A 144,179-nucleotide genomic window follows, 5' to 3' on the forward strand; every position below is an offset into this window, starting at 1 on the left:
GTTTTAATTCCAAAAAAGAAAAACCCAAACCTTGTAACTGAATTTAGACCAATAAGTCTATGCAATGTTACTTACAAGATAATAGCCAAAGTCCTTGGTAATAGGCTAAAACAGATCCTGCCTTCTATAATTTCCTCTTCACAAAGTGCATTTGTGCCGGATAGGCTTATTTCTGACAACATTATTGTGGCATATGAAGCAATGCACTCAATGAAGCATAGAATGAGTTGCAAAAAGGTAGGCTATGTAGCCCTTAAGCTCGATATGAGCAAGGCCTATGATATGATAGAATGGTGCTTTCTTGAAGCAGTCATGATCAGAATGGGTTTTAAGAAGGAGTAGATTGAGCTTATCATGATGTTTGTTAAAACTGTTAAGTACTCCATCTTACTGAATGGTAGTCCACAACAAAGTTTTCTACCTTTAAGAGGCTTAAGACAAGGAGATCCCTTATCTCTTTATCTTTTCTTTTTGTGTTCAGTGGTGCTTGGAAATATTTTGGATATAGCTGAAGTGAAGGGAAACATATCGGGTTTTCCTTTTGCAAGAGGGACCTTATCTATTAACCATCTCTTTTTTGCAGATGATAGTTTACTATTTTGTAAGGCCAATGTATTGGAATGTAGCAAGTTATTCAGATATCTCAAAATGTATGAAGCTGCCTCTAGACAAAGATTAAATCTGGAGAAGACCTCCATGGTGTTCAGTAGCAATACAACAGTAGATGTTAAAGAGGCTATCCTTTTATCAACTGATTTGAGAGAAGCTAGATGTTATGAGAGGTACTTGGGGCTGCCTTCCTACGTTGGTAAACACAAGATGGCTACTTCCAGACCAATTTTGGATATCATTAGAAATAAGATGAATAATTGGACTGTTAAGTTCCTCTTCACAAGCTGGTAAAGAGGTACTACTAAAGTCAGTTGTGCAGGCCATCCCTACTTATTGTATGAGCATTTTTAAACTGCCAAAAGCGATTTTGAATGCAATAAATGGCCTTATGCAGATGTTTTGGTGAGGGTCTAAAGGGGATAAGTCCAAAACTCATTGGCTAAACTGGAAACAGCTTGGTAAACTAAAAATGGAGGGGGCTCTTGGTTATAGAGACTTTGAGCATTTTAACATTGCTCTCTTAGCTAAGCAAGGTTGGAGATTAGTGCAGCAGCCTCAATCCTTAGCAGCTCAAGTTTTAAAAGCTAAGTACTTCCACAGATCTGATTTTATGCATGGAAAGCTGGGTAGCAACCCTTCATACTTGCGGAGAAGTTTTATTGTAGCTAGACCAGTGTTAGCAGAGGGTCTTTTTTGGAATATAGGAAATGGAGAGTCAGTTAAAATCTGGCAAGATAAGTGGATCCCAAGTCCCACAACCTTTAGTGTTCAGTCTACAAGAAATGGAATGGAGGAAGGTGCTTTAGTAAGTTGCTTAATAGACAAGGAGAGATGGTCATGGAAGGTTCCTTGGGTGCAGGAGCTCTTTGATCGAGATGAGGCAGACTTGATTTGTAGGATTCCAATTAGCATTAATTATGCCCCTGACAAGCTTATATGGAGATCCTCTAAAGATGGAAAATTCTCTGTCAAAAGTGCCTATGCTCTATTATCTGAGATGGAATGCAGAAACAAGGGACAAACATCAAGTGCTTCTAGTAGGCAACAGTTATGGGTCAAGCTTTGGAAATTGGAAGTCACAAATGCCACCAAGATGTTATTATGGAGGGCATGTCATGAGTCCCTTCCTACAAAGTTAAACCTTTTCAAGAGGAAAATAGTAGAGTCCCCTCTCTGCCCAGTGTGCATTACTGAAAATGAATCTGTCACTCATGCTCTATGGTCTTGCAGATCAGCACAGGATGTCTGGAGTTCTTGCTCCAGAAGGCTACAAAAGGTTCATGTCTTGGAGTCCCCTTTTCAAGAAATTATGTCAAAACTGGTCTCTATACTAAATGAGGATGAAATGGTAGAATTTGCAGCTGTTGTATACCAGGTATGGAGGAGGAGGAATTCTCTGATCTTTGATGAGAAATTTTGGGATCCAGGGAAGGTGGTTAAGCTGGCAATGAATGAAGTAATAGATTACAAAAAAGCAAACCAGAAGAAGGAGGAAGCAAACCAGATTTTACCAAACCAGATTGAACCTCTATGGGAGGCTCCACCACCAAATGTTTTAAAAGTCAATTGGGATGCAGCAATAGATAGTGTTCTGTGCAGAGTTGGCATTGGGGTAGTGATCCGAGATTGGAGAGGGAAGGTTTTGGCTACATTAAGTTCACAAAGGGATTCTTTCCCTGATGCACATTTGGCAGAGTCCATTGCTGCTTTAAAAGTGGTCTTGTTTTGTCAACAACTGGGCTTAAACCACATTATGCTTGAAGGAGATGCTAAATAGGTGGTTCAAGAAATCAATGGCAACACTGACAGTTGGAACTCAGCTGGGATGGTCATTAAAGATGTCAAGGAGTTGTTGAGGAAAATGTAGACGTGGTTTGTCCATTATGTTTCTAGAATTAGCAACTGTGCTGCTCATAATCTTGCAAATGATGGTTTAAAACTCTCTAAGGAGAGAATTACTTTGGAGGGTTTTCCCCCTATGGTTCTGTTTTGTTAATTTGAATGAAAAGTCTTATTCCTTCAAAAAAAATTTACTAACCATGATGCTTGTTACATTATTTCTTTTTTAAAATAACAGGGATGCTTATGTTAGAGCAGTATTTGATAATGCAAATTCAAAACAAACGAGAAATTTAGATAATAGACCCTAAAAATACATTGCATTGAATTATGTAAATGTAAAAGAAATAACTTCTAGCTACAGTAAATTAGTGTTGTATGCCATATTTGGAAAATGATAGGGATCTTGCTCCAATCTCCTGCTCTAATTTTTTTTAACTTAATGATTAAGAAAGTGTTGTTTAATGATATTATGAATTTTTTTCTTTTTTAAAAATATTTAAAAGTGTTAAAAAAATGACGTGAAAAAAAAATATAGGTTTGGATAATAAAACCATCTGGTCTCATCTTATCATTGTAATTTTCACATAAAATATAATAAACAATTTAACTTTTTTAAATCTTAAAATAATAATAATATTAAAAAATAATATTATAATAATATTTGATTCAACTTTTAATTTTCATCTAAAATCATCACATCTCATTATCCAAATCCCACGTAAATGAAAAAAAAAACTAAAAAAAAAAAAATTGGAGCGGGAATCCCTTGGATTATCGGTCATATTTGGATTTCACTGCAGCATAAAGTCTCTAGTTCCTTTCTTCCTTTCGTCTTCACGGAAATTACAAGACATTCCAACTTGGTGCCTCTTCTGGGATTCTACACAAGGCTGAGGGGAGAGAAGCTTCTTGTTCACCCCTTTTATAGGTGCGACAATTTGGTAGAATTCATTCGAGGTAGTCTATATCATTTTCGGTTTGGTTTTGATGAAAATGATGGAAAGAAAAAGAAATAAAGTTGGATGTTAGAAACTTATTTTCTTTTTCGGTAAAATTTTGTTATGAATTTATTAGGTAGAACTCACTCTTAAAAATTAACTTACAAGGGAAGTGTGCCTAACAACCCACACGCTCCGCAGCTGACGTCCACGGCAGTCCTCGGGCTCACATGGGTTGGTTGTGCGTTAGGTTTTTTCCTAGTTCGGGGCGAACATTGCTATGTCAGCATCATCCCCGTGCTCGCATGATTGCAACCGTTGCAACATGGCCTTAGATGTGGGTGGCTCTAATATCATTTGTTATGAACTCACTAGGTAGAACTCACTCTTAAAAACTAGTTTACAAGAAAATAAAATTTAGAAATTTATAAACTATCAACCAATCTCATACTTAATCGATATAGTATCATAACAAATTTAAAGGATACGAGGGAACTGAAGCTCCATATCCTGTTCGATAGCTTTCAGCCAAGCTGTACGTTAAAAAAGCAGAACCTGCAATCAAAATCCTTGTTCTCTTTACTCGATACTTTGGTTTCTTTATAGAAAAAAAAAAAGATGGCTATTTTATTTTTGGTTCTTTGATTATTCTTTGGATTAAACGGGTTGCTAATTTTGGTAGCTATTCTTGATTTATAAACGGATATTTGAGTTATTGGATTGCTCGAATCTCTGGTTTAGATTAGGCAAATTAAGGGGAAATAAAACAGGAGCAGTTCATCAAACCGAAAATGAATGGCTGACTCATGTTTCAAATCAGTGTCCTGGAAAATGATTTCCGTTTGTTTACAATTTTAAGGCCTCGTTTACTTTCAGAAAATATTTCATTTCATCTCATCTTATTTAATTATTACAACTTTTCTAACTTTCAATACAAAATAAAATAAATAATTCAATTTTTTCAAATCTCAAAATAAAAATAATATTAAAAAATATATTCTAACAATATTTTATTCAATTTTTTAACTTTAATCTCAACTCATCTCATCTCCAAAAACAAACAGTCCCGGTGTTCCCCTGATTTTACCTCCTCTAAGTTAATACCTTGGATTATCAGGGTGATCAGTGATGTCAATTTCGTTATATTGAGGGCTTTTTCTTTGTTCTTTGTCGGCACCGATCATTCTCAGTTTCTCATGTCCTCTTCCCTTGAAAATGAATTGATGATAATGCTGCTTCCCTTGTCCCTGGTCAGTCATCCTTTCATTTTTCGTTCTTTTGACGTATACTTTCTTCTTGGTTGGACATTTTCCTTGCATAAACAGCCTCAATCATTTTCCGAGTTAATTTCAGTGTGATGTATTATTAAATTGAAAAAAAATTTTATTAAATTTATAATATTTTATTATTATTTTGACTAATAGATAGATAAATTTTAAAAATCGAATGACCAAATGCAAAATTATATCATATTATATAAATTTTACATTTGTATTTACGTAATACAATGCTAATTTAGTCAATAAACATGTCAAGCTATTAGTTGATTTGTAGTTTAATCGATATTTCTTTCTTTTTTAGTAATAAAGAGGAGTGTAAGGTTGTGATTTCTGACCCTTAGTACGGAGAAAGGCTAGCAAAAAGATACAAATCCGTAAGAATTTACGTGTTTAATATATTGAGTAATGTCACGTATAAATTTTAAATAAATAAATCTTATACAAGTTTTTTATAAAAAAAAAAATAATTTTATTAATAAAAATTAATTTTTTTCATCTTTTTAAAATGTGATCTACTTTTTTACAAAAGGTTAAACGAAATTTATCTATTTGAGACTTATACAAATTATTTTCTATGAGGAGGTAAGCCATTAGATAAATTAAAAAAAAAAAAGACCAAACTCTAAAAAATTTCACTATATTCTCACTTTTTACTCTTAATAAAAAGAAATATTATAACCATAAAGTAATTACATAAAAATAATATCACAAAATAATATAGTTTGATGTGCTTCATTATATTATGAATGTGGTGTGGCTATTAAAATTAAAAAAATATGCTTTGGATAAAAAAAAAAACTTTTTAAAATTTGTAAAACTACTCGATTCAAAATTTATGTACAAAGAAAACTTTTTTAAGATTTATTATTTTTGTCCGAAAGTATGTATCCATTTAGCTTCATTTGATACATAAATTCATCTCAACTTATCATTATAATTTTTTTAAATCTCAACACAAAATATAATAAACAATTCAACTTTTTCAAATTCTAAAATAATAATAATATTAAAAAATAATATTCTAATAATATTTTATCAATTCAACTCAGTTTAACATCCAAACGTAACCTTAATTTCTTACATCATTCTTAAATTGGGACTTATTTATAAAAATATGGAATCTTTATATATTTATTTTGATTGAGCCTATATTTAAGTCCCTAAAGGTATTTTAATTTATTATTATTATTATTATTTAAGAAAAAAACAGAATCGAAAAATCTGAGTAGGGGAAAATATAATTGGTGCACAGTGACTGAAGCAAAGTAACGCCTGCAGATTCTCCACAATGCCTCAACTGTCTAAGCTCTATCTTGTCACTTACAATTCTCTCCAGGCTCTCGGATGGTACCTCTTCTCTCTCTCTCTCTCTCTCTCTCTCTCTCTCTCTCTGTCTCTGTGTTTATGCATTCGTGTTCTTCAATGGCAGGGCATTTGCGCTCTCTAGAATCTTGAGCAGCTTTGTGACCACCAAGTCCGTGAATGGAGCTTACAGTGCCGCTGGAGAGCTAATCTGTCAGTCTTCTCTACATGGACTCTATTTCTAATTTCCCCATCCCCCCCCCCCCCCCCCCCAAAAAAAAAAAAAAAGAAAAGAAAAAATTGATCTCGGAATAGGAAACAATAGTAGAGTTTTCAATTGCTGTTAATTTTGGCGTGCAGGTTTCCTGCAGAAGGTTGCATTCTTGGAAGTTGTGCATGGGGCCATTGGTGGGTTTTCTAACATAAGTCACTAAATTTAATAAATGTGTGATTTTGATGTTTAATTCTTTGAAATTGGAGGTCTTGTGCCAAGTGGAGTTGTGCATCCTCTACTGCAATGGGGAGGAAGGATACATTTTTTGTTGGCGGTTGTCCATCTAATCGATGAGGTTGTCTCAATTGTTTTTAGATTATTATTGTTCAATTTAAGTACTAAACATGATTCATGTCTGATTCTCCGGAATATGTGAAGTTTTCTGATACGAGTGGCTGAAGAAAGGAATGGCGAAAGTCTCTTAGGGCCACTTGTTTGTGCAGTCCGGAGTAACGTTGATAATTCATATATGTCATGCATTATGTTTGTGAATGCTCAAAGCGATAAAAACTCATTGGTTCCAGCATTTTGTATGCAGGTCCAAGAGTTGCCATCAGTTTTCATCACTTTTTTCGTTTGGACTCTAACTGAAGTAAGTTTATTTCTAATCATCTTTCATTGAAATTTTTGTATCTATCTCCACACATTTTTTTTATTGGCACCGGGTGTCCGGAACAGCGTCCCGATTAATCCCGATGGTGCATAGGCCTCGGCAAGAGTTTTCCGCAAGTGCACATCGGGTAATTCAAGGGGAAAATCTTCTAATCCGATGGCTCCTAGAGATTGTTCGCACCCAAGGGAATTTAAACGTTAGACTAGGGAGAGCATACCCCTAATCCCAAGACATTTACCACTTGAGCCAATGCCTAGGGGTTCTATCTCCACACATTACTATCAGTTTGGTAAAGACTAGGGACTTTGGTTTCTAGACAGTGATGGGTATTTGGTAGGCTTCTATACCAATCATGTTGAAGACAACATGATACTGTAGTACATTGATTGAAGGGACACAACACTTGGAATTACTTTTTGGCAAGGTATGCTTGGCCTTGGGAATGACAGAAACAAATGATAGTGAAATGCTTGGTGAAAAATCATGCTAGAAAACTGTTTGCAATTTCAGATTTGATTAGTAAATGATTGGCATGTACAGGTGTATTACTTTTTTTATAGGGTAACTTCTATTAATAAGATAAAAGTGCATTAGCCAACTAGCCAAGTACACAGGTATTATATAAGAAAAAATGCCTTAACAGAAAAGGAAAAAAGACGTATGTCCTCCTGAAAACTAAAAGTCAAAGGACAAATGATGACACCAATCCACTGGTAAAGAGTAATAAAAAATAAAGCCTTAAGATCCACCATCGACTTGTCATTGTTGTTGAAGCTACGAATATTCCTCTCTCTTTGAATGCACTACATTAAATAAGGCAGAATTATTATCCACAAATACTCTTTCTATTGGCTATCAAACTTCCCTTTCCAACTTGCAAATAGATCCACCACCAGATGAGGCATTACCCAAGCCAGCCTGAAGAGGCCCAAGGGTTGAACTCCATAGAGAACTAGCTATCTCACACTAGGGTAAGAAATGCTTTACAGTCTTCCCATCCTTCTTACACATACAGCACCAATCAATGACAATAAAGTGCCGTCTTCTTAGGTTGTCAATAGCGAGGATCTTCTCCCTCATGACAATTTAGGCAAAAAGTCATACTCTCGGGGGAGTCTTACTACACCATTTGTTCTTCAAGGAAATGGGGTGCCACAGTCGAGGAGATGCATTCATTAACAGCTGGTCAATGCTACTAACATTTTATTTAAATTTGGTTTAGCTGGAGGATGAAATGATTCATCTAAATTTGTGTACGCTATATCTTTTGCATACAGACATAAAGCAAATATTTGATTACATCGACATCAAGATGATTCTTCTTCATATTATAATTTGACCTGAAATTGAACGTATGGAGATTTTGAGTTGTTCTTGTTTTACTTGCCTCTTTTGCTGTGGAGGGTTGGCCTTAGGCTTTAAAAGCTCATTTTTTATTTGATTAGTTCATTAAACAAGCTTCTCTAAGCATACTATATAATAAAAATATCTCATGAATAATACCCTTTTTCTGAGATATAGAGCACTCAGTAAAATTCTCATCTTTTATGAGTACTTTGTATCAAATTTCATGAATCTTTTTATTTTTCATTAATTTTCTTGAAAAGTGTTTTTGGGATTGCTTTTGTTAGCCTCAAGGTTGTCCATAGAACAAGTAGTCAGGCCCAAAAGGGGAAAAGATCCGGAATTACTGTTATCCAGTTTTTCTTCAGCAGCCAAGTTTCCTGAAATTCGCATCACTCCTGGTTGGTCCCATGTTCTGGTAAAACAAGCATTAAAAATATCTAGCATATTCCATAAAACCTACAAAAAAGATATTTTTTAACATATGATTTATACTAAATCTTCAAGTTTGTATGCAGAAAGGTGCTTTCTGTTCTACTATTCATATCCAAAAATTACTTTTTTGACAAGTGAGATAATTTTATTGAATGAAAAGGAAGTTTCCTCAGTACATAGGAAGTGTATAAGAGATTCATCTAAATAGAGCAAGGAAATAGATATAGAAAGTCTTGGAAACTAGAAATAGAAAAGGCAACGCTATTATGCACCACCTTCCAATTGTACAAGGTCTTTAGAAACAAAGTCTTGAGGACCATCCTTGACTTCCCACAACCTTCAAAGCTATGGCCATTTCCCTCTCTCCAGATCCACCACATTAAACAAGATGGGGATCTTTTTCTGCAATAATTAACACTGATGACTACCAAATTGCCCGTTCTAACAACTTAGAATATCAACCACTCGCAAAGGCATGCCCCAGTCTACCCCAAAATTCCTGAAGATCATGTTTGATAAAGTACTAGATACATTACAGTGAAGTAAAAGGTGAGATATTGTTTCCCCACTCTTCTTGCACATATAACACCAATTGGTTATTTTGCCAAATCATCTTCCAAGGAAAAGAAGAACTATCATGATCACATAATACATTGTACATGACTTTACTTGAAACACTCCTGAACGATGAAAAGTAATGATAATGATAATAATAGTTTCCAAGAATTAGGATGGTTTGATTTGTTTGTATTTCAAGAGGCTCAAGCATAAAATTAAGTGTTTGCCGTGGCCATCTTGAAAAATCTTCAGAGCTAATTTTGCAAGCATACAAGCCCTTGGTTTTTTTTTTTTTTAACTCTTTTTTTTTTTAAATTCTTTTGCCGTGGATTCACCCTTGGGATTGTCAATATAACCTTTTCTATTCAAGTAAATAAAAAGAAAAACCAGGTAATCTTGTAGCCATTCACTCACTGTTTGAGAAATGTTCTCTGTCTATCAAGTGGGAGGGATAGGACACAGAGAAGGTACAATACCTCCATTAATTTCTTCTTACAACAGTAGTTTGCTTTTGTTTTGTTTTTTTTTTTTTTTTTGGTGCTTTATTTCTCTTTTTGCATTTTTAAGTTTATGGATTTTTATCCATGCCAAGATAATATTGAGTAATTCTAATATCATGTCCTACTTTCTCAAGATACATTTCCAGTTTGTTTCTGTTTCTGCTTAATGATTTTAAAGGTACAAGTAAATATGATATGCTGATAATCATTGTTTCAGGTAATTAGATATCTACATTACACTTTGAACTGTATACAAAGTTGTCCATCTTGGATTACCTATCTCAGGTTTATTTCCTCTTTCCCTATGAATTCATAAATACATGTGCCATTACAGATATGCTACCTATGCAGAAGCTGACGTTTCAAAATAAAATTTTAACACTTTGCTTTTCACTAGGTACACTGTATTCATTGTGCTGTATCCTATAGGAGTAGCTCCTGGTGAAAGTGAGTCAATTGATTCCAAGCATTTTGGTTTCCTATTCTGGGTCATCTGAATGACTTCCTATATGGCAATATTACTTTGATTCAGTCCCCAATCATTCTTCTGCATAATTTGTTGAACTTTTGGTTATTGCCATGCAGTGTGGCTCATGTACCAAGCACTCCCATTTGTGAAGAAGAAGCATCTCCATGAAGATTTATTTGATGGCCTTCCCTTCAGCTATTATAATTTTCTCCAGGTTTGTTGAATATTTAAGATTTTGTGAGGCCACCACAATTTTTTTTAAATAAAGGAGTCTTGTCATTCTTTCTGCTCTTCCTTTCCTTTGAGGTGTTGTACCATGGAGTTGGTAGTAAATTAACTTAACGAGTAGCATTTTATTTTACATGTTTAAATTTTTTACTTCAAGTGAAGATGGTTATGTCATATTTATTTGCTCTGTGCCTTCTCTGGTAGGCACAGAGTTTTGAATTTATGCAATTCAGCTTACATTAGGAACTTAAAAGCTAAAGTGTGGTTCAAAATCAAACATTTTATCATCTCCATACATTTCAATAATATTACCTTGTAATGCACCTATCTCTGGGTTGAACTGCCTTGTGAGTTCCTACTTCAGCTGATTCAAAGAATATTTATCCATTTTTAGGCAGTAATGAGGTGGAAATTTCAAATCTGTGCCATGTTATGTTTGTTTTGGACTTGCTCGTTTCTAAACCTTCTCCAATGTCTTATCTAATTTATGGATAGATCGAACTTTATTTGGATATAAGAACATTTTTCGAATATGTAGCATCTAAGGAGAAAAATCTGGAAGTTTTAAACCATTATAGGCATCCAATTTTGTAATACAATGATTAATCTTAATCTCTTGGATGCCAGTGCTTTCTGAAGAACATATACCATAATATTCCTTGTCGTTGTATTGCAGTTTGGTAGACATTAACAGCTCTCTCGCAAAATTTCTCCTTTTATTTTTCATATGGTTTTGACCAAGAGATGGTTTGGTGTTCACTGTAGATGTAATGGATCATTGCTGGGGTAACTGGTGTTTTCCTTTATGACAGATGCTAACAAAGACCTGACTTCCTTTCAGTTTTCATTTTTTTTGAGTTTCTTGTTTTCATCTTTGACGTTTAGTTGGATTTTTCTGTCAGGTTCTTCTTCTGTGCTACCCTTTCCTATGGTTAAAGCTTTACCTGCATATGTTTAAGCAACGGCAGTCAAAACTGGGAAAACACCATGAGAAGAAGAAAATGTGAAGGTTGGAGCTCTTTAGTATGTAGTTTCTAGTTCGTTGTCAATTATTGGTACCTCTTGGAGGTGAAAGCTAATCTGTTGTATGCCATGAACATGGGCTTCATAAGTATTCTCGCAATGCTTTTGTTCTTTGATTCCCTACTCGCTAATATTGAAGTCAGACCATATTTACATGTGCCTCGATACATTCAACTTTGACAAAATTTAGCTGCTCATAAGGAGTAGATTTAAAATATTGCAAATGCTATACTTATGACATGTGAAGTAAACTTTTCTGTCAACATATGAATTCTTTATGTTGGGAACATGTATTCCATTGTCGTAGGCTGCCATTCCAGGTTCTGTTGCATGGTAATCTGAGTGTAGCATAGCAATCTAGTTACTGTTGCAAGAGCTGGAAACAGAGCAGTATTGTAATGTAGTGGCTGGATTATTTTAGTGAACCTATTTATGATTATGATTCTCATTATAATCATGGGTCTCTTTAGATTTCATCAAGGACACCTCCCCCCCCCCCCCCCCCCCCCCCCCCCCCCCCCCCAAAACCAAAAGAAAAGTGAACTTAGTGGCCTTCTGTCACTCTGCAAAAAGAGTTTATTGTGGAAAATAAAGAGATGTTCTCTGTTCCCTTACTAGAGTGAAAAAATACCCTTCATTATAGGAGTCATGCTGTACTAAGCATATGCGTAAGTATTATTTTATGTGTTGTTCTGCATCCTAGTCTGCCTGCCCTGTCTTTCAATCAGATTTCCTCAATCCACAACCTTTTTATTGTTCTCATTTTTGCTAAGCCCTCTCTCTCTCTCTCTCTCTCTCTCCATACTTTCGCAAATGCTTAGACTTCGCATTTTTGTCTCTGACTTTGGTTTAGACACTAATACTTTTTGAAGTACTCAATATGATTCTCAGAAGGATATCTGTGCCAGCTCTTTTCTCCTTATATGGTCTCTATTATGTATTTACAATCCCTATTCCGATCTTAGATAGCTCTGTATCATAGCTCTGCTTTGCTTTCCTCGAGGTTCCCCATATTTTCTTAGGTATATGTTTCCAATGGTAGTAATCTTGGAAGAAAGACTGAACAACTGGCATTAACCCTTAGGCTGGACCATTGGGGTTGTTAGATTGCCAGGCAAAGTATTATTCTAAGAAATTTTAAATCTTGCTCTTGTTGCATCATGGCATTTTCTATTTGGCCTACTATACCCACTACCCTTTTATTTGTATATTTATAAACCCACCACCTAGATAGCGTACATCACCTATTGAGAAATATTGTTCTTCATTTTAAAACTTATCATTTCCATTCACACAACATGCTGATGATGTAACTCTCAAGTGGTTGACATACGCAATCACTTAAAATGTGTCGTTAATGAAAATGTTAAAAGTTTAAGATGAAGAGCTCTAGTCTACTAAACCCGCCACTATTTTTCTTTTCTCCGGGTCTAGTGGGTGCTCTCTCTCTCTCTCTCTCTCTCTCAAAATAATCAATGATAATAGCACATAAATCTAAAACTTGTCAAAATGTAAAGGGCAGAGCAAGAAAATTTCTTAGACTGAGCACAAATGGACATTACTCATCAAAATGATTGCAGGAATACAAGACAGTTCACAAGAATCACCAATTAACGAGAGAGCAAGATACGAACAACATTAAGAACACCTGAAATCAAAAGAAACCACCAGACTCTCAACCCTTGCCCCCATCCGCGCAACTTCAACGACAGAGAAAAGATGGAGACTGAGAAACAGATACTAGTGCTTAGAAATCGGTGGAGGGAATCTGTTCATGGGTGTTTGAATCGATGAAGATTATCTGGTAGACGAAGGCGGCGATGGCGGAGCCGATGAGTGGACCAAGCCAGTAGACCCAGTGGTGGTCCCATGACCAACTGACCACAGCAGGGCCAAAGGAGACAGCTGGGTTCATGGATGCACCATCAAAGGCACCACCAGCAAGAATGTTGGCACCCACAATGAGACCAATTGCAATGGGTGCAATTATTCCAATGTTACCCTTCTTTGGGTCCACTGCTGTTGCGTACACAGTGTAGACCAAACCGAAGGTCATCACAATCTCAAACACCAACGCATTCCATACACTTACACCACTCGACAGGGAGAATGCAGGTGTTGACTGCAAAAAAGGAAAAAAAAAAAAAAAAAAAAAAAACATGCTCAGATAATCAACCACGCCTTTTTCAAAGGTTTTTTTTGTCATATATTTTTCCTCAATGGAATTGTTTTGACAATTAAAAAGAAAAAAAGTGTCTAAATTTCATATTAAGACTTATGTGCCCCTTGGGCAATATGCAAGTCGAATTGTACGGTTTTTAACAATTTTATTGTGAGAATATAATATACCGTAAAAAATATAGCATGGAAACATATATAACAAGACAAAATACATAATTGACTTGAGAGAATTAAAATAAGAAATATTATATTTGAACTCTAAGAATTAACTATAAAATTTTTCTACAAATCAAATCTTGACATGTTTACGAGGGTAGATCAATGATCATAACCTTACAAAGGCATATTATCAAGTATATTGATTAAGATTCTCTAAATGTCTTTTTCTTAAACGAATATGATTAAATTTTTTATCACTAAATCATTGGATGAGATTTAAAAAAGAGTTTTATTATGTATAAGCAAGTTTGCATATCAATCTGCGTATTAATATTGTTGTCTTCATATTCTAAATTCAAATTAGCACTGTTTTCAATAAAATCTATTTGAAGACTAATCATATTGAATGGGTGCGCATATCAATACGCAGAATTGCTTACAATTAAATTTTTCTTTAAGAGAGTGTTCCATCTACTAAAGATCTCATAAAAGTGAACTTATAAACTAGCGTGGATTGACGCGAAATATTAGATAAAATGAATTTTACAATTTGATATTTAAGTCAATCAACGTCAATTTATAAATTTACTTGTAATTTGAAATTAACTTTTTAAATTTAAAAGATGAAAATATATTTTTTTTTTTAACAAATATGTACGGCATAAAATATATGGAGCCAATAACTATGTTGGGATGACAATCGTGGAGGTAAACTTCAAGAACTGAATTTCAAAACAAAGAGGAGGTTATAGCTTGATCTGCAAATGTCTTACCACTCCAGTTGAGAGGCTAAGAAGCAAGCAAGCAACCACGGCTCCAAGGAGCTGCCCGATCCAGTACATAATACCTCTGATGAGAGTGATGTGGCCACCGAGGAAGGCACCGAAGGTGACGGCAGGGTTCACGTGCCCGCCGGAAATGTTGGCTCCAATTGCAACCGCAACGAACAGTCCAAAACCGTGAGCCAGGGCTGCCGCCACAAGCCCGGCCGGCGTTGTTGATCCATCGTCCGTCAACTTGTCTGCCAAAACATTCATGACCATTAATACATCAAGTTTCTCAATTCAATCCCAACTAGCTACAAGCTAAAGAAACATAAAGGGGAAACGAAACAGATAAGCGTAGACAGGGCAGGAGCTTACTGAAAGCAACACCGGAGCCTTCGCCGGCGAAAACAAAAATGAGAACAGAAATGAACTCGGCAAGAGCGGCTTTCAGAGCATCGGCTTGGGCAAACTCGACCAGGGATCCAATAGCAATTCTAGGGATCGCCATTTTTCTGATAATTCAGTGTAGACTCAGCTCCTGGAGCTAGCTTCCTCTTACAAAGAGCCTAAAGTACTGTAATTCGCTTCTTGCACTTTCTGCTTTAGATTATGGGAGATTGGGAGTTTATATAAAGGGTGGAGCCGTAGGAGCAATACGACGTTCTTATTACTATTTGGCCTTTTGGCTACCGGAATAGCCGGTCTCAATCCAGTGACAGCTCGTTTTCAACGAGACAAAAAACAACGGCACAACATTTTGAGAAGTTTTTTAGAATTTTTTAAGTAAAATTTTAACGATATATCATTTATATTAGAGTATGTGAAAGCGGGTAGAAATATTTAAAAATTTATTTGAGTAAATTCTGGTAATTCTTTTAGTTTTATGTGAAATTTGTTTTAGTTTCAATATTTCTAATGAGAGAAATGTTTTAGCCATAAAAAATTCTACAAAAGCAAACTTATAAAATGACGTGATTTAATGTGGTATGTAAAATTAAAATTGTAAATTTACATTTTTCATAAAATAGATCTAATAGATCACATGAAATCACGTCAGTTTATGAGTTTACTTTTACGTAATTCATTTCATATGTCTGTAGCACTTATCTTTAAGTAATGATTTATAGAAATATTAAATATGTCTTTTTTTTTTTTTTTTTGAAAATAGAAACATCTGACTTTCATTCATCAATAAAATTAACCAGTACTATGAACTTCTAAGTAGGTATGCACTCTTCACACTAAACAATCCATTACTAGTCATGCCCCAAATTAACTTATCTTCAAATCCTAGCTTACTCAGGGGTAGGCTACAAACAGTTCTGGCTTCCTCTTCATTCAACACCTGGAAGATTAGCTCCTCATCCCAGCTCTTTCCATCGTGATTAATCAACTCTCTAACAATTGCATCCTAGTTCAAAACCTTCACTGGTGACTGCACTTGAAAGGTACTCTGAGTAGGCAACCAATTATCTCCCCATATCCTAACCTTTCCCCCATTTCCAATACTCCATCTCATCCCTGCTTTAACCAGAGGCAATACCCCCCAAACACTCCTCCACATATAAGATGGGCTTATTCCTAACCTTGCATTTAGAATGTTTTCATCTTTGTAGTACTTCTCCTTCATGATCCTTGCAACCAAAGAGTGAAGATTATTAATAAGTCTCCATATCTGCTTGGACAACAAAGCTTGGTTAAAATATAATAAATCTCTAAACCCCAACCCTCCTATACTCTTTGACTGCCCCACATTTTCCCAACTCCTCTAATGAATTTTCTTTCCCTAATCCAAATTACTCTACCAAAACCTTGCCAGTAAAGTTGAGATTTCTGTGCACAATCTCTTTGGAAACTTAAACACACTCATAGCAAAAGTTGGTATCGATTGAATGACTGACTTGATGAGAACTTCTTTCCCTGCTTGTGACAGAAACATGTTCTTCCAATTATGAATCTTATTCCATATTTTTTCCTTAACACCCCTAAAAGAATTGTACTTTGATCTACCCACCATTGTAGGTGGACCTAAATACTTCATTGGAGGTATTTAAATCTACACTAGCTCTAGCCCCTAACTTCCTTATTATCTGTTCTCTAGTATCCCTTCTTGTGCTCCCAGTGAAGACTATTGAAGTTTTCTGCAAATTCGGCCTTTGTCCCGATGCCCTTTCATATTAATCCAGCAATCTCCTCAGCCATTCCCAATCTTCTAGGATTGCCTTACAAAAGACAATACAATCATCTACAAAAAGCAGATGATTTATTCTAGTTCCCCCTTGCTACTGAAACTCCTTTGATTCACCCTTGTCTTTCTGCATTATTGATCATAGCTGTGAAACCTTCAACAAACAGAAGGAAAAGATAAGTGGATAGTGGATCCCCTTGTCTTAGCCCTCTTGTGGGAATAATAACATATTTTGGTTGTCCATTAATCAATATTGAATAATGGACAGTGCTGACACATTGCATGATTAAATCTATCCACTTTTCACCAAAACCTAACTTCTGCATAATACCCCTAAAAAACCTTCACTTCACTCTATCATATGTTTGTGCCATGTCTAATTTGACCGTCATACTACCCTATTTCCCTTTTTGTCTAGATTGCATAGAATGTATAACTTCATAAGCAGTGACTATGTTATCTGTAATGAGCCTTCTTGGAATAAAAGCACTCTGATTGTGGGAAATCACCTATGGCAGAACATGTTTAAGCCTATTTGCTAATGTTTTTGCAATGATTTTATATAAAACATTGCAAAGATTAATATGTCTATACTCTCCAACCCCCTTAGGATTTTTGTTTGTAGGAATCAACACTATATGTGTTGCATTTAAGGATTCCTCTAATCTATCACCATTTAAAAAATCAAGAACAACCTTGGTTGGCTCATCACCCACCAAACTCCAGTAAGATTGGTATAAACAGGCTCCAAACCCATTGGGTCTTGGGGATTTTAGAGGGGCCATATCCTTGAGTGCTGCTTCAACTTCATCTCTTGTAAACTCTTTTTGCAATTTGCTATTCATGGCTTTTGTTACTCTGTTGTCCACCTCCCCTAAAGAATCCCTCCCTACTCCTTCTTTAGGATTTGATGATCTGTAAACCTCCACATAGTGATCATGGAAGGCTTTCCTTATACTTGCCTCTCCTACTCTAATCCGATTCTGAGAGTTACATATTTTCATTATTCTATTATGCTTCCTTCTTTGTGTAGCACAAACATGAAAAAAATCTGGTATTCCAATCTCCCAGCTTGTATCAATTATTCTTGGCCTTATGCCTCCATTTCATGTTTTCTTCCTCTAACAGGCTACCAACTATCCTCTGTAACTGCTTGACTTGCTGCACATTACCAAGTCATTCTTCTTCTTGTAACCTTTCCAACATATTAGATTTCTCTCTAATATTAGCTTCACTCACTGATTCTTTACTTCGAGTCCATCTTATGAGCTCCTCATTGCAATGTAAAAGAGCCTTCTGAACCTCTAGCATAACTGCATCTGGTCTAGTTTTAACCTTTCATTCCTTCTTAATAAGTCTTGCACACTCTTCATCACTAAGCCAGCTAGCTTCAAATCTGAGTAGCCTATTTTTTCTTTTCCATGACTGTCACTTCCCTTTACATGACGTAAGTAAGTGTATATGGTCTGAACATCTAGCCACTAAACCTTTTACTCTCCCGTCTGAAAAACATGTCTCTCCATTCCACATTAGCAATAACCCTATCCAATCTTTCTTTTATGAACCCTTCCCCCCTCATGATTATTACACCATGTAAGAGGATCCTCTGTAAATCCCAGGTCAAATGACTAATTTTTCACTAGAGCCTCCCTAAAATCCATCATCTATTTCTCAAGACTTGCTCGTCCCCCATCTTTTCCCTACTCCACAAAATTTCATTAAAATCTCCTGTAATGCACCATGGTACATTTCCACTTAGATTGATTGTTGATAACAGATCCTAAGGCATAGCTCTCTTCCTAGTCTCAAGATATCTATAAAATCTAGTCCAAAGCCATCTTTTTGATTGATTATGAACACTAACACATCCACTGATACGTCTAGCAGAGAAGTTATGAAGTTCAAAATTTACATGTTGTTTCCACAAAACAGCCAATCCTCTACTCCTTCCTATTGGTTCCACTCCTAAACACCATTCGAATCCTAGCTTCCTTCATAATCCTTCAAGTTTTGTATTTTGTAGTAAGGTTTCCATTAAGAAAACCATCCCGAAACTCTTATCCTTCACCAACTAGTGAAGGTCTTGAACTATTAGAGAGTTTTAAGCTCGCAATTCCAACTTAACAGAATCATGGCTTTCGAAGGACTGATCATCAGCCTTTGCCGCTCCGTCAACCAAAGCAAACTCCTCCTCCATTCGAACAGCTCTACTCCTCGTACCCAACCTATCATCATCAAAATTATCGCACAACAATAGCACCATTTTCTTATCCAAAGTTAAAGAACATACCTTCTGTCTTTCCTCGGAAACAAACTTTAAATATACAAGTTTTAATTTTTGTTAAAAAAAAATATATTTCACTATAAAAATATAAAAAAAAAAATTATTTTATTATGATGGAGCCCACCTTTTAATAAAATGTTTGGGTGACGTTTGCACAATTACGATTTCAACCTAACATTACTGTCTTTATGTTTTAAGAAAACTTAGATAAATGATTAGATAAAATGTTCTTTTAAATAAAATATTATATTAATTAAAAATGTTTAGAGAAACAAATAGTATATCGACCCGTCGGCAAACACCCGTCCCTGTCCCTAAAGGCTGTGTGGGTCCAGCCTCCATTTTGTTGATATGATGACACGTGGACAGCCTGATGTGGGCTTGTATTGAATGAGCGCAGATATTAAGATATTCAAATCACCGACCAAACTGGTGGAGACGAGGAGGGGGGGTGATGGTGGGTCCTCCAATCATTAAACCGACCCTTGGATTGTTTATACGGTCGTGATTAAGACCCTCCATGGTTAATTGTCGATGGCTGATGATGTGGTCAAGTTCCCATCTCATGGCAACGTTATGGTTAGGACGGTGTCTTTATGGTTCTGATTACGACCAAATTCATCCTTTTTGTCCACGTGAGTTATGCGTTTTCTTCTTATCTTCATCTCATTTTTATTAAAAAATTTATTTTTATAAATTTAAAAAAATTTACAAGATTCTTATTAAAAAAAATCTATTTTTACGGTGGGTTTTACATTTTTACAAAACTCCATCAACATAATAAATGGTTGGCATTTTAAACATCAATCCTATCATATAAAATGACATAATCTCCTTTGATATTATATGAAATATCATTTGTCTTAAAAATCTAAATTGATGAAAAATATATAGATTTTATTATTTAATGAATAATGTTAGATACAGTCATATGTTGTGCAAGCGGTACGCACTCATTTTGAAAAGAGTGAAATCTACTATTAAAACATTATTTTTTTATATGAGTCTCATATTATTTACTCATTTTTTTTAAATGAGTACGCGATGCTTATATACTTTATGACTGTAAATATCATTTCTGTTATTTAATTTATATCTTAATATGAATAATGAGCATAGAAGTAAAAGGATAAGAGAAAAACTTGGTCTACACAAATCTTGTGTTAGAAAATTATTTTTGCAGGCCTAACACTTCTCAAAGTATAATTACAAGCAACGCTATTGCTATGGTTAATTTCCAATAAAGTTGTGAAGTGTACTCTTGAATGGTTGTTGATTTTATGTTATGCAATCTAAACTATAAAAAAACACTATTCCCTTTAAATTATCCAAATATTGTAACTTTCCATATATGGTATTTATGTGACAAAGTGACTCGTTCGGATACAGAAACACTTTCAACCCATCTCATCTCATTTTATTATTAAAAAAATTTCAAATTCTCTTATAAAATATAATAAACAATTTAACTTTTTCAAATATCAAAATAATAATAATATTAAAAAATAATATTTTAATAATATTTTATTCAACTTATCTAAAATTATCTCATCTTACTATCCAATAGGTCTATTAATAAAAAATAACTCTTTGTTGTACTTCTTTATGAAAATGAATCTTGTGACTGAATTTCAGCAAACTTGAAAGACTGCTCAAAAAGCCCCACAAAAGTTCACATGTTTTGGAATTCCACTTGTTAGAAAGTGCTTGCAAAGCCTTCTAGATTATACAAGTTGGAAAAGTGAATAAAACCTTGGAATTTTCTAGATGCCAACTTCTAGAATATTCCATTGAAAGTCCTAATAATTATTTGTTTGGGGAGGCAGAAAAATCAGAAAACAAAGCCAAAAGCTGAACAAATAATAATAATAATAATAATAATAATAATATTTTACCTCATATCATTATCGTTATTATTTCTCCTCGTAACTTTCAAGGATTTTAAGATAATAACTCAATAAGTAATGTTAAATATAGTTTTTGAATATGTAAGTTCTACGCATTTTTTTTTTTTTTAAAATGAGATTTACTATTAAAAAAATAATTTTTTTCTGCAAATTTTAGATTTATTCATTTTTTTCAAAAAGAACGAGCGAAACTTGTACATTTTAAAATTACAAATATAATTTATCTCACTCATTCGTAAAAGCATAAATGATATTAATTGTAGGGTGAAAGATATTTAAAAAAAAAAAAACAAAGGAAAACATTAATGTCAACATCATGGGATGATTATTTGCTTGCAATAAATAAAGGAAGAATGTAGCATTGTTTTTTGCTGCATATTATGTCATGTACTTTGGATAAGTTATCGACATTAGACTTCCTAATTGAATTTCGTACTCTCAATTTTGGACATTTCTGGTTATCAAAGGAAAAAAAACAGTTGGGTTCATCATTGAATAGATTATCTAAATACGTACATTTATATTCTATAAATATTATGAAAAACTTGTAAATAAAGTGAAGTGAGTACACTAATAATAAATTGAGGTATAATAATTCTTCCCCATCAAGCAAGGCACAACTATCTTATACCTCAATAGATGGTATAGGTATGTAAATTATGATTAGAGGATTAATTAGGCACTAAGAAAAGGCAACATGAAACTTGTAAGGAACCTCCTACATATAGAGGACAAGGCGAGACAATAATTTAGGTGTTTTTGTTTTTACACTAGATGTTTTAAAACAATGTTTTAACTAATAACGGAGTTGTATAGATCCTCTGTAATGAGTTTTTATCAAGTGTACCTCATATAATTTAAGGAAGAATTTCTTCAATCTAATGACTCCTGGAAATTGTTTGTACCTAAGAGGCCGGTTCGAATGTTAGACCTGGAGGGATCAAGGTCTTTACTACTTAAGTCAACTCCTAAGAGTTCAATAATTGTATTCATTTAGATCTGGTCTGGATAGTGAGTTGAGATGAGATGAGATGAGATCAAAATTGAATACAATATTGTTAGAATATTATTTTTTAATATTATTTTTATTTTTGAGATTTGAAAAAGTTTAATTGTTTGTTACATTTTGTTTGAAAATTTGATAAAATTGTAATGATTAGATTAGATTGGATGAGTTGAGATGAGATGATTTCACTATTCAAATCAGGCCTTATAGTAAATTGACTTCATCGTCAGAGTTTCTCTCCTTGGTGAATAGCAGGGATCAAGCTTACTTTCTGGCTTCAGAAAGATAATTGTATAAGGAAGTTTATTTTGCTACCAATTATGATAAGATATGATCACTAAATTTAAAGAAATTGAGGAGGTTTGTTGTGACCTAATGCAAATAGATAATACTCTTTTGTTTATAACTAACAAGTTCATGTATAACCAAATATTATCAAGCTATATAACCTTGATATCTTCTTTCCAAAAGACATGCAACATATATTAATCATTCATCTCACATGGAACCTCACAGGTATAAATATTACATGAAGGATGAAGTCAGATCTATCGTTCACCTAATCACTCGAATTAAAAGAAAATTAAGTAAGGAAAAAAAAAACTCCAACTTTTATTTAAAAGGCAAAAACCAATGACAATGTACTATGATATCATCAAGCTCTTTAAAATCCCACTTTTTGCTTTTCTCATTGTGGTTCCTAGCTAATGAATAGATAACATTAAACCATGATATCATAGTCCTAAGATGCGTAACAAAATGGCATAATTTTGATCATTTTATTTGTCAGTATAATGTAAAATGATCAAAACATTGATACCATCCATTGCACTTAAAATGAAGAAGATCATCATGTTCCGTTGAAGGGAAGGTAGATCGAGGAGGAAAAGAAGAGAGGAAAACAAAAACAAAAAAGACGACAAGTAACTTAATTTAATTCTTTTATTTGTAAAAAAATAAAAAATGACAACTAATATAGAGTTGAAAACAAAGACATGATGATCTTGTATTATATGGATCTAGCCACATTAATATCTGACATTAGCACGTTGAAGAGTGCTCTGATAATCTTATTAATGGGATTAAAAAGCTCAAATGAGTTGTTAGCATGAATTGAAAATTTAGTAGGTAATGTGGGAGATGGTGGACTTGGTGTTTACACTTGAATCTCAAATTGCATATAAATAAATAAATTAATTAATTAAATTAAATTAAATATATAAAAAAAAAAGGGTATATATAATTAAGCCGACCAAATGAGATGCATGACATAAATCCGCGTACATGACTTAGAATAATGTTGATTAGCAATTGTATTTATCTTGTCCGTCCACGAATATATGCGATCGGGTGCCCCACTATTCATTAAACAATTCTTCATCTCCTTTCTCTAATTTCTCTTCATTTTTCAATCTTATCTACTTCCTTGTTTTATATTATTGACGGCTTGATCATGATGATCATGAGTTGTCTCTTGTCCGACAACTTCTTCTAACAACACATGTTTTTCCTTTTCTTACTCTTTGATCCCCCTTCATCGTGTTTGGATCTAGGGAAAAAAAAAAAAATATGGCCACATACTGCCAATAATCAGTGGATCAGATCTCATGAAATGAAAGGCTTTCATTGGATCTGCTGAATTTGCACTGAATTTATGCTATCTACTTTCATTTAAATGGAGAGTATTGTTTATGCAAAGTTTAATAGTTTGAGAATATAAAACTAAGCATTTGTTAAATTTGAAAATAGAGTTAATTCGAATTATACATGTTGATTGCAAGTTTCGCAGTTTGACTCGCAAGTCGCAATTGGCCTGTTTGTTAATAATGTCTTATCGGGTTAATTCGTTTTGATCTAAATCTATTTATATCAAACTGAAACCCGCTTATTTTATATCATGAATATATTAAAATTACTGATCGTGTTATATATTGCCATCTCTATAAAATGAACCTGAGCTCATACGTTGGGCTTCACCACCACTCCAATACAACAGGGTAAAGATGAAAGGGGATGACCAAATCTCTGAATTATTCTGTGGACTGGGCTGCTTTAAGTCGAAAGGCACTCACTCAAAAGTCGCCAAGAAAGTAAAAGGCTTAGCCGAACAAGTGCCAAGGCCCAATATGGTACTAATACTTTAGTACTCGGCTTGTGACTTGGACTGGGTTTTGATGCTCTTTAATTCCCAATCAGAGAATCAGGTGAGATTGGTACAAAATTATGATGGTCATAATTCAGAAACAATATATATATATATATATATATATATTTATTTATTTATAAAGTATAAAATGTTACTATAATTAGAGATTACGTTAGTCGGATATTTTGGTGGTGCTGTAGTGACAGACTCGTCCTTAGGGTAGTAGGTATGGCTCAAACCAAACATTCTGTAGCGGAGAGAGGCTCCTATACTCATGCCCAGAGAAAGTTGTTACGCTGGTAACCCCCCACCTCTCATTTTCCTTAGAAAAAAAAAATTAGAGATTACGTTGAGATAGAAAAATCCAAACCTTTACTAGTAAAGAAAAAATGATATAAAACAAAATCTACATATGAATTTAACACAAGAAAGTTTACACATTGACATGATTTGATATATAAATACATTATATCTATTTTAGAATAAATGTAATTTTACAATATGATGAATCATATTAAACTGTGTCGGTGTAAATTTACTTGTGTGTAGACCAAAGCATTTCTCTAAAATATGAGGATTCTGACAATACAAAGTTATTTCTATCCATTGGTCTTAATTAAGGCGAATTTCTTTATGCCATAACGATTCTATTTCTCGAGATATTCAAATTTTGCTGCTTCCTAGTTTTCTAAGCAAACAGAATTAGTGCAAATTTACTACCCTACTTTATTTCACCTCTCTCTTTCCCTTTCATCTTGACATATATGCACCAATCTTTAATTTCCTAATTCCTAAACATCAAATCTCTGCTTTATTAAAACTTAGAATATGTGTATAATATTCCTTGACATGAATGTTCTTGCTCTTCACACTCTTTTGAATTACTTTTTTTCATTGGCTTCCTATCAAGTAACTCTCCTGTATAAACCATTAGATTCTCATGTCTCCCATTACTCATTTTCATGTTTCCCACACCCCAAACAAGGTGGGAAAAAGAAAAGAAAAAGAAAACATCATCCTACTCTTGGAATAGAGAGAAATAAATAGGGTTTTGTTTAACAATCCATAACAGGTCCAAGTAGATAAAAAAAAACTCATGATTAGCGGTATTAACTCGTCAAGAAATATTTTAGTCACAAAGAAATTATATAAAAGGAAATTCACAAACTGACATGACTTGATGCAGTACGTTAGATTGTAAAGTTATTTTTTATGTAACTTTTGTGAGTTTACTTTTGTATAATCTCTTTGTGTATGTAATAGTTTTCTTGTTGAAAATGATATGATTTGACTTTTGCTGACTCCAAACTCCCTCTTAAATCCTCTGGAGACTTTTCCCTCTCAAAGTTTCTACCTTTATTTTATTTATTTTTTTTTTCTGTTAGGTGGTCTTCTTCACAAGCTTCATCACATGGGCATCTGAAATATCTTTGTTTGTACATATCTTATCCTTTCAAATGGACCCCCAAAAGCTAACCCATCTCTAAGAGGAGAAAAAAACGAACGACTACTTCACATATAAGTCGTACCTCAAAAGGAAGGAGACCGAACCAAAGCTAAAATTAACATCTTTTTCTCTTTGCCGTCACACACCTACTCTTACACCAAACTCCACCTTAAAGCATTAATGGAGATGGGGAAAAAAATTAAAAGCATTCATGTCTTTCCTAATTCCTTGTTCAAACTTAACAAAAGTGTTTGCTTTAATAAAGTATCCAGGATTGATTTATACAATCTAACGGTTCAGTCCCGACCAAACCAACCGTCTTTTATAATTTGGTCAAATGTGTATGGAAAATGTAGTTTGCTTTCTAGGAAAAAAGAAATGGATTGTTTTTGGGGTGAGTTTGGTCGAAGAATCCTATGATCATAATACTTATCAATGATGCTAATTAAATGAGAAATGACTATTTACTATTAAAATGAGTTTATTCTTGTCACAAATAGTCATTCTAACCGTAAATAACTCGTCATATATACTTATTTTTGTGTGCGCGCGCAAGGGCTCGATTTCTTGCTTCTTATTGGGATTAGGAGATAAAGTTGCTGAGTTTAGGAGTACTGTATCTCCTCCACAAAGCACGTCTTTCGAGAAGTAAATGCTGTAGCTGATAGTTCGGCGTTTGAAGCACAGGGATTGTCTAGAAGATATCTCCATCGGAGGGAACTTCCACGTGAGGTGCGAGGAATTATGTCAAAGATAGAGTAGGAATTCCACATATATACGCTGCGAGTAATAATAGTACGGTGCATAGATACAAAAAGTATAGGTTTTTACAGGATTTCTTGTGGACAGATTGGTTTGCTTTGTTACTACTGTTTTCCTCCGCCACGAGCGAGATTTTTGGACAGAGTAATACGAGATATAAGTTTAGGGTGTGTAAGTCCCGTGCAATTCCTTTAAAAAATAGTGGACCTCACCATGAGAAAAGAAAAACGAATATTTGCAATCTTAAGGGCTCTACTTTTTTTAAAAGGACTGCACGGAAATTGTATGCTCTAGGCCTACCCAAATCATTTTCCATCTAGACAATGTTCCAGAGTTTCCTCAAGAAATAATCCAAAGAGAGAATACAACCTGTTTGATCACCGAATTGGGCACACTGGAGTTTACACTATAAATGGAAATTTGGAGGAGTTCCCTTAGTTTTCATCATGAAACAGGGAGCAGAAACTTTGGATGATGTGAGACAGCAGAGCTGCTAGTGATCATGATAGTAACATGGTGATACAGTACCTAGTTTTATGTCTAAATTGGACTGCACTTGAGATATAGTACCTAAATCTATAGGGTTAATCAAGAATGACACACTTGGCCACCCCCTCAAAACCTTTATTCCTCTGCTCAAAAGACAGGAAATAGAAAAAAGAAGAGATAATCATTACATGTTATTAGGTTATTTTCTTGTTTGCAGGGTTGAGACTTTTTGTCCCCTTGGTACTGTACTTATTTCATGTGTTGGTTAAACAAACAGGGTGGGGTCTATCCCAAAACTTCAATATCTCAAGGTGGTATTCTCTGAAAACAAAATGATCAAAATGGAAGAAAACTCAAATCTTCTATGCAATTCTCAAATTAATCTCCACCATATATTTTCAGTATGTAATGATCTTCTGATAGACTTTAGATGCTCCTCTAGATTCTGCTGTGACCCACAGCAATTAGATACATCAACCACCATGCATATGACTCCATCATAGTCACAATTGTGACAAACCTTTTGACAGCAACTGCTGGGGTTGGGACTCATAATTATTTCATTCTTATCTGCACTTAGTCTTCATTTTCTTTGCTGATTTAATAATTGTTGCTGCTATCTGTGCACTTTCTCATGGACAGACAATGCTTGAATGAAAGCATGTAGAACAATGATCATGTCTCTTCCCCCTTCCAACATCTCCAAACTAATGTCAAAGAAACTTAGATCTCCCACAAGCTGTATTTCCACAGTATCCATAACATCTTTTGAGAGAATTTAAGTTGAGTTAAACCGAATGTTTAATTAAACGAAATGAAGTATGGAGTCAGTATTTGTATTCAGAACCTATTCTTGGGCACCAAGTTAAATCATCATTTGTCTGAGAAGTTTAATTTAAGAGGATTGTTATATCCACAAAGGAATTACACAAAAACAATCCTACAAACTGATGTGGTTTCATCTGATTTGTTAGATCTACTTAATAATAAAAGTAACTTTATAATATGACGAACCACATCAAGTCATGTCAGTTTTTGAGTTTTTTTGTGTAATCACTTTATGACTAGAGTATTTCTCTTAATTTAATAAGAAGAGATAAACTTAATTATTTAAATTATATCCTAACGAGATGACGTTATATTTCAACGACAGTGTTTCAAAATTAGATTGCATGAAAGCATACACATTGTCATTTTGCATGGTAGATAGGTATCAAAAACCAGCTTGGGATTGAATAGTCTTTGCTAATCTTTCTTAACAGTAAAAGCAGCCAGTATCCAACTATATATATATATATATATATATATATATATATATATATATATTGTGTATGTTCTGTCTTGCACTCCATGTTTAGTCAAATTCAGCTTGGAAGTAACTGTGAAAATCAATGGAGCCTAAGATTCAAGTATTGTCCTCTACTAAATATTTCAGACGCATGACTAAGAAGCAACCTCTTTTTGAGACCGACCCTTTTGTTCTTTCCCTTGCCATTACTTCCGTTTGAGGATTGCTCTCCTCTCCTAACTCTTGGATTTCTTAACCTCCAACAAACACATTTTTCCAACCATCTTTGTCCACCGTCGTCGTCGTCGCATCCAATAGCTTCCACCGTCGTTGCATGTGCCTCGCCAAACGGTCGGGATGCCAAGTGTCATTGGACGACAGGTCATGGTGACATGGACAGTTTTGTTGAACTCGGATCTTTTTATACCTAATTGCCATGTGCAGTTGCAGAAGAGGACAGCCTCATGGGTTGCGAACAATAGTTCTTAAGCCCCACCTTATGATAAAGACATGTTAATTTACTGTAAAGCATATAATATAAATAAATATATATATAATTGACTAAATAAAATAAATGAATCATGATCTACAAATTAACGAAAAGTGCTTAGATTCTCAAACCGTATGATGACAAATGGCAGCCTCTGATTATTCGGAGGAAGTACAATGTTTTTTTTTTTTTTTTTTCCCTTCCTTTTACTTTTTTTTACAATCATTTTTGTTAACAATTTTACATGATTAGGTTGACAGGTAAAAGTCGTTACCCCGTCAGGAGGTAAAAGGCTAACTGGTCTGCACTTTTTCGGACCATGTTTCAAAGTTGAGATCTGCGAATTTACATTACTAACCCTATTGTGCGGCTGCATAGCACCATATATAGTAGACTTGCCTTTTATTTTTAAATAATAATTATCCGTACAAATTGTATACATTTCCTTTATAGAAAAAAAAAATCTATTCATAAAAAAAAAAAAATCTATTCTTTTATAAAATACTGTACCAGACTTGCATAATTTGTAAATAATATTATTCATAAATTGATATATATATTATACATACGTATAAATAAGTTCAAAATTAAATTTAAGAATGTTTTTTAAAATATGAAAGCCTGGCTCTTCTCTCTTTCTTTCTCTTGTCTAATATGTTTTGTTGGTTTTAAACTTGATATTCGGTCCGAATGTATTCAAATTTTGGAGGACGGGTATCTATTCGGGTTTGTTTCGAGTTGGATTTCGTAATCGGAATTCAATTATCTGAATTGAAAAAAATCAGTCTGGATGAATAGTACTAAGCTTATAAAAAATTTCAATTGATGTTAACAATGGTTAAATTGTCATTATATAAGTTATGGATATTATAAAAAATATGTGGAGAAAACTAATTAGAATACTGAATAAGGAATAAATTCATCAGTTTTTATCTAGTTAAGTTTTCAGGACATGATATTGCTTATCATTAGATGAACAAGACGTAAACTGCAGAAACACGTGCCGTCCCTGGACCTCTTCCTTGCACAAGTCCTGTTATCAGTGCAATGAATGCATGGAAAGGTCAACTGATCATCATGATGAAGGCAGCTAAACGTATTAAACAGAGAAAAATAATTTGTATAAATTCTAAAGAGATAAATTTTATGTGAACTTTTGAAAAAAATTAAACATCATTTTAAAAAAGTATAAAAAATTATTTTTGTCAATAAAACTCACTTTTTTTTTTTTATAAATGATTTCGACAGAATTTATCTATTTAAAACTTATATTTAGTATTACTTAAGTTAAAAATAGAGAAATGAGATAAATTCAGATTAAAAAAATAAATTCATAAATTGACGCGAGTTCATATCATCTATTAGATCTATTTTATAATAAAAATATATTTATAATATGAAGTACACATGATTAAATTTAGTCAATATATAAATTAATTTTTATATAATATTTTAGTGTTTAAAATATTTCACTTGATCTAGCTAAACATTGTCAGAGACACGCACACATAGGCATGTTCTAAGCCTCTAGATACATTGTACTAGGAGAACCCATTTTCTTTTTAATTTAGTAGCTTATGTTGTCGCTAATAAGGCATTTTTATACTCGGCTGTTTTGTCTGCTTCCTAATTAAACTTACATATATATATATATATATAACTAAATTAAATACTACAACCCTGTGAGAACACTACTAATCCATTACATGGTTGTATTCTATGTGTTGCTGCCTGTTAAAAGTAATCCACTCAAATTTTTGTTTGAATTTGATGGCTTCAAATATAAAAGAAAAAGACATATATATATATATATATATATGAAGTGAGTTATATAATATTTTTTACTGTCTAAGTGAATTTCTCGGATGACATTCAATGTTTAAAAAATATTGTAAAAAACTCACTAATTTATATAAAGTTACTCTATTCTCAAATCAGTGTTTAGAGCATACTATCCCCATAATTTAAATGGTAAGATTTGTTTTGTAAGATTCAAATTTGATTTTATTTTTCAAATTAAATCATGTCATATAAATATTTTACTAATCGTGTTGTTCATACCGGCTTACATATCTATTCCTCTCTTATTTAAAATCCTCATAATTTAGATAAAAACTTAAAAGAATATTGATCTGCAACTTAAACGTTCACAATTAGTAATCAATGATAATGAAATATTACATCATTTAAGGGTAATGATATAACTGCAACAATTTTATAATTATTTTACAACTCATTTTAAGTCAACCAATATAACTGTGACACATTATTAAAAGATAATTTTTACTTAACTATCGTTCATTTTAAGTAGAGTGGTAAACTAGTTGCAGATTAATTATACATTTATCATTTTTTATAGTTTAATTATAGTAGATGTAAACATCACTATTGATAAATCCAATGACCAAGTATATATGGAATTGTATGGTACTTATGTATTACGTGCGGTGGTGTTATTATATTGAAAAATTGATTTTTATCAGTCGGTATTTACCATCTTATATTCTATACGTTTGAAAAATATCTTCATACTCTATAAAAAAAATATTCAGATATTCTATAAAAAATTATACGTATAGAATATAAAAATAAATAGTAACTGAACATCTATCTGTAGGTAATGTCCAAATGGGATTCCTCGTCCGTGTTTATTGGTTCTGTCAGAATAAGTTTCTTTATAATTTGGTTCGTTTTTGTTCTGTACTTTTAAAACTTAATATAAAAAGAAAAAAATAGGCTCCGTTTCCACCTGACGGCCATAAATTTCTGTTGTGACATCTGGATTTGCGTCTTGTACTTATGCTTTGGGGATGGTAATGTGACAAGTGCCCTTATTGGATGATGCAGAATATTTATAAAACCCGTGAGGCGTGAACTTTTGTTTTGTTTTGTTTTTATTTATTTATTTATTTTAGGACAAGATGATAATTATATAAAAAAACTAAATGATATTTTAGCGCAAATGTTTGTAGCTTTGATGCTTAAATTAGTATTAAGACTGGTTTGAATAGTGAGATGAAATGATTTTAGATGAGTTAAATAAAATATTATTAGAATATTATTTTTTAATATTATTATTATTTTAAAATTTAAAAAAGTTGAATTGTTTATTATATTTTATATAAAAATTTAAAAAAATTATAACGATAAGATGAGATAAGATGAAAATATAAAACGTTTGTCAAGTGTTTCCGATGGTATTGTCTCAAATGTATCGCTTTGAATGAGTGTGCTTCACATCCTATTTTATTATGAGAAGTATTAGCTATAAAAAATTTTTATAAAAATAAATTCATAAATAGATATAGATTCATAATAAATTTATTTTATAATTAAAATAATTTTATAATTTAATATATCACATTAAATTACATAAATTTATAAATTTATTTTTATAATTTTTTTATAATTAAAGTGTTTTTCTTTCACACCATTCGGTTTTGATGCATCTTATATGTCGGAGGTTGCGTTAGATTCTCACCTCATGAGTCATGCCTCTCATAGTCATTAATGTTTTGTTGAGTGACACCACCGCCTCGCCTCTCGACATCATTACTCTTGGCGCAACATGTCTTATCTCGCTTTACCATCATGTAGGCGAGAACGCCTTTTAGGCCTTTTTTTTTTTTTTTTGGCAAGGCTTTTAAGCCATTTATTTTGCAGTTGAGAAAATTTAATTATAAGTCTTATATTTTTACGCGTAACATATCATTGATATGAAAGTTTTTATATCTAAAAAATAATTAATATTTTTATTTTTTAAAAATTATAATAAATTTTACTGTAAGTAATGCGTTAACACACCCATTTATATGTAGCAAAATTAATTCTTCACCGTTAGAAAGTGCATTTTTTAATGTGAATTAATTATTTTTTACCCCTTCATTTTGTCCTGAAATTGTACTAATCCTGGAAGCTAGAAAGCGTCGAGGGAAAATAGCAGCAAAGAAAAATTTTATTCATCATCTTCATATTATATACCACATATAATCTATTTATTTATTTCTCTTATCAAATATGTAGCGTATTGATAATGAGTATAAGAAATCAATTAATTTAAGAAAAATAAAATAATAAAAAAATTAAAATAAGTATGATGTGTATAGACGATGAATATCAAAACTCATATAGCAATAAATAGTAATGATATCATAATGAGTTTTGTTATACATCAATCACTATTTACCTTTATATTCCATATCTGACAAATCTTTTTTTCATAAAATATATAGTAATAAATAGAAACTGATGAGATAAATTATTCTATCATAATACATAACAAGTCACCTAATAGATGCAGATTGCCTGTTGGTTTGGGTTTTCTTGGGCAGTTCACGACGCAACCTAGTACAACCCTAGGAAGATAATATAAAAATTGGGCCCATCCTTCGTTATAAAAAGTGAAAAATCCAAAAAAAAAAAAAAAGATTCTTCTTTTTTTCACTACTATATTTTATAGCATGTGAGTTTGGTGCTGTGTAGGGTGAAAAAAATGTAAAATAATTTAGTATTTGAAAAACGAATTTAATTATGAAGATATGTTGTGCATCAATTCTTTTTTACCTTTGGGCAAAATGTCTATTATCTTGAAGAAATTATGTTACTTTTTTCAACTGTGGTTTCTTTTGCAATACCAAATTATAAAAATTAATACTATGCACTATAAATTATAATGTAGAAAAAAAATAATTTAATGTATAAATCGCGTTAAAATTGTGTCTCGCGACTTATTTTTCGTTTATCTTAACGGCTAAATCTTAGTTAAACCTATACATAAAAAAATGAATTTCATCTTAATATTTGTTTTCTTCATGGTTATAGTTGGATAATTAATTATAGCCCTAATTAAAGTAGGCATATTGTGAAGAAGACTAACCCCATATTGCAACCTTCTTGTTTCCATTTATTTGTATAAAAATATAATTTGAGATCATATCCTAATTAAGGGGGGCTACATTGGTGCAGATCATATCCTAATTTGAGATCATATCCTAATTATGGGTAAGAGGGCAATGATACTTATACAAGGTAGTGTGTCTAGAGTTATTACAAAGATTCCTTTGATCATGATAAATAAAAAAAGTTCTGGGTCTCTCCAAATTTTATTTGGAACTTGAACATCAAAAGTAGGACACATACACATATTAAATTCCTTTCGCAATATTTATTAAACATTTAATATAAACCTATATGTATAAATATAAATATTATGGGATTTGTTCAATTTGTTTAATTCTCTTCTAATTTGGTTTCACTTTCCCTCTCTACACAGCCCCTCCTCAAAAAACTCAGACTAGAAGAGGGGGGTTGGAGCTTTGGCTCCTTCATCCCTCATCCCTCCTCCTCCTCCTTCTCTCTAGTTTTTCTTTTCTTTTTACTAGTTTTGTTTGTTTTTTCATTCACAGTAGGGCAAAATGCAGATCCATTGTTTTTTAGAGCCAAGCGATTACCATGCACCCCATCGCAAGATTCCCAAGGTGCCAATACTTCAGACAGACGAAGAATCTCATCTAACAGAACAACACATGAGCCACACGCGCTGCCCAAAGTGCATGCGTGACATCTACACGCCACCACAATGGGAGCTATTTTGCCGCCACGCATGACTTTTCTGGGACCAAGGCTATCAATTTCTTCAAAGCTAATGTTCTGTCCTACTTCCAGGGTGGCGCATGTCTTTCACGCGCTACCACAGTCTTGGTGTTTGCATCTTTTATTTCCTCTAAGGTTGAAAATGCAGATCTACAGCTTTCCAAGCTTTAATTCGCTATTTTTCCATGTATTTTTTATGTTTTCTGTTATTTCCTTTGTTTTAAGTTAAAAAAAAAAAAAAACACAGTCTTTTCGATTTTTGTCCATAGAATGTGTTCTTTACTTTGTTTTAGACAGAGTATGAGGTTGTTTAATTATGTTTTAGGATAGAATGTGGGGGTTTGTTTGTAGAAAGTTATAGCAATGGACTATACCATTTCAGTCACAAAGAAATTTGTGTATTGGGGAGCCTTAAAAGTAGTAGTTGGCTTGTATTCTGTATATCTCAGGTCAAAGTTGTAATGTTTCGTTATGAATAAATAAAATTTGTTCTACCTTAAAAAGAAATTCTCTTCAATTTAGATGCACGGGTAATGGTTTCTTCTCAGTTAGAAGTGCATACCACTTATAAAGAAAAATGCAAGAGAGACTTAAGGACCAACCATAAAGCAATCACAAGAAGAAGGAAGGTCGGGACAAGATCTAGAAATCGGCAACTCCTGTAGAGAAGATTTTATTGTGGAAAGCATGTCATGATGCACTGCCTACAAAATCAAATCTTTTTAAGAATAAGGTAGTTGAGAATCCAAATTGTTCAATCTGTTTACAATAACCAGAAACTATAGAACATGCAGTATGGGAATGTGAATCGGTAAGAGATATTTGGGGTCAATGTTCAATAAAGATGAAGTGCAAAATAATAAACCAGCGTTTTAAGGAAACGTTGAACCCAATGTTTGGCTCTCTTGGCAATGAGGAATTCAAAGAGTTGGGAGTGGTTACAAGTAGATTGTGGAAGAGGAGGAATATTTTGTGTTTAGAGTGGACTTCACACGTCCTAACATTCTATTCAAGCAAACAACACAAATTACATGATCTTAGGTTGGTGAATCAGATTTTCATCGAATAGGTTGCACAATCAACAGATACTACTGGCAGCTGGACAGCACCTCCAAAAGATGTTCTTAAGATCAACTGGGATACTGCTATTGACACTACTTTGTGCAAAGTAGGAGTTTGAGCTATAGTTTGTGATAGGGAGGGCAATGTTATTGCAACTACGAGAATGAAGAGAGATTTGTTTCCAGATCCAGATTTAGTAGAGACATATGCTGCACTTCAAGCCTCTATCTTTGGCACTGAGCTGGGCCTTAGGAGGATCATACTAGAAGGAGATGCCTTACAAGTTGTCAATGCATGCTACCAAAGGCACAGAAGAATACTGGAACAACAAAGGGATGTTAATCATAGACTTATCATACACTCAAAAAGTTTGATGAATGGTCTGTAAAACATGTCGAGAGGGATGCTAATGAAGTGGCTCATGCTCTGGGAAAAAATGTCTTGGGCATTTCTGATGTGATTATTGATTTGGAAGAAATTCGTCACTAAATTGCGTCTCTATTGTAGAGATTTTTTTTTTTAATAAAATTATTAGTTGACTTCATAAAACAAATCTCTTCCAATTTGTATTTATGGGTTGTTTGGAAATAGAAATGGTTTCATCTTATCATCTCACTTCTTTCCCAAATATCATTCAAACATAAACACTTTTTAATTTTAAATTTTCAACTTTTTTATATAATCATTACTTAATTATTACAACTTTTCTAAACGTCCAAACATAATAAAAAAACTATTCAACTTTTTCAAATTTCAAACAAAAATAATGTCGAAAAATTATATTACAATAATATTTTAACTTTATAATATTTTTATTTTTTTCATTTTTCAAAACCTAATAAAAAAATCTTAACTCAAACTATTTACTACTATTTGCAAACCCTTTCAATACTATTCACAGATTTTATTTTTATTTTATTTTTTTATCTCAACTCAGTCTCTAAGCATTCCCTTAGAATCCAAATAAATATTATAGAAAATGTCGCATTATCTTAACAAGAAAATTCATATAGCATTAAAAAAAAGCTATAAAATGCCACCGAGGCCAAGAATTTAAGAGTCTTCTCTAAGTTACAAGTCATTTTACAATCAAATAATATATTCACGACACTTCATTAAAAATAAATTTTAATTTACAAAACTCTATCACCTGTTATTTGCAATTATAAAATGAAAAATTTTACTCATTATCTTTACACCATAAATTACATATCACATATAATTTTTTAATTTTTAATTTTTTTTCTTATTAAATATGTGATATATAGATAATAAGTATAAGAATTTAGTCGAGAAAAAATAAAATTAAAAATAAATTTTAAAAAATAAATATAAATATAATATATAGTGTGTAGGACGATGAATAATATAGCTCGTTCACCCTCTGCAGCCGGTGAGAGTAGCTAAAATAAAACGCAGGAACTCTTCCTCTCTGCCAATTTTTTTTTTTTTTTTTTTTTTTGTCTTTTTTCTTTGGAAAGCGTATATTTGGGCATTAAGATTTGCCAGCGGGAAGAATCTCTATATATATGGAAAATCTAAAGCTGATTCAGTAATTGGCCATTAGGGAGAGAGAGAGAGAGAGTAAATCTTGCAGCAAGTAAAAAGACACAGGTTCTGAAAAGAGTGGGAGAGGCTACAATATTACAGAGAGTAGAAAATGGAATCTCCGAGTTTTTCTGTAAGGAAGGTTTTGGCTTTCCTTCATTGTCTTTGACGCCGACACTTGCGCTCTTCTCTCTCTCTGTCTCTCTCGTCTTACATGCCTCGTTGGTCTTCTATAAATAAGTCTACATTAACGTGTATTGAACTCCCCTAATACCTAAATTTTTAGTACTTTTCCCCTTTTCGTCTTGAAAATAAGAACGCCCTGAGGTGGTATGGAGGACTTGGGTTCTCTGTGGAGTTATCAAGAGGTAGTACTCCTCGTCTTCATGTTCCTTCCCTTAGAATTTCTATTCTGGGTCTCTCTCTCTTTTTGACATTTAAAGCATCCCCACTCCCTGTTTTTAAACTCAAAAAGTTTTTATTTTCTGTTTAATTATATTCTATTTAAGTTTCTTTCTGGGTATGTTCTCATTCGTCTACTAATTCATGTTTTTGCAAAGGAAAGATTTTCCGCCATGCATAGTATTCTTTTCTTTCGTTTTGAACACCACCGTGCATGGATATTGTCAGCATTCTTCTCCGGAAAAGACTTTTGATCTCAATGGGTTGCCTTTTGGTCTTAATTCTCCGGAATATAAGCGTATCCCTCTTTCAGTTTCATTAAAATTTATGTGTTGTACATGCAAATCTTTTTTGAAGAAATTGCAAAATTTCCCTTCTTTTGGTGAATTTCTCTAACTTTTTCTGTAAAAGTGCACGTTTTTGGTCCATTATGCTCAGGGAACACCAGCGATTTAGAGCGTCTCAGTATTGATGGAAATTTTGATATTTCTCTGCACTAAGTTTTATAGTGCGATGCACAGTTCGCGGGTCTGTTAATGGTGACATTCATTTTTTATTTTTTTTTTTCCAATTTTCTTCACTTAAATTTCAAAAAGAGGAACTTGTGAGGGATCTTGATGGTCCCTTTTTATGATTTTACTGTTACTCCCAACTTTGATGTGGATTTTTTACTAGTTGGATTAGTTTGATGCCTCCATTTCTGCCAATAAGATGCTTTGATTTTCCAAAAAAGGAGGTTGGTGTGGTGTCCATGCGACTTCGAAGGGATTGGTCGATGTTGATTTTAGTAGTGCTCTGAATTCATTAATTCGTCAAATTTCTCAAGAATTTCATAGATATTGCAGTTTTTATACCTCTGAGTCAGGATTTCAGTGCCTTGCTTAAAATATTGGAGATGTTGGTATGCACCCCAGAATTGTTTATATGTGTCTCTCTCTGTGCTTTTTTTTTTCTGCCCAAATTAGCAATTGTTCCTTGAAGCTCTCTCTCTCTCTCTCTCTCTCTCTCTCTCTCTCTCTAAAACTCACAGCCCTGTTTTGAATATTGTCAGAGTATGGATGAGCTGAAGCAGAAGCTTTTCTACACTACTGTTGAACTCGAATCACTCAAAATGGAAGCAAATGAGGAAATCAGAAAGAACAAGGAGTATGTGAAGAATTTACTCAATCTTCTAAAGATTGCAACCCAAGAACGAGATGAAGCTAGAGCTCAATTGCAGAAGCTTCTAAGCAAGCTCTTGCCCTCTAGCCCTTCTGAATTACCCAACATATTCCCTCATTTCCAGACTGAAAGTCCCCTTGTAATACCTACTAAAGCAAACTCAAGCATAACAGAATCAAACAGTCTGTCTGAAACATACAACCACCAGTCACATGGATCTTCCCCAGTCGATTCCTTCTTTGATGCTGTTTCATCCCCAGATTTCTCAAACATTAATGTGGCTGATTCAAGTAACATCAGTTTTTTGAACCAGCCTTCTGTTCAGAAGTATAATGGCTCTATGTCCACAGGCATAGCCTCTTCACAGATTAACCCGGCTTCTGATGTAATTGATAATCTTGTTAAAGGAAAAGCTCTTCCTACAAAAGGAAAACTCCTACAGGCTGTTATGGAAGCTGGTCCTTTACTTCAGACACTTCTTGTTGCAGGGCCACTTCCTCGTTGGCGAAATCCTCCTCCTTTGCAACCTTTCAAGATTCCTCCTGTCTCCATTGAGGGTCATGAGACGGCAATGATAAATTTTAAGTCTGCTCCAAATGGGAGCAGCATGGTTCATAAACCACTGAATTCATCCTCATCTCCTGTAATGTCTCGTGGGAGTTCTCAAACTTGTTCTGCATCTGTGTTAAACTTTGCCGATGATCTTTCTAGTTCATGTTTGAACAATCCTCGGCTATTGATTTCTTGTGCTAGTTTCAACAATTATGTCCCAGCAGCCAAGCGGCAAAGGTTTCAATGAAATCACTAAACTTTGCTTCAGTGGCTGATTGTGTACATGGGATATACTTTATTTTCGGTTTTGAACTTTGAATGACATAGCCCTTCAACTTGGTTTATCATTTGTATCCTTGTACATCACTTCCTTTTTCATCATGGCACAAGATATGAAGAAAGTTAAGCAAAAACCAGATTTAAATATTGGTATAGAATGAAATGGACTAGGAGTTAATATTTCTAAAGATGATGAAAGCATTGCTGCATTCTTTGGAAAATACTTTAGTCACAAAGGAATTATACAAAAGTAAACCTACAAACTGATGTGGCATGATGTGGTACGTCAAATTGTAAAGTTACTTTTATTATAAAGTAAATCTAACGGATTCCATAAAACCACATCAATTTGTGAGTTTACCATGTGTAGTTCTCATTTTCTTTTCAGGAGTTTTTTTCACTTCCATAAAAGAGGAAATCCATCCAGTAACACAGGATCCACAATAAAAGTTTCCTAGAGTTCTTTGTGTGGCCCTATTGAATTTTAGTCTGATGCTAGCCAACCGGAGTAGAATTTTAGTCTGAGAAAGGCTATATACCTTACCAGTTCTTACACTCGAAATTCTATAATTCAGCACTTCGACATGATCAACTGATTCCGATTGATTTGTTTTGCCCATTGGAGTTGATAAAGATAATTTATAGGAGCTTAATATAAAAGCTCTATGTTCAATTGAAGTGCTTTCAGAACCTAAAATTAACATAACAGATAAACATGGTGGTATTATACATGGGTTTAAACTGCAAATGCTACCCCTCATTTCCAATAAAACTAACGAACCAGAAATTATAAACCTCTCGTCCTTTGATGATCGCCTTAATTTGTTGAAGACATGAATGCCTCTTTGGAATCTGAATCATCACCAGTCATATTAAACGATGGATCATTTTGCAAGCTTGCAGTAAGCCCTTACAGGGGACTAGAGCTATAAAAATGATTATCAAGCAGACTGAAAATCCCACCAAAAATAAGGTATATCTTTCTAAAAAACAAGAAAAAAAAAAGCAAGAGAAAACAGTGCAAGGAGCCGGACTTAAGGTAGAAAACAATATTTGAGTTGGCTCTGATAGATCAGTAGCAGACCAAGTAAAATGTCATCATTGCCAAAGCATGCATTTTGAGAATCTATGGTGGCCGGAGGTCTGAGTTAACAAGAAGAGAATCCCTAAAATAGATTACCCAATTCACCTTTGACGGCTTTCATGCAAAAGGGAATCCTCAATGTTATCACCAACCTTGCATGTCCATATCTATTGCTGCTTCGATGTAACCAAACTCCACCCCCTCCCTCCCAAAACTTCTACATACACTTCACATCCCTCCGACATATTCAGCAACTGAATGAATTCAAAACTGATTCTATGTACAGAGCTTTGCATAGCATCGGTCAGGCTCCGGCTCCGGCTTCTGAACTGGGATTTCTGACTACGAATGCATGGGAAATTCCATTAATTGCAACTGTTTGCAGCGTCATTATCCTGTTCAGTTACTACAGAATACTCAAACCTCTCTACTGCACAAATTATGGTGTGATCTCTAGAAACCGAGTTGGAAGGCAGATTCTAAACGAGGATAATCCTGATGATCCTTCCCTACAGTTTCACAGTCATGCGCTGGAATCTTCCATCCTCAACTCTCTTCCCATATTTCAGTTTGAGAAGAGTAAGGAAGGAGAAGAAACCCAGATAACTACAGATTGTGCAGTTTGCTTGGGTGAGTTCGAAGAAGGGCAGTGGCTAAAACGACTTCCCAGCTGTACTCATGCCTTCCATGTTTCTTGCATTGACACTTGGTTTCAGACTCACTCAAATTGTCCGCTCTGCAGATCACATGTTCATGATCCCGCTCTGCACCATGAATTTGAATCTCCTGTTTCTCAGCACATGGTGCCGCAAATTCTAAGGAGAGAAGACTTTTTCCATGAAAGGGCTGCGCATTACCAAATCCTACATTCCACGATCCTAGCAACCTCTTAGTTTCAGTGGTTGCAAACGAAATTCTTGTAAAGTTTTGGTCGACATTACCAGACCTTTCAACAAAATGAACAAGCAGATGCTGTATGTATGTCATTAAGTTCGAGTTATTGAATGTCTCAAAAATTTAAATTTAAGTTAATAAGTAGATGCAATATTTTCACGACATTAATTCTGAAATGAGAACTTCTAGGTCGACCGCGGTTGAACAAAGTGATGCAACTGAAGAAAAATGATCTCGACATTTTTTTAGGTTAAAATTCAGGGAGCCTAAAACCCATGATCTGATTTAAGAAGAAATGGGTTGAGATGTAGATTTCAATATAAAACAAATGAAAAAAACAATCTCATTTTATACTGTATCCAGAATCGCTGGCAGCATGCACATTAGAATTAAAGGCTCTAGTGAGATGAGATGATTTTTGTTAAATAAATATTATTTTTTAAAATTATTATTATTTTAAAATTTAAAAAAGTTAAATTATTTATTATATTTTATATAAAAATTTGATAAAATTGTAATGATAAGATGGATTGAGAGTGTTTCTGTATTCAAATAGAGACTAACGTTAAATACAATTTGAGCTTTGCTTAGCCCATCATGATAAACATAATCTTTCTTTTAGGAGCTTTGTCATTCATCATCCCCACACCAAACACCACACTTAATTTAATTTTTTTTTTATTCCTCCTAAACTAATAGAGTTCTTCTACTAATCATTTATACACCACACATGATACATTTGGTAAAAGAAAAAAAGAAAAATTATGTATAGTGTTTGATGTGAAGATGATGAGTATAATTTTTTTAGGCCAAAATATCCATTAAATTGATCTATTAGGCACAATTACTGCAACAAGTGAAATTATTGATGACTGACTTTTCTCCCGACGTCTTTTGAAAAGCAATGATTTAATAAAAAAAGCTTGCATAAATGCAAAAGATTCACCATATAACCGACCAAGTACGATGGTACCTTCAATCCTACTTGATTCAAATGTCAGCTAATCAAATAAAAAAAGGAAGCATGAACCATAATTGAGACAAGATTACAACTTTTAAACTAGTTTGCAATACCACGCTGCTCACAGTCCTGACAAAACTCTCTTTAAATTGAAATGAAAAGAAAAGAACCCAAATGAGGATATGCCTGACACAAACTTTAGATAATACCAATTTTGTTTGCCACATCCAAGGCATCGTAGTCTGGTGTCAATCTAACATATGCCTTCTTGGTACCATCAGGCCTGCATCACATAAAGATGAGCATCTGAATATATTTCAGAAAATCAGGGGAAGAAAGAGTAAAAAAGGCAACTTGTGCAAGACATTTAAATTTGTATAGCAAACAGTTGAAGAATAAGCACTGTAAAGTTGTAAACAAGAACCCTTGGGGGAAAAAGTGTTCTACATTATGTAAAACTATATGATCCATAATAAAATCGACTTAGAATCAACTCACAGTAAAAAATTATTTTTTACTCCACACTAACTTCCAACCATTAAATTCAGCCATATCAAATTGAACCACTGTGCATCAATATATTTTTTTGATAAGTCACCATGAATCAATATATTTTAATCTATTCATCCCCAAAATCTGAAGTAGCCATTCAGTTCAACTGGATAGCTTGTAATAATAATAAAACTTGAAAGCCATAAAAAATTAGAACAGTGAAAATAGCAAAGCATCATTGCATACTAAATAGTTCACCAAAAAAGTATTTACATAGGGTGTAATATCCCAGATTGAATAGAGGGCGTGGTGAATGGGATCTCACATTGATTGAGTGTGAGAATTTCTTGCACTTTATAATGATTACAAGGGGCTCCAATTATAACCTTGACTAGTTCTTTTGGCGTATAAGCCCTAATGTGACTTGGGTTTCCTTGGGTCTAACTCTCTATGCATGTGCGATGTACCATTACAAGCTTTAACATCTAACTTTCTAGAGCTCAAATTTACTTCTATAAAATGAATCCATTTGAAAAAGACACGAGGCAGCCATGTTTACATCGCATAAAAAGACTAATCCACAATCTTGATAGGTACAGGATGGCAACTATCAAACCAAAAACTTTTTGCTTCAGACGGATGGAAACATACCACAGACAGAAGTGCCATATTTAGCATGTCTCCTACTAAGGAAGGGTCTCTAAAGAATCAGAGATATTATTTTTTAGAAAGGCAAATAATAAAAATAAAATGCCAGATGTTACTAAGGCAGATGTTACTGAAAACTGTGTGCATTTTTCAGTTGTAGACAATATATGAAATAAGAACTACATGTTACATCACAATGAGGAAACATACTACAAGGTTTTTTTTTTTTATATATAAATACTACAAGGATTTTTACCCACTAACCTGCACTTGTCATCTAAAAATTGTGACATGTAAAAGAGAAATACTATCAATTCTCAGAAATATTGAAGGCTCACCTGATCAAAGTATTCACTTTCTTAGCCTGAATATCATACATCTTCTTGACAGCATGCTTAATCTTCTTCTTGTCAGCACGGAGATCCACAATGAAAACCAAAGTGTTGTTGTCTTCAATCTTCTTCATCGCAGACTCTGTAGTGAGAGGATACTTGAGAATCTGATAATGATCAAGCTTGTTCCTTGGCGGAGCACTAATACGAGGATACTTGGGATTTCTCTCCTTCTTCAGTGTCTTCGGTCGGTGAAAGGTAACTGATGTTCGAATCTTCTTAGCCTTCTTCTTGAAGGTCGGGCCCGTTTTCACGGCTTTAGCAGTCTTCAAGGCCTGCGCCTTTGGATCACCCTTTTTGGAACTGTCAACTGGACAAATCATGAATCACACTCCGTTAAGGTGCAGAAGAGAAAAATATATGGAGTCATAAATATGGAAGTTCTAATTCATGCTGAAACGAAATCCATTTTGAAAGAGAGTAGGATGAATCCACACTCCAAGGAGGTCCCAAACTACGACCACAGTTTTGTCAAACTGGTACAGTTTTAACCATATCTTACATGAACTCTACCCATATTAAAAAGCATGAAAAAAGCTAAAATAAGGGGTATAGTGATATACCGAACTTTCTTTTATTTCAAACGAAAGAGAATGCAAAAATAATATTTCAAAAACACTCTATAAAGCTAATTGGCGCGGTGCAGCCCATTACACAAGGTTTACACATCTCACTCCTGTTCTACTCAACTTTCACAGCAGCCAAACAAGTAGACCATGAAAGAGCAAGAAACGTAAGAATCGTAAAGAAAGTGAAGCGAAAGTGGATGCGGTGACCGAGACCATACCTTTAGCAGGAGCCATTGACTGCCGAATCGGAAGAAAAATGTATAGTACACCCTTTCAATAACCTGAAAGCCCCAAAATAAATATAGCATACAAAGGTTAACCCTCTAAACCAACAAAGAACCCCAAAAATGACACGAACTTGAACCTCTCTTCAAGCATAACATAGAAATGGTAAAATAGCTTTAGAGAGAGAGAGGGAGAGGGACCTGTTCGAGGGGAGCAGCAGACGGGCCGTCACTAGGGTTTGGGAAGAGGGGGATAAGCAGACTTTGGATATATAGATGGGGTACTACGAAATTACCTAAATATACATATCTTTTACAATATTGACCAGCAATGACCCGATTATGAATAGAACCGGGAATTTAGCCTGGATTTCTAAGATGGGCCGGCCCAAGTCACAAAATGGGGCCTCTGTCCAATATAGGCTCGGTCAAAACCTAACTTAAAGAGAGCCTTGAACAATTCCTATGTATATATTTTTTTACTGCACGTGTGCCCAGGAAAAAAATACAAACCTATATTTGATACTATTTTTGAATTTGGTTTAATTTAAATTAATTTAATGTATATTTGATACATATACACAAGCATGCTCATGCTTGTGTGTGAACAGAGATGTAAAATAACCTGGTTCATGGCATACAAATAAACAATACCAACCAACCTCCAAAGCAACATTGGCATCATAGATAGCTGCATGTGGTTTGTTCATCTTGACATAGACACTAGCTGTAAAAAAGGATAACATGAAAACCAAATTAACAATTTAATAAGCCAAAAATTACCTCAGAAATTTAAACAAAAACATATAACATAGTGAGATAAGGTAATCATAAAATTTTGACCAATGTACCTTGCAGCTCGTACTGTTTGTTTATCATAATTCATGACCCCAGTTACCATAGGAAACATATCATAAATCTCTATAAATATTTTTATGTTTGTTTCTTTCTCTTGTTTGAGACAAGGCGCAAGTAGATAATGTAGTATTTCTTTACAGTAAAAGGAAAAATGACATTAGGGTGTAGATTTGTCTTGTTGTTTTCCTATATATATAAAATAATAATAATAATAATAAAATAATTGAGGATGAGGTATTAAATAGATGTAGGAATGAATGAAAGAAGTTGGTAATTTGTAGTTTACCCGAACGGAATTTTGACGTCTTTTCAGAACTGAATTCCTCTTCGTATAGATAATTAACCTATGAAAGAAATTTTTTAGTATTTATTAATATAAATGGGAAAAAATGAAGAAAATGTTTTTTGAATAAGAGATAGTTATGAATAAACCTGATCGCTTAATATTGAAGTAGATAAAATTATGTTGTCAAAACATAAATCTCTTTGATGAAGCGTTGAAGTTTCAGAAGAATTAACATTCGAAAACGATCCAATATCTCTCATACCAAATGACTTTATTGTCGTTTGAACGAGAAGAGAGAGTATGCTGAGATTGTATTTGTATTTGATTTTTATTATTTGGATTTTTTTCAACTCAGCATATCTCTCTCTTTTTTTCCGCCAGATCGCTTCCTTTTTCTCCTCTGATTGAGCAGCATACCAATTTCTTCTTATTGGATACTTTTCACGCTCTTCAAGCCTTATTTATAGAAGTAGTTAGATAAAAATGAAAATAAATTGTGTTAATAATGTTTAAATGTATTTCTACTTTTAATAATATCGTCTTACCAATTGACATAAAGTTATTGAAGGTTATAAATTTTGCGTTGATATCATAATGTAATCTAAAAAACATTTGAGAACATATCAAACATGTGAGTACATATGTATACATAAAGAGATAATATATAACAAATATTATAAGCATTTATAGCTAAAGCAGAAAAGGAAATCAATTAATTCCAAATAATAATTTCATATAGATTATATTAAATGAACCAAATGAGAGAGCACACTTTAGAAAAGAACAAATCTATTAAAAGAAATTAATACGATGAGAAAAAGAAATATTCATACAACAAATATATAATGTCAAAAATTTCTTTTAGCTACAGTTGCATTTATATAAATATAAAAATATTGAGTAACATTTTCTTAGATGATATAGAAGAGAACATACCAGAAAGTAGAGGACAAATAAAAGAACAGTAGAAATTGAAGAAATTGACAACAACCGGCTTGAAGAACATTAAATGAAGTTGATGTATACTACACTTGGAAGTATAGTTATAATTCTTAAATAGAACACATGTTGTTCATTTCCTACATATCTGAGTTGATATATATATTTTTTGAAGTTGATGTATATACACTTCAAAAAGCGAAATAAATTTGATATTACTAAATAAAAAAATGAATAAGTAGAATTTATTAAAAAACAAGGAAAAAAAAATTAATACAAACAAATACAGATTGATCTTAATTTTTTTGAGAAAGAATTTCATGAAAAGTATGACTTTGTATTTTTTTACACTGTTTCTCCTAAGTGAAGACCAAAACAATCTCCTGTTTCACATCACTAGGGCTGAGCAAAAATCCGACAATCCGACTCCGAATCCGACTCCGCTTCGGTTCGGCACCGGCTCCGCTCCGAGTCGGAGTTTTTTTCCTCTTGGAAGTAGGAGTCGAAGTCGGAGTCAGAGTCGGAGTCAGAGTCGGAGTCGGAGTCATTGATAAACTGACTCCGACTCCGACTCCGCTCCGATCGGACTCCGACCATCCGCCTCCGAATCTGACTCCGCCTCCGAATCTGACTCCGCCTCTGACTTGGCCCTCCGACTCCGTCTCCTCCTCCGCCTCCGATTTTATATATATTTTTATAAAAAAAATGTATTTTTCTATATATTAATCATTTAAATTTTATACAACTATATCTTATATAGTTAATTAAACTCAATAATATACTAGTTAAATAATATATTTATACTATAATATATAAACTAAATTGACTAATAATAGTTTAGTATATGACTATATGTAAATATCATACTATTACAAATTTACAATATTACTAATTTACTACCATGTAACACTAAATTACTAATGTATAAATATAATGGCATGTAATACTAATGTATATATAATATACTATAAACACTAAGATGCATAATAACATCAACATGTAATACTAATGGATAAACACTAATCTATAAATTTATAATAACATATAATATTAATGTATAAATTATAATAACTAAAGTATTATTCATATAAATTTTATATAACAATATCTTGTATTAATTATATTTTTTGACCTAATAAATTCTCAATATATTCCTTTTGATAAATATATTAGTAATACTATATTAGTAATACTAATACACACTATACATTAGTATAATAATTAGATTTATGGCCTAATACTAATACAATTAGTAATCCACTTTAAGTCTATATATAAATTACTATATAAATCACTATAGTATTAATTACTAATACTATATTAGTATATGATACTATTAACTATATTGAATCAGTGATATACTAGTATTAGACTACTAGTATACTAATACTATCAGTGATATATTTAGTATAATATTTATACTAATACTATTATACTAATACTATTATATAGTTATACTAAATTAAAATCACTATAGCAAATACTAATATATAGTTATGCTAATCACTATAACTAATACTAATACTAATATAGACTATAGTTATAACTTATAGTATTATACCTATACTAAATCACTATAACTTATACTAATATATTATATTAAATTTATATCGTTATACTAAATCACTAGAACTAATACTACTAAATCACTAGAACTAATACTAATATAGTTATACTAATTACTATAATTATATATAGTATTAATATCAATATTCGTATAATATATAGTATTAATATATATTACTTGTTTTATTTAGTTGTATTTTTTATTATAATCAAAAGTTTAATAAGTTTAGATTGTAATTTTGAGAAAATTGAAATTTGAAAGCCCACAATTTTTTTTTTTTAAAAAAGTGGGTCAAATATGAAGTTAGAAAAGACAAAAAAAAAAGTCCAAAAATCCGACTCCGCTCCGACAAGTCGGAATCGAAGTCAGAGCGGATTCGGCACAATTCGGAGTCAGAGTCGGAAGTCGGATTTGACCTCCGATATAGTCAGAGTCGAAGTCAGAGGATGGCCCGTGAGAGAGGAGGAAAGTTAGGATTTGGTGATTTTAAGCATACACGTGATGTGTAGGGCTGAGCACCGACCCTTTCGGGGTCGGAGGATGGGTTTCCTCCTCTCTCACTCTCTCTCTCTCTCTCTTCCATTCCTCATCTTTAGCGCCGACACCCCACCCATTTCTCCTCTATTTCTTTTTCTCTACCGACACTCTCATTATCTTCACCTCTCTCTCTCTCTCTCTCTCTCTCTCTCTCTCTCTCTCTCTCCTAAGAATCACATTCTAGAGGCTTCTTTTCCTCTCTTTCTCAATTTCTCTATTCTTTCTCTTCTTCTCTCTATCCACTCCCACACCATCACGCCGCACACAACGATTTGCTGCTTCTCTCAGCTACATCAACACCAACAAGATCTCGACGTTTCATATCACATAACTTCTCTATTCTCTCTCTCTCTCTCTCTCTCTCTCTCGGAAGCTCCCTGTTTCACCTCCATTTTTTTTCCGAACAAACACAATGAAGACGACATCCATTTGGGTGTTAGTGTGTATGAGTTTTTCTTTAGAAACTTCAACAAATTTAGACATTTTAATTTAAATCTGAGAAGTTTTACTTTAGATCTATTTTTGTACTTGGGTGAATCTATTTTTTTTGTCTATTGTTCAGATCTACAACTTTTACCTTTTGTTTTGGCAAAAAAAAAAAATCGTTTTGTGAAATTGTTCTCAGTTTTAGCTGTTAGGAACACGGTTGTGTCTTATGGTAAGTCTGAAATTTTTCACAAATTTCTTTCTTTAGATCTACATGTTTACATATTTTTTCGTAAATTTTTTTTTAATCTTTACAAACTTTGACAGATCTAGACATTTTACTTTAGATCTAAAAAGTTTTACTTTAGATCTGTCGATGTACATGACTAACAGTCCAAACTTTTCTTTTCCCTTTTATTTTTCCCTTTGCTCTCTCGTTTGAGATTTGAGATTTTTTTTTTTTTTTTGGTTCTTTCGATTGATGTGTGTTCATTTGTTTTTCTTGATCTATTTTGTCCCTATATTTGTAGTCATTTCTAAAAAAAAATTTCTCGATACATACAGATCTGACATTCTATTTCTCATATTTTGGTATATTTTTTTTTCCTTTTATTTTTGTACCTTGGGTTGTTGTAGTGATTAACCTGGTTGCATGCCCTTTTTTCCAAATGCTTGTAGATCTCTAGATCTACAAAATATCGTCACCTCTGTGTCTCTTTTTAGTTTCTGATTTTTTTATAACTTTCTTTTTCGAAACACTAAGAATCTAAATGCTCATCTTTGAGATTTTATTTTTTTCTCTATAGATCTGAACATATCTTCATTTTTTACAGATCTGAGTCGATGCAAATTTTTTTTTCAACTCGGTTTATTTTTTATATTGTTTTTTCTTCTCTATAGATATGAAGAAATCTTCATATATTTGAAGAGATCATGTTAGAATCTGAGTGATGTTAGTTTCTTTTTTTTTTTTTTTTTTGTCCTTTTTAGTTGATCTGTATTTTTTTTTCATTCTTGTTTTCTTTGTTCTTTCACTCTTTTCATTTTTTTTTCTTTCCATCATGCATCTCTAGGTAAATGAATATACGTTGTTCATTGCCTTCAGATCTTAGTTGATGTATAAATTTTTTTAAATCGTTTTATCTCGGTAGTTTTTTTCCTTATAGATCTGGACAAATCTTCCTATATTTGAAGAGATCATGTTTAGATCTCAGTGTTATTAGAATTTTTTTCCCCTTTTTGGTCAATCTTTATTGTCTGTTTTTGTTTTGTTGTTGGTTTTTTTTACCTCTAGATCCGAACAATTATTCATATATTTTGAGTGATAATGTTAGATATCAGCATTCTTAAATTTTTTTTTTTCCTTTTAGGTTGATCTTTATTTTTTCATTTTCTTTCACCCTTCTTATCCCTGTTCTTTTGCGCTTTTCTTTGTTTTTACTTCAATCGTGGATCTGCAGGGATATGAACTCATTTCCTACATATCTAAGTTAATATAAATTTTTATTTAAAACCATTTTATTTTGGTTGTTCTTTTCCCCTATGGATCTGAATACATGTTTATTTTGGTTTTTTTTTTTTGTATGGCCTAGCACTGTATGCAAGATTTGAGATTGAAGGAGCCTGATTATCTTATTCTGTTTGGGGTTTATTTTCTTTCTTTACTGTTGAATATTTTTTTTGGATAAATATTGAAATAAATAATATTAGTTTTTTTCTCTTCTAGATCTCAGCATAGTTGAAACAATCTATATGTGTTATCACAAGTTTAAAATCCAATATCAAAGAGTCAGCAACAGCAATAGGAGCAGAAATGAAATAGTCGAACAAATTTATTTTTCTAAATTGAGATATTCATGTTTATTGTTTTGTCCTTATTTCCTTTATATTTTTTTTGTCCATTCATCCATAATGGATGAATTATTTTATAGTAAGAATTTATTTATTTATTTTTTAGAATTAACTACTCCCATATAAATATATAACAGAAGAAATTATCAGAAATATTTAAATTACAACAATGAACATAAGAAAGCATACTGGAAGAGTTGGAGAACTGAACAACAAAGAGGATGATTTAAAACAAAGAAACATATTTGGAAAAGTTAAAACAACGAGAGGATTGAATTTTATCAGATAGCAAACAGTATAAAATAATGAAAATGAAAATACTCTTATACCAAGCAGCAAGCAGTGGAAGTGGTGGGGAAAAGAAAAAGAATTCGATAAGAGCGGTGAAAGTGGTGGAAAATGGGAAGTTAAAGATAACAATGGGGAAAAAATGGCAAAATTAAGAAAAAAAAAAAAACAGAACCTACGAGAAGTTAAGGACAGTGAGAAAATAAATAAAAATGAAGGGCAAAATGGGAAAAAAAAAATTAGACAACAACTGTTTGCTTATTAACTTGAAAAAAAAAAGGAAAAAAAGAACAGAACCTACGAGAAGTCAAGGATAGAGCGAGAAAAGAAATAGAAAATGAATGGCAAAATCATAAAAAAAGTTAGATAATAGCTGCATGCTTATTCTCACTTATATGTCTCCTTATACTTAAAAGTATTTATCGTCTGATGAATAGTGAGATGAACAGTAATGAACAATAACTTATTTTATGTTTTCTTCCTCCCCTTCACGTCTCTCTCTACCTCACAGCAAAATCATCACTTCTCCTTACATCTCTCTCTGCATCCTCACAGCAAATTCATCATAAAATCACAACACAAATCACAAATCAACAGATCCCGTGAAGAGAGAAGACATGAGCTGGGGCTTCGACTGGAGGAAAGGAAGAAGATGAGGGGTTGTCGGCGAAAGACGAGGCTGGTGGTGGTGGTGCGGTGGCGTAGGGGTGGCTAACGACGGTGCTACGGGGAGAAACCCGTGCGTCAAGACCTATTTCGGGTTGCTCGCATGCAGCTGAGGGAGGACCTGCCAAGGGGCTTCGACGGTGGGGTTTGCTCGCCGGCGTGAGGGGAAGCTGGTGAGGTGGTCGGTTACGCTGCAGGGTGCGCCACCTACGGCGTTGGGCTGCTTGAGGGAGGAGATCGGGTGAGAGAGAGAGAGAGAGGGAAGACCTCACGGGAAGGGAGGAGCTACCAAGGGACTTCGACGATGGGGTTTGGTCGCCGACGTGAGGGGAAGCCGGTGACGTGGTCGGTGATACCGCACGGTGCCGCACGGCTGCTTGAGGGAGGAGATCGCGTGGGAGAGAGGGAGGACGCGGCTGAGCGGAAGGAGAGAGAGGGAGAAAGAGAAAGTGAGGGGAAAATGAAGGTTTTTGGGATTTAAATCCAACCCTTCATCATAAGTCTCCAAATTTGATTCAATGGTGAAAATTTAAATCCTGATTTAAATTAATTTAAAATAGATAATTAACATATAAATATTATATCATAAATGAATTATCAAATTTTATTTATAAAATATTAAAGTTTTTGGGATTTAAATCCAACCCTTCATCATAAGTTTTTAAATTTGATCCAATATTGAAAATTTAAATATTGATTTAAATTAATTTAAAATAGATAATTAACATATAAATATCATAGCATAAATAAATTATTAAATTTAATTTATAAAATATTAATCTTTCATCATTAGATAAATGATAAAATTTTGTTAAGTAATTTTAAAAAAAGTAAAACTATATAAATAATTACAGTTTTAACATAATTTAAATAAGATAATATTCTTAATTAACTAAATTAGGTAAACGTCCCTTGGACGTTACCCTACTGCTAGTATAGTAGATATATATATATATTTTATATCGGGAAACCTCTCCTAGGTAGGGTCTTTAGGATCCACTCATGCAGAGTAAATCTTGATTCTGTACACCGCACCCTCAGAAATTTTCTTACACGGAACTGGTTAAATCGCTGACTTTTGACCAGGAGATGTGTCCCCAATTGATTGTTTGCACCCATGAAGTATTGAACCTTAGACCTTGAAGGGAGTGATACATCAAGATTAAGGTCTTCACTACTTGGGCTGACCCCTTGGGGTTATTACTATATTTTTCCTCCTAGTTTAGATATTAAAGCAATTAATTGCGATAAATTTGATACTAACTTAATGGATAAAACATTTTAATCTCATTCCTGGTTTATAGTTAAATCTTAAAATGATATAATCAATACCCAATTTACAATATATGAATACCCAATTTCAAGTATTTTTTAACCAATAACGACATAAAACTCAAGCAAATGCATTCAATAACAAAAGAAAATATTATTTACATTCATAAAAATGTTTTTCGTATTGATATATTATTCAATCCGAACTGAAAAAAGACATCTTATCTTATTTTCATAGATGATGTATTTCTTTGTTTAAGAGATATGATTATGGTTATGTTTTACATTTTAATGGTTGTGTGCAATGTGATGAATGGAGTTTGTGATATTGAAACAATCGAAGCTCTTATCATTTCCAGGGGTTTGCAATTTATTTCTCACATGGGCATTCAAAAGTTCATACTTGAAAGTGATTGACAAACCATTGTGACAATACTGAATGCTAGGATGTGGTGGCATTCCATTTCAGACATTGTTAAATTGTTTGTTATTCTTGAAATGTCTATGTAATTATACTTAACATTCTTGTAAAGCTTACAAATGAATGAATTGTTTTAGTTATAAATATAAAAGAGTAATTATTATTTAATTTCAGAGTAAGGACTCGTTGTACTCATATTTTATTAATATATAACATTGCATTTCAAAGTAATTATTATATGAATAATTTTAAGATTATTAAGATAATATTGAAATATTACATGATTTATACAGTCATTAATAAATATTATAGCTCGTTTTATGTGTATGGATAGTTATTGGATATTTTAATTGTTCTTCAATTATTTTATATTTTAATTCTTGTTTTAGAAAATTTATTTGTTTTTCTTTTCTATTAATCTTATATTTTGTTAAAAATTTAAGTTCTTTAATTAATGGAACATCTTTTAAGGAATTATTTCTTTTGAAACAGGTGGAAACAAGAATTTAAATTGAATCTTTTGTCTCAATATTTTAGTGGAAATTTCTTTTTCCGTTACAGAAAAATAGTATAGTAATGTAAGAAATGTATTTCTCAGTATTATTTGTATTACCTTGTTATTAATATATTTTTTTTCTAAAATAAACATTGTTTAAAACAAATTCTATTATTACAAATATGTGCAATTGATAATTGATAATTGATATTTAATTTTGTTTCATTGGCTTGGGATGGTCTAGTCTTAGTAGGAATATTTTTTCTTAGAAAATTATTTATCATAGGATAATTCAACTATATGTTATTTTCTATTCCAGAAAGCATTTGGCAGATAGGCTTCCCAAGAATCTTTGTAATTGTTGCTTATCTTTAATTTCATCAAGAGATTTATTAGCAAATTATATTGCTCTACTAATTGGTGTAATAGTTCATTGTTAAATATCATGTTCAAGAAATCTAATTTTATTTTAGAATAATTTTCTTTTTGGTGATGAAATAACTAATCCATTTTGTTTAATAATTTGAACAAAAGTATTTAAATATTTTTAATGCCGCTCAATAGTTGAAGAAAAAATCAATATATCATCTATGTAAAATATTGAAAAGTGAGTGAAGAGAATTGAGATGAGATGATATTAGATGAGTTGAAATTAAAGTTAAAAGATAAATAAAATATTGTTAGAATATATTTTCTTAATATTATTTTTATTTTGGGATTTGCATAGGTTGAATTATTTATTTTAATTTGTGTAAGAATTTGGAAAAATTTTAATGATTAGATGAGAAGAGATGAGATAAGTTGAGAAAAGTTGTGAAAACAAACGAGATTTAAATATTTCATTCATAATATTTTGAAATTCAACAGGAGCATTTTATCCTCGACAAAATAAATTTTTAGAAATGGTACACTGAGTAACAATTTCTAATAATCAAGAACTTTATTTTACAACAATTATTTTGTTAGACACTCGAGCAAATTTAAATTGTATTCAATAAGAATTAATACCTTCCAAATATTTTGAAAAATCCTAACCGGCCATATGCATGAATTAGTTATAATAGGCGGTATAACTGATTATATGCATGATTATATAAATATAAAAGATAGAAATCATAACTGATAAATTTGTTATCATTAAAAACATAATACTTACAAGAAAATTAATCATCAAAAGGATTGGAGGCAAAAGACATGAAAAAAATTATACAAAGAAATTATTTCAAAAGTAAGGATGGAGAAAAGAGAAGAGCTTCAAATGATATTTTTCTAAATGTCCCCCATTTCTTTACAAACTCCCATTTTTATAGACACTAAAACAGTAGCGTTATACATAGTAATATGATAATAGACGCTTAAAGTTGTTTGTTTTTATGCATCGGCAGATAATAGATGAGTGGTATCAATAATGCTTCTTTCTGATGAGTGGAACCAAATAATAATATGATAATAGACTCTTAAAGTTGTTTGTCTTTATGTGTCGACGGATAATAGATAAGTGGTACCAATAATGCTTCATGTAATTTTGTTTTGTTGGGATCACATCATAATTTGAGGGTGGTAATATTTGAAAACATTTTTATAACATGATCGTAATTATACTTCTCCCACCAGTTGATGGAGACTTGGCGGGTTAAGAATATAATGACGTTGAAAGAGAGGTGATGTTTGATAACATATTTTCACTTCATAATTCAATTTAATTTTATTTTAATGAAGAAAATGAGAAGTGGCGGACAATGTTTTAATGCGAGTGGATAATCATTTTAGAATGAGAAAATTTTAAAACTTTCTTGGAAAGAGATAGAAAGAAGAAGAGGTTCATGTCCATAATAATCTTACTATAGTAAAAAAAACATCGCGAGAGTGTTTTGGTTTCCTGTAATTTGTCAAAATGGAAGATATAAGAATGATGCAAATTTTTATTTTATTTTAAAAATATTTTTGTCCATACTAACTGGTAATCGTAGTAATCATAATATGACAGGTCATAAGGATTGGCAAATTTTCTTATCAAATAAGGATTTTTTTCCATTGTTCTAAGGTGAGAACTTGTTTAATTGTGACTTTATGAAAGACAATAATTAAAAATACAGGTGGAGAATGTTGAGTTTGAAGAGAGCAGGAGATTTGAGAAAGAATAATTGAATACATGTCTGCTATTATAAACTCATAAAAATGTCAGGTTTTCTTAATATTTTGTGGGATGTAATGCCAATCTCGTAAGAGAAAGACATCGAATATTTTTTGAGAATCAGACAGGTACTGAATTTTAGCTTCAATGGAAAAAACTGGATGCCATTGAGTCTTAATAATAATAGAAGATGCAAACGGTTAAGACAAGAGTAGAAGCCTCTCTCACAAACCAGAAAATCGTACAGATTTTCTCTCTCAGTGAAACCCTAGATAGAAACCTAGTTCTCCCTCTTGAGCTCTTTCTCTCGAAGCCTCTCAATTACACATACCCAAAATGAATGAATAATCGATTGGTATTACACATTTCGGATAACTACATATATATATATATAATTAAACAGATGCCAACACGTGTCACAATCTTGCAGCTCAATCACTTGATGATACAATTCACGAGTCACGGGCTTCTCATGTGATCAACCAGCTCTGCTTCATTAAACTTCAAGGGCCCAGATTTAAACTTCACATAAGAAAAATTATCAAAACAAAAGCAACAAAAAAATGTGTTGACACACCATTTACAGTGGTAATTTTGAAGAAGCAAATGGAATAAGTTATAAGATAGCTTGATTGGTGGTGGTAATGTTCTCAATACTATATATGGCTTAGGAGTTGCAGAAGGACAAGATGAAATGTAGGGAGGAGATGGTGATCTAGCATATCAGGATTTAAACTTCACTCTTGATTTTGAGATTGACATGATTTTCCCTGTAATAATTTTAGGGATAGGAAATCAGGAAGAAAATTAGATTCTCCTTTAATATGTTCAATATCAAAATCGAAAATACTGAATTTTGCTTGTCATTTAGTAAATATTTGTTTAGCAGCCAAGTTTTTTACATATTTAATCAAAACTTCATTGGTTGATTTACAATTTATTCTAAGTAAAAACTTTTAATTTAATAAATCATTTCGAAATATATAATATAATAGCTAAAATCTCATTTTTAATAGTACTATAATTCTTTTGAACAGTATTCCAACATCTTGAATGGAATCGAATAATCTTTTCAAAACTAGGGGATAATACAAGGTTTGAATTAGAAAATAATGATTGGAAGAGTTAAGTCAATTTGTTAAGTGAATTAGTAAATTTTTGTGTTACAATAAAGGGACATTTGGGTAATTTCACTTGGTATGGTAGAATTTTGCCTGTTCCAAGGTCCGATTTATTTTAGTTATTATCCAAATTATTCCCTTTTGTTATTTGATACTAATATCCTATATGCTTCATTATTAAATATTAAAACAAGTGGTTACCATATGATGAAAGGATCACGTCCTCTAACTGTAATTTATAGGATCAATTATAAACTCATGAAAACAATACTAGAGCCACAAAGCCCTTATTACTAGTCCAAAAGGCAACAAATTATTATTACGATCTAGCATTCCAAATTCTAATATACAGATTTCTAAACAGATTCATTGGAATCAAATTACTCTTCCTAATAAATGGAAGTTAGATAATATAACTCAGTTATCTAAAATAGAAAATAATGCTACAAAAGATCTAGAATACATAGATAAAAAACGGACGGATTGGTCAAAATAGCCTTTCAATCTTCCAGTATGATTATTGACAGTTATTTCTGATCATAATTTCAGTTAGAAATACATCTTTATACCAATGAAAATCAGATAATTGGGTGCATCTTAAATTAATTAATAAATCACTGGTTCTTTCTTTAAATTGAATAGGGTCTCGAACAAAATGCTTAGTTGATAGAAATATTAAAGTATTGATAGCATCTTCTAATGGTTGATCATCTTCTGTTTTGATTATTTGCATTCTTTCATAATGTTTATATTGATTTAATATTCTATTTTTTTGTTCACTTGAAAGATAATGATCCTACCGACCTTTTAATTGGCTAGTAAAACGTTTAACAATAATATGAGCCACTTGATGATCTGTTTTTCCATTTCCGTTATAAACATTAGCAACTATAATCATTTCTTAAAAATGATTTCATATTTCGTATTCAGATAATTTATCTATATTAATAACTCGTCGTACTCATATTTTATTAATATATAACATAGCATTTCAAAATAATTATTATATGAATATTTTTAAAATTATTAATATAATATTAAAACATTATATAATTTATACATACATTAATATTATAGCTCGTTATATGTGTATGGATATTAATAAATATTATACCTCGTTTTATATGCAGATCTCTTATTTAGCTAAAGTCCCAACAAGAATTTAAAAAAGCTGTATTTGATAAGAGTGGCCATTAGTGTTTGTGGATCGTATCATGATATTTGATTTTATGGATCAATTCAAACCCAAACAGTTAAGATCAACGGGTCAAATCTTTAAATCATAATTCCACTTATTTAGATAATAAGTCATGTAGAGTCGTTCGTCTTGACCTGTTTAATAATTAATTAAAAACAGGTCAACACAATATAAACTCATTTTATATAAAGGAGTTGAATTAACATGCATAACCCATTTGACCAGATTAACATAATTTTACATAAAATTAAAATTATTTATAGTAGCCATAATATTTTTAAAAAACAATAGAATTACCTACTAACAAAAATACCAATATTTTTTTAAATCTGAACCTATAATAAAATTAATATTACAAATCCTATAATAATAAATATAAGCATAGGTTTAGAGTTACAATTCAAAATATAAGTATATTAAAAAATATTAATATTATAATCCAATAGTAACAAAATTATAATTTTGAAATAAGATTTAAACGGTTATTGCGAGTTTATTTCAGATTAAGCGGGTCGAACTGTCATTAACTCGTTTATTAATCGTGTTTTAAAGAATTAATCCAATCCATTTATAAATCCTCTAATTTTATATTGTATTTGTGTTGAATTTACGGATTTTGTCGCCGGAATGCCATCCTTAGCATACTAACGGATAGAAGGATAATAGCGTAATATTACGAGCAATAGGCTGAGCTGGCTTTTTATATTGGAACTAATTTAGCTCCCAAGAATGAAACGGGCGAGAAAAAGTAGCCGGAGTCAACCGAAGAAGATGCTCGCTGCCGCTGCTGGTGATCTCAATCACTGCTTCACCACTATATATATTTATTAATTATATACAAAGAAAAAGGTTCAGCCTTTCCCACTTCTTTTCATCGCTTTCAAGCTCCAAGTTGTTGCATACTCCTCTGCTTCCTCCCCCCTCTCTCGCACGCGCGCTCTTCAATCTCTCTGATCCTCGATCTTCGGGCTCCCTTCTTTAACCGGCCCTTTCCTCCGGCGAATCGTTCAGCCAATACTCGGCACATCTCCTGCTCTATGCCTGTTCACGACGCCGTATTGGCTTAGCCTTGGTGAGGTTATATGCAAGTCATCTCTCTTTGATTACATGTTTAAATTTGCAAAAGAATAGTTTTTGTGGTGATTTCTGTTGAATTTTGGTGAAGTGAGTACGACAGAAAGAGAGAGAGGTTTGGAGGGTGTGTGTGTGTGTGGATGGGCTATGGCGGAGCCAACATCAGGTGCAGGTGGTACTTGGAAGGAGAGCAAGATATGGAAGATGGTTTTTTCTGTGGTCGGAATCATGACCACCCTCGTCACCTACGGGGTCTTACAGGTTTCATCATTTTTTTTCCGATACTTGTTTTTTAAAATTTATTTTAGTGTTCTCTGTAGATCATAACTTTTGGATTGTTTCTGTTTATATTGTCATCTGTTTATGTTATCATGTGATTAGGTTTGCCGGCGATCATGTGTGCATCTTGCGTTCATTTAAACGTTTATTTCACCGACTAATTTATTGAAATGCTGATTTTACTGGCTAATTCAGATTTGGACAACCTTGAGATTGATGATGAGCTGGTGGAATTGAATCATGTGCTTTCCTTGTATCTCTTGAAGATGGGTGCCATCTTTAGTATACTACCTGTATTGATGGGATACGCCCATTTGTGCTTTTTAAAACATCTATTACTCATCAAAAATAAAAATAAGAAGAAAAATTATCGATACGTGGAATGGCAGAAGATTCTGGTGATCAGTTTTGAACAATTAGATTGATGAGCTTTTAGAATCTTATATTTGAAACGCTCAGATGTTTAAGAAACTATTTTTTGCCCTTTTAGTGGCCATGCTTGAAATTATGTTTGCAAGTCTTTTCAGATATAAAGCACACATAGCTGTTGCCTTTTTTTGTTCTTTTTCAATAGTATAAACAATCGTTACTAGGTGGGCATTGTTTTTCGATTCATGAGTCCTCTTTTATGGCAGAGGAATACCGTGGTAGCTGTGCATTTGAATGCTTGCCTTTTGCTAACTCTTTGTTACTCTAGTGGAGGCCAAATCTTCTACCATGGGAGCCCATGCATTTTTATTTTTGTTTAACTGATATAAAGGAACTTGTTAAGATGAATTTAAAAGTGCACTGCTTATTCGCTTTTAGTCTGTGTTGTAAATTGAACTTTTTAAAATTGTTAAATTTTAAGTACATACTTTTTTGCACCTCAAGGGTTGTTTTTATTTTTTTCTCTATATATCTCTTCAGTGTAACACAATAAGCCAATGTGCTCTAGCACAATGACTCACCATAGACTGATGCAATTACTGTGTTGCAAATATACGAGCACTTTTGATTGCTAAGTAAGACACTTGAGTGAAGCAATTCATGAAATTTCTTCTCTATGCAGGAAAAGATCATGAGAGTGCCATATGGGGTTAACAAAGAATATTTTAAATACTCCCTGTTTCTTGTTTTCTGCAATCGCATCACAACATCGGCTGTCTCTGCAGGTGCTTTACTGGTGAGTAGGCATGTAATGTATTTTCTTAGGCTTCTAGGGTCAGTAGAAGTTGTTCCTAGAGTCTAAAACTGACAATCACCCAATTGGATTTTTCAACTGTGTTTTAACTGCAACCTATAGAATGCGGTCGCACTGCTGGAATTGCTTTCGTTGCTTCAGCAAATTTTCAGACCATAATTCTTATTGTCTTCTGTAATTCTTTTTGTTCTAGGCAAGTAAAAAAGCCCTGGACCCAGTAGCTCCAGTGTACAAGTACTGCCTCGTGTCAATATCAAACATACTAACCACCACATGTCAGTATGAGGTAATCTTTTGTAGATTGTCACATTTATTACATGATTATTCAATCCATAGGGAAAACTAATCTGCTTTCTGTGTTTTCTTCTTTATAAGTATACTAAAGTAGCTTTTATTTCAATTTGATCCGTTGCATACACTTTACTGATACAAGGCTTGCTGCAGGCCCTGAAATATGTCAGTTTTCCCATTCAGACACTTGCTAAATGTGCTAAAATGATACCTGTTATGGTAAGTTAATTGACATTTATTTATTCTGGTGGTGACAGTATGCCGAAAGAATGCTTTGAATCTTAGGATTTTCCTCTTTCGAGGATGTTCTAATAATATGGAAATATATTATATCAAGTCAATAGAATGTTACATTTTTATTGTTTAGAATAAACAAACTATGTTTTTATTCTATGGCCTGTTGGTTTGTCAATAATTTCTATAACCTGTACATGTATTCCTACATTTATAAGTGAAGAACTGCTTGTTGTGGGTGCTTCACACTATGCTTTCTAGTGCTGTTCCTATATGACTGGGAAGTGGAGAAATTCTGTTCTCATGTTTATGATCTCATTTGAGTCTTTAAATTCGGGAATTGGTTAGAATTTGTTGTCATCTCTTCATTCTTTATCCTGAAATAATTCATTCCATCATAGCAGTTGAATTAAATTCTTGTTGAAAAATGCTAAGCAAATTGATCTCTCTCTCTCTCTCTCTCTCTCTCTCCCCCCCCCCCTCTCAACTAAGCTTTAATGAATGACAAATTTAACAAATTTACTGGATAGTTTATGTGGTTTTACTGTTCCTTTTTCACAATGTCATCCTTTTATTCTGGCGTTTACTCTTTTATTTTCTTTCATTTTTTATTTGGGTTGGGGGGGGGGGGGGTTGTTTTAGATGGATGTGCATGCACTGATATTAAATTGGATCATAAACTTATATCTGGAAATTTTAGCCGTAGTCTGCTGCAAGGATGGGTTTTAACTCAGTCTCGGTCCACACCTTTTTCTTCCCACATTCTAGACCACAGTAACTTTCGTTTTAACCTTGTCACACCAATCTGGAATTGGATGTCTGTTCTTTAAGCTTATTAGAAATATGAAGGTGAAGATAGCTGGGGGACAGGGTTAAATAGTAACATTATTAAGACGTGTCCCTATTTTTGTCTTCACTGTTCTTTCTTGGTGCCTTCACCTTTTCCCCTTGTGAAAATCGTTTGATGAAGTTCATTAGTCAATTGATGAGTTGCATTGCTTTTGCCTTATTTTTACATGGTGAATAATTATCTTCCCCATGTAATGCTTCCTATTGTTACAAGTGGTAAAGCCTTATTCTTTTTTCTTACTGTTAAGCAGGTTTGGGGCACTATTATTATGCAGAAGAAATACGTAGGACATGACTATTTGTTGGCTTTTCTGGTGACCCTGGGCTGTTCAATATTTATTCTATATCCGGTAATAGCAGTGGTGCTGCTCTCCAATTCTTTGCCTTCCCTTTTGTTTTCTTATTTTTATTGGTAAGATATGAACCTATGGCCTAGCCCCATTCCCATTCATCCCACCTTTCACTGTGTGAGCTAATGCTCAGAGGCTTTTTCCCTTTTAGTATACATGTTGTTTGTGCCGTGAAAACTAGTGTTGAAAATCAACACGCAGCCATATATCATGTATACACTGAAACTTTGTTCAAATTCCATTTGAATGCGCTTCCCATGAAAATTGAGGAAGCTTGGTTATTTCACAAGTGTAATGACAACACTACTCTCTGGTTCTATTTAGTTTTGGCGTACTAAATATTGTAAGCCAATGTGGAGAGCACACCTTGCACACCACTTACCTGTCAAGTTTTGATTTGCAAAAAAAGTTTAAACTAAATTATCTTGCAAATCAAATCTTGCCATGTAGGTGGTGTGGAGGGTGTCCTCCACACCGGCTTGCTAGTATAATTATTATTAGTTTTGTAGTTGGCCACCAAACTGCTGAAACTCTCACCTGTCAATTACAAATCAGGTAACACAGGTTATTTTGAAACTCAATTTGGTTACTTGAAGACATATACTATCCACTTATATCTGAGTTGGTATTATGACCATTCTCTATCTCATCACAACCATGACCACGTTTTTTTGATAAGTAACAACCATGACCGCATTGTCATTTGAATATTTTGGTATGCATACTGGATAAGGGCATTTGACAGCACATACAACAGCACATGACTTGAGTCTTGAACTAAATATATTGTAGTGGATTGTGTTCTCATAATGTCTGCTTTATAAAATTAATGCTGCTTGTTAAAATCCAGTTGAGCGCAAGTTAGTTCATGTTCTTGTGTTTAACTGGATTGTAATCTGAAATAATTCTTCTGTGTTTCTTCTGTAGGCAGCATCTGAGATCAGCCCATACAGTCGAGGAAGGGAAAACACTACTTGGGGCGTCTCCCTAATGATTGGTTATCTCGGGTATCATATTTTAGACTCATATCCTCTCATTATTAGGACAGTAATCTCTATAATTAAAAATCTCTTTGGCATTAGCTATTAATTTATATGCATGTTATCATTCTTTTACTCTGTTATTATAATGTAAATTTTCTATTATAATCAATAAAGTCTTACTTATGAAAAAAACAATTTCTATGAGAATGCCCCTTTATTGTACACCTTATGCATTGATGCTTGACTCCTTAGACATTGGGAGATTGAAACACCTAGAGTTCTAGAGTGTGATTGTATAAATGCCAATAATACTACCCAACAAAATATAGAGTAATGCTAGATACATGCCTAGGGTATGCAAGCCTCGCACTGGGCCTTTGGAAAAAAGTTGGACCTGCCATGAAAAAATGGATTTTTTTCCATATGGCTCCCATTGTTTTTCAAATGGTCTGATGGGCTTGTATACCTTAGGCTTGCACAAATCATTTTCTTAAATTATATTAGATATATATAGCTAGCTGTCTATCACTGCAATAGCATACAATTGTCTCAGTGCTTCATTTCATATCACCCTCATATCAACTTGATTGAAGTGATTGACATTTATATTCTGATTGTTTTGTGGTTAACCTTGGGACTTACCTTCTAAATGATTAAACTGGGTTATGGAGGGGTGTCTATTTGTTTTCGGTAAATTCATATGCTGATGTATGTGGTTAACAGGTTTGATGGATTTACGAGCACATTCCAAGATAAACTTTTTAAAGGCTATGATATGGATATACACAACCAAATATTCTACACAACATTATGTTCTTGTATTCTTAGCTTTACAGGCAAGTTCCTTATTGTTCTTTCAATCTTATTACTTCTTTAAGACTCTGGTTCCACATCTTTAAGACTGGTAAAATTTTGGTTATCTGAGGACATATGAGGGGAAATGGGGCTGCATGCAGAAGCATTATGGATGGGCTGTGTTACAATTTTTATTTCTTTGCTGCGTTTGAATGCATTAAGAATAATATATTATTAGCATGCGTGTTCTATGGGTTCAAGATTAACTCCACCATGATCTTTTACAAGAGATTATTGTTAGTTTAGTGGAATTCTCAAGATAGGATTTATCTCTTCACAAGTAAGGATTCAAAACTTTTATGACCGTTGAGCTTTGCTAGCTTGTTCTCGTTCACTGATAAAAAAAACCTTTGCTAGCTTGTTTAAGTGCCATTTTTATGCATAATTACACAGCTCTTTATTCGGAGCATGACCTATCTCACAAGTTCAGCAATGATGTCATGACACTTTGGACACTTCTATGCTAGTTTTTCTTCTGCGCATTTTGTCTTGTACTACCAAGTTTTTTCTTTGTGCATTTTGGTGGTTGGTGATTGATCTTTTTTGATGTTCATCTTTTTAATTTAGGTCTTACGTTACAAGGACATCTACTTCCAGCTATAGATTTTGTTTATCGCCATAATGATTGTTTCTTTGACATCACATTGCTTTCCACTGTAAGTGACCTTTATCTTCCAGCTACTGCCATTTCCTTTTCAAACAGTTTTTTAGTCACTATATACCCCATTTGTTGCAGGTTGCAACTGTGAGTCAATTTTTCATTTCCTACACAATTCGTAATTTTGGGGCCCTGACGTTTGCCACCATTATGACCACACGACAGGTAAAGTATAAATCTCCATACAACTATTTTATCTTCCTTTCATTTGTGCCTCAAAAACTACTGTTCTGACGGATGTTATCTTCTCGATCTCTCTTTGTTGATGAAGTTGGTGAGTATCATGCTGTCATGCATCTGGTTCGCCCATCCCCTTAGCTGGGAACAGTGTATCGGAGCTGTAAGCATCAACATGAATTTCTTCACTCATCCGTTTATTTTTCATATTTTTGGAGTCCAACAATAACATTTGATATGTTGATCAGGTTATTGTCTTTGGTTCCCTATATGCAAAAAGCTTCTTAAGAAAAGCACCTCAAAGATCTTCACCTTCAGAAGCTACAGAAAATGGAGCTTCTAGGCCAGTGTAGTAATCGACGATGAGTGTCAGTCTTACGGCTACTATGAGATATGGCATTCAACTCAGTCTCTAACTAAGGTAATAGGCAGCTTTAATTTTAATTATAAAGCTGCATATTGGACACCAATATGGCTAATGCAATAGCTAGTTAACTTAAACCTGGATCATCGCATGCACACAAAATTATATTCTGAGTTGAAAGGATCCTACGGCCTCTCATTTGGATTATTTATTTTTTTAATTGCTTTTGTCTTTAATAGGAATTACTGAAAACAATGTACATGTTTGCTTTTCCTCTCTCAAGGAGAATTAATTCAATTGGTTGATCTCACTCCTTTGGCTACCTCTACAACATTGAACATCAATAAATAGTCACGTGCCAATTAAACATCAGTTGCATTCAGAGGCTGAAACATGAAATGTTTGGTCGCATCCCACAGTACTCTTTTACCCCCATATTTTTGTTTCAGCCTCATCAGATGTGGTTCCTAAGGCTTCAGGCGGGAATGTTTGTTTCGCCCCTCCCAGCCCTGAGCTCATTAGATGGTGTTGTCCACTCTGGAGTTGCACCGCCTTCTTTAGCAGAGTGAGCCAGCCTGGCAATTTGATTATTAATAATCCAGGCTGCGGCATGATTCTAACTTCCAATAGCCACACTTACGTGTGGTCTAGATATGGCTCGGGTCGCTCCATCCCCGACTGGCATGTGAGTCCCATGTGCTGGCATCGCCATGTCCGTCTCTAATGAGTCATTGACAATCTAGGTTGTTTCATTCTAACTATCATTCAGTTTTTCGTAATCAAGGATTCGGAAGAAAAAGATGTAGAAATCTGCTTTGACAATACTAGAATAGTTTGCTGCAGTATTCCTTTTCCATATGCAGTCCAAAACTGCATTGAAGCTGTTCATAGTTGTCTACAGACCCGATAGTTTGATTCTAAGAGTATATTGCCGTGCAAATAGTGTGTTCATACGAGGGGATGCATTTATCAATAAATTAGAGAACCCATAAATTTAGAGCTCAATTATTTTATCACCTAATAAATTTTGGAACTTAAATGACTAGAACCTTGACAGCAAAGATTGGAAGGGTTTGCAAGAATGTCCGAGAAACTAGAAGCTGAAAGCCATAATTACAATGGTCTTTGTGCATGTTTGTGATTGTGGTGAAAAATATAACTTATAACTTTAGAGCTTATAGTTTATAATTTAAGTAAAATACGTTATGTTTGTTTGGAAACAAATTAAAAAAAATACTTTCGAATGTAGAAATGACGATTATTTGAATTTTTAAATATTATGACCATATCCTTAAAAGGTTAAAAATTATAATTATCTAAAAGTTATATATGTATTTTTGTTCATTGATAGTATTTTTAAAATTTGAATTACGTTTTGTATTATCCGGAATTATTCGAAAAAACTCGTTTGAGGAAAAGTATTAAAATAATGCTTTTCTTCAAACTTACTTTTTAGCTTATTTGAGATTAAAAGTGTTTTAATATGTAACATTAAAACAATGTAATTTTTTCATTAAATAACTTTTAAGAGTCTAAAACTACACTTTTTAAGATTTCTACCGCAATTCCAAAAGAGGCCTTTTGTCTATTTCCCGAAGTACTGCGGTGCCGCAAATAATTTCATCGCTCGCAATCATCTATTCCACCAACAAAAAGTAGAAAAAGAAAATATAATTTGAAAAAGAAAAAGAAGCAATGAAAAGGATGGCCCTTGTGTGTGGCCACCGAGTGGTGGTCCTAGCTGGCTACTGTTGGATTTTTGTGTGGAGTTTGGTCGTGTTTGTGGTGGTTTGATGATCTGTCGACAATGATTTGTTGTGGATTTTCAACGACGCTTGGGCCATGAAGCGAAGGCTTTCGGACTGGTAATTTCTAACTTGTTTTGGCACTTGATCCAACTTGATCTGCTGACTAGGGTTTAGTATTATGCTGTATTATTGTTTTGGAGTTCTGAAATTGTATCGTGTGTGATTAATTTCACATATTTTACTTTATTTTTTCTCTTATCATTCCTAACAGCCACCTCTGGGGAGATTCGCGATGCCGTTTCGTGGACCGTTTGCGGCAAGTGTTGTTCAATTTTGATTATAAGGTGTGGTTTGGTTTCACAATACAAAACCATCTCATCTTATCTTATATAATCATTATAACTTTTTTAAACTTCTACATAAAATATAATAAATAATTTAACTTTTTTAAATTCTAAAACAAAATTAATATTAAAAATTAATATTTTAATAATATTTTATTTAATTTTTAACAAAATATTTTATTTTATCTTAACTGTGTAACTAAACGAGACGAGGCCTAAATTGGATGGAATAATCTGTCGGATAAATTGTGATATATAAACCGATTTCAGTTCAGACCGGATAATATTCAACCCACATAACAGTCCTACGAGGATGGTTGGAACGAATCAATCGGATGGAATAATCTCTCGGATAAAAATGATTTTGCTTTGATCTACCATTAATTTGACCCGTCCCTCTTCCAATAATTTTACCTTCAAATTCTATATATTAAAAAAAGTTAAAACAAAAGTAATTGAAAGGTATATGATAAAATAAAAACAATTTAAAACATCATAATGTATTTTTAGTTTATTTATAATTAAATATGGACATTTATTTAGGAATAAAAAATCTCTTAAATCAACTATTAATATCGAAAAGTGATCAGCTATTATAATAATAATAAAAAAAGCCTGGTACTATATGTACTTATACTTTTACTTACCAGACTTATTTTGTTAGTTTTTTTTTTAAATTTAAATTTGTTATTTTGAATTTGATGATTTTCAACGTATCAATAATTGATATATGGATAAATAAGTTTTTTGTATGTTTTTCTTAAATACATTTAACATTTGTCAAAAAGAGAGAGAGAGAGAGAGAGAGAGAGAGAGAGAGGTTTACCATGTAACAAAGTAATTCGCCCGTTCAAATCACCCGCAAGTAGATAATCCGTTGCGTAGTTCAGCGGTTTTATGCTTCTTAATTGGTACGAGAAACCTAATAGGGAACTAAGTATATATTCAAGTCCTTTTACTTCAATGAGTATCTCTTTTCTTAACCAATCCGAAGAGATATCCAAAATCTTTCGGTTTCAAAATTATCTGCATAACAGTCTACCGACGGTTATATATACACACACATACACTGTTTTAACGCATATTATATACACTTCTCGCTTCGGTGTTTGGATTCGCAGAAAGTGAAAGACAACGTGGGAAAAAAAAGAAAGAAACTAATGGAGCTTGATCTTTCTCCCAAGTTAGCTAAGAAGGTGTACGGAGGTGATGGTGGTTCGTACTTTGCATGGTCCCCATCTGAGCTTCCCATGCTGCGTGAAGGGAACATTGGTGCCGCCAAGTTGGCCCTTGAGAAGAATGGTTTTGCTCTTCCTCGTTACTCTGATTCTGCCAAGGTTGCTTATGTCCTCCAAGGTATATATATGCTCCTTATCAGATTTTCGTATTGTGGTTTTTTGTGGGTGTCAGTTTATGGTTTTCGATCAGTTTTATGTTGTTGGACTCGATCGTTCAATGTATTGAGATGCTGTTTAGTATTTGGTGATTAGCTTTTCTGTTTCTGCGATTATTAATTTATGGTGTAGATGTATCTTTTTTTTTTTTTTTTTTTTTCCTGGTTATACAATCTTGATATATTGTTCGATAGAAGATTGCTTCTTACTGTTATCATTATATTGGGTTTTTAGACAAATTATTTTCAAGGAAGACTGAGCTTGTTAATGGGTGATTTGAACCTCAGTTTCTGCTGTCCCAAAGGACGGTGGGAAACTCCATTTGAGGCTTTGAGCTAGATCTAATTTCTGCAATAATTTTTTTGAGTGCTGATAGTTAAGAAGGTAATCGGATTGTTTGAATCATTTTGGAAAAAAAAATTATTTCAAGCATTTAGGTGTTGAAACGATTACTGACTGTGTCTAGTCCTGTAAGAACAATCGGCTTGATGACTTGATCTTTGAAGGACTATTATTCTGCTATTGGGCTTGTAGCAGAAGGGTTAATTAGAGTTCTTTTTGAAAGCAGTTCCAAGAATATTCAGTAAACTTGTTGAAAATACCGTCTAGATAACTTTATACAGACCAATGATAAGATATGAGCCAGCCAATAAATAAGCTTATGTTAATTTGTATAGGACTAATTTAGTTTTACCTCCATGTTTACTTACACATTTGATTTTTCTTTTTGATAGGACATGGTGTAGCTGGAATTGTCCTTCCTGAATCAGAAGAGAAGGTCCTTGAAATTAAAAAAGGTGATGCCATTGCCCTTCCTTTTGGTGTTGTTACATGGTGGTACAATAAAGAGGATACAGAGTTAGCTGTACTTTTCTTGGGAGATACTTCTAAAGCTCACAAAACTGGTGAGTTTACTGATTTTTTCCTGACTGGTTCCAATGGAATCTTCACCGGCTTTTCGATTGAGTTTGTGAGCCGAGCCTGGGACTTGGATGAGAACCTTGTTAAGACCCTTGTTGGCAAGCAATCAGGCAATGGCATTGTCAAGCTTGATGAGAAATTTAAAATCCCTGAACCAAAGAAGAAAGATAGAGAGGGTATGGCACTGAATTGTGAGGAGGCTCCTTTAGATGTGGACATTGAGAAAGGTGGAAGGGTTGTGGTCTTGAACACAAACAACCTTCCTTTGGTTGGTGAAGTTGGTCTTGGGGCTGACCTTGTTAGATTGGATGGGAGTGCCATGTGCTCCCCTGGATTCTCTTGTGACTCTGCATTGCAGGTGACTTATATTGTCAGGGGAAGTGGCCGTGTTCAAGTTGTTGGTGTTGATGGTCGCAGGGTCTTGGAAACAACTGTAAAAGCTGGTAATTTGTTCATCGTGCCGAGGTTTTTTGTTGTTTCGAAGATTGCTGCTCCTGATGGTATGGAGTGGTTCTCTATCATCACCACCCCAAAGTAAGGACGTTTTCCACATTCACAGCCAGATATGCTTCTTTTTAGCCTTATAATACATTGGGTTATCATGTCTAGTCAAGTGTCTTACCCCTTTGGTTTTCTTTTTTGTTGCAGTCCTATATTCACTCACTTAGCAGGAAGGACTTCTGTGTGGAAGGCTTTATCTCCTCAGGTGCTTGAGGCTGCATTCAATGTGGATTCAAATACTGAAAATTCTTTCCGTTCAAAGAGGACTTCTGATGCCATTTTCTTCCCTCCACCGAGTTGAATAAAAAAAAGATTAGCTTCCTACTCACTTCAATAAAAAAAAGGATTAGCATGATGCAGTAGGCCTGTTCTGGTTTTTTATGACAGCAGACTTGGGTGTTTGGTTTCATCCTGGAATTTTAGTTAATTTGGTTGATTTGTTATATAAGTTAATCGGAGTTGGTTTGTGTGTCTCTGGAATTTTCTAGATTAACGAATTCTACTCAGCAGCCCTATACCACAAACTTATTGAGAGAAAAAAAATAAAAAATAAAAGTCTACGTCAGCAAGTGTGTGGTGTAAGGCTGTTGAGTAGAAGAACCCATAATTTTTTCTTTTTATATATCCTAGTCAAGAAAATTGTATCGATGTTATTTAGCCGATGTTTTTTTATTTTTTTATTTTTTTGATAATCAACAAACTTTCATTCATGAGAAACATTACATAGCAAACTGATCAAACCAAAGTGCATGATTCACAAAAGTTGGGACCTGGTCCCACCACATCTAGACATCAACTACATTCCATGCAAATCTTGAGAAGCTATGAGCTACCCCATTTCCTTTCCTATAAACATGTTGAATATGCAAATCTGTAAAATGCTTCATTAGATCTTTAACATCCTTTATCATATTACCATTTGATGAGGAAGACTCCTTACTAGCTTGTAGGTCTTGCACCAATACTAAACAGTTGGATTCTACCACCAATTTAGGAATCTCAAGTGGAAGACAGAATTGTAGGCCTCTCAGTACAGCTAACAACTCCATTGTAGTAGAATTGAATGATAAATAGTCTCGATTATTTTTTGGTTCCTTTAGGTGTGTTTCGTTCCCTAATCAGATCTGATACTTCTTTTGTTTCTATCAACTAACTTGATTCATATGGTTCATAGTTAGAAGATAATTTATATCTCCAAATTCCTTAATTTTTTAATATATATTAAGTCAAATAAAAGAAACTTGAATCCGATTCAATTGGCTTATTATTATTTTTTTTGATATATTTAGGGGAGGGGGGTTTCGAATTCTAGACGTTATTTTTTGAAGCTGTGAATTATGTCAATCAAGTCACAGGCCTTTGACAATTGACTTATTAAATGAGCCGGTCATGAGCACAAAGTTATGATAATTATACCATACAACTCCCATCAAATTTACTATAAGAAAATCTGGTATTTATGATTAATTATTTTACGACAAGAATTACCATTTGCAACGAGAATAAATAGAAATAAAGCTTTTGTGAAGACAGTCCACTTAAAGTATCCTAATTGATGTTACAATCCAATTCAAGTTAAAGCCTTTGCGAAGACTGAAAAAAAAAAAAAAAAAATACAAGTAAACATATAAGTACATATAGCTGTATTCTGAAAAAAAAAAAAAAGAATATGCAAGAAAAATCCAAATCAGGCAAGTGCTTTTCCTCTTGACTGATTTGTTTATGATGAGCTGGCTTCACAATTCTTACGTGACATATACTCAATTGCTCCTTGAACATGTTCATTACATGTGACAAATAATATTTAAAAATATTAAAAATATCTTTAACCTTATAACGAGAATATCTTAAATATTGAAAAATATCAGAAGAAATTATGTTTCTAATAATATTCATTGCTTAGATTTTTATGAGTAATTTGTGTATATATATATATATATATATATATGTATTATGAGTTATACAAAGATATTCATGAGTACTCAAAGTTTACCTGTCAAAGTTTGTACATAAAATTATAATATATACAATATAAAGAATCTATTAATTTTTAGAATTAAATAATTCATATATAAATTCAAGCTCGTTTGAAAACGAATAATAATTGTATGCGCAGCCATCAAGATTAAAGTTTTGAATACCATTTTGAAAACCATTTTAGTTAAGTCATTGGAACAAAATATTTTGATATGGTACCGTTTTGGATATCATTTCGAGATAATCTATATATAGATAAATTAATTATATATGTATAAATTATATTTCAAAATAACATCAATGCAAGTCTTAAAAAGTTAAAATACATATTTATAAAACTCAATAATACTTCTAAGTTCTCAATCCAACTATTAAAAAAAATAATCACTCATCTTCATCATAAAAACGAGAATATGGATTTGATTTTTAGTTTTCGAGAAAATTAGATTAAAAAAAGTTAAGAAAATAATTTTCAGATATGAGAATTAGAGTGAAAATTATGAAAATACGCTAAAAATACAAAATATAAAATTTCGGCCTACACATAAAACTAGCCGGTATTGATTGAAACACACCAAAATAACTGGTATTTAACTTGGTACGAAACATCTATCTCCCCGTACCGATTATTGATTTACATGCCCTAATCTGGTACTCCCTCTATGCACAACAATAAATTTATAGCTTCTTTGTTGGCAAGAGAAGCAAAAACTTTTAGTTTTTTTTTTTTTTTTAAATTTATTTTTATTTTTCCACTATATTTGACTTTAGTTATCCTAACTAATTCCTGAATAGTACCCATTCATTTAGAAATAATTTGTACATTTTTAAAATAAAAAATATTTTAACCATAAATAGATTATACAAAGTAATCTTACAAACTGATGTGATATGATGTGCATAGTTTTTTAAATTTTAAAGTTACTTTTATTATAAAGTAGATCTAACGAACTACATAAAATTACCATATCGATTTGTGAATTATTTTTATGTAATTTTTTTATAACTGTAATAGTACTACTTTTTTTTTTCTTTTTTCTTTTTTTTTTTATTTTTATAATAGGCCTCACCTTTTTTTTTTTGTTCAAAATAATTGTGGTAGACTTTTACACCTAAAAACTATATCTAATCTTACTTTTCCATTTATATAATCTAATGCTAGATCTTGGGGCTAGCCCCAAGAAAATTACAGCGCAGGTGGGATTTCAACAACATATGCTATGGGAATTAATTAGTACATATCGGTTCTCCCATTAATATCACTTCTTCTAGGCCAAACTTTGTAGGGACTTCTAGGTACAAGTGGTTTAATACACCAAATTGCGTACCAATATTTATATAGTTTTTTTTATTATAAAAAAAAAACTAAAAGCAATTTTTTTTTTAGAGAAGAATAAGGTCTTCCGTCTCACGAAAATCATTTTCATCTTTTATTCGTATTATTTCATTAAACAAATGCTTTACATTTAAAATTGGTACGCGATTTGGTATGCGAAATCGCTTGTAAGAAGACTTTTCAAAGTAGGGGTTAATAGGTTCAGTTTAGTTTGGGTTTCGACAAATTTTGGAATTGAACTAGTATGCATCGGTGTTGATAATTTAAAAACCGAAACGGATCATTTTATCACCAAAACTAGAACTTTTGATTTTTTCGATTTCGGTCTAATTTTTCCTGTTTATCGTTTACATATGTGGCACTACATAAATTTAGTATTATAATTTTTTGAACTCTCAATTAATTATTGGAATTTAGTATTTATTATTAACGACGACTTATTTTTTAGTGTCTAATTATACTAATATAATATAAGTAGTATCTAACTTATATAAAATATTTTATTAATTTATGTTATAAGATTAATAGACTTGAAAAGATTAAAATTTCATATTGTATTAATTAACAATTTAGCGTATAACATATATAATATAATATATATATTGGTCTAGTTTGGTTCAAAATAGTTTTTAAAATATGAAAACCGTACAACATGCAAAATCAGACTGGTTCAACTATTTTTTCAATTTTTTTTTACACCCCTACTTCTAACCGCCTTTTGCAATTGTGAGTCTCAAAGTACAATATCAGTGTCATATATTTAGGTGTCATAAATTAACTTACAAGTTGGATTTGAATTAACTAATATAATCGAATATCCATAATTTGACACGTCATGCAAATGCAAATTTATCAACTTCCCTTAAACAATATTTAGGAAGATGCTAAACTAGAGAAGTTTTACATGAAGCCTTACACTACACATCTCCACCAAATTAATATGTGATTTTCATTTTTATCATTCTATCTTAATGTTTAAATATGTGTGTGTTTAAATGAAATAAAAAAAATGACAAATTACATGTTGGTTAGAGATGTGTGTAGTATAAGACTTTCTTGTAGCATTTTTTCAGCTAAAATAATACAACCAACAAGGATTAAAATTGGTGTACATCGATTTATCTAATAGTTAGCTGATTTTACATTTAACATAAGAGTAATATATACTAGATCTAGTCCTATGATGTGTAAGACCAAAGTGAGTTTTTTCATGTGGATTTTGAATTTGTCTACTTTCGCAAAGGAGATGCATGAGGCTTATATACTCTAGAACTGTACAAATCATTTCCTTTTTATGTATGTAATCCAATGCGAATGCTAATTTGTTACCCTTTTTGTCACTATGTGAATGTAGATTAATTATAAACAAATGTAAAATAAATTTCCAATTTAATTTCACTGTAAGGCATCGCCCAATTAGATGATCATCATTCTCATATTGTACATACAGATGCAACCAACTCACCAGGAGATGCTTGGAGAATGAGATGAGATGGAAATTTTATGTATAATAATAAGATGGTTTATGAATAGTAGTAAGATAGTTTGAGTTAAGTATTTATTCATGAGTTTTGGAAAAGGAGAGAGAAAAAGTTGAATAAAGAATATTATAAAATTAAAATATTGTTAGAATATAATTTTTTAATATAATTTTTATTTTGAAATTTGAAAAAGTAGAATTAGTTTTTGTTTTTAGTTTAGAAGTTTGAGAAAATTGTAATGATTAGTTTGAAAAAGTTATAATGATTAATTTAAAAGTGTTTATATTCGAATGATGTTTGAGATGAGATGAAAATTGTTTCCAAACATCCCCTAAAAGAGATTACATCAAAAGTGTTATATATCAAGAGTAATCCAAATTATATAAATTTTAACCACAGACTAACCTTTGAATTAAGTCATGTACGGACTCCTTTCATCAAGCTGCTACATATAATTGCTAAATCCCAATTTCTTCTAAGAAAAGTACTATAACCACAAATAGATTATACAAAAATAAACATACAAACTAACATAGTTTCATATAATATATTATATCTATTTTATAATAAAAGTAGTTTTACAATTTAATATACAATATTAAATATGTCAATTTATTAATTTACTTTTGTAACTAAAACAATTATTTTTTCTTTTAATAAAATGGCAATAATGAGAAACTACAAAAGAAAAAAGAAAAAAAGAAAAAGAAAAAATAAAACAAGAAATAGTAGGTCAAACAGGTTTTGATCATAACTATAAGGGTATTTCCCCTTCACTCATAAGCCCACTAGGCACTCGGCTGAGAGTAATGAGTTTCGCACAGATATCCAACCCCAGTGCCCAAACTTGCCTAAGAAGCAACTTGTCTGCAAGGGAAAGTAAGCAATATTAATGGTTGATGGGATAGACAAGCCTGACGCCACTCGGCTGCATCACGCTCATGGGGACTCGCACAGGGTAGAACGGGCACTACAACAAATTTGAGATTTTGGGACGAAATTATTTAGGGACGAAATTTTTTTCATCCTTAAAAGTCATTTTTTGAGACGAAATTTAAATTTCGTCCCAAAAAATTGATGAATTTAGAAAATCGTTCGAACGTCAAAATAACCGTTCGAACAGTATTTTCTGTGACGAATTAAATCGTCTCAAAAAAATTTTTCCTTTCGAAAGTGAAAAAATACGTTCGAACAGTAAAATTTGGCGGATAATTACTTTATTATGGCAGGGAAAGTTCAAAAACGTTCGAACGAGAATTTGTTGTGTTCGAACGAAAAATATTTGGTGGTAAATCCTGGCGGGAAGGTTTCTAAGCCGTTCGAACGGAATATATTTAGTTAGAACATTTCAAGCACCACATTTATACATTCGAAGGTATAATATTAATCTCGGTACGAAACTCAAAATATAAAAAATATATATCATATATACAAATTCATTAATTAATTTTATGTAATTAATTTTAAAATATTTTAATAATTTCTTTTACGTTAAATAAGATTTTTAGTTAAATAAATATTATCAACCACATATATATTAATCGACCAAATAAAGCAAATTATCAAAATGCCATATATATTGTTCATAATTACAACAAAAGAAAATATAAATAAAAGATAAAAACTATTGTGATGCGAGGTCTCTACACACATCCTCGACTGCAGCTAATTGTGTCTCTACTTGTGTCAGTCGAGTACTAACTGTGACCTGAGTTGCATTATTGGCATTAATCACTGTACGTAACTCATTAACCTCTATACGTAACCCAGAGACGGTAGCCATAATCTCTGTACGCAACTCAGATATGGCAGTATGCACTGCATCAATCACTGCTGATGTATGTATGCTGATCTCAGCACGCAATATGTCAGCCATCTCCTCGCGAATATATGTGCGTGATGTCTCATCCTGTGTAGATGTCTCACCAGCCGATACTCCAGTATCTCCCGGCTGCGCATCTCTCTGAATCTCAGCCCTGTCAGGAACAGCCCCATGAAAACGAAATCTAGAGTGTCCCGTACTCCGTGATAGGGTGGTGCTGTTGATCGGTGCCATCGGAAATCGGGAACGCTCGGCAAGTTCGGACACAACCCCGGCATGTAGCAAAAATCGAGTGATGAGGATCCCAAACGGAAGTATATCTGTCGTAATGAACCGTGCCTCTGATCGGATTCTCTCAAATATATAACCAACGAGGTCGATCGGGATGCCACGAGCGACCCGTATCATAAATCTTGCTCGATTCATGCCGACCTCCGTCTTGTGCTGCCGTGGGTCAATATTATTGGCAATGATCAAATTCATAATCTTGAAGAATGAAGATAAATCTGCCTGCCTAATACTCTTGGAGCCATCGTACACTGGAGCATCTGGACCAACAATCAAGTCTCTGATCTCGTGATCAGTAAGTGTATCGATCTCATCTGTGTAATCTAGTCCCTCGTCCTGAGACATAGCTGCATCACCTGAAGGACCAGACTCTCTAGGCGGCAGGTTTGGATAGGCATCAAGAAGCCTAGGAATACCCAGATATACAACAAGTCCGTCTGCTGAAAATATAACAGGAGCTCCTCGGACACAAATCCTATATGCCCCTCCATCGTCTGGGCTAGCAGCACCGAGCTCTTTATAGAACTCAGTAACGATCTCAATGAAAGAAACGAGCTCCATTCCTTCTTCTCGCTGATCTAAGATTGGTACCCAACCACGATCATTGAATACTGATGGGAGGGAATGACCCTCCCATATAAGAGCGACAAAATCAGACAGTTTTACCTGTCGCTCAAGTAAAACGGTCCGCTCTCGAACTGTTTGGATGGAAGGTTCTCCTGATCTACCACGTTTACGGCCCCGATAAGACATTATTATGATCCTGAAATTTTAAAAATAAAATATACATTCAAGATTAGTGATAAAATCTAATTACGACTAAAAGATTTACAAAATTATATACTAATAACAATTTAATAAATTAATTGATAGAACATATAATCAATTAAACGATGAAAACAATTTAATAAGCTAATAAAATGTTAATGGAATGAATTTAATAATTAGCGTTCGAACGTCTAAATATATGGTCGAACGGACAATTAATAACGTTCGACATGTCGATCAAGTTCGAACGTACAGGTTTACCGTTCGAACGGACTGGTTAATACCGTTCGAACGTAAAACAGATCTAACTCGGCCATGGCTGAGTCAACTCAGTGGCCATGAAAATGCTCAAAAATTAATCGATTCCGTGGTTTCTTCGACTAAAAACAAAGTACTCTTCATTTCTAAACATCCTACGATAGATTTATGATGTTCTACGGTAATTATTGATGAAAAAATGTAATTAAAAAAAAAAACAAATAAAACCATAAAATTATAAAATAAACGGTAAAATGAGTTTGAAAATACATACCTTTACTTGGGAGGAAAAGTGATTGACGTATGTGCTGATCACGACGGCAGACGGCGGTGAATGTAGTGCGTTCAAACGTTTTCTCGCTTTTTCAAACGGTGGGGACGGCGGCGTGAGAGAAGGAGCTGCCTGCGATAACTTATACGTGCATAACCGTTCGAACGTTAATAGTTAAAGTTCGAACGTTAATATAAAACCGTTCGACCGTTACTATTTCACGTTCGAACAGAAGTTTTGTAAGTTTATTAAAAAATATATTAAATGTATACTATATTTATATTCCTATAAATTGTTATAATATATATACTATTATAGTAGATTATATATACTGTAATATATATGTAATATTATAATATATATTATGATAATAGAATACTTTAAATGAAAGCATAATAACTTATAAAATATTTTTTTATAGTATAATAGTAATATATCATAATACTTTACTATCAAAGTGTTATATATGAGATATTAATATGTATATAGTACCACATAATAGCATGTAGTGCTATATGGTATGAGTTTATACTTAACTAATATATGTCATATTATATATTCCATTATACTTTACCTACTAAAGTTATATATGACATTATACAACATATATATATATATATATATAGAGTATAGCTTACTAATATACTATCATCTTATAAATTTCTCTACACTTTATTATGTGACCTTAGTATATTTGAGGCTATATATATGTGAGTATATATTACTAATACATATGATCTTAATAATATATATGATAGTATAGGTCACTACATATATGATAATATATATTACTATATATATATACTATATATTTAGTATAGATTACTATATATATGATAGTATATATTACATTATATATGATAGTATATATAACTAATACATATGATGTTATAGTACTTTTCATTTAATGATGAAAAAAGTTATATTTAAACATAAAGGATATGTGTTCGAACGGTACTCGTAAACCGTTCGAACACATATGTTAACGTTTGAACGTAAAAAAACATTCGAACGGACAAGGCAAATGGCGGGAAAACATCTCGCCAAAAAAAGACAGCTGGATTACCGTTCGAACGTAATTTGTTATAGTTCGAACGGATTATTGCAGTGGTGGAAAAATATCCCGCCAATTAAACTATAGTATCATCTAATATGTCTATATATATTAATGTTGTTCTTTTATTCAAAAGGTGTAATGAAAAAAAAATATAAATAAACATTTACAATACCGTTTGAACAGTTAGAAATTAAAGTTTGAACTGTTAATTTTCGAGCGGTAATAAATCAATAACGTTCGAACACATATGTTAACGATCGAACGTGAAAATTAGGAGGGAATTTTCTCCCGCTTAATATTTTCACGTTCGAACGTTTAGTAAATAACCGTTCGAACATGAAATATTCTTCAAAAACACGACAGAACCTCACAATTCTGTTTCTCTCCTCCTGCTGTCGCTCCGTGTGGTCGCCCGAAGATTACCCCTTCGCATATCAGAGGTATTCTTTCTCAAACTAGCCCTTAAGCTCAAAAAAATTGTTCATCTCACTCCATTATTCTCGGATTATTACTTGTAGGATAGTTTGTGATTATTCTCGGATTATTTCCTTTTCATCTTAAAAAATTCAGGTATTTCTTTTAAAATAGAAATGTATGGTTTGAACTTTATATTTTGCAATGTTAGAAAGTTGTATGCTTTGAGATTGTTGTTTGTGTTTGTTAGAGTTTGGGATTAATGGAGTTTTCGGCGTTGTTGAAGGCGACTGGAATCTGGAATGAATACGTTCGAACGGGTTCGGATTACCGTTTGAACGTATTCATTTTGTTCGAACATAGGTTCTCATAGTTCGAACGGATAATGACATTACATTAATAACGTATACAGAATACGTTAGGTTTGGTATGGTTATAAATTATATGTACTACTAAATCATAAATAATTAGGACCAACTACTATTTAATATTGTTAATTCTAAATAAATAAAATTAATATTCAAATTAAACTACTACTAAATCTTTAAATTAAAATAGAAATAGTTAAGATTTAATAATACTTAAATACTTAAAGATAAATTAATAAGTTTAATATTCAAATTAAAATACTACTAAATCTTTAAATTAAAATAGAAATAGATAAGATTTAATAATACTTAAATACTTAAAGATAAATTAATAAAATTAATATTCAAATTAAAATACTACTAAATCTTTAAATTAAAATAGAAATAGTTAAGATTTAATAATACTTAAATACTTAAAGATAAATTAATAAAATTAATATTCAAATTAAAATACTACTAAATCTTTAAATTAAAATAGAAATAGTTAAGATTTAATAATACTTAAATACTTAAAGATAAATTAATAAGTTTAATATTCAAATTAAAATACTACTAAATCTTTAAATTAAAATAGAAATAGATAAGATTTAATAATACTTAAATACTTAAAGATAAATTAATAAAATTAATATTCAAATTAAAATACTACTAAATCTTTAAATTAAAATAGAAATAGTTAAGATTTAATAATACTTAAATACTTAAAGATAAATTAATAAAATTAATATTCAAATTAAAATACTACTAAATCTTTAAATTAAAATAGAAATAGTTAAGATTTAATAATACTTAAATACTTAAAGATAAATTAATAAAATTAATATTCAAATTAAAATACTACTAAATCTTTAAATTAAAATAGAAATAGTTAAGATTTAATAATACTTAAATACTTAAAGATAAATTAATAAAATTAATATTCAAATTAAAATACTACTAAATCTTTAAATTAAAATAGAAATAGTTAAGATTTAATAATACTTAAATACTTAAAGATAAATTAATAAAATTAATATTCAAATTAAAATACTACTAAATCTTTAAATTAAAATAGAAATAGTTAAGATTTAATAATACTTAAATACTTAAATATAAATTAATAAAATTAATATTCAAATTAAAATACTACTAAATCTTTAAATTAAAATATAAATAGTTAAGATTTAATAATTCTTAAATACTTAAATATAAATTAATAAAATTAATATTCAAATTAAAATACTACTAAATCTTTAAATTAAAATATAAATAGTTAAGATTTAATAATACTTAAATACTTAAAGATAAATTAATAAAATTAATATTCAAATTAAAATACTACTAAATCTTTAAATTAAAATATAAATAGTTAAGATTTAATGATACCTACTAATTAAGTTTTTGTGGTATTGTTGTATAAATAATATGTTGTTATTGTTTGACATATATTAGTATATTTTGCATTGTTTGTTCATCAAAATAAACGTTAGACCCGTTCGAGAATTATCAATCCGGATAAATCAGTGTACACCAGATTCTAATTCAAGATTGTTTCTCCGAGGCCTTCGGGTGGCTCTCAGAGGGGCCGGTTCCGACCACCCTCATTGTGGCCATTTGTTTTTTGTTTTTTTTTTTTTTAATCAACATTTTTCTGTTTATTTAATTTTCCTAAGCTCCTTTTTTTTTTCCTTAATTTTAAGCTCCTAATTATTTCCTTCTATGCAAAGCTTATCTAATTATCCTAACCAATGCGCCCATGATTAAAAAACAAAGTTCCAACCAATGCACTCAAATTGGGAAATGCGTACAACCACTCTATCTCATCAACTCCATGATCATGATCATGATCTTATCATTCCTTGTTTGGTCTTTTCAATTCATTGTATATATACCCATCCAAATTATCTTGATCTATCATCTTTAAATATTCCATGGAAAACCTTCTCAAAATCATCAAATCTTCCTAAATTAGCTCCTCATATCCCTTACAAAACTCATGGCAACCTCTCAACACATCAAAATTCCACTCAAGATGATCAAGAGCTTATTCTGGCTACTCGTTTTAGTTCTTACAGTCACATACCCTGCATCTGCTCGAATCCTCGATGAGGACACCGTTGTTCCGGCCACCACACCGGAGCAACCAGATTCAGCTGAAACTGCAACTGTTTCCGGCGTACCTCCTGTGGTAACCGGCAATCCAACTGCAGCAACTAGTACTACTGCCACAGCTGCCGGCACAGATGACCACCATTTGTCATTCTTCATGCACGAAATCCTCGGTGGTTCGAATCCCTCAGCCAAAGCCGTGACTGGGGTTGTCACCAATCCAGCAGTCAACGGTCAAGTCCCCTTCGCCAAGCCAAACGGTGCAGTCATCCCAGTTAATAATGGCGTTCTGGACCAAAACAACAACAACAACAATGGAGTTTTGAACAACAACAACATTCCCTTTCTCACCGGCCTCGGAGGAAATATTCCCAACGTGATCCAAAACAATGGGAACAATAATAACCTGATCAACGGAATTCCGACCGTGAATGGCGCTCAGCTCCCTGCAGGAATGACCCTTCAGAAAGTTATGTTCGGGACACTGACTATCTTTGACGATGAACTGACCGAAGGGCATGAACTTGGGTCAGGTTTGGTTGGGAAGGCACAAGGGTTTTACGTAGCCAGTTCAGAAGATGGAACAAGCCAAACCCTGGCTTTCACCGCCATGTTTGAGAGTGGTGGTTATTCTGATACCCTCAGTTTCTTTGGTGTTCATCGGACTGCTGTCTCGGAATCGCATCTTGCAGTCATGGGAGGCACCGGAAAGTATGTCAATGCTATGGGTTATGCCACGTTAAAGACGTTTCCGGCGACAAACCAGCATGACAGTGATGGAGTCGAGACTCTGCTGCAGATTACTGTGTATCTTACTTACTAGTACTCTGTTTAATTAGATTTAAGTAATTGTCTGTGTTTTGTTTATAAAAAATCTCTCTATATATGAGAGAGATGGATGTTAATTAAAAACAAGATCTTGTGCTTAGTCTTCAAAATTATTGCGGTTTGTAATGCATAAATTTGGGCCTTTATTAAATTAACTATAAGCTTTCTATATCATGTATTAAAAAGAATAAATTGCTAGGTATTCTATGTCAAATTACGATAATATACTATATTATAATTAAAATTGCCTATATAAATACTGATTTTAAGTGACACGTGATCCTATGATAAATTGAGAATAACATATAATATGCATGTGTATGCAGTAACTAATATCTAATAATCACTCATTTGAAAATACATAGGTAATTAATAAACAATTAGCATAATCCAATTTACTTACAAAAAATTTTTTAAAAGAAAAAAAAAAGTATTTTCCCTATGCAATTAACATATATAATTAAAATCACTAAACTTCATCTGAACGAAAAAGAAATTATATAGTATTGTTTTTTTACCGACTACTTCATCACTTTTATTCGAATTTGAGAACTTTAAAGTTTGGTTTAGATAGTGAGTTAAGATGAGATGAGTTGAGATGAAAGTTGAATAAAATATTATTTGAATATTATTTTTTAATACTATTTTTATTTTAGAATTTGAAAAAGTTAAATTGTTTATTATATTTTATGCGAGAATTTATGAAAATTATAATAATGAGATGAGATGAGAAGGGTTGAAAGAGATAAATACATCAAGTGAAACCTATATATAATACTATTTATTAATCCATAATTTTCTAGCATGACGGTGTTTGCTTTCTCTCTCGTTAGATGTCTGAAAAGAGATATAATAGTTACAGTTGTAAGTACATAAATGTTGCATAATCACTTTAAAAAAAGTAAATATATATGAGATCCACATGAAAAAAATTATTTTTTTAATAATAGACTCTACTCTTTTTTAAAATGACTACACGACGCTTGCATACTCTATAACTACATGTAGCATTACTCGTCTGGAAATTGAGTCTCAACTCTCCATGCCCCTAATTCCTAAATATGCATGATGCACCAACCCAAATCGCCAAAATTTTCATCCAAAATGATTCATGGAGAGTTAAAAGCTTATCAAATTAATATTTGGATATAATAAATAGATAATTGGGATTATTGTTGGTTTTTACAGCTACTGATATTCCAAGTTCTGATCGATCGTTTGCCTCCTCAATTGCGTAAGATCACATCATAATAAAGATTCAACAGACAACCGAGATAATGGAGTAGCTAGCTAGCCCCGGCCAACTTACTCTGGAAAACCTGAAATATTGGAGTTAATTACCATCCACCTGTCGTTTGATCATTTGGCCCGTCTTGGGGATGACACGTTGATGCGCCAAAAGTTGCATTCTAAAAAGAGGATTGCTACATTAACCGAAAATGGATTCCGAATAAAGGTCCCAAACAGTATATTTCATTTTTTTATTTTTATTTTTTTAATTATCATAAACATTTTTTTAAAAAGTAAAAAATTTATAATGTCATTAAAAAATACATTTTTAATCACTAAATAAAAAAAAAATCATTCGAGACCCAAATTCAAGACCTATTTTCGAGGCTTAAAGCATTTCTCTTCTAAAAATAAGAATAATTTTCCATACAACATTTCTATCACATTTTTACGATGATGTGGTTTTTTTTAAAAGAAAAATTTTATTTATTATCTTCATACCACACAATGGCAGAACTATAAAGGGGTAGGAGGAGTCATCTTCATACCCCTCCTACCCCTCCCCCCCCAAAGTTTGAAAAAAAAATATATATTAATTTTTTATGATTTAATAGATGCTATTAATCTTATCTTGTGTTGGCCCCCTCTCTAAAAAATTATATTGGCCCCTTCTCTACAAAACTATTTTGATCTTATAGATTAATTACTTATAAGTCCAATTTTAAAAAATTTAATCTAATTTAAAAATAAAATAAATAAAATAAATAAAATACATCTCACATAAAATAAAATGATCTAATAACATGATGACATGTTTTTACCATTAATAAAAATAAAAAAGGAAAGTCGGATGGTTTTCTTCTCATCTGAAAGAAAAATTGTTCTATATCGCATGAAAGGTTCTATGCCGTAGGAAAAATTGTATAGAAATGGAACAAAAAATATTTTATTATAGTTTTAACTTTGCTTGGCCCCCTTAAAACAAATTCTTGGTTCTGCCACTAATACCACATATCACATTATTTTTTATTTTTTATTTTCTTACCAATATGTGATATATGGATGATGACTAGAATAACTCAATTAATTTATGAAGAATAAAAAAAATAATTAAAAAAAATTGTAGTGTGTAGAGATAATGAGTAGCAAAACTCTTTTTAAAAAGTATTATTGAGACAACTCAAATCCATACTCCACTACAACAAGTCAAAAGGAAGTCAACAGCAATACAAAAGCTAGAACATGTCAAGATAAAGATCATAAGAGCAATCCCTAAATCAAATATATCAACTTCCTCAAACTAGTGTGTGAGTAGACTTTGAGTTAAGAGTAGGATTTCATGTACTCAGAAAACCTCCTAATCAGAATCGATATGTAAAACTCAGCAATTGTCTTGCACTCAAACTGTTTGACAATGTGCTTGTTATAAATGTAGAATACAGCAAGCCACCAAAAGGGTGGAAGTTGATTACATCTTTCCTTGAAATTTTCAAGTATGTGTTCGCTTATGATATCTAGAGCCTTTGACTCACGTCACTAACGTCATCCTTGTCTAGTTCCTCTATCATAGCACCACCTTCCTCCTCTCTCATCAATCAACACAATCTTATCACCATGAAATTAACCAGAGATAACTATTTATTCTAGAAAGCTCAACTTGTCTCTGATCTTCGTGGACAAAACCTGGTTGGTTATCTCAACGGCACCATCGCTTTCCAATCATCAACCATCCCAACCCCCACCAATCTAGTTGCCCTAATGGAGAACCCTGCCTTCCTCAACTATATCCAAAAAGATCAAATTATTCTTAGCACAATCATATCCCGCCTCTCCGAAAAGTTCTCTCTCATGTTGCACTACTAACCACATCTCCCAATGTTTGAAAGGCACTCGAAACAATGGTCCTATCCTATTCCCACGCCCCATCGTTAATTTTTGCTCCCGACTCTCCAACCTAGGTTAGATGACAAGAGATTATGGCATGTTCACTGGGGAGTTTGTTGGCAAAGTACTTGATGTCGATACGATGAAGGATGAGGTGGGGCGGGGCGGGGCGGGGCAAATATCTCAGGGTAAAAGATTGAATTGTCTCTTCCCAAGCCTATTGCTCATGGCTGTTTATTAACTCTTTTGGCCGGAAATTATGGGTGCATTTTAAGTATGAGAAACTACCGAAACTTTGTTTCAAGTGTGGTTGGTTAATTCACACAGCTTTTGGTTTTCAAAAAGAAGGTTTGGATGTGGGCAAGGCAGGGGATGATGCTATGCAATTTGGTGCAATGCTACGAGCTGAAACACGTTTTCGAAAAAGTCATCTTTTGCTTCTAATGCTGACAGTATGGATGGGAAGGAGGCAGGTACTCTTGTACTCGGCGAGAAGGTGGGTTTGTGGGTAGCATGAATCATCGTGACATGTCACCGGTGCCGAAAACTAAACCTTTGCAATCTACAGGTGGAGGTGGCAATTATGGTAATAGTGAGATTTATGGATTTCCAATGTTGGTTGCTAAGATAGAATTAAGCTTGGAATTTGAATGTGGAGATAGAGATCAGGGAGTGGATTCCAATTTGGGGCGAAGTGTTGAGAATTTTTCGGCTCCACAATTCCCACCAAATTTTGGTGCCATTGTTATGAATGAAATGAGTGATACTGGGGAGATATTCTGCTTTGATGGGAGTCATACAACAACTGACCCTCTTGTTAGGCCTGTTTATGAGAAAAGGCCCACTATGCAATATCATATATAGTCTCAGTCTCTAACGGCTACAGACTTGTCTACGGTTCCAAGGCTGCAGCAGTTGACAGAGAAAGGAAAGACTCAGGTTCAACTTAACAAGAAGGGAATGCAAAAATGGAAGAGGAGGACTCGTTCTCAAGGTACACCCTCTTCTTCTCTAACTACATTGTCTAGTAAAAAAAAATTTAGTGGATGAGCAAGGGGGTTTGTTATTTGATTTGATGGTCCAAAAGAAAGGTAAACATGGTGTGTCTTCTCATAAGAAATTGGCGGAGGCTGTGTCACAGCCCCGCCAATCATTATAAAAATCTTAAGTTGAAACTGTCGGGGGCCTTGAAAACCCTCGAACAGTTCAAAGCCTTAGCCTTCAAGTTAAGGCAAAAGTTCCTAATATGGTTTTCCTCATGGAAACCAAACTGTGCAATAACCGAGCTTAATGGGTTGTGAAGAAATTTAAATGTGAAGGGTGCATTGTAGTTTATGCTGTTGGCAAAAGTGGTGGACTAATGTTATTATGGAAACAAGATGTTCAAGTTGATTTGTTGAATTTCTCATGCAGACATGTTAATGCCTTCATTACTAATGAAATGAGTGGGACTCAATGGTTGTTGACCTGTTTCTATGGCCACCCCTAGGTTAACCAAAGAAAGATTGGGTTTGATTTGCTAAACTCTTTTAAACTAACTGATTTAGGGTGGTGTATAATTGGGGACTACAATAAAATTTTGACTAATGATGAAAAGGTGGGAGGGAGATCAAGATGTGAGGGGCAGATGCAATCTTTTAGACAAGTTCTATCTAGAGGTTTTCTTTTTTATTTGGGGTAGAAAGGGGACAAATTTACTTGGTCGAACCGACTTTTAGATGCTTCTTTTACTAACGTGAGGCTTGATAGAGTGTTGGCTAATAAAAAATGGATGGACTCCTATAATACTTATCAAGTGGACACTCTTCCTACAATATGTTCAAACCATAGACCACTTCTTCTTAGTTGTGTTTTTACTCGAGCTGTTCAGTTTGTTTCTAGCAACTTTAAGTATGAAATAACATGGAGTAGTGAAGAAGGCTGCAATAATGTACTGGCATTTGAATGGAGGAGAAATATTAGGGGTATGAACCAATTAGCAGCAGTGCAAGCAAAGCTAGAACATTGCAGTAAGGAATTGAAAAAGTGGAGCAGAAACTTAGAGAATGACAGATTAAAGGCTATTAAGGCAAAGTCAGAAGCTATTTCTACATTGCAAAGAGATGAAAAGCCAGGTAATATGCTTGCTTATAAACAGTTACAAAAAGAGATGGAGTTCTTATTGGAGCAAGAAGATTTGAAGTGGAAACAAAGAGTAAAGAGACACTATCTTGAGAAAGGGGATAGAAATACAGCTTTTTATCATGCATGTGTCAACCAAAGAAGGAAGAAAAATACTATCAAGCAAATTCGAGATTGTAATGATTTGTTATTGACTGAGAACAAAGACATTACTCATGGGTTTTGGCAGCACTTTTCTAAGGTTTTTCTGTCAACTCATCCTTCAAGGGAACATATTGATTAGTGTTTAAGGGGAGTTGAACAATAGATTTCTGATGACATAAGACTAAGTCTGGAAGAAGAGTTTCTTAGAGAAGAAGTTGAGTTTTCCCTGCGACAAATGTCTCCTTTTAAGGCTCCTGGACCTTATGGCTTTAGTGCTGGATTTTATCAAGATCATTGGGAGGTTGTTGGAGATGAAGTTTCAAAAGCTGTGTTGGAATATTTTAGCAGTGGCACTATGCCTACAGCTCTTAATCACACACACATTGCTTTGGTTCCTAAGGTACATTCTCCTACTTCTATGCATGAATTTAGACCAATTAGCTTATGTAATGTCTTGTTTAAGCTAATTTCCAAAGTCTTAGCTAATAGAATGAATAAGGTGTTGTCCAAGATCATTTCTTGGAATCAAAGTGCCTTTATACCTAGTAGGCTTATAATAGATAACATTATGGTTGCCTATGAGCTTTTACATACCATGCAGTTAAGTCAAAAAAGTAAGTTGGGCAGTATGGCAATCAAGCTAGACATGTTTAAAGCCTATGATATAGTGTAATTGGATTATTTAGAGGCTATATTGCTTAAGTTGGGGTTTGATGCAAGATGGACCAGCTTAATTATGACTTGTGTCAAAATTGTGAGTTACTCAATCAAGGTCAATGGGATACTACGGGATACCATTATGCCTTCAAGAGGATTACGTCAGGGTGATCCTTTGTCTCTATATTTGTTTCTCATTTGTGCTGAGGGGTTGAGTTCCTTATTTCAACAAGCTGATAATAATGGAGTAATAAGGGGGTAGCAGCTTCAAGAGGTGGTATGAGAGTTAATCATCTTCTTTTTGCAGATGACTCTGTCATATTCTGTAGAGCGAGGCAAGAAGAATGGATGAATGTGCTTCTGGTCAGGTCCTTAATAAATAGAAGACCTTTATACTATTTAGTAGAAATACTGACCTAGATGCACAAGAATTAATTACTCAGTCCTCTCATGGTGTGGTGTGTGGGAATTATAACAAGTATTTGGGCTTGCCAATTGTGGTTGGGAGATCAAAATACAATACTTTTCGAGGTTTAAAAGAGAAAATATGGAGAAAAATTTGCTGCTGGAAATCTGTGTTGCTTTCTAATGTTGGTAAAGAGATTTTAATTAAAAGTGTGCTTCAAGCAATTCCAGAATATAATATGAGTGTTTTTAAGCTGCCACATGTTTTGTTAAAAGAGATAGAAGCTATGATATCTCAATTTTGGTGGAATCATAACAAATCTGTGAAAAGAGTTCATTGGAAAAGCTAGGAGATGTTAGGCCAAGTGAAAAACAAAGGAGGACTTGGTTTCAAGAGCTTAATCAGTTTTAACAAAGCTTTGTTAGCAAAGCAATTATGGAGGCTTTTGCAAGAATCTTCCTCTTAGAATAACAGATTTTCAAACATAAGTACTTTAAAAACTGTCACCTATTTGAGTCTAAGATTGGATCTTCTCCTTCTCACATTCGGAGAAGTATTTGGTCTTCTTTAGACTTAGTAAAGGTAGGATCTGTGTGGAGGGTAGGAAATAATGAGAACATTAAGATTTGGCATTATAAGTGGCTTCCTAAACCCTCTACTTATATGATACAAACCACTATGAACTATTTAAACTGTGATGCTAAAGTTGCAGATTTGATTAATAAAGGAAAACATGAATGGAAGACAGATTTGATAGAGGCAGTGTTCAACAAAGATAATGCTCAGTTAATCTGCAGTTTACCAGTAAGTCTTAGGGATGTTGATGACAGGCTTATATGGGTAAAATCTCCAAAAAAGGTCTTCACTGTTAATAGTGCCTACTTCGAGGAGACTGAAATGCAAAGACAGGCTCGAGGTTAGACTTCAAGTGCTTCTGTTGATGATATTCAGTGGAAGAAAATTTGGCAATTACAGATCCCTGGTAAGGTGAAGCAATTTTATGGAAGGCCCTTCAAGATATCTTACCTACAAAAAGTATATTGCTAAGGAAACAAATTGTTGTATATGGATTATGTCCTGTTTGCACCAGAGCTGAGGATACAGTTTTGCATGTTCTTTGGACATGTCTTACTACAGTAGATGTATGGGGGATACAAAAAGTCCTGTCAAGAAGTGGCATACAGATTATGAGGATTTCATTGCTCTATGGAAAGATCTACTTAAGAAGTTAGAAGGGCAGCAGGTGGATTATATTGTTGTTGTATTTCATAAATTATGGAATCGAAGAAACATATGAGTGTTTGATCGAAAGTTTCAAAGTCCAGTTGTTCTTTATAAGTCTACAATGGCTGATGTTGATGTGTTCAAAGAGGTAATTCAATCTAAGAGGTAGCAGCTTTCAGCTACATCAGTTCAGTCACCAACAGATGACAGAGTTCTTTGGGCACCAACTTTGGATCCCTTCTGCAAGGTTAACTTTGATGCTGCATATGCTATAGAAAACAGTTCTACGGGAATTGGTGTAATCCTAAGAGATAGTAGAAGGGATGCATAGATTGTATTGGCTGCTCCTAGATCACATGTTCTTTCTGTGTTTCATGCAGAATGCTATGCCTTGTTACATGCTATGCAGCTTTGTCTGGAGTTGGGGATTCATCATGTTATTTTTTAAGGTGATGCTAAATTAGTAATTGATAGCATAAGTGACAACACTGTAGATTGCTCTTGGATTAGTAATTTGATTGAGAATATTCAGCTCATTATGTCAAGGCAACCAAATTAGAAATTAGTGTTTGTTAAAAGATAGGGGAATAAAATAGCACATCTTGCTGCACAATTAGAAAAAGGTCTAGTTTCTGAATCTGTGTGGCTTATGGACGGACCATGGGAGGTTTTATCTATTATTTTGAGAGACAAAGTTTATATTACTTCTTCATAATTAAAGAAATTTCTTTCATTTCAAATAAATAAATAAATAAATTATAATCTTATATTTTTTCGAAAAGAATCACATGATCAAATATATATATATATATATATTTTTGTTACAGTTTTACAATATTGCCTGCTGTGTTCAAAATTCAAATTCAATTCCCATGTTAATGCAATGTGCGGACTCGGAGTAGTGCCAAATAGAAACGATGGATGGAGTAGTGCCAAATAGAAACGATGGCCAATTCCAAATCAGCACAAACTCAAATTCCTAGAATCATATACGCAACAAAACCCTAAAATCCCCCCCCCCCCCCCCCCCCCCCCCCCCAAATCTTAATCTCTCTCTCTATCTCTTTCTTCCCCACTCACCATTCATGTCGATCTGCAGTTGATTGAGGCAAGCTCCTTAACTTTTGTTTGGTCTTGAGCCAATTCAGTGATTTCAAGGCCAAAGTTGTATATAATTAGTAGGCATTTCACCGATGGTAGTTGACTGACAAAGTTTTATTTTATTTTTTTTTATCAATTTTCTGGAATTTAAGAAACTCAAGAATCTGCATTTGATAATTGCACTATAAGCTCTGAAGAAAAGAACTAAAGTCTTGAATTCTATTTCAGTGACCATTTCGATTAAGGTACTTAAATGAAGTATTTCAATACCAATATGTTCTAGTCATGTCCTGTTTCTGGATACTTATTGTTGAAATCAAGGTTTCAAGTTTCATATAATTATATATCTATATATTGATTTTGATGATAATAAATGAATTCAAGTATGAAGGAGTCTCAACCTCAAGTTGTCTGCACTATGTAGCCAAACACATTAACGAATCAAGCATGAGCAAAAAAGGAAACAAGCATAAAAATAAAACTCTCAGAGTAATTTTGTACATATCTTAAAAAAATTTGAAATTGGATTAAATCTCAAAAAGAATCTTTTCTCATAAAGCATAAATTGTATTTTCCACATGTTCATGATATATTTGAAAATTAAAAGTTTGAAATTTAATTTTTTGAAATATGATTGCTTGTCATCTTTCACATGTGCATGACATGATTAAAAGCTTGAATTTTAAAAATTTGAAAGATGATTGATTGTCATATTTCACATGCGCATGTTTTGTTTGAAAATTTTGAAAATTGATTGATGCTCATTTTGACATATGCAAAAGGTAGATGCTTTTGTTTGAAAATTTTGAAAAGTAAATAATGCTCATTTTGTCATATGCGAAAAGTAGAAGATTTGATTTGAAAATTTTAAAAAGTGAATGATGTTGTATTTGACAATTGTAAAAATGAGAAACCTTTATTTGAGAATTCTGAAAATTAGTGGTGTTTCTTTTTAACATGTGAATCTTTTTAAATTTGAAAATGTAGACTTATATGCCTATAAATAGCTCAATTGAGATCTTAAAATTTACAATAAGAGCATACACACATTAATTGCAAGCTTTACAACATTCATTCAAAACTTTCATTTTCTCTTCTCTAAGCACTGAGTCTTAACCCTTGTTCATTTTGAGAGAGATATAGTTTTGTACTGTATTGTTTTCATTTAACTCATTGGGGAGTGTTCTCTGATAACTTATCCACTATCAGCTTTTGTATCAGTAAAAGAGTGTATATAACCCTTGTGTGTGTAGAAGTTGTTCTACACAGGAAATAGTTGAATTACCAGGTGTAAGGTAATTGTAAGTGTAGTGGGTGTTCTACACGGATTTTTTGTAGCAGTATTGTCCAAAGATATAATAAGTTTTTATCTCCGCTTGAAAGATGTTGAATAGTGAATTTGGAAATGCTCAAGGGGTAGCTTGAGGCGAGGACGCAGGCAGTGGGATTGAACCTTGTTAAAATACTGAGTTTGATTCTCTCTTACTCTTACTCTTACTCTTTATATTTACTGAGACTTTGTATTTTGTTTATATTTTATATTGTATATTTGGTTTATAATTTTCAATTTTTAAATACAACACAATTCACCCCTACTTGTGTTAGTTATTTGGGCACCTGTGTGTGTGTGTGTGTATATATATATATATATATATATATATAATTCATCGTCTATATAAAAAAATTTATATATGTACTTCATATTGAATATGATAAAAAAATAATTAATAATCTTTCAATGAATCGTTTATCTTTAATGCCTTTAATTTCAGTACTTGCCCACAATGTATTACACCATAGTGTTTTTCAATTAAAACCACATAGATATTAAAGGCAACATATAAAAGCAATATGTTATAACTAATACTAGCCTTTATAATCAGTAGAATCCACGCTAAAAAAGAGAGAGAAATCCTTAGAACCAATTAGGCTTTCTACCACAACAATCTTGTGGATGCACTGCATCAGATTAAAATAAAATTTGCCATTTTGCTATCCCTTCTGGTTTTCCCTTTCGCACCCGAATAGTTTGCCCTTCCCCTCTCGCACGGAACCCAGCCTTGGCACCCCCCCCCCCCCCCCCCCCCAGCCTTGGCACCCCCTCTTGCATGGAACACATCCCAACGAAATCATAACAGAACCCTCCTCTCATGCAGGTACCTTTGCTCCCCCTCTCACATGGTTGCTTTCACACAGCTTCGTCTCCTCTCACAACACAGAGGCTAACGCCCCTTCATTCAATGACCCACTCTGTCTATCTCCAAGACGAGGACGAAGGACTGCTACCTCCAAGTAATAACAACATGAGTGAGAGCGTACTTGACTATAGAGGGATTATCTTTCAAAATTTGTGTCAAGACCAACTGAGGAGTTTATGAGAACCGAAGAGTGATGATTCGAACTCTCTCTAGAAAGGGCGGATTTTACAGCTAAAAAATTTGAAACAATGAAGTTCAGATGTTGCAAATCTCTTGAGAATCAAACTGGCACCATGACTTGGGTTTATACTGCTTCATGCAAAATCTTTTGACTAATGCTATGTGGATTGATTTGGTGGATAATGGGTTGATGGATTGAAAGGAATGAAATTGAAAGTAGTTGCTTCATGTGAGTTTATTTATTTATTTAATGTATCCAGACTGAGTGGTTGGGATTTGGGAATCTTATAGGAGAAACCCCAAATACCAGACAGAATGAAAATAAATGAGAGAGACCATTTTTCCTATTTCATTTTCACCTCAATCTTTGCTTTGCTTTTTCTTGTTGTTTATGGTTTGCTTGTTGATTTTGCTGCTGCTATTTCCTTTCAAACTCCTTTGTTTGTTTCACATTGTCCAACATTCTTTTGCATCTGTATTGCTATGAGAGGGGGGTGCGAAAGGGCATTCCAGCCTTCACAAAATTTCCAAACCAAGAAAGCTATATGCTTTGCTGCTCCTTTAGAGGTAAGGTGTGGTTAGGAGGATTCGATGAAAGAGGGAGAGGGGAAGGGAATTTTTTCACTTTTTTAACAACGTTTTTAGCATTCCTTTTCTTCTCTAGTAGTTTTTTATTCTAATTTTTTCTTTCTTTCTTTGTCAGTGAAAGTGAAGTGGTCGGGGATGATGGTGATGGTGGACTGGTGGAGGTGGAGTGCTAGCGGATGAAGGACTGCTTGACAGTGAAACTGGAAGCAGAGCTCGGTTCCTATCGTGAAGCACCCTCTAGTTTCCTATCTCTTGTTTGCCATTTTCTTTCCCATGTGAACGAGTGTAACTTGAGCTTGGTGTAAATTCTGAGGTGGCATCATGTAAGTGGAAGGCTGTTATTTGAAGAAAAATGGCACGACCATTTAGAAGCAGTTTTGAATGAGAAAAAAGACATTAGTGATAAAATAGAGTAAATTTAATATAAAGTAGAATTAGAAATGTGTGTGTGTGTGTGTGAGTGTGTGTGAGAGAGAGAGAGAGAGAGAGAGAGAGATTTTACTATAGAGTCTTGAGGATTGGATGAGTAGTTGATTGGCAGATAGAAGGAAGAAAATAAATAAAAGCGGTCAGGATTATAAAAGGTAAGTCTACATCAAATTGTAGGGGTGGGCAGCGGGGCCCCGCCCCCGCATGGCGGGGCGGGCAACCCAGCTCCGCATTTAGGGCACCTAGCGGGGGCGGGTGGCGGGGAGGGCCCAACCCAGCCCCGCCCCAGCCCCAGCCCCTATTTATATATATATATATTATATACATATATATAAACATAAATATATATTTATATTTTACAAATTGTGTATATATAAATATATATTACAATTTGTTAGATTTGTTCACAAAATATACATTGACAAATTTAAAAACTACATAGTTTAAAAATTAATATACTACAATTTACACAAAATATGCACTAGTAAATTTAAAAATTACTTAGTTTTTAAATTATAGACATATTTTCAAAATTTAAATTTATAATTTGGATCTAAAAATGTATTTTTAATTACTTTTATATTTATAAATAATTTTTAAATCAAATAAATATAGTATTTTTTTAAGTAAAAAGAGGAGGGGCCGATTGGGAATCCGCCCTGCACCCCACCCCCGCATCCCCGGGGCGGGGGACGGGGATGAAAACCCTACCCCCCGCCCCATGCTGGGTGGGGTGCGGGCTGCTACCCGCCCCGTAGCACCCTTATCAAATTGTCCAAACTTTTTAAATAAATTTATAAACAGACATACTGCAAAAATTCGGGCCAAAATGCAAATTCTGGGCTGAAATTTTAAAATTGGGCTGTAAGGGTCCGAAACATTTTGATATGACCAAAATTTTGGGTGGAACGAAACACACTATACATACATAAGTACTAGTTATTGTTCCTGATTCGGCGGTTATGGAATGAAATTAAAAGTAACATTGCATTGTGAGCCTTCATCTATATGTATTTTATCATTAAGTATTTTAGCAATGGGAGAAGGTTGCCATCAATTTCCGTTAGCCTGTTTAGAATTTTAGGAATTTCTATGATGAATATATCAAAGTTTTGAATACCATTTCGGTGATTGTTTCGGTTAAAATACTAGAATGGAATATTTCGATACCTGTACCCTTTTTGGATACCATTTCGGGATAATCTATATATAGATAAATTAATTATATACGTGTTGATGTCGTGTTTCGCATACCTTTGAGTCAGGCTCCAACAACTTAGGTCTTCACAATGGACCCCGCAAAGAGAGAAATGTGCGTAGCTTTGAGAGGGCGGCCTGGGGGCTGGAGAAGCCTCCGATGCCAAAGTCAGTAAATGTTTTTAGAGTGTAGTATATAAGTAAGAAAGCTTAAAAGTCAGAGAGAGTATCCTCGCGCTTAGGATTGGTTATTTATACTAAAATTTCAGTGAGTGGACCAAGCCTGTCGCTATGATATCTAGAGTCTTCGTACTTTCATTTGTTAGAATCTTTAAATGTGGCGTGGTCATGCGATAATTCCATTAATGTGGCATGTCGCCTGGGCAACAGAGCTATTAAATGCGGCGTGATTCTCCAGCCTTCTCCCCTTGGTCTGCTTTTCCCTTGGTCCGTTCATGCTTTCTCTATTAGCAGATCGACGATCATCTGCACGTTGCGCCTACTACGTGAGAGGGCACTCAATGACTAGACGTTATCCGAGAAACCTCATACCAACGAGTCCTGACGAGTTCCATCTCCTGTTGCACCGTCACTCCCACAGGTCGTGTACATGGGATCCTCTTAGTAGGCTGGATCTGTGTCCTTCCATCCTGGGCCAAGCTTAACTGGGCCTTCTGAGCCTCGGGTAGGGGGAAAATCCCCCACACAATATGTATAAATTTTATTTCAAAATAACATCAATGCAAGTCTTAAAAAGTTAAAATACGTATTTATAAAACTCAATAATATTTTTAAATTTTCAATCCAACTATTAAAAAAAATAATCACTCATCTTCATCATGAAAAATAGAGTAGAAATTTGATTTTTAGTTCTCGAGAAAAGGGGATTAAAAAAAGTTAATAAAATAGTATTCAAATGTGAGAATTAGAGTGAAAATTATGAAAATATACTAAAAATATAAAAATATAAAATTTTGGCCGATATACTGAAAACTAACCGTATTGACCAAATGTACCGAAATGATCGATATTTAATCCGGTACAAAATACATATATCTTCCGTGCCGATTACTAGTCCGAAATTGTAAATACCGACTGCACTAGCTGATATGGAACGGTATTTAAAACTTTTGGAATATATACCCATGTCTGAATGCATAAACCTCTCAAAGGCGTTTTCTTAGGCTGGGCAATTTTTTAGTAGTAAGCAAATTGCTAACATGACAACACGTACGTCTACGCAATTTTGGTCATATGCTTTTTGTAGAGCTTTATACAGATCGACTATAAATTTATCTAGAACTTGGGGCTAATCACAGCGATGTTTAAAGTTTCATTGCATCTTTCCATTCTCGGCATTTCTAAACCCCAAAACTTGGATCCATCCCCAAGCTGTGTGCGTGAATCTTTGAAAAGAAGTGATCAAGGTAGATAGATTTGAAATGAGAAATGTTTTAACTATAAAAAGATTTCATAGTAAATATATAAACTATTAGCATAATTTAATATGATACATTAGATTGTAAATTTATTTTTATTATATAATAAATTTAATATATCATATGAAACTATATTAAATTGTGAAACTATATTGAAACTATATTCAATATAAAATATAATAAATAATTTAATTTTTTTAAATTTTTAAATAATAATAATATTAAAAAATAATATTTTATCATCCCAACTCAAATCAACTCAAATTTCAACCAAAAAAACGCAGCCTAAAATTCGGTGGTACGCGGGTGTGAATCTTTGAAGTGAAGTCAACCTGCAAGTTTCGATGCGAAAGAACGATTTTAAGGTTGGGTTTTGCAGTACTGTCCACCATATATGACTAATTGCCGTGGAGTGTCCCGCACGTAAACATGATTTCTTTTTCAACAATCTGAACAGCTTGAAACCTTGGAAATAATTTGAATGAGACAATGAACTGAATTTGACCCCTTACCGTTAAATAACACAGAACTTGCATGCAGCTGGCAGAAAGGAAACTCAACGATCTCAACCCATTTGCTTGATGCATGGTTCATGAATGCTTGCCTTTTTCTTTTCTTTTTTCATAAGATCAGTTCCCATTTTATGTCACTCTTGTACGTCTCTTTCAAGTTTCTAATTTTGGGTCATGGACAACAATCTACAGCTGCGGCGGCCGCGTTACTTCGCAAACTTGAAATTGTCTGGAAGAGAGGCTGATGGAAATAAAATTAAAGCAATTACTTGCGACTTTCGCTTGACTAATTACCAATCATTAAACGTCGTCGAACGTACGTAACTCCATACATCAGCACTATCGAAACATTAACCCAACGGCCAAACTGAATTCGTATAGCGTGACGCACACCGACAAACGCACTCAAAAGTCAACAATTTCGAGTGATCTATAAATATCCAAATCCCACACTCTTTCCTCGGTAAATCTCCAACAAATTAGCAGATCACGCCTGAACCAACAAGAAACAGGATTCCTCTCTTATTCTTCTTAATTTGCAGCTGATCTCATATTCTTCCTAAAACCTGTTCCTGAAGATTCAGAATCATTATTGAGAGATTACATATACTGTAGGAAATTATGCCGAGAAAAGGAATGAGGAGCATTTTCTTCAGGTCTTCGTCCCCATCTAGAACAAGTATCCCACCTTCATCACCGAGCCTCAGATTCTCTGAATCGTTAATGGAGGACAACATCGAAATCGTGGAGTCTCTCCTTAATAAGTGGGATTCTGACTTCTCCACCTACGCCAAAATCACCTCCCTTTTCCACGGCGACCGCGCCGTGGCCAAACAGTACCTACACTCCGTCAAAGGCTTGCAGTCCGCCATGCAATACTTGGTTACCCAGAACGCTACCTCCGACAAGCTTGTTAAGGCTCAGAACTTGATGGAAAGGGCTATGAAGAGGTTGGAGAAGGAGTTCTACCAGATTTTGTCGGTTAATAGGGATCAGCTCGATCCGGAATCGGTTTCCATCCGCTCTTCCAGATCCTCGGCGTCGAGGTCGAGTATTTCGGACTTGGAGGACAACGAGTTGGAGGACGAGTTTCGAGTTGCCGGAGAGTCGATCTCTGAGGTGGAGCGAGTCTCGGTGGCTGCCATGGCGGACTTGAAATCCATTGCGGACTGTATGATCTCCGCCGGTTATGGGAAAGAGTGCGTGAAAATCTACAAAATAATACGCAAGTCGATTATAGATGAGGCCTTGTATCATCTTGGGGTTGAGGAGTTGAGTCTCTCGCAGGTGAAGAAGATGGATTGGGAGGTGCTGGAGCTGAAGATCGGGAACTGGCTGAAAGCTGTAAAAATTGGCGTGAAAACTCTCTTCTATGGAGAGAGGATTCTCTTGGATCACGTGCTTTCGGCTTCCGTAGCAATCAAAGAATCGTGCTTCGCTGAGATTTTAAGAGAGAGCGCGATGAGCTTGTTTGGATTCCCGGAACTCGTGGCAAAGTGCAAAAAATCTCCCGAGAAAATATTCCGCACGCTGGACTTGTACGAAGCTATCTCTGATCTCTGGCCGGAGATCGAATCAATTTTCTCGTACGAATCAACCTCAGTAATCCGATCACAGGCCATCAGTTCTCTGATCAACCTCGGCGATTCGGTGCGAACGATGCTAATGGACTTCGAAAAGGCCATACTGAAGGACTCGTCGAGGACTACTGTCTCTGGCGGTGGAGTACACCCTCTCACGCGCTACGTTATGAACTACATCTGCTTCCTCGCCGATTACAGCGGGGTGCTAGCCGACATTGTCGCTGACTGGCCTTTAGTATTACAGTCGCCGTTACCGGAATCCTACTTCGCGAGTCCAGGTCCCGACGATAGTCCGATTTCCGTCCGAATAGCGTGGCTGATCCTTGTCCTCCTCTGCAAGCTTGACGGCAAAGCCGAGCTCTACAAGGACTCTGCGCTCTCGCACCTTTTCCTGGTAAACAACCTCCAATACGTCGTCGTTAAGGTGCGCACATCGAACCTAAAACTTTTTCTTGGTGAGGATTGGGCTATGAAGCACGAATCAAAAGTCAAACAGTATGCTTCGAACTACGAGCGGATCGGTTGGAGCAGAGTGTTCGAGTCATTACCGGAAAATCCAACGACCGAGATTTCGCCGGAGCAAGCGAAGGTCTGTTTGAAGAGATTCAACACGGCGTTCGGTGAGGCGTACAGGAAACAAAAATCGTGGGTAGTTACCAACCCGAAACTCCGGGACGAGATCAAAGTTTCGGTGGCGAAGAAGCTTGGATCGGTGTATCGGAGATTTTATGACAGGTATCAGTTTAGGTTTGGGTCGGATGCATTGGTCAAGTATGCCCCTGATGATTTGGAAAACCACTTGTCGGATCTGTTGTACGGGAGCGGGGGTGCAGGGAGTGTTTCGTCATCTTTCTCCTCGTCCCATTCGCGTGGTCGGCTAAGCCGTTGAGATTTGCGCAGTTGTTGCCATGACCAAGCGTTTGGTGTTTTGAGGCACTCTGTTTTTTGTGAACAGAACACAGAACAGCACGTGGTTCATTTCTACTTGCTAAACGAGAATTATAAATTTTTAGATTGGCCATTGTGTTGTTCATTTGTGTAAATAATTATATACACAGAACAGCACGTGGTTCATTTGTGTATATATATTTTTTCATTTTTTTATTCACAATTTTTAATGTATTTAAATATTTTTAAAAAATAAAAAAATACATCAATACACTTAAAAATCACTTCTATCATCATTCGGTAAAAAAAAAAAAAAAAAAAAATTCACCGAATGTTCAAACCGAACGGTACGTTTGGGACGATAGAGTAACGTTTTTCATAAGCATAAGTGATATATGAGATTTTATATTGTTTGAAAATGAGAAGTTCATACTCTTTATAATAATTTAATGGGATCCTAATTATATAATTGATTAAGCATTTTCAAATATAGGCCCGCCTAGAAGTGATTGTAGTAAATTCAATATTTTTTTCCAAACATGCTTAAGTTATAATCTCATGTAACAATTATCATTATTTTGAATCAAAACATAAAAACCAAGTGGCCTAAACATGTTTCTCCTACGCATGTTTGGAAAAAATATTGAATTTACTACAAGTATATTGCTTTTAAAATAAAAATAAAAATATATATAAACAACCTCATTCTACTTTCTTTGCATGTTATTCAGATCATTTTTCTATAAAAAAACAATGTGTCTTCCAAACAATGTGAAATCTCACAAAAATTGTTATTCAAGAACGGGTAATCAAAAGATGCAGTTATTATGCATAATCTTGGTGTTCATTATTTTTTGTGGTGCTTTTGAATAAATCTTCTTATTAGCCACTGTGCCAAACCCCACACTCCATGTATGAACCGGCTTCATCTCTCCCTCCCTTGAGGAGAGAGAGGATTTGGTGAGAGAGAGGTCAAAGTTGATGGGTCTAACATAAATAAAATAAAATAAAAAATTGTCAGATGTGAAGTGTGGGGGTGAATAGTGACTGATGTATAACAAAACTCATTTTAAAAGTCAATTGTTTTGTAGATGATGGCTTATGTTTGGGTGTTGAGTTCATCTCAACATATCTCAAACTAATCATTGATGAGATTTACTGATTTACCTACTTGTTATAAAAAGTTAAAACGTATATCAACCTATCTCATACATTCAAACACATCTCAATAGATCTACAAAATCCACTCAAATATTTTAATTCACTATTATTTACATATCAACTTAGATCATCTGAGATGATCTCAACACTTAAATACAGCTTTAATCTGCCGTTATATTAATTAGTTTCAAAATGGCTGATTCAGAAAATAGACAAGAAGATAAAAAAGACAAAGACGGAAGTCATTCTCAATGAGATGGCTTGCCTCATACAACCGATTTCCTACGCAACAGAAGAATACGAAGTTTATATTATATTGGCCAAGAAAGGTGGGTTGGGAATAACACACAATACCAAGATAGAATTCTATGCTCCAACCAACGTAAATGGTCCACAAAGGCAAAACCCATCAGATTTGCTGACAAAACAGAAGTACTACTGACTAGATGTTCTATTTGCAACTCCTTTCAAACGGTTTGCCTTTGTTTCCAAATATCCGACCTTTAAACTGTCTTCAAACTAATTTAATATTCGGCTAGAGAAAAGTTATAGATTTTAGGAAAATAAATTTATAAATGAAGGTAGTTGATGTGGTATGTCAGATTATAAAATTATTTTTATTATAAAATAGATCTTACATGAAGTTACGTCAATTTATGAATTTATTTTTGTGAAATATTTTTATAGCTATAACATTGCTTGTAATGCAAATAACTCGAAAATAACCATTAATTTAGATAGTAATATGTGTAAAAATAAGAAATAAAATGCGAAAGATTGGTTAAAAAATATAGGTATAGAAGTTTATGATTTTCGGAATTCAAAAAGTCTAATCTTATAATTTTAAAGGACAAATGATACGGGATACCACTTGCACACAACTTTAATATAATTAATATTAAAAAAATATTTTTTTAATACCAATCATATTAAAGTAACTCCATTTTTCATTTGGAAGTTCCATCTCCTGTCAGAAAGGAAGATTCTCAATTTTAAGTGAAATGAAAATCTGTGAATAAACAATATATACTCACATGCATTTCTCTCTAGTCTCAACAGCAATTTCGCATTCCCATTTGGGGCTCCATTTTTGTTGCAGTCCATTAACAATCGGTGGGCTCAATCCCCAAGTCTAGCACTTACATAAAGTTCTGTATTGGAAATCCCAAGCACACAATTATCATATGAAGTAGTTTTCTTGTACCCATTATCCACTCTAAAGGGATCAAGCCCTGTTGTGCATTTGCAGTCAGTCCATTTACAGAGAAGAATCCATCATGAGCCAATATTTTAAGTTCTCTATTGACAAAAACTTACCTGTCCTGGCTGTTAAATTTTCATTACCAAATAAATTAGCCATACAAAAGGTATTTTTGTAGCCTATTTTTTAAGAACAAGCTGAAGAGGGAGAATGAGTCATCTCTGGCCCATGGTGATGAATGGGGCCCATGATTACAGTCTAGAGTAATGATATGGCATCCATATGTATGTCCATTGTAGTGAATAGAAGATAAACACAACAAATATAAATGAAGAAAGATACATGCAGATTTACATAGTTTGACACATAAGCTACATCCACGGGTCGTTTAGAATGTAAATCTACTATAAATAGGAGTATTTTAGAGTCTCTCATGATCTCTCGTAAATGATCAAACTGAAGTTTTCCATCTGGAGGTTGAAGAAGCTCTCTTCCTCTAGTTGCCAAGAAGAAGTTTGGAAGAAGAAGAAGCCATTGGTCCCCCAAGTCTTTGATCTCATGTCCCTTTTATTTCTCTGTCAATAGTTGCTTTATGTTACTTCGATGTTCCCTTTGCGTGCTAATCATCATTCCCTTTCTTTTCTCCCATTTTCCGGTCACTTCCTCTCTTTTCCCCTTTGACACGTTTTTCCTTCATCAGCTTTTATCCCCTCATTCCCTTCTCTCTCTCTTCCTTTCTGATGAGACTCCTCCCTTGGGTTGGGCTTAAAATGCCATATTGGGCTTGGGGTATTTTTACCCCTTTCAGTATTATTGATCATCTATGCTGTTTTATTGATTGAGAGTTTTATTACTTGCAAGTCGGTGTACATACACATCATTTTTTTGGTATCTATTATAGTTATAACAAAATAAGAATATTAATACTTTTGAGTAATGTTAGATATAATCATAAGTTATACAAGTGCCATACACTTCTCTTAAAAACTCCTTTCAGTATTATTGATCAGCCATGCTGTTTTACCGGTTGCGAGTTTTATTACTTACAAGTTGGTTTGCATACACATCATTTTTTTTTGTATGTATTATAGTTATAACAAAATAAGAATATTAATACGTTTGAGTAATCGATAAAGTAAAGACTAGTTAAGCAAGTGCTACGCACTTTTTTTAAAAAAAAGTTAAGTCCACCATTAAAAAATTATTTTTTCATATGAATCTCATAATTATTCACTTTTTAAAAAGGAATGGACATCATTTGTGTACTTCATAACTACAAATATCATTTCTCAATACTTTTTTTTTTTAGTAACTGATATGAAAGGCTTTTGTATTAACAGATGGTTTATCTTATCACAACAAAGGCGATCCCGCCCCGGTGTGGTAACATGAATGTCATGATCAAGACCAAATAGGCCAACTAATTGATTATGTGATTAGTCTAATTTGCAGTTTGGTACACTCATTTTTCATTCTGAATTCTTAATGGTTGTGTCAAGGGAATAGCTCTATATACTACTATTATTATACAAAAATGTTCTCCATTTAAAATAGAATTGTAAAAACAATTGTGAAAATTAGATTGTCTTTGTCAATTATCCAAGTATTGTGGCTGTCTTTGTGTTATAAAATGTTAGAAGAAGTACACCTAGCTTCGTTTATTTTCACAACGTATCTCATCGCATCTAATCATTACAACTTTTTCAAATTTCTACATAAAATCAAATAAACAATCTAACATTTTTAAATCTCAAAACAATAATAATATTAAAAAAATATATTCTAATAATATTTTATTTTAATTTTTAATTTTTATCTCAACTCATCTCATCTCACATGCAAAAACAAACGAGGCCCTAATGTTATAAGATGGATTAATATTCTCTCTAATTTATCTTCCCAAATTAGACGGTTGATTCATTTAAAGAAAGACGTCATTAAATACTTACGTGGAGTTCATATTGTTTGAAAGCTTAAAGTATATATGACCAATGTGTTCATGTGTCTACGTCTATATGACCAGGGGCGGCTAAATGCACACCGAGGCCTAAGGCAAGAATTCAAAATCAAATTATTTTTAAAAATATTTTAATATAATAATTCAATAATTTCTCCTATTAAGTATAATACAATGAAACAGACATTATGATTTTATAGTATTCAATTTTTTTTTTCAATTTCAGTTTTTGAATAAACTATATTAGGGGCTTTTCTGGTGGAGCTTAGGTAGTGGGGGGCCTTAGGCAAGTGTCTAGGACTGTTTGGATATAAGAAATATTTCATTTCATTTTATTTTATTTCATGTCATCATTACAACTTTTTTAAATTTTTAAACAAAATATAATAAATAATTTAACTTTTTAAAATTCTAAAAGAATAATAATATTAAAAAATAATATTCTAATAATATTTTATTCAATTTTTATTTCAACTCATCTCATCTCAATTCACTATCCAAACAGCACGTTAGCTGCCTTGCCTTTGAGCTTCCCTTGTATATATATATGACTATTTTAGATTGGAGTTAAAAAAGGATACAAGAAAAAAAAAATTGTATATATTTTGCAAACTTCTTGTAAGTGGTTAGGTTCTTAATTAGTAGGACAATATTAGGGTGACTACCAAATGTGTGTACTAGTACAAATGAGTTTTATTTAATATATATAAAAATTCACTAATAGTTACTTTCTTAATCATTAAAAAAATAAAATAAAATAAAAATTTATGAGTGTGCACATTTGGTGATCCAGTACATCTACAAGACCAGATCGAACCCATTGTGGGCTTTAGGTTGGAGTAATAAAGACTTGGGCTTAGAGGCATTATGGGTTGGAATATACATAGTTTTATTGAATCTCACAATATTGGCTAAGATTGTGTTAGTTAAGCTCAGTTGCTTATGTGTAGTTGCTGCTAGTTTGAACTTAAAAGGCCCACGGCCTCTATTCAGCTTTACTTAGAATCTCTAAATGTAGTTGGAGAGTGTAAAAGGGTATTCCGGAAATCTGTTGAAACATGTAACTTGTCATATGGAGGAATGGGGAGCCTTGAACATCCCAAGGCGTGTTCCATTTTATCTCTGTAATTGATCTCCATTGTTGTCTCTTCTTTGTTCGTAATTCTCATTTTTATTTGCTATATTGTTGTTCTCAAGTAGGTTTATAATAAGTGGTATCAGAGCCATGGATTCTCATGGCTGAGTTGAGTAATACTGAACTACAAATTTTTTTTTAGAATTATCATCGTGATGAAACATTTAGAGAGCATGGAGAAAGGGTTCTCATAGTGAAGTTTGTGGATGTTAAAGATTTAAAGATATTGGTGGAACCCTCCTACACCATTTACTACGTGGAGCTGAACATTGAATACATACATGGAAGAAATATATATCCATTGGAACAACAAATATTGAGGCACGAAGAGGTTCTTTCGGAAGACGATGTTACATTGATAGTGTGAGGGAAGGCCCATTCCAGAAGGGCCCTATCCTAGGAAAGCCCAACCACGGAGCCCAGGCCGAAAGGAGGGAGCTAAAGACCCTGAGCCACATAATCAAAGATCGAGTGCGCAACACCTTGCAAGAGAGCCCAAGCCCAAAGGGGGCCGAGATATAGAATTATCTGCCCAAGGGCGGAAGTTGGGAGCTCGGGGCGAAAGGATTGGGAAGTAAGTGTAGACTGAATCAAGATTGGTCTATCAACTCAGGGCTCGGGAACATCATAAGGAACCTCCCGAGGGTCGGCGAATTAACAAACCTAATCACTAGGCCGGATGTGCACCTATAACGGCACGCACCCGGTCCCAGAGTCACGGACCTAAGGCACGAGGCAACCCTGGTCAGCGTCAGAGAATTCAAAGCACAACAGCAAGTCCTATGAGCAAAGGACGGCTCGCCCGTGATCTGACACCTACTGGTATGACAAGGAAGTGGCAGTCAGGCAAACCTAGGACGAGTGGCATGACACGATCTCCCACCAGGCCACGGATTGACACCTACTGGAGTGACAGAGAATGAGTGGTGGCAGGCCCGATGTCTGACACGCCACGAGCTCCCTCAACAGAAGAGCCCGAATCAAGTATAAATAAGGGAGAACCCTCCTACAGGGGAATCCCAACTCAATCTGCCTAATAATCCAACCTTGTTCTATATTTCTCTCTTCTTCACCAGAGAATTACTCACTGACTTAGGCATCAGAGTGACCTCAGAGGTCACCAGAGCCTTTCTTTCTTCTTAGTTGCAGGTGACAAGGAGCTTGGGCTTTGCAGAACTGTTCGTGCTGCGAAATACGACATCAACAGATAGAGATGAAGACAATTGAAAATGGGAATGAGTGTCTCTTTCTTGATATGGGGAGTGAGGAATTTGGCTCAAAAAATTAAAAGAAGAAAAGGAAGCTGCTATGGATTCAAAAGGAGAAACACAAAAATCGGTAATGAGTGAAGAAAAACCACAAGGCTAGGTTGTAGAAGCGAGGGTGGAAGCGCTTGTGGGGTGCCCACGGAAGTTATCTTCAATGAATGGCCTCTTTCTCTTGTTCTTATAAACCCGAAATTATTTTCTACACTTTTAGATCTCACTTCGCATTTAATGGCCGCGCTAAATAAAAACCACGCCAAGGCTGGCAAAGGAGGAGACCTAGTGTTTCCAAGGGGTCTCGATACCAGATGGGAGTTTGACCCAGGTGGTGTTTATTTCCATTGTCTTTGTCCTTATTCTCCTCATCCAAGTTTCGGGTCTATGAAGAAAAAGGAACACTCAAAATCACATCTTCTCTTGCACTTTCAATCTAGCCTTCACGACCAAGTTTTGGGAAAGGAAGTGTGTGGAGCACGACTTGGATCCGACAAGGAGGCACTAGAGTGAGTCTGGTCTTCAACTGGAAAAGATGAACGTATACTACAAAATTGCTGGGAACAACTGGGTTAAAGGGCCTTACATCGAAGGCGCAGAGCTCATCTCTTTTGTGCTCGATGTGATCCATAAGGAGACTAGGGACTGCGATTTCAGGTAGTGAGCACAGACAGGAAGAGGCTCGCCGCACGGGTTGAAATCCACATGCACCCCTCTGATGTTACTAGTCTCAATGTCAGACACTACCACTCTTTGGCTATAACTTCCCAAGGCCAGCTGTGGGTTTGGGGTCGAAACAACGAAGCCCAACTTGGCAATGGTCTTCTTGCTTCCCGAGATTCTTGGAATGAGTCAAAGAGAGTGCAAGTGTTGGATAATCTCAAAGATGGATCCATTCGGACCGTCATTGATACAAGTTGTGCCGTTGCAAGTTGGGGGCATATCTTCTCTTCCATGACATCCTGCCAATGTCATTCGCACCAAAGGACACCAACAAAGCCATAGTGCAATTTGCTCTGAAGCGAGGTGCAAATTCCCATAGTTTTTACACTCTCTATTCCAAGTATGTTTATTTTGTGAAAATGGCTGAATCTTTGAAGTTGTGTAATTTGACAAAGGAAGTTGTTGATGAAGATTTGGGGCGTTTAGGAGATAACCACCATGTTACACCCTACTGGTTTGTGAAAATGTCAATATGGAACATATATACGGAAGTTTTTGGAGTTTTATGTGATAAGAACTTGGTGCCTTGACTGCTTGATGTTCTGCCAACTAAATGTGTTTTTTGGCCCTTTGATAGAGGAAGAGAAACTCATAGGCAGGGGGAAATTAAGCAATATTACAGATCCTTTATGTGGAGTTCGGTTTTTACAGTTCCAATATTTCTAACCTTCATGGTCCTCATGTATATTCCGAGAATTTTTGTCACTGATTGGGTGAGGAAGGAGTGTGTACAACATATAGGCCACTTGAGGATCTCCTGCATTAATCATGGGATTATGGGCTGCCTTGAAAACAAGGGGTGTATTTCTGCGAGCATGTCATTCCATCAGGCAAGCCTTTACTTTTTCTGCAGTCACTTGGCATCTGGAGAGAAGGAAAGGCATGGAGTTAGAAGAGATATGAATGTCATTGAGATACTGAAAAACACCCAGTTCCTAAATATCTACAGATCAGTTCATAGTAGGGTGCTCAAGAGTGTTGCATATACTGTTGGAGCGAAATGTCCCTCGGTTAAGAAGGCCTTTCTTAGGATGAATGAAATTATGCGTGGACAAATGAGCTGGAGGGAAGTTGTTGTTTTGGGTAATAAAATAAACAAGTTTACTATCATGATTAAAGAGTTAATTTGGTCTCCAAGGAGCAGTGATAATAATGAATAGGCTGGTGAATGGGCATTTAAGGAGGGGCAACATTCTGGTAGCACGACCTGTGTTGCAATTATCAGAAACAATCAACTTGTACTCAACTTATTTGATAAAATGGAGGGGAGAGATTTATGTTTTGGAAAGGGTTTAACAGATGGGTTCCTTGTGCATGAATTGCCTGCCAGAGAGCTTGTCCCTGCCCAATGGTTTAATTTACACACAAATGGTTCAATTGCAATGGGTTACAAATCTGTCAATATTCCTATCTTTTCAATTGTTGTTAGCACCTACATTAGCAGTTTTGCTACAATGCATGGTATTACCTCGGCTGACTTTGGAATGCTCACATATATGGTCCAATTAGTGATAATGTTTGAGACATTCCTTTGGAGATCCAGGTATCTATTATCATGTCCAAAGAGCTAGTGTACACATCTGACATGTTTCATATATTAGAAAAGATTGATGTAATCTCTTTCGAGACACTGTTATCGTGACGGAGCATGAAGAAGAGGCATAATTGCTTTTCAAAATTCAAGATACTACGAGCAAAAGAGCACTTGCATGGTCAATATGGGGAGTTATTTCCCTCACTGTGTGATGATCTTCCAGTATTCTACAAGAGTTATACACATTGGAGCAATTCTAATGGGCGGGAGAACTATGGTACTCTAATAGCATGAAGAAGAATATTCACACCTTTTGGGTAAGGTGCTTTAAACGGGGAGGATTTCTTATATGCTAGTACATCTACAGAACCGGACTGAACCCATTGTGGGCTTTAGGTTGGAGTTATTATGGGTTGGAATGTACTTAGTTTAATTGAATCTCTTTATATGGGTTAAGATTGTGATAGTTAAACCCAATTGCTTATATCAGGTGTAGTTGCTGCTAGTTTGAACTTAAAAGGCCCACGGCCTCTATTTAGCTTTACGTAGAATCTCTATGTAAGGAGTTGGAGAGTGTAAAAAGGTATTCTGGAAATATGTTGAAACTTGTAGTTTTTCATCTAGAGGAATTGGGAGCCTCGAACATCCTAAGGCATGTTCAATTTTATCTCTGCAATTGATCTCCATCGTTGTCTCTTCTTTGTTCTTAATTCTTATTTTTATTTGCTATATTGTTGTTCTCAAGTGGGTTCATTACAGAAGTAGGGCTACACCAAATCTCCTCAATCCCTTAGCCCCCACCAACACAATAGATTAAGTCTATTCCAATGACCCTCAAACTAGGGGTGGCCAGTAGGGGCCCACCCCTCGCTACCCTGCCCTTGTCCGCTCTGCCCCTGCATGGGCGGGCGGGCTACCCCATATCGCCCATGCGCGGGCGGGGGCGGGGGCCTATGCCCTGTAGGGAGAATACCCTGTAGGGGCGGGTTGACCCCAGCGGGGCCTCGTCCTGCCCCACCCCTGCTTCGGCCCCCTAATATAAAAAATTAAATTTAAATTTTTATATAAATATTTATTGGATAAATATGTTATATATGGATATATACAATTTATTAAAAACTTAAAGTTGTATTTAAGTTAGTGGATTGCCTTGGCCTCGTAGGCCAACCTTTATATAAAAGGTCAAGGCAATACAATAGTCATACTTGAGCAATAGGAGGCGGGGTTGTGAACAAACCGCCTATCATATGGGGCGGGTATCACCCCTACCTCAAAACTTTGAGTAGCCTTCTGCAAAAGAACCCTTGCAATTGACGGCTCAACATTCTTCACGAAATGAAAAGGGAAAAGGGATACTGATGGAGGAACAAATAGAAAATCAGAGGAAGAACAATATAGAATATCAAAGGCTGGATATTACCCGTGATAGAAGCCCAGATTCCTTTGGCAAAATGGAAATCTCAACGCTACCGAAAAGCCCACATGACAGAAAGACGCCGATCCACTTTCAGGCAATCCGTGGCCAAGATCTACAGTGGCATGGCCTCAGCCCTTCAAGCATTAACCCGTCAGCACCTAACCCACCTAAACCGAACAGAGAGGCCATCAATTACTTCACTGTAAATGCAATCCCATTGGTTGGCAAATGGGATTGCATTTACAGTGACAAAAGAGGCGCATTAGGACTGGATTTTCAGCCAAGACAAGATGCATTTACTTCAGCCAAGACAAATGGGATTGGTTGGCAAATGGGATTGCATTTACTTCACTGTAAATGCATTTTCAGCCAAGACAAGATGCCAAATCCTATCACTAGGGGGAAATTACTCCCTCAGGACTGGAGGGATCCCTCTCTTGGTGGGCAGGAAACCAGATGGAAAAGGCCACTTATTGCACTCAGTGGAGACAAGTTCAATCAGTAATGAAGGGCTTCAATGCACAGCAGATCAAACACAAGGCAGGTCACTATTCAGCCCACCAGAGTGAGCTTACATACCCCTTCTCTCGTTTTATATTGCAAGACCCCCACCTGCGCCTCATTTGAAAAAATCGCAAGTACTACTACAACTACGGGGGCCCCTACCTGAGTTGATAGTCCAACAACAAAGAAAGAGTCCACCCCAACCCCCCCTCTCGTGGAAAAGTCTGAAAATATTAAAAGGCAGAGCCCACCTGCGCAAGCCTCTGATGACCAACATCCAATGAAGAAAAAATCACACAAAAGTCCCTCACTGCAAGGTGAAAAATCAGAGCCCCCTGAACCCAATTCTGACGACTCAGATATGGCCATTATGCTTTTAGAGCTAAAAATAGACTCCATGGGAAAAATAAAGAAACACAAAGAACAATTAAGGGCCACCTTGTATCTCAGATCACATTCTCCAGTGTAAAAAAAAATCCAAAAAAGCTGTTGAGGCAAGCTAAAAAATGTCTCCCCAAGCTATATAAAGACATTGGATTGGAATTGCAAGAGGGTGACCTGACCCAAAACAATAAGATCTTTAGGGCCAATATTAGAAAATATAATCTAGATATCATTTTTTTGTTAGAAACCATGGTGTTTGTCTAACGCACCTTAACTATTGTAAATAGTATTACTTTCCACCATTTTATGAATTTTCGGTCTTGGAAAAAAAAGGAAGGCCTTTTGCTTGTACAACGACCGGGTGTAAATGTTGAATTTGTCAGTATCAATATGAATGTCATCTCTATTTTAATCTACTCGAATCCTCCATATCACCCATGATTAATTACTTGTATTTATGCACCGACTCAATGGCATTTCAAAGCAAAATTCTGGAAAGACATGGAATTCATTATCAAGGCCTTCCCGGGACCATGGTGTTGCATAGGAGATTTCAATTGGCCCCGTTTGGATTTATAGATGAGTTGAACAAAATATTGTTAGAATGTTATTTTTTAATATTATTATTATTTTTAGATTTGAAAAAGTTGAATTATTTATTATATTTTATGTGGAAATTTGAAAAAGTTATAATAATGAAATGAGATGAGTTAAGATGAGTTTTCAATGCAAACAGAGGCTTACTCAATCAATTCGAAAAATTTGGAGGGCGTCCTGTTGCATCTTCCTCGAAAGGAGGACTGAAAAATTTAATGGGTAGTCAAGGCTTAATCGACATCGAATACATGGGCCCATCATATACGTGGACAAATAACAGATAAGATAGAGCACTTATCCGAGAGAGATTAGATCGGGGCATTGTAAATCAACATTGGAGACTGCTATTATCAGATGCCTCACTCTAACATCTGATCTCCTCAGTTTCAGATCATCATCCTCTACTACTAGACACAATAGCTCAACAAAGTTGGCCTCATTCTTTTAAATTTGAAAAATTCTGGATTCATGAGTCACTCAAGAAGCCTGAAACAAGCAATTTAGAGGTATCCCTGCTTATATTCTATGCAAAACAATCAAGGCTACAAAAGATGCTTTCAAACATTGGAACAAAGCCACGTTGGAAAGATCCAAATCAACATTCAAAAAGTAGAAAATGAGATGCTTGAAATATAGTGTTGTTCTCTATCTATACACAATCAAATAAGGGACCAAAAGCTCCAATACAACCTCCAGCTACAACTGAAAAATGAAGAAGTCTTATGACACCAAAAATCCTGAATCTCATTGTTGACAACCACGAATCTCAACACCAGATTCTATCATTTATCAGCAACGATCAAAAGAAGAAGAAATGTGATTGACTCCATCAAACTAAGCCCAGGTACCTAGTCGATTGACCAATCTTTAATTGAATCCACTTTTATTGATTATTTCTAGACCATTTATACCTCCTCAAATCCGAGCACCTTGGATCATCTTGAAAATCTCTTCGAAAGACAAATTTCGGATCACGATAAGGAATTTAGTGCCCAACCTAGTGAAGAAGAAATTTATTCAGCACTAAAATAAATTCTGAATAAAAAAGCCTCAGGCCCATATGGAATGACCGCTCTTTTTTACAAGCACTATTGAAAAATTATTAAGAGTGAAGTCATCAAAGCAGTACAAAATTTCTTCCAATGTGGTATATTATTGAAGGTTGACAAATGTCATATAAAAAATCATCACCAAAATCATGGCAAACAGGCTAAAAACCATCCTTCCCCGCATCATCTCCCCACTTCAGATGGCTTTTGTTCTAGGCAAAAACATAAAAGAAAACACGATAATTGCCCATGAGATGTTCCATAACCTGAAGAAAAAATAGGGAAAAGAGGACTGATGGTGATAAAATTTGACATGGAAAAGGGTTTTGATTATGTTGAATGGGAATCTTTGTTTAAAGTGATGGAAGTGCGATGATACAACCCTAATTGGATAAATCTTATAAGAGAATGTATAATAACTGCATCTTTCTCCATCATCATCAACGAAACCCCAAGAGGTTTCTTTTAAGCTCAAAAGGGACTCATACAAGACGACCCCATGTCGCCTTTTTTATTCACCTTATGCACAAAGGTGTTGTCTAGATTAATGACTTATTAGAAGTGCAAGAAGAGTTTGAAGGCATTTGATTAAGCAGAAATAGTCGTCCAATCTCTCATATATTATTTACAGATGACCTCATCGTATTTTAGAGAGCAAAAGAACAATGTGCCATAGTCATCTCAGAAATTCTTGAGAAATACATGGAATGGTTAGGACAGAAAATCAATCACAACAAATCATCCATCTTTGTTACAAGGAACACAAATCCCACAACCAAAGCTTTGATTACTCAAAAATTGTGATACAAAACATCATCAGCCAGAATGAAGTACTTAGGACATCCAACCTCATTCGAAGAGCAAATCAAATACTTAATGCAAAAAATCAACAACAAATTAGAAGTTTGGAAGTCAAAATTACTGTCATAGGTGGGAAGAAAAATGCTAATTAGAATGGTAGCAAGCACAATCCCGACATATCTAATGCAAACTTTCATGTTAGCAAAGTCAATGTGCAAGTAGATGAATACAAGTTTTAAAATATTTTGGGGATTCTTTAAAGTAAAAAGCTACAATCTCTCTTTGAAATCATGGAAATCTATATATAAGCCAACAAAATCAGGTGGATTGGGTCTCATATTAATGGAGAACATGAATTTAGCTTTACTAGCAAAAACATCATGGGAATTGAGTCATGAAAGCAATGGGCTATGGCATGAGATACTATAAAAAATACCTCAGCTTAACAGGTTTCTCAAATGCAACTCCAAAATCTTCGGATTCATGGCTATGGAAGGGAATTCTGAAGACAAGAGAACTGATCTTAAAAGGCCAATGTTATCAACTGGATTATCAATAAATGTATGGACTGAACCTTGGATCCTATCCATGGAATCATTCAAGCCCAAGTTGATTCAACAAATTAATGAGGTACACACTCTCTTGAAAGTTTCTGACATCATTACAAATGATCCTCACTCCTGAAACATAGTGAAAATGCTAACATTGTTTGAACAAGATAGTATTGTACAAATCCAAAAAATCTCTCTTCCTCAAAATAGCGAAAGAAATGACTTGGTAATTTGACTCCCAAATTAAAATGGCAAATTTATAGTCAAAACCGCTTACCACTTAGCGGCAATTGACCCAGGTACCATTTCTCCTCAAAATTTCCAAACTTCCAATTTCAAAAAACTTTGGAGATTGAAAAGTTGCTATTGTGGAAAATAATTTGCAATATGCTTCCCATGAGGGCAAGATTGAGCAATATCATTCCAAATTTTCAACATAAAAATTGTCCATTGTGCAATGAGGAAGAAGAAACTCTACTCTATCTCTTCGTTCAATGTCCTGTTGTGCGCATAATATGGCAACAAAGCAGCTGGCCATTAAATCTTGCATTATTGCATATCAACACAGTGAGTGATTGGATACAACTAGTAATTGATCTAGTTCCTTTACTGGGACTAACAGCGCCAGAGGTTCATCCTTTTCAAATATTTGTAGTAATAGTAATGGACTAGTTATGGAGGCAAAAAAATGATATTGTTTACAGTCACTAAGCCCTCTTGCTCAAGAAGGCAAATATGTAGCTAGAAACAATGTACCAAACTTATAAACAAGCATGGGAACCAAAGGCAAACACTCCTCTCAATCTAAGCTGGACCCACCACCCTCAAATCAATGGAGCTTCTCTTTTGGTGCAACAATGAGAGACCATTTCTCCACCTCTTCAGTGATATGCCAAGATTCAAAAGGTAATGTTGTGGAGGTATGGACATTGACTATGACAACCATTAACCCAACCTTTGTAGAAGCTCCAGCAGCCCTTTTGGCAACACAAACGGCAAAACAAATTCGAAATAGGCCAGCAGTCCTAAAAGGTGACGCTCAAATTGTTATAGACACTATAACAAGAGAAGAACACAACCAAGCCGCCCCCCCCCCCCCCCCCCCTCTTCTTATTGGCAATTAACTCCATTCACAAAACCGGTGTGCGCACTCTATAGTGCAATGGGCTGCAATTAATTCACTATTTGGTTGCATATCCCTTGATAGAATTCCTAGATGTATCCTATATATAGACAGTGGGAAAGACCCACATCAAACTCTTATGTACTCCCTATTCCAATTTCTATATAATACATGCTTGTTGAGGGGGGAAAAAAAAAAAAAAAGCTACAGCCACAAATAGTTCATACAAAAATAAATCCACAATCTGACATGCCTTCATATCATATATTAGATCTGCTTTAAAATAAAAGTAATTTTACAATCTAGTGTATCATATTAAACCAAGTTAGTTTGTGAATTTACTTTTATGTGATCTCTTTTTTACTAAAACATTTCTATATAGAAAAATGATTCCCTTACAACTCTCCTACATCTATTTTACATCTTTACATTAAATTGAAGGTAGTTTTGTAATTTTAAGAATTCTTTTTAATGAAGTGATATGATTGTATCAGTTGATTATAAAATGAGTTGTAAAATAGTTATAAAAAAATTGAAGCTGAAGAATCTCTCTCCTTTTTTAAGAGATTAATTAGATCCTCTAGAATTCTTGTTGAGTAGAATCTAAGGTGAAAGATATATACATATAAAGTGGGTCCATAACATTTATGAATACTTGAGTTTCTCGAGTAACCTAAAATGCTCAATAAATATTGTGAAGCTCTCACTTTGTGCGTCGGTATCTCTCCTACAGTATGCCCTAGAGGTCGGTGAAAAATTGATCCAAATCATGTTTTAAGTACATATATAACAACTCATATTACAACCAGTACTCAATAAAGGTAGTATACGTACAAATTAGCTGTGCTCAACAAATAAAACGTCCGAACTACTTGTCCAATAAAAAGAAATAATTAACTGCCATGTGCATCTGCTCTAAATTGCGTTACTAGTAATTCATTACTAACATGTGACCTCCGTACCAATCTTCATGTCAAAATCTCCTTGTATTTTTTACTATTTGCAACAATCCATTTTACCAATCATACTATTTTGTTAATATATATAGCACTGTCTATCAATTCCCAGATCAGTTCTTGATATTAATCTAAAATAAAATTCAACAATGGATGAGTATTAATGTTTGGTCAACAAAATGATGGGAGAGTACATACTAGGATCTCGATTAAGGACTAGTTTCGACCAATGTTTTGAATACCGTACCAGATAGCGTACCGGTCAAGGTACTGGAACGAAATATTTCGATACTAGTACCGTTTCGGGATAGCGTTTCGGGATAACGTTTTGGAATAGTCGATCTATAAATAAATTATATATATAAAAATTATATTCTAAAATAATAGTCTATATATAAATAAATTATATACAAATACATATATATAAAAATTATAAATAGTCTAGTCTGAATTGAGGGTTAAAAAATAAGTTTGTAGTTTGAAAAAATGAAAAAATGAAAAAAAAAAAAACACAGGCCGAAATATTGGCCGGTACCGGCCGAAATATAGGCCGATACAGGCCGAAATTGAGGCCGGTATGACCGGTACCGGCCGGTACGGCCGGTATTTTAGCCGGTACGGAACAGGTATAGTACCTGTACCGGCCGGACGGCCGAAACGAAAAATTTCGGTCTACCGACCGGTACGAAATTTAAAACTTTGGTTTCAACATTTACAATATCTCTTAATATTTGTGAATAGAAAGAAAACGGTTTGAGTTAAGTTGTTTTATTGATTTTTAAGAAATGAGAGGAAAAAAAAAAAAAGATTGAATAAAAGTATTAAAAAATTAAATTTTTTTTTAATATTATTTATATTTAGAAGTTTGAAGAAATTGTATTGAATTTTATATTTGGATAATAATTAGATAATGATAAATAAAAATATTAAAAATTAAAAAACATTTTATATTTAAGTAAAGTTTGAAAAAAGAATATTTAAAAATATCGATACCTTGTTCTCTCTCTCTCTATATATATATATATATATATAGCAAAGCACCGGAGCTGTTTAGCTAGGCAGAATTAATTATAGAACATCAACCGCCGCGTTACTTTTATTTCAGCCACCAAAACAAAGAAAAGCGAATTAAAAAGGTTTGGGGGAAAGGATTGAAGAGCTTTCAACAATGATCTGCCATGTATGGTAGGTAATTACTAAATTTATTAGTTACTTTCCCATCTACTACGTACGTACCACCTAGTCTTTCTGCTAAATAATTAATTGCTTTGTTTTTTGTCATCATGCAAATCTGCATATCTATATATATACTAGCAAATTAGGTGCTACATGCTCCTGTATGTAGCGACCGGTTGAAAGAATAAAATAATTTTATAGAAAATAAAATCTTTTTGTAAAAATATATAGAAGTAACAATTCATTCAAAAAAGTGTCAAAATTAATTAAAGAGTTTTCTTAAGTACAAGTAAATTTGTGTACTAATCTGTGTATTAATATTGTTACTTTCATATTTTAAATTTAAATTAACATTGTTTTTAATAAGATATATTTTTTGACCAATCATATTGAATGGGTATACGTATTTATGCGCAGAATCGCTTACAATTAAATTTTTCCTTAATTAAAATCTTTGAAATAGAAGAATACGTTATCATCTCATAACATAATGCACTAAAACTTAGAGAAGATTCATGAAAATTAAGTTTAAAACGTTGAATTGATGACAAAAACCAAGACACAAGCTCTTCAAAGACAGATTCTAAACAACACCTAATTAAACACATTCTTTATATAAATTGAATAACATGATACAAAATCGTCATTCAATTGGCAAGCTCTTATAGTGAGAATTGCAGTACATCCACAATCACCAAGTTTATAAACACCATTCTTTATATAAAATATTATTTTGTTTGACATCTACGTGAGTAATTCCTCTATCATGTATAAATTGCAATGATTTCTGAATGCAGTCCCGTGCAATCTTCGTAACCTATTCATATGAAGGGAATCATAAAGAAAAAATCTATCATGCTATGAAAATGAAAAAAAGTCATATGAAAAATAAAAAAACTTATCAAAAAACTGAAAAAATAAAATTGCAATCTGTCTACAACCTACCCAACAATAGTTGCATTAGTTAGTTGAACCCAGGAGACTCAAATTGGCTAAACAACAAAATTTTCATTCTATGTCATTTATTTATTTATTTCTATAAGCACTTCTAGATAATTTATTATTTATACAGACAGAAAATCATATATTTTCTGAATGAAAAAATCTTCCGCACAAAAAATCATATCTAATCATGAAAAAGACTATCATGACCATAAAAGCAGGCTTAAAGAATTCTTATAAGAGAAAAAATACTTAGCTTTAATAATATGAGCAATGTTACAATTCATCCTAAACCTTTTTGTCTTCGGTTACACATGGTGACATGCCACATCATCAAGTGGGACTAAGGATGATAGAGGATTGGGATGAAGAAGAGCATTACTCAAATAGTATAAATGTAAAGAGATTTTATTCCTCCAATTCGCCATAGCTTCTTTTCACCATCTAAACATATGAACACCACATTGAAAGTTAAAAGCATGTAGTAAGCATGCCTATAAGCAAAATGTGGAGTGTAGTAATAAATTTGGAGGCTGACACAGGATTTAATTGATCTGAGATAGCATAATTACATCGTCAGCATACAATTTGCAAACTTCGCAGAAATATTCCCTCATATTGACGCCACGGTACAAACTTGAGCAACCTAGAACAGGAAGAGAAGGACGATTGAAACTAAGTTTCAATACAAAATAAAATAAACAATTCAATTTTTTCAAATCTTAAAATAAAAATAATATTAAAATATATATTTTAATAATATTTTATTCAACTTTTTAATTTTAATCTTAACTCATCTCATCCCATCTCCGAAAACAAACGAGCCGTAAGATATTTCAAACAAAAAAGAATCTGAAAGCTTTACACAACATTACAGAGAACCACGTACCGACTCCTCTGTGTAACAAACTGAATAAATAACCTGAAATAACAACACAAACTCCTCTTAGATTCACGAAAATGTTTATAAATCATGAAATTACAAAAGAAAAGACGAACAAGCATAGACAGAACAATGCACCAGATTTAACCGCTAGAGAAGCATGTAGCAACAAACGAGAGCAAAAATTTTTTAGGATAACTCCATGTTGGGATATCAGTTCAAATAGTCTTTTTGTAAATTAAACTCACTCAGTTTTTTCATCTACCTCAAGGGTTGCATGGGCATGTTCATGTCAATGATCACCACGTTGTTCTGTGGCGCCGTCTCCCACACGTAGACGTACTTGTCCGACTCCATGGTCACATGCGTGAGTTTGATGAATTACGGGTTAATCCTAATGCTCAATAACTGCAGCAACCACAAAAACAATAAATAAATAAATCCAGTCGAATCCCATAGAAAGAGTGTGAGAGAGAGCGCAAGTCTAGGAAGGAGGAGAATGAGAGAGAGGGTGGTGCGGTTGAGTAACTTTTCCGCGTGATTTCTTGAAGTGTATTTGAGAGATTAGCGGTAGGGTGGTTCTACCATGGGTGTGGCCGCGGGTGAGGGCGATTTAAGTTGGGTTGCAGCAGCGCGACTAACTGTGAGGCTTGGCTGGTGTTGCCGTGGCTGACGAGATTGGGCGGGAGAACGAGAAATCTAGAGACAGGGGTTCTACTAAGGGAAAAATCACCAGCAACTTGTAGTGTAGTAGTGGTGGTTTGGGGTTGCGTTTGGTGGCACAAACAGCGGTGATTGGCAGCAACCGAGAAATGAGAGAAACAGAGAAATGCGGAGCGAGAGATCGGGAGATAAAGAGAGATAGGGAGATAGACACAGAGTAATCGAGGAGGATGAGAAGGGGTAGTCCATCAGCGTGGTGACGGAGGTGCTTGGTGGATGCTACAACAATGGGCGGTGATCCACAACAAATAAGGCTTATTGCGGCGAATACTTTTCTGTTGGAAAAGTAATCGCCACAAAAGGGTATTAATTGCGGCGATTTTTGCTTCGATGCATAGATTTTACACTAAAGTTTAGTCTATGCTACGGGGTGCCAAGAACTATCCTTTTGCAGAGAATTTTTGACCTATTATGACGGAAAAAACCTTGCAATAAATAAAATGTAGTTGCGACATGTGTAAACGACGGAATTATAATTTTAACGGTAGATTCGTCGTTAAGTGTCGAACAACGTCGTTTTACACCTATAAGTATACAAAACATAATGGAAACGACGTCATTTGGTATTAAACCAAACGGCATCATTTTTATTCAAAACATATGGGGGAAAAAATATGTATGAAACGGCACCATTCCACTTAAACTTAAGTGGAGTGACGTCGTTTTGAGATGGGGTTATCTTCTTCCCTAGACCTTTTTCCCCGATTCACTCCTCTACAACTCTCTCTCTCTCTCTCTCAAAAGAAGCTCACCACTAGGGGAACTGAACACTGACCGAGAACTGCCAGAGTCAATACAACCGGTTTTCCTTCTTCCCATCGACCGGTTACTGTCGGGTGCTCCTCCCTTTTTAAGAAATCGGTCGGTGTTAGTTTTCACTCCTAAAATCTGGTGTGATTGAGAATTGGAAGGACAAAAATTTGAACAAGAGTTTGTGGGAGGTTATAGATAGCATGGAATTTTTATTTTTTATTTTTTAAGGGACTATTTCCGGTGACAATAATTTGCGAAAATAATTTTTTTAGAATATGAGACTATTTCCGGTGACACTAATTTTCCGGAAATCATTATTTGCGTCACAGATACTTTTTGCAACTATTTCTAATTCGCAGGAAATAAATAATAGCGGCGAATACTTGTGGTCGCAATAAGTGCATATGACTTCATGTAGAAATATATTTGTGGCGAACTTGATAGTATTTGCGATGATGCATCGCCGCTACAAAAGAGTATTTGCAACAATTTTTTATGGAATTCAAGAGGACAATTGTGGCGATTTTAACCACCATTTGCGACCAAAAAAATGGCCGAAAAAATATAATTATTTCGATGATTTCAAACGTTCGTTGCATTAGAGCAAAAGTGAACAAACAATGGCAACTAACTTGCATCGAAGCAATAATCGTCAAAAAAGACATGTTGCGGCGATTTTAGCCACTTTTTGGGATGAAAAGTGGCGTTGCATAAATGCATTTTTCTTATCGGAGATCAGGACAAACAGAAACAAGAGAATGGGAGGGAGATGATGTGTGTGTGTGTGTGTGTGAGAGAGAGAGAGAGAGAGAGAGAGAGAGAGATTGGTCTGAAGGCAAGATCAGGGGAAAAAAGAAAAAGAAAAAGAAGGAAAAAAATGGAGGAGATAAAAGACAGGGTTATAACCGTAATTAAACACAAAAAAAAGAACATTAAAAAACTCAAACACACTGGCACAAACATCAGCCTATCCCTTTTCCAAATACTCAAACCGTCCCTCTCTGCCAAGCATTAAAAGAAAATCGTACCCATACTGTAACACCCCTTCCTTCTTCTTGACTTAAGCAAATTTTGAGGACGAAAATTATGTAACAATCTGCCTCTTCTCTCGTTATGTGTGCCGAATCACGATGACGCGTTTCTAAAGATATTATGTAACTTCTAAAGTACGTCCAATGTTTTAAATGCACTGAAAATATTTATATGGGGTATTTTCAATGTTATTGAACTAATCTTGATTTTAAATAAGACAATTATAATATTTTCGAAGAGCTCCAAAAATATTATAATTGTTAGAAATCATTTTAATATCGATTATTAAATGATTTCAGTTGTTTAAAATATAATGAGATTTGAATTATGTTGAAAACTCTAATTATTTAAATGATTTTATTCTTTTAAAGATATTAAATAAGATTTTATCATTTTATTAATGATGTCGGAATATTATTTTATAAACTAAGGTTTATTTTAAATAATATTCTATCTTAATTTCTCTCAGTGCTCTTAGCTAAGTTAATGTTTACGCATTTTCAAATCAGTATTTAAAGCCCACCGTTAGATTATTTTGAGGATCTCAAGATGAGGGGTTTGGATAAAATACTCAAGCCCTCTCTCTTTCTCCCTCACTTCTCCCTTCCCTCTCTCTCCACTCCCTCTCCCCCAGCGTACGCCGCACGCCTTTCTCCCTCTCACCCAATTCTCTTCTCCTCTAGCCCAGCGCTGCCACACGCCGCCTGGCCTCACCCTCACCACCACCACAAACGGCATCCTCTCACTCTGATGAGCTTCCACCACCAAACCCAGCCTCCACCATGCAGCCACTCTCTCCCACGCACGCCCTTAGCTCCTTACGCACGACTTCACCATGCGCAACCCCTAACGCCGCTGTAGGCAGCTTCCCAAGCCATTACACCTCCACCACCTCACATCGGCGACCACCTCTCGCTGGCCCAGCCACCACGAACCTCCCTCTCCTTCTCCGTCGCACACACGCACAACCCATAAATGGGTTTCACATGGGTTTCACCACTATCGACAGCCCTAGCGCCGTCGTGCTTCAGTCCTAGCCCCACCGAGCACCTCCAAGCCAGCCAAGCCCTCTACCCCTCTCTCTCCCACGGCTCCTTTCCACCTCAAGGCTTAGATCCGCCGTCACGCCACCTCCACCTCTCCACCATAGCTCCATCGCACCTCCCTCAGCCACGACCAGCCAAGCCCTCTCTCCAATTTTCCCTATTTGAGACCCATGGTCTAAACTCCTCAAAGAGTCGTCGTATCTTCAACGTGAGTCACCTCGGAACCACCACGAGACCACCACCCCAGGACCACGACCCAACCCTCCTAGGCTTAGATCAGCACCCATAGCCACCTCCAATGGCCAAAACAATCACTGTACGTGGCCAACCGCCACCATACACGGCTAAAACATTATCTAACAACTTCTAGATAAAATCAAAATAGGCATAGATAAAGTCAAAGCATCTTACATTCATCCAAATTACAAAATAAAATATAAGATAAACTCTATTATCTTATTCACTTAGTCATATCCAAACTTATCAACTTAGTCACCTAGCTAGTCCTAGCCAAATTTTAATATCTACAATCTCTCCCTTTGGCGGATTGGTGACAAAATTAACTTGATGAATGTCTTGCATCTATAATCTCCCCCTTTGGTAGATTGGTGACAAAACTAACTTGATGAATATAATATAAACCTGTCAAAAGCACAAACAACAAACCAAGAAATTGAGCAAAAATTCCAAACAAATAATCAAGAATAAAAAATATTGACATAGAACAGTGACTAAGATTAATGCTATCAAAGTTCACAAGATTTAAAATCTAATTCAAAGTCTAATCATGTTCTAGTCCAACATCGAAATTATGTCCAGAATTAGAATAAACCAAAATTTAGTTCTCCCCCTCAATATTATACTTTATTAAACAGAACAACAAAAATTCATTCAACTTCCCCCTAAATTTCACAATACCAAAAAAATCAATTTGATTCTCTAATATCTCCCACTTTTTGTCACTAATCTGACAAATCTTAAACCTCTTCATCATCAGAATCAGAAAAATAAATATCATGTTTATGTGTACCAAGATGAGGACACTAAGAAAGAGCTTGATTTCACATTGTTAAAACTCTCTGATCTTAACTCAACCATGCATTTTGATAAACCTAATGTATGAGTATGAATGCATGTCAAATAGTGAGAAAATGATTGAGGTAACTTGGTTAAGACATAAAACCCAACACTTGGTGGGCATTACATAGAAACCGAATAGCAAATGTCACGAACCCACCCAAAAATCATCTTCAATACATGACATTATGAGAAACACTCATAGACCAATCATAATTTTCACAAAAATTACAACCCAAACATGAAGAGACCAAATCGCAAATCTTAGGTCAAAGAGAATGTCAAAATTCCCAAAATATGGGTGTGCTCCGAACCTTAGAAATAAAACCAAGAGGAAATAAATAAGGGGAGCACATACCTGACTTGGATTTGAAGAGGCGATAAGATTTGTGCAATTTCTAAGAACCCAAGTGCTCTAGAACACTAGTGTTGTGGGAAGTGGTGTTCGGCTAGAGTACAAAGAGTGAGAAAGACGTGGGAGTCGAGGAAATAACGTGGGTGTGTGGGGCTAAAACATAGGCTTAGTAAGTGAGCGTGCCTTAGAGTCCAACTCACACAGGCCTAGTAACAACATCTCAAAGTCCCACTTGGACTTAGAGTTATTGCTGCAAAACACTCCCAGACCCCATATACATGAGGACAAAATAAACTGTGTTCACATGCAGAAAATGCCATATGCAAAAAATGAAAAGTAAGAACAATCACAAAAACAAAAGATAAATAACATAAGGTTGACCCACACCCTCAAAAAATATTTTTAACCAACTTAATTCTCTTGAAGCCAAATCATTTGCCTAAATGCACCAAGTATCTAAGCACAATGTATCAATCACACAACCAACTTTAAAAGAGGTTCATACTCTCTTATTTAAAATAAAGAGCCAAAAAAAAAAAAAAGCGTGGACACACCACAAAGCCATCATGGCCAAAGTCTATCGAGCGTGTGAGTGAGGCAACTTACTACCACCATAAATATTTAAACCTTATGTTAGGGCCTAAATACTTGAAAGAGTATCTCCTCCAAACACAAGGTTGCACAACTCTTGATATGTCCATTTTATTGCTCATCTTTTTCCGCAATGAATAGAGCAAAGATATTTTCTCTAAGGACTTATGGGACGAGATCCATGTAAAGTGTTCGTCTTTTTCCGCAATAAAGAAACACTGACTTTTTCTATATGGATCAACTCTTTATGTCTTACTAGAAGAGACCTCTTGACTTTTAGTACTAGGTTTAATTAATATTAGTCAATTTAAGGTTAGAACTCCCCCTTTGGATAGCATCTATGAGACTTTATGGAACATACATAATGAATAAGATTTGGACAATAAGTTTCTTACAATGCACTAAAAGTTAACTTTGCCAAAATGAGTCATGGAGTCTACACTCCCATTGTAGACTATATAAAAAAATATAGAGATGTTCCTAATCCAAGTATGGGAAGTGTAAGGGTCCAGTACTCATAACTGGATACACCAAGCATGATCATTGCCTAACTCAAGAAAACTAAAACTGAAAAATAAATAAAACAAAAAACAACTTTTTTCCACCTATTGTTGTTTTTTTTATCAAAACAATGACCGAAAACAAAAATATATGAAATGTATGTCCTAGACTAATGATGCGCAAAAAATAAAAAAAACTACAAGTGTGCCTATCACTTTATGTCACACACACGTTCATCTAAAGACTTGAGAAAAACCATCATACGAACTTTTCAATAAGATAGTCTTCGCCCATCAAAGTGTGGTGGAACATATAACGACGACGACATGATTTACAGGGAGACACGGATCACACTCGAATGAGTGAACCACTCTCTAATACCAACTGAAATTATCCAAGTGTCCCTATATTTAGATCTCACGCAGCGGAAATATTTATCAATTCACTCAACAAATTGATTAGTTGTTAATCATGCAATTATTTAATAATTAAGCAATAATATAAAGTAAATAAATTGCATAAGACCAATATTGGTATTGAATGAAAACCCTTTAAAGAACTCTTTAAAGGTAAAACCTTACGGGGCAGCAAAACCCAGAAAAATCAATTTTATTGTTTGAAAATAAATTACAAGTAGAACTCAAATACAAAACATTTGTCAACTGACACACTTAATTGACCAGAAAAATGACCCATTTGTCTCTACCGCAATAGCAACCAAAACCTCTAACGATCTTCAAATATTGACTTTTCTTCCAGAACTCCAATGGTTGAATCACGATCACTCCATCTCAATTTTGGATCAACGAACACACTCTTTGAGAGAAACAATATGAAAATTCTTTAAGGAATTTTCTCCCCAAAATATGTACTATAAAGTGCTCTTAAAAATATCCATCATTCAATCTCTACAGATCTTAACTAGTAGGATCCATTAAATAAACAATCTAAGAATCAATTTGAATTGCAGCAGAATTTTGTTATGGAATGAGTCTGGTAGGAATTTGATTTACAGTAGAATTTTGCTGACAGAAGGACTATGCTGCAAAACATTCTGTTGATGCGTCTATTGACACTTGGAGCTAAGTCTTCTCAGCAGATGTAGTTTCTATTCAAATTCTTCACAGGAGGATTCCAAGCTCCTTATAATTCGGATACATACACTCTTGACTTATCTAAAACATTATCTAACAACCTCTAGAAAAAATCAAAATAGCCATAGATAAAGTCAAAGTGTTTTACATTCATCCACGTTACAAAACCAAAGATAAGATAAATTTTACCATCTCATTCACTTAGAGCATCCCCATCCGGTTCTCCATCTCTCCCCCATCCTCATAATTTAGGGATTATTTTAGGATTTTGAAGAAAGTCCTCTACATCTCAATCCCCATTTTGCGGTTTGTTTATACGGTATCTACCGTCGTTCCCCATATATGGAGAACTATTGTACATCTGCATCGTCATTCGCCATTTTCTTCATTCCACGAAAACCCTCTCCATCAGTTGACCCCTTTCTCGCAACACCAACAAACGCAGCCCCTCTCCATCGGCAATTTTTGTAAGTTTTACTTCGGTTTCTTTAAAATCAAAACTGTTTCTCTCTTCCCTCATTTTCTTGGAATATCTCTCTCCTTTTATGTTTCTCTCTTCCCATTTTTATTCCTCCCGACGTCATGATCAAGATAAGCATACAAGGTCTTCAACTTTGTCTCTAGCTCGGCGATGTCTTTGTTGTTTGGCTGCCGAGAACGTTATGGCTCACTTTCACTGATTTGCATTTTGTTTTGGTTTTTCATCTAAAGGATTCAGTTTATGATTTTGGGCTTTATTAGAGGAAACCGCTTCTCATTTTTTATTCTTGCGTTTCCATTGATTTCTTTGTATTATTTTGGTTCTCTTCGCTGTTTGGCTGCCGAGAAACACCATGAAATCATCTACTGTTTGATTTGCAAATTGGACTTTGTTGAGGATACCGATTCTCATTTTTATGACATGTGTTACCATTGATTTCTCTGTATTATTTTGGCTCTCTCGAGTTGTTTAGCTGCCGAGAAAGTTACGGAAAATTATTTCTATTTTTTTTAATTATTATGTTTCTCTCATTGATGTGTTGACTGTTGGCTGTGTTGACTGTTGAAATGTCGAGAATTTGATGAAAAAAATACACAGATTTATGGGATTTTTGGTTTTGAGAAAAATTTGGTAGAGTTTGTGGTTATGGAATGTGTGAGATTTTTGGTTTTGAGGAGAATTTGGTGGAATTTGTGGTTATGAAATTTGTGGGTTATTGGTTTTGAGGAGAATTTGGTAAAGTTTGTGATTATGGAATTTGTAGGGTTATTGTTTTTTAGGAGAATTTGGTGGACAAAGTGGTTATGGAATTTGTGGGGTTATTAGTTTTGAGACCATTTTGGTGGATTTTGTGGTTATGGAATGTGATTTATCATTATTTGTGGTTATCTATTTATTAATTCGTTGTTTTGTTGGATTCTTTGCAGTGTTTCGTATCTCTTGGGGGAGGGGGCTGTTATTAGGCTATTCTGTTAGTGTTATAGTGCGGGTTAATTCACAAGTGTTAATAGGGTCCCATCGATATGGCGGGGTAATCCTCGCCTGGATTGTCATATTGCAGTTTCTGGTACTTTCCAGAAAAGGCAATAGAAGTTCGAATGGGGTTTTGTAGCCATTCGATGTGAATGGCTCCTTACTTACACATGCTGTCAATATTTCCACCATTCTAAGCCCCATTTATTTATAAATTCGATATGAAGGAATCTAATGGGAATGCTCTTATTTAACATTATTGTGATTTGCATTGTTGTTTGGTTGTTGTTTTGTGTGAATATGTGAATTGGTCAGTTCTTTTCGATTGTTTTTTGTTGTGTCATTGTTTGAGAAAGTTATGTTGTGATAAAAAAAATTATGTGTAAATTAAACCCCCTCGGCTGTGATGATGACAACGCCTGATGAAGATACAAGAAATTTATAGTCATTTCCTCAATGGCTAGGTAACCCTGATAATCAACAAGTAATGGCAACTGGTTGTTCATTCCATGAGAGGGTGGCCAAATTTCGTAGATGTCACCATTTGGTTCCTGAGCCGGCGATTGGAAAAATCCCAAACTTCATACTTAAGTGTCTAATATTTCAATACATTTTTAGAGATGGATTCACAAGACCTTGGACATATGTACTTCACCAACCTCCTGAGTGAAGATTCTCAACTAAACCCCACTTACAGTGGGCAAAGTGGAAATTCTCCTCTGACTGTTGATGACTCTCCACACCTACCCCATAACGTTCTTATCGGCGTTAAGAAATCAGTCAGGGGTGCGAACTTCACCCCTGAACAAGACAAGTTATTTGTGTTCGCATGGCTTAATTGTAGCCTTGATGCAATCCAGGGAATAGATAAAAAACACTCTCAACTTTGAGAAATTTTTTTTAAATACTTCCAACAATTTAAAGAAACCATAAATGATCGGACCATCAAGTCTTTAATACATCGGTGGTCAGTTATTCAAAAAGCCACAGACAAATTTTGTGTGAAACTAGCGCAAGTTGAAGAGTTGAATCAAAGTGGCATGACCAAGCAAGACAAGGTAGAATATCCATACTCTTACTTGTTTTATGAATAATTATTATTTTATACATTGGTTTAACATAAAATTTTTTGTTTGCATGCAAGTTTGACAAGGCGAAAGTTATGTATGCATCGCTAGAGAAATGCTACTTCCAATTCGAGCATTGTTAGCACCTGTTAAAGAACCAACCTAAATGGATTTGGTGTTCAACAAAGGAGGATCCAAAGCGAAGGAAGGCGACCACCCCATCCCTGACCCCAACTCGATGTTCGGGGGTGACGGTGGATTCAGTTTTTGATCTCACGGCAGATAATGTGATGGATAATGATGTGATCGAATTGGACCGACCAATAGGAAGAAAAGCTAAGAAAGGAAAACGAAAGGCCTAGGCCATGTCAGCATAGGAGATTGTTGGGCTCAGCAAGCTGAAGTATAGGCTTTTGGAGGAGTCATGTGTTCAGGAGAAAGAGTATTTTCATCTCAAAGCCAAAAAAATGGAGTATGACAAGGAAAAGAAGCTAAATTTCATCCATTTCGAGGATGAAAGACTGAGGTTAGACGCTGAGAAGATGGAAAATGAGAATGAAAAATAGTTAAATAAAATTTGTCAAGAGGACGAAAGACTGAGGTTAGAGGCGGGGAAACTAGAACTCGCCAAAAAGGAAGTGGATCAGCGCATTATGATAATGGACGTGAGTGCCATGCCAGGACTGGAACAATTATATTTCAAGCAACTGCAGAGGGACCTCATGCTACGCAATGATGCAAGACATTTCGATTGATTTTTTTTATGTAAAAAGTTTGTTTCTTTATTTATTTTTTGTTTCAGACAATGATGGATGACAAGTTCCGTGATACTAAGACAGTTTAATTTTTAATTTGGATTGTGTAAATTGATATTTTGAAACAAGAAAATTGCCTATTACAATTTCAGAAACTATTATTGATTACCTTAAATATAATCACTACTAACATGAACGAAATATGAATGAAAATTTAATTAAAAAAAATATTTTATACTAACATAAAGGAAATACGAATTGAAATTTGATTAACTCAAATATAGTACTATAACATGAAGGAAATACCAATCAATTATGAGACATGTCTACTGTTGGGAATATAATAGCCATTGATGTTCAATTAGATTTGCTTGGAGCTGATGATGTGTCGAGGTGTCTCTAATATTATGATGACATTGGATGAAATCCGTAAGCTCAGTTGTATGATTGCGCGACAGTTCGAGGACTTCACCATCAAGCTGATCATACTCAATGTTGGATTCCTCACTATCATCACGCTCGTCTTCAATTATCATATTATGTAAAATAACACATGCCTTCATTATATTTGTTAGTTCCTTGACTTTGAACATTCAGGAAGGTCCACAAATGATTGCAAATCATTGTTGAAGTATCCCGAATGCACGCTCGACATCTTTTCTTGCAGATTCTTGTGCTTTCACAAAATTTCTTTTCTTATTCCCTTGTGGTGATGGAATCTGTTAAGTATTTGGAGTCTGGTCCACGGCGCTCGAGCGGAGCGTCTAGCCGCTCGAGCGAATACAAGTCAGAGAGTTTCGCTCAAAGATAGCTCGACAGACCGCTCGAGCAAAGGCAAGTCAGAGAGCTTCGCTCAACACCGCTCAACACACAGCTCGAGCGGAGGGAAGTCAGAGAGCTTCGCTTGAGGAGCCGCTTGACACATGGCTCGAGCAGTTGTGGGAAACAGGTTCGCTCGATGTGGGCTCGACATGCCGCTCGAGCGAACATCACTAATTCTGCTGAATTTAGGATTTTCGCCGCACAACATATATAAGTGATATTTTTATGTCTTGTACTGTATCAGAGTGAACAGTAGCCATTCTACACACATTGTATTGTGATTCCTCAAGTAATATAAATCCTCTGCAGCTCCCGAGGACGTAGGCAATTTGCCGAACCACGTAAATACTGTGTTGTGTGTGATTGCTTGTTTTTTCCGTGTTTGAATTTACTTTATTGTCATCGTTTTTCACAACAATTAGTATCAAGAGCCAACGTTCGGGTCTGAGAAAAAAACAATGGCTAGAGAGGAAGTGAAGGTATCGGGGATCGAGAAGTTTGATGGCACGGATTATGGATACTGGAGGATGCAGATAGAGGACTACCTCTATGGGAAGAAACTTCATCTTCCATTGTTGGGGAAGAAGCCGGACAGCATGTCAGTTGCTGATTGGACCCTGTTGGATCGACAGGTCCTGGGGGTTATTCGATTAACCATGTCGAGATCCATTGCTCACAACGTTATCAAGGAGAAGACGACTGCGGATCTCATAGCGGCTTTGTCAGGTATGTATGAAAAGCCGTCAGCAAATAACAAGGTACATCTGATGAAAAAGCTATTTAATTTGAAGATGGCAGATGGTACGTCTGTTGCACAACATCTGAATGATTTTAATACTATCACAAATCAATTGTCGTCTGTTGAAATTGAAATTGATAATGAGATACGTGCACTGATACTATTGGCATTACTGCCAAATGGTTGGGAAGCCATGAGAATGACTGTTAGTAATTCTGCCGGTAAGTCAAAGTTGAAATATGATGATATTCGTGATTTGATTTTGGCTGAGGAGGTGCGCAGGAAAGATTCAGGCGAGACCTTAGGTTCGAGTTCAGCATTTAATGTTGACTCTAGGGGGAGAGCACAAGACAGGAACTCAAACAGAGGCAGATCAAAATCAAAGAATAGGGGCAAGAGCAAGTCAAGGCCTGGCCAGTAGGCAACTTGTTGGAATTGTGGCAAAGCTGGCCACATAAAAAAGAATTGTAGAAATCCAAAGAAGATCAAGAATGATAGTGCTAATGTGGTAATTGAAGAAGTACAAGATGCACTATTACTTGCAGTTCATAGTCCAGTTGATGACTGGATACTTGATTCAGGGGCTTCCTTCTATACATCTTCCCATCGGGAGATAATGCAGAATTATGTTGCAGGTAATTTTGGAAATGTGTATTTGGCTGATAGAGAGGCTTTGAATGTTGTAGGGATGGGAGATATTGATATTGCTCTTCCTAACAAGAACAAATGGATCTTACAAAAGGTCAGACACATTCCTGAGTTGAAGAAGAATCTCATTTCTGTTGAGCAGCTTGATGATTGTGGACATTCAGTGGTGTTTTCAAATAGCACCTGGAAGGTCACCAAAGGGGCATTGGTACTGGCTCGGGGTAAGAAAACTGGTACACTTTATATGACTACTGGTTTGGATAACACTATTGCTACTACCGTTGCAAAGAACACATCAAATTTGTGGCATTGCAGGCTTGGCCATATGAGTCAGAAGGGCATGAAAGAACTTCTGTCTAGAGGCAAGCTGCCAGAACTGAAGTCAGTTGAGCTCAGTATGTGTGAGAGTTGCATTATGGGGAAACAGAAGAAAGTCAGTTTCTTGAAGAGTGGCAGAACACTAAAGTCAGAGAGACTAGATCTTGTGCACACTGATGTGTGGGGACCTTCCCCAGTAGCATCTCTTGGAGGTTCTCGTTACTATGTTACATTCATTGATGACCACATCAGGAAGGTATGGGTCTATTTTTTGAAACACAAATCTGATGTATTTAATGTGTTCAAAATTTGGAAAGCCATAGTTGAGACAGAGACAGACTTGAAGTTGAAATGCTTAAGGTTTGATAATGGTGGTGAGTATATTGATGGTGGGTTCAATGAGTATTGTGCTACTCAGGGTATCAGAATGGAGAAGACCATTCCTGGGACACCACAGCAAAATGGAGTTTGCTGAGCGCATGAACAGAACAGTAAATGAGCGTGCTAGAAGCATGAGGCTGCATGCTGGCTTATCACCTACTTTCTGGGCAGATGCAGTTAGTACTGCAGTATACTTGATAAACAGAGGGCCATCAGTTCCGTTGGATTGTGGATTGCCTGGGGAGGCTTGGAGCGGGAAAGAGGTCAAATTTTCTCATCTTAAAATCTTTTGTTGTCTTTCTTATGTTCTTATTGATTCTGATGCTCATAGTAAGCTTGAGACTAAGTCAAGGAAATATTATTTCATTGGCTATGGAGACGAAGCATTTGGCTATCGTTTTTGGGATGATCAGGGTTGGAAGATTATAAGAAGCAGTAATGTGATCTTCAATGAGAAGATTGTGTACAAGGACAAGTCTAGCACAGTTGCTGAAGCAGTTCCTTAGGAGTCTCTAACTTTGTGAGTTTGGATGATCTACCAGAGGTCACAGTGCAGTGTAGGGAAATGAGTGACGGGGAGAGTGGGCACAGTGCACCCATTCCTATTATTCTGCAGTCAGATCCAGCGCCGTCCACTCCTACAGCTGCAGTTCGCAGGTCAGTTAGGACTATTCGTCCTCCACAGCGTTTCTCACCTGCTTTGAATTATATTCTATTGACAGATGGTGGAGAACCACAGAGTTATCAAGAAACCTTGCAAAATAAAAATTCTAGCAAGTGGAAGTTGGCCATGAAGGATGAGATGGATTCCTTATTAGGGAATCAGAGATGAGAGTTGACAGAACTTCCATCAGGGAGGAAGGCTTTACACAACAAGTGGGTGTACCAGGTAAAAACTGAGCATGATGGCAGTAAGAGATACAAGGCCAGACTTGTTGTAAAAGGCTTTCAGCAGAAACATGGCATTGATTACTCTGAGATCTTTTCACTTGTGGTAAAGATCACAACCATCATATTAGTTTTGGCTATGGTTGCTACTGAAAATCTATTTCTTGAGCAGCTAGATGTGAAGATAGCTTTTCTTCATGGAGATCTTGAAGAAGACATCTACATGCACCAACCTGAGGGATTTGTGGTACAGGGAAAGGAAGGTTCAGTTTGTAGACTGAAGAAGAGCTTGTATGGCCTGAAACAAGCTCCTAGACTGTAGTATAAGAAGTTTGACAGTTTCATGTGCAGTGTAGGGTACATCAAATGTCAGGCAGATCACTGCTGCTATGTCAGGCAGTTTGACAATTCTTACATTATTTTGTTTCTATATGTGGATGACATGCTTATTGCAGGGGTAAATATTGATGAGATCACTAATCTGAAGAAGCAGATGTCAGAGCATTTTGCAATGAAGGATTTAGGAGCTGCAAAGCAAATCCTTGGCATGAGAATTGTTAGAGACAGAGTCAGAGGTATGTTGAGACTCTCACAGGCTGAGTATGTGAAAAAGGTACTCAACCGGTTTAATATGGACAAGGCCAAGTGCGTTGGCACACCCTTGGGTAGTCACTTTAGACTCAGCAAGGATCAGACATCAAAGTTAGAAGAGGAACAAGACTATATGAGTAAGGTCCCTTATGCCTCAGCTATTGGTTCACTTATGTATACTATGGTTTGCACTAGACCAGATATTGCCCATGCAGTGGGAGTTGTGAGTAGATACATGAGTAACCCTGGAAAATAACATTGGGAAGCAGTGAAGTGGATTTTGAGGTATCTAAAAGGCTCCTCAGAAACGTGCTTGTGTTTCTCAGGAGAGGGCTTAGAGGTGCAAGGCTATGTTGATGCTGATTTAGCTGGAGATACTGATAGCAGAAAAAGTACCACAGGGTTTGTTTACACTCTGGGTGGTACTGCAGTTTCATGGGGTTCCAATCTACAGAAGACAATTTCTTTGTCTACTACAGAAGCTGAGTATATTGCAGTTTCAGAAGCTGCAAAGGAGTTGGTTTGGATACAGGGCTTCTTGGAAGAATTGGGTAAAAAGAATCAGAAGGGCACTCTCTACAGTGACAGTCAGAGTGCCATATTCCTTGCCAAGAACCCAATATTTCATTCCAGAACTAAGTACATTCAGATCATGTATCACTTATACAATCATTGTTAGATGATGGACAGTTGCTACTTGAGAAAATTTGTGGAAGTAAGAACCCTGTTGATATGTTGACAAAGGGTGTTACACTTGAGAAATTGAAGTTGTGCGCAACTTCAGTTGGTCTTCTTGCATGAAGACAGGAGCTGTGAGTTGCAGAGGTGGAGGATATCATGTTTGAGGCAGAGGGCGATACTGTGGGTGTACCAGTCTCCAAGTGGGAGAATTGTTGAGTATTTGGAGTCTGGTCCACGGCGCTGGAGCGGAGCGTCTAGCCGCTCGAGCGAATACAAGTCATAGAGCTTCGCTCAAAGATAGCTCAACAGACCGCTCGAGCAAAGGCAAGTCAGAGAGCTTCGCTCGACACCGCTCGACACACAGCTCGAGCGGAGGGAAGTCAGAGAGATTCGTTTGACGAGCCGCTCGACACATGGCTCGAGCAGTTGCGGGAAACAGATTCGCTCGATGCGGGCTCGACACGCTGCTCGAGCGAACATCACTAATTCTGCTGAATTTAGGGTTTCCGCCGCACAACATATATAAGTGATATTTTTATGTCTTGTACTGTATCAAAGTGAACAGTAGCCGTTCTACACACATTGTATTGTGATTCCTCAAGTAATACAAATCCTCTGCAGCTCCCATGGACGTAGGTAATTTGCCGAACCACGTAAATGCTGTGTCGTGTGTGATTGCTTGTTTTTCCCGTGTTTGAATTTACTTTATTGTCATCGTTTTTCACAACAGAATCGTCTTCACAAAAGTTTGCCACTTGAGATAAATATCATCCGCAAGGTAATACCTCATCTCGTAGTGGTTACCATTAATTGTGTAATTGACTAGAGGAGCACGCTCTTGGGGCAAGTTTCGTGAAAATAGAAGATCTCTCTAGCACATTAATGTCATTATGTGAACCGGGCATACCAAAAAATGTATGCCATATCCAAAGATCATATGAAGCAACTGCTTCTAAAATAATAGTTAGTTCACGAATGTGGCTGGAGTACATACATTTCCAAGCTACGGGACAATTTTTCCATTTCCAATGCATGCAGTCAATCTCAGCATTCTTAGGAATCCCCATTGTTCACCAACCGCAAACATCGAGCAATATCATTGACTTTTGGATATTGCAAATATTCATCTGAAAAAACACTTACTATTGTCTCAAAGAATTTTTTAAGGCTCTCTATTGCGATGCTTTCACAAATACGTATGTATCCATCCATAAAATCTCTAGTAACCCCCCCATACACTAGCATTCTAAATGTTGCGGTTATCTTTTGCATAGAAGATAACCGAGTCTTCCAGCATTATCTCTTCTCTAGACGTAGTACTGCTCGTAAGACTCTATCCTAACCAACATGATGATCGTAGCTCAGAAATACTTAAATTCCATAGATGGATGTTGGCGAGTGTGATGAATGAGTCTGGTAGGAATTTGATCTGCAGTAGGACTCTGTTGACAGAATGACTATGTTGCGAAAAACTCTATTAATGCGTCTGTTGACACCTGGCGCTAAGTGATATTCTCAACAGATGTAGTTTCCATTCAAATTCTTTACAGGATAATTCCAAACTTCTTATAATTCAGATACATACACTTTTGACTACTTATCTAAAACATCATCTAACAACCTCTAGATAAAATCAAAATAGCCATAGATAAATTCAAAGTGTTTTACATTCATTCAAAATACAAAATCAAAGATAAGATAAACTCTATTATCTCATTCACTTAGTGATATCCAAACTTATTAACTTAGACTTCGTTTGCTTTCGCAGATCATGAGATGAGATGAGTTGAGATAAAAGTTGAAAGTTAAATAAAATATTGTTAGAATATATTTTTTTAATATTATTTTTTATTTTGAGATTTGAAAAAGTTGAATGTTTATTTTATTTTATGTGAAATTTTGATAAAATTGTAATAATTAGACGAGATGAAAAGTTTTGTAAAAGTGAACGAGGCCTTAGTCAACTAGTTCTGACTAAACTTTTACATCTACAATAAGTATGAATGGTTTTTCTTTTTCCATGGCATATATGGAATTCAAATTTAAACAAATTATTGGTTTTTTTTTTTCAAGCTACAAAAAGAAAGTTATTAAGATATTCCTTCTAACTTGTCCTATGAAATTAATTCAAGCTACTCCTAAGTCCTAACCAACGTGGTGGTCGTTGGTCAGAAATACATAAATTCCATAGATGGATGTTGGCGAGCGTGATGAATTAATGAATTTGACAATATCAATTCAGATGTCGGGAGATATTAACGGAACGCTTAAAAGCATATTAAATAATATTACTTGGAAAAATTTTATTTACAGTTCCTAATTAAAAATTATATGTACAAGCTTTTCATTAAATAAAAAAAAGTATTATTTTAATAAAGATATTATTATAATTTTAAAAAAATTTTAAAGATAAAATTAACTAGACTTATAATACAGTTCCTATTTAGAGACTATTCGTAACATTGCTTTATTATTTTTTTTATCTTAAAACATGACGCATACATAAATCTAGGATATATAGCACTTTTAAAATAAATAAGTTTCACTAATTAAAAATGGAAGAGCGAAGGAGTCATCTTTCAAGCTTGCAAACTATTGCTGATGGGGTCAAAGATGGAGAACGGGGATTCATTAATTAAAGTCACAATTTGGTTGAAAAAAAGTCATAGAATTGTTAATAATATAGGTGGATTAGGTAGAATATTGTTCTTATTACCTATACAAATATGAAAGTTGTTGGTAGTTGTTGAGGGCTGATTTAAAGATCATCACTCTAATTCCATGCATGCACTAGCATTTGCATTTTTCTTTCAAAGGTAATATTTAAATAACTTATAATGGAACTTGAGCTGGCATATATATTTACGACTTTTTTGTCACTTTTAATCCTGATCGATCAAGAGTCGATATATATAGGAAATCCAACCTTATAGAATACTTCTTTGGAGTTTGATCTCTCTTATAATTTATATATATGATAATTAAATTATGAGAAATGATAGTTGATAGTTACAATCGTGAGTGTACAAGCGTCGTATAATCACTTTAAAAAAAAATGAATAAATATAAGACTCACATGAATAATATTCAAAAACTGTGCCCCGTCGTTTCAATTTATTTAATTTTTATTAAAGAATCTAACTAAATATTTCAAAAAACAAGAAATATATTTTTCTTATTAAAACTTATTTTTATATTTTTAAAAGCTGTAAAAATAAAATAAAAAACTGTTGTGGCCACCCCGTGGTAGTTGGAGGGTTGGGAATTAAAGTCCTTTCGAGGGAATGTTGCTGGCGTAGACATAGATATATTTTGAAAAAGTCTTTATGATGATCATCTGCTAGCTTGCGTAGCTCTGCTTGTATTTATTGAAAGAGGATAGGAAGGTGAAGAAAAAAAAAGGAAGGAATTAAAATGCATGATTAATAATAGGCTCTGATGACTATCAACTTGCATGAAAGGCAACTATCAATATTAAGACTTTGAAAAATGATTTTTATAATTTTAAGATGGGTAAATTTTATACATTTTAAAAGAAAAAATTGAATATATTTGAGACTTGCAGGAAAAGATTATTTTTTAATAATATATATATATATATATTTTAAAGTACGTGGAGCTGACATATTCGAAAAATGTTTTTAGGATTACTTTATTAACTTTGATTCGATGAATTAAAATAAGTGAGAGGTTGACATGACATGAGTATGTGGATATCCATACGATATATGTTATGTATGAATGTGTGTATGTATGAGTAATTATACAAGTGTACAATTATTTTTATAACTAGTTTTTATATAATCATATTTTAAAATTAAGATATTTTCGCATTTAAAATATGATTGGATAAAAAGTTGTACCAGAAAGATCAAGTGATTGTATACAAGATTGTAAAAAATGATCGTATGTATATCTATCACTTTCACACACACAAACGTACACACACACACACACATATATATATATATATATTTATATATATATACGCACCGGATATTAATGGAGATCACATGAACTGCGTTGAATGTTGACTCAAGCTGACTTCATTATCATCGATCAACTTGTTTACATGATTTAACTTGGCTAGCTTCTACGTAGACTATGCTATTATAAATTCCTCCAACTAACTTCAATGTTTTTTTGTCTTCCCTTTTTAATGCATATATGGAGCCTACTAGCTCCCTGGATATATATGATCCATCGATCGATCAGCATATAATATATATATATATATATATATATGCATGGATTTTCGGAGATATATAGGTTGAGTTACAGATCCATATATTGATATTTTTAGGGTACTTGAAAGTAAACTTTATAGGGCCAAACTTATAGATCTTTTTTAAGAAAAATTCAAGTAATTTCTTAGAATTTTGGTAAAAATTTAAACCACAAATATAATATATATATATATATATATATAGAGAGAGAGAGAGAGAGAGAGAGAGGAACACTAACAGCATTCATAAGAACTCGATTAGTAGCAGAGAAATAGTCAAAAAATATAGTCATTGAAGTGACTCATCTAGTAATTTTAGCGTTGATAAATCCAACCAAGAATTCTGACTGAATTATTGAAGGTTTGATAAGAGATAAAACAACACTGCTTACTAAGTTTGAAAGTTGAAAAGCAGTCAAAATTCATCGGGTTCAAAACTAATGTACGCATTTCATTGTGGAATAGACATCTACAAACTTATTGTTTGGAGATTACTGATTTCAGTTTTAATTTTGTTATATTTGAATGCTTTATATAAATTTGAGTTATGCAAGTATTTCAGTTTGGAAGAAAAATATATCAGATTAAAATGCTTCGGATCCGAAAAAAAATATATATATATATAGAGAGAGAGAGAGAGGGGTATATATGTGCAGGAATTAAGCTGTCAGTACTGTCAGATCGAGCAAGCCACTTGACCTGTATCAGGGATAGCTGGCTAGCACCAACCTTTATCTCCTTTTCATCATCAGTAGCGAAACTTCTTGCAGGTTGCTTCGTAGACCATTTATTTCCTCGAGTGTGAATTGGGTAAAGTTGAAGGTGGGTCGAATTATAAGTTGTATTAAAAATGCTCTATATTGAATTGAGAATCTTTAAAATAATTTAGATTTCTTTTACATTGATTGGCTAAATTTAAATAACTAAATTAATTCACTAAAAGTTAAAATAATAATTTTTCACTCCATTGAAAATATGGTTAGTAAATATTTAGATAGAATATTAGATATTTGGCTAGTGAATAAAAAATTGAGATAGAATTTTAGATAAGTTTAATTTCAATTTTTAGTTATTAGTATTAAATGACCATTGAAAATATGATTTTTTTTAATATTAATTTAATTAGAATATAATTAGTATTGATATTAAATTGGTAGAATTATAAAATGTGATACAAATAAATTAAATAAACAAATTATTAATTTAATAATATTTTATTATTTTATAGAGAGTAAATAGCTAATCTAATGTAGGGATTGAATTTAAATAGAATAGGAAAATATAAAAAAAAAATGATATTGGCTAAATTTTGAAAATACATTTGGCCAAGCCAATACTAATGCTCTTAGGTTGGTTCAGTTACACTGACACACGGTTCGTACTGATATAATTTATAAATAAATGGCTCGAGTTAAAATTTTAATAGGGATTTGAGAAAATAAAAGAATAAAATTAAAAAGTTAAAAGATGGTAGAATATAATTTTTATTTTAAAATTTGAATAAATTGAGTTATTTTTTATGTTTTGTTTAGAATATTAAGAAATTAGTTATTATGATTAGATAAAAAAATTAAAATTAAACATTAAAAAATATTTGTGTTTAAATAGTATGTAGATATTGAGATGAGATGAGATGAGATAGAATTAAACGAGATAGTTTCAACGGTTTGTGAAATCAAATTAGGATAGTTTCTGTTATATGTGTGTGTATGGAAAATGTAGTTAAACTGATAAAAATGATTGATTAAATTTTTTTATTTTTTTTACTTAATAATTAAGTAAGTGATGAATTGATATAATCTTTTAAATGTTTAAAAATATATAAAAAATAATTGAAAGAAAAAAGAGAAAAAAAAAAAACATTTACAGGTCAATTTCATTGGTTAAATTTCGGTCTCAGTGGCAGTCGCCTGTGTGTACATAGTATCAGCGTTAAAGATATAAGATTTATGAGCCCACATGTACCTGCAGACCAAAAATATTAATTGTCATTGACTCTACCTTTTGAAAACTTGACAAATAATTAAGCTGATTTGATTCGGAATATCTTCCGAAAGCTCCATCCATATCCATCTAGAGTGGTATTTGGAAAGCGAAAGCGGAGGCTGCTCATGCTATAAGAAAAAGAAAAGAGTAATGCTAGTTATAACTTTTAAATGGATGAGTTTCATATAAATTATTTATAAAAAATAAGTTTTTTAATAAAAAAATATTTTTTATACTTTTTTTTAGATGGAATTCACTTTTTATAAGGATTTGTATAGGATTTATCTATTTAAGATTTAGGGTGTATTTGGTTACCAAACTCACCTCAATTTATCTCAACTCATCATTACAACTTTTTCAAATCTCAATACAAAATATAATAAACAATTCAACTTTTTTAAATTTTAAAATAATAATAATATTAAAAAATAATATTCTAACAATATTTTATTATCACAACTCAACTCACTTCAACATCCAAACACACCCTTATACAAATTATCATTTCTCTAAGAAAAATACTTAGCGGTTAATTATTTATTATGAAAATAATAATATTTTTATTAAAATAAACTAATTCTTATTATAAATATAATCATTTTTATGGTAAATAATTCGTTACAGATAATAAAGTGTAACTATTGATTATAAAATGAGTTGTAGAATAACATAAAATAATTATAAATATCTCATTATCCTCACAGAATTAATAGGTGCAGCTGGCGGCCCTAATTAAATGCATACATGCATTCCCATAAATTAAGTTAATTGGCACTACAAAATTTAACATCTCGTTTGATTACATATATAAGATAGGATAAAATGAGAAAATTATGAATCATAGTAAAATAATTTATAAATAAAAATAAAATAGTTTGAATTAATATGTTTTATGAGCTTTCGAATGGTATTTGAATATTGAGATAAGCTGAAACTATTTGTTAAATCAAACGATAAAACCGGTAATCAAAATTGCCGAAAAAGTGAGAAAATTAGTCGGAAATAAGTTTTAATTCGGATGAGCTTTAATCGCCCCAAAGTGCGTGGTCGAAAATGTCTCGTTTTAATCATGGCAAGTAATTCCCAACCATGAAAATACATACATACATTATACATACATATATATATATATATGTATGTATGTATATAATATGATCTGGAGGCAATTATAAGTCGTCGAAACCTATCCCCTATAATATTGTGTTTATTCTTGGCGCTGGGACAGCAAACATAATATCCAACCATGCATGATTGGCCGGACGAGGATTGATGATGATGGGTATCGACAACTTTTCAATTAATTAGCAATTGCATGCAAGATAATTATGGTTACGTACGTACGTATATGGATCATCAAGCTGGAGTACTGTATTTAATAGGAATATTACACATGACACGTACATTAAAACAACTACCGGCCGCCCAGTCCGTTGTATACGCAATAATTCAGTATTTACAAACTAATTAATATGACAACTATATATATAGATCAGCAATATCAAATAATACATATGGTTGATATCTTTTATATATATATATATAGTATGATCTGGCCGTGTGTGTGTGTAAAAGCATGCATGCAGTACTACGAAACATTATGTGATATTTATGTGATCTAGCTATCAAGAAAATCTGCAGCTCGCTCTTAATAAATATTGGTGAAAATTTCAACGACCATTTTGTTGCTAAATTAATTCCTAGCTAAA

The 144,179-nt window shown here is 34.0% G+C and overlaps 9 protein-coding genes and 2 long non-coding RNA genes across 15 annotated transcripts; 9 read left to right on the plus strand and 2 right to left on the minus strand.

Annotated features, from left to right (window-relative positions):
* The first annotated feature begins 5,902 nt into the window (after nucleotides 1–5,902).
* Nucleotides 5,903–11,573, plus strand: LOC121240665 (very-long-chain (3R)-3-hydroxyacyl-CoA dehydratase 2). The gene is made up of 9 exons (XM_041138158.1): nucleotides 5,903–6,019; nucleotides 6,102–6,187; nucleotides 6,335–6,382; nucleotides 6,455–6,543; nucleotides 6,787–6,840; nucleotides 9,916–9,983; nucleotides 10,096–10,145; nucleotides 10,284–10,381; nucleotides 11,298–11,573. The coding sequence occupies exons 1-9, from the start codon at nucleotides 5,961–5,963 to the stop codon at nucleotides 11,400–11,402; spliced, it is 657 nt and encodes a 218-aa protein (XP_040994092.1). The 5' UTR covers nucleotides 5,903–5,960; the 3' UTR covers nucleotides 11,403–11,573.
* A 1,356-nt stretch (nucleotides 11,574–12,929) lies between these two features.
* LOC121240666 (aquaporin TIP1-3-like) lies at nucleotides 12,930–15,163 on the minus strand. The gene is made up of 3 exons (XM_041138159.1): nucleotides 14,901–15,163; nucleotides 14,536–14,779; nucleotides 12,930–13,544 (listed from the first exon to the last, which is right to left on the minus strand). The coding sequence occupies exons 1-3, from the start codon at nucleotides 15,031–15,033 to the stop codon at nucleotides 13,166–13,168; spliced, it is 756 nt and encodes a 251-aa protein (XP_040994093.1). The 5' UTR covers nucleotides 15,034–15,163; the 3' UTR covers nucleotides 12,930–13,165.
* A 21,573-nt stretch (nucleotides 15,164–36,736) lies between these two features.
* LOC121240667 lies at nucleotides 36,737–39,193 on the plus strand. The gene is made up of 2 exons (XM_041138161.1): nucleotides 36,737–37,102; nucleotides 38,188–39,193. The coding sequence occupies exons 1-2, from the start codon at nucleotides 37,067–37,069 to the stop codon at nucleotides 39,094–39,096; spliced, it is 945 nt and encodes a 314-aa protein (XP_040994095.1). The 5' UTR covers nucleotides 36,737–37,066; the 3' UTR covers nucleotides 39,097–39,193.
* An 803-nt stretch (nucleotides 39,194–39,996) lies between these two features.
* On the plus strand, nucleotides 39,997–41,105 carry LOC121240776 (RING-H2 finger protein ATL80-like). The gene has a single exon (XM_041138312.1). It carries the CDS (start codon nucleotides 40,332–40,334, stop codon nucleotides 41,103–41,105), a length of 774 nt encoding a protein of 257 aa, XP_040994246.1. The 5' UTR covers nucleotides 39,997–40,331.
* Nucleotides 41,106–42,014: 909 nt separating this feature from the next.
* On the minus strand, nucleotides 42,015–44,726 carry LOC121240668 (60S ribosomal protein L23a-like). Its single transcript, XM_041138162.1, has 4 exons — nucleotides 44,594–44,726; nucleotides 44,387–44,449; nucleotides 43,546–43,909; nucleotides 42,015–42,350 (listed from the first exon to the last, which is right to left on the minus strand). Exons 2-4 carry the CDS (start codon nucleotides 44,400–44,402, stop codon nucleotides 42,266–42,268), a joined length of 465 nt encoding a protein of 154 aa, XP_040994096.1. The 5' UTR covers nucleotides 44,403–44,449; nucleotides 44,594–44,726; the 3' UTR covers nucleotides 42,015–42,265.
* On the plus strand, nucleotides 43,281–43,653 carry LOC121240669. Its single transcript, XR_005935580.1, has 2 exons — nucleotides 43,281–43,423; nucleotides 43,455–43,653. It is a non-coding gene; the product is annotated as an uncharacterized LOC121240669 (long non-coding RNA).
* Nucleotides 44,727–59,170: 14,444 nt separating the features above from the next.
* On the plus strand, nucleotides 59,171–66,672 carry LOC121240670 (UDP-galactose/UDP-glucose transporter 5B-like). 5 transcript variants are annotated; one of them, XR_005935581.1, is made up of 13 exons: nucleotides 59,172–59,524; nucleotides 59,618–59,787; nucleotides 60,857–60,970; nucleotides 61,182–61,274; nucleotides 61,433–61,498; nucleotides 62,614–62,712; nucleotides 63,640–63,719; nucleotides 64,419–64,531; nucleotides 65,118–65,206; nucleotides 65,287–65,373; nucleotides 65,480–65,548; nucleotides 65,634–65,806; nucleotides 66,199–66,672. XR_005935581.1 is itself a non-coding variant. In XM_041138164.1 (12 exons), the coding sequence occupies exons 2-12, from the start codon at nucleotides 59,674–59,676 to the stop codon at nucleotides 65,736–65,738; spliced, it is 1,029 nt and encodes a 342-aa protein (XP_040994098.1). In that variant the 5' UTR covers nucleotides 59,171–59,529; nucleotides 59,618–59,673; the 3' UTR covers nucleotides 65,739–65,969. The 5 variants fall into 5 exon arrangements, 2 of the variants coding, with proteins under 2 accessions (XP_040994098.1, XP_040994097.1); XR_005935582.1 differs by having other exon boundaries at nucleotides 66,208–66,672; XR_005935583.1 differs by lacking the exon at nucleotides 66,199–66,672 and adding an exon at nucleotides 65,989–66,192.
* A 2,067-nt stretch (nucleotides 66,673–68,739) lies between these two features.
* On the plus strand, nucleotides 68,740–71,291 carry LOC121240671 (12S seed storage globulin 1-like). Its single transcript, XM_041138165.1, has 3 exons — nucleotides 68,740–69,197; nucleotides 69,970–70,690; nucleotides 70,805–71,291. Exons 1-3 carry the CDS (start codon nucleotides 69,002–69,004, stop codon nucleotides 70,956–70,958), a joined length of 1,071 nt encoding a protein of 356 aa, XP_040994099.1. The 5' UTR covers nucleotides 68,740–69,001; the 3' UTR covers nucleotides 70,959–71,291.
* A 4,340-nt stretch (nucleotides 71,292–75,631) lies between these two features.
* On the plus strand, nucleotides 75,632–94,986 carry LOC121240673. Its single transcript, XR_005935585.1, has 3 exons — nucleotides 75,632–75,643; nucleotides 79,033–79,045; nucleotides 94,833–94,986. It is a non-coding gene; the product is annotated as an uncharacterized LOC121240673 (long non-coding RNA).
* On the plus strand, nucleotides 82,627–83,608 carry LOC121240672 (dirigent protein 25). Its single transcript, XM_041138166.1, has one exon. The coding sequence runs from the start codon at nucleotides 82,673–82,675 to the stop codon at nucleotides 83,606–83,608; it is 936 nt and encodes a 311-aa protein (XP_040994100.1). The 5' UTR covers nucleotides 82,627–82,672.
* A 4,380-nt stretch (nucleotides 94,987–99,366) lies between the features above and the next one.
* On the plus strand, nucleotides 99,367–101,520 carry LOC121240674 (exocyst complex component EXO70H1-like). Its single transcript, XM_041138167.1, has one exon. The coding sequence runs from the start codon at nucleotides 99,545–99,547 to the stop codon at nucleotides 101,393–101,395; it is 1,851 nt and encodes a 616-aa protein (XP_040994101.1). The 5' UTR covers nucleotides 99,367–99,544; the 3' UTR covers nucleotides 101,396–101,520.
* Nucleotides 101,521–144,179: the final 42,659 nt, after the last annotated feature.

The sequence above is a fragment of the Juglans microcarpa x Juglans regia genome, chromosome 7S, assembly GCF_004785595.1.
Source record: "Juglans microcarpa x Juglans regia isolate MS1-56 chromosome 7S, Jm3101_v1.0, whole genome shotgun sequence".
In the NCBI taxonomy this organism is placed as follows: Eukaryota; Viridiplantae; Streptophyta; class Magnoliopsida; order Fagales; family Juglandaceae; genus Juglans; species Juglans microcarpa x Juglans regia.

Bases quoted from the DNA above. Each gene is read 5' to 3' on its own strand.
- LOC121240665 (XM_041138158.1), top strand. From the start codon at position 5,961: ATGCCTCAACTGTCTAAGCTCTATCTTGTCACTTACAATTCTCTCCAG. The intron at 9,984-10,095 runs GTTTATTTCCTC...GCTTTTCACTAG, and splicing joins TCTTGGATTACCTATCTCAG to GTACACTGTATTCATTGTGC. The intron at 10,382-11,297 runs GTTTGTTGAATA...TTTTTCTGTCAG, and splicing joins GCTATTATAATTTTCTCCAG to GTTCTTCTTCTGTGCTACCC.
- LOC121240666 (XM_041138159.1), bottom strand. From the start codon at position 15,033: ATGGCGATCCCTAGAATTGCTATTGGATCCCTGGTCGAGTTTGCCCAA. The intron at 14,780-14,900 runs GTAAGCTCCTGC...ATGTTTTGGCAG, and splicing joins AGGCTCCGGTGTTGCTTTCA to ACAAGTTGACGGACGATGGA. The intron at 13,545-14,535 runs AGTGGTAAGACA...TTTTCCTTTTTT, and splicing joins CTTCTTAGCCTCTCAACTGG to GCAGTCAACACCTGCATTCT.
- LOC121240667 (XM_041138161.1), top strand. From the start codon at position 37,067: ATGGAGGACTTGGGTTCTCTGTGGAGTTATCAAGAG. The intron at 37,103-38,187 runs GTAGTACTCCTC...GAATATTGTCAG, and splicing joins CTCTGTGGAGTTATCAAGAG to AGTATGGATGAGCTGAAGCA.
- LOC121240776 (XM_041138312.1), top strand. From the start codon at position 40,332: ATGCAAAAGGGAATCCTCAATGTTATCACCAACCTTGCATGTCCATAT.
- LOC121240668 (XM_041138162.1), bottom strand. The intron at 42,351-43,545 runs GTGAGCCTTCAA...TATGTGATGCAG, and splicing joins AAAGTGAATACTTTGATCAG to GCCTGATGGTACCAAGAAGG.
- LOC121240670 (XM_041138164.1), top strand. From the start codon at position 59,674: ATGGCGGAGCCAACATCAGGTGCAGGTGGTACTTGGAAGGAGAGCAAG. The intron at 62,713-63,639 runs GTAATAGCAGTG...TTTCTTCTGTAG, and splicing joins CAATATTTATTCTATATCCG to GCAGCATCTGAGATCAGCCC. The intron at 65,207-65,286 runs GTAAGTGACCTT...CATTTGTTGCAG, and splicing joins ACATCACATTGCTTTCCACT to GTTGCAACTGTGAGTCAATT.
- LOC121240671 (XM_041138165.1), top strand. From the start codon at position 69,002: ATGGAGCTTGATCTTTCTCCCAAGTTAGCTAAGAAGGTGTACGGAGGT. The intron at 69,198-69,969 runs GTATATATATGC...TCTTTTTGATAG, and splicing joins GGTTGCTTATGTCCTCCAAG to GACATGGTGTAGCTGGAATT. The intron at 70,691-70,804 runs GTAAGGACGTTT...TTTTTGTTGCAG, and splicing joins TCTATCATCACCACCCCAAA to TCCTATATTCACTCACTTAG.
- LOC121240672 (XM_041138166.1), top strand. From the start codon at position 82,673: ATGGCAACCTCTCAACACATCAAAATTCCACTCAAGATGATCAAGAGC.
- LOC121240674 (XM_041138167.1), top strand. From the start codon at position 99,545: ATGCCGAGAAAAGGAATGAGGAGCATTTTCTTCAGGTCTTCGTCCCCA.